The sequence below is a fragment of the Anabrus simplex genome, chromosome 5, assembly GCF_040414725.1.
Source record: "Anabrus simplex isolate iqAnaSimp1 chromosome 5, ASM4041472v1, whole genome shotgun sequence".
NCBI lineage: Eukaryota > Metazoa > Arthropoda > Insecta > Orthoptera > Tettigoniidae > Anabrus > Anabrus simplex.
In genome coordinates this window covers 100892955-101037133 of record NC_090269.1, presented here as the reverse complement: position 1 = coordinate 101037133, position 144179 = coordinate 100892955, and the positions used below count along the sequence as shown (strand labels likewise).

General features: G+C 40.9%; 1 protein-coding gene across 1 annotated transcript; it reads right to left on the bottom strand.

Annotated features, from left to right (window-relative positions):
* Positions 1-77602: 77602 nt before the first annotated feature.
* LOC136874652 (ankyrin-1) lies at positions 77603-138534 on the bottom strand. Its single transcript, XM_067148278.2, has 3 exons — positions 138348-138534; positions 130928-131057; positions 77603-82175 (listed from the first exon to the last, which is right to left on the bottom strand). The coding sequence occupies exons 2-3, from the start codon at positions 131054-131056 to the stop codon at positions 79257-79259; spliced, it is 3048 nt and encodes a 1015-aa protein (XP_067004379.2). The 5' UTR covers position 131057; positions 138348-138534; the 3' UTR covers positions 77603-79256.
* Between the last annotated feature and the right edge of the window lie 5645 nt (positions 138535-144179).

Genomic DNA, 144179 nt, shown 5'->3' with positions numbered 1-144179 from the left:
ACACTCTTGACTTTAACCTTATGTTGTGAGAGTGTGTTTGGTAGCAGAGCGTGGTTGCCATAGCAACTACGTTCTGTTATTCACGTTATTTGTGTTTGGTATCAGATTGCGTGGTTTTCTGTACAGCTACGTTCTGATATCTTGTGAAAGCATATTTTTCTTTCTTGTTTCTTGTGACTGTTGGCTACTTCGTTAGATCATCGATATCACCTTGGCTGAAATAATAAATCAATTAAGTCTAGGAAATTAAACTTGTTAAGGGAAAGACAGGCTTGTGTCGAGTGCTAACCTTGGCGTTTTCTGTTTCATATCAATATGAGTGCGCGTGCTGTGTTGTTGCCAAGAATGCTGAGGAAGGGTGAGCTGTTGTACGAGCTCGATATTCGGGGTTTGGTGTCCACTGGTTCTATGGAAGGCGATGTTACCTTGCTTCTAGCCTCCCTTGATTCCCCTGTAGATCCAGGTAACATGAGCATCGACTTGGGTAAGTCAGTGCATGCAATGTCCAGTTCTATTAACGAATTATTAGTGTTTATAAAACAGTTAAAAGAGTGTAGTCCATCAGATTACCAATTGAGAAGATTAAAAGCTCGTACCAATCACTTTATTAACAGGGTGCAAGATTTGATTTCTCTTGGACCTGAAGGTGAATTGATGTCTCAATGCACTTCGTTGTTGACTTCAGTAATTAATGTTTCGGTTGAACTCGATTTTATGATTAACATGAAGAAGGTTGGTCAGTTATCATTAAGTGATGAGATTGAAACTAATGAAGGTAACAACCTTGGTGCCACTAATGAGTTAATTACTCCTCAGACCGTCAATAATCCATCCTCATCTCATTGCTGCGGACTTAGTCCTGCGGTTGAGAATTTGTTGATTAGGTCATGTTCGGCTCCCAATTCTATTAAGGATCCTTTCAAAAATGTAATGACCTTTTCTGTAGATTCCATTGACGAAACCATCAGATTCCTGCGGTTTCTAGTAGAATTATCTGAGTCGGCTAATGTGTATTGCATGGATGCTCTGGGAATTTTTAGAGTATTATTTCCCAACTGTCAAGGTGTACTTAAAAGAGAAATTTCTAAGGCTATTAGCAGTAATTTAAGTGTAAATGAATTTCACGAGTTAATCTTGGCAAGATTTATTCCGTCCCTTGCGTTACAAAGTCTGGTTCCAAAACATTGTTATAGAACGCAGTTCTTGCATGAAAATCTATTAGCCTATGTCTTGGATTTGAAATTTTATTGCGAGGTTTTTAAAATCGTGGTACAGGAAGAAGAGATGGTAGCTTGTATAAACAAAGGCATTACTCCTCAATATCGGTCCTTTTTATCTTTGACTAAGTGCCCAAGTAATTTTGCAGAACTTGAGGAAGCCTGTACATATGCCGAGGATGTAAAACATGGAGATGAGTCCCGGCACATGAGGTATCCCCCTCCCTGTGTTTGATTGCGGTCTAACAATGTTTCCACTCATATTGTTCTTCCTTCTGCTTCCAAGAAATGGCATGCTTATGGCCTTATTATATTTTACTAACCACTGTTATTTTCATGTCGGTAACTGTACCTTGATTGTTGATATTTGATCATCGGGTGTGCACATCATGGTTTCTTGAAAATTTATTTAATCAGTGATGTGGTTTTATGCTTTGGTGTGTTCTTGTTTTGAAATTAATTAACCTTATCTGACTTATTATTGTTATTTCTTAAATTTGGTTTTTTATACCCACTTCTAATGTGTGGTGAGCTTGATGTGTGCCGTTATATGCACCCACTCTTGTGTGATTAGGTCTGGGTTATGTCACAATCAATTAGTGATATGTTTTCGCCCTCGTGTGGAATTGGATATCGTTACTAACCTGGTTAATGATTTGGTTTACTCCTTATGTCAACTGTTTATTGGGCAGTTACCATCATGGTTGAGCCATGTGGATCAATATCTGATTGGGATGACTTGTTGGTCTCGTACCTAAACCGTAGTGTTTTTACTGGTTTTCCCTGTCTTAATTATTGCTGGCATGTGTTCTGCTATTCTGGTGTGTCGAAGTCCTCTTACCTTGGTTGTGAGATATTCATCAGGTGTCTGGGCCACTTCAAGTTTCTCTAATCGTGATCTCCTTGGTTGAGTATTGATTAATCTACCTGGCCTTTCTTAATTTCTGTTTGTTTTCATCCTGGGGTAAACCTTATTTGGTGATTCATGTTTCTCATGCCTGACTGTCCCTTGCATTGTTGTTATTGTGCACCCTCGTGGTAATTATGTATCTGATTCATGTGATCTGGTTCCTTCCTTCCTCTCTTCAGGCATTGCCTGTTGATCAGACGTCCTCTTGTGTTTAACCTTTTTATGTAAAGCCCATTTTATGTTTACCTGCCACTCAATGGCATTTTCTCTCAGTGGTTCTTATAATGTTTCTTGACATGGTTGTTGTCATCTTGCTGTGTTATTGGATTTGATATTTGGGTATGGGACTAAATAACAAATCCTCTAGCCGGTACTGGAATCCTACTAATGATGGTTTATGGGGGCCATTTGCAGTGTAACTGTCCTTTTCAAAGATTCTTGAGCATTTCCATCGACTCGACTTCTATTCCACTACTTATATTTTATTTACCTTGTCCCCTGGGGAATATTGGGGGTGGTACCTGTTTTGCTGTGGAGCGACAGTGTGATCTTGACATCACGTATTTATAGACCGGGTAACGCCGAGGTTCTGCAAAGGACAACCGTGGTATATGTAGTATGGGTCCTTGCTCGTTATTTCCCTGTTGGTTCTTCCAACTGAAGGATTTAATTTGCCTTTTTTAAAATTGGTTGGATGTTCCATGGTGGGATGAATTGAATGTGTGATTCTGTGAAGTAGGCTGGTTACCTGATTCCAGATTGTGTTCCCTCCTGAGTTTCTCATATCCCTAATTCTATCCTGTTTGATCTCATGTTTCATACCTTGGCATTTATTGTTGATCTGTTGTGATGACAAACTTATTGAGCTCTCTTCATCTAATAGTACTAGTGGTCTCCAACTCATCGTGCCTATTTATGCCTCGCTATGAATGGTTTTCAATTTCTATCTTGGATTTTACTTGTTTGATATCTAGTTCTAGGTTACTTGAAACATAATTATTAATTATGGATTAATTGCTTGTCCTTCTTCTTATTCAACTAGGTGATGTAGTTGTGGAGGAAAGTTGAACCTGTGTTAGTTGAAAAATCATTTTATGTTCTGGTCTGTCAATTATGTTCTAGTGTTTTGAAATTGTGGTATAGTCTACTGATTAGGTGTTTATGCCATCTTGAACTGGGGAACTATAAGGAAAGTGATTTCATCCTGTTGAAGTATTGTATACCCGTGTGGACTTCTCGTTGTAAGGTGATCTGGTACCCTGCCTATTCATCGCTGTTATCATCATTTTCTAAGGTGTTTCGGGGGAAATTTCGACTTGTTTTATTGTATATTGTTTAATTAGAGTTGTAGATTCATGTAATGTACTTAGAGTTTTACTTCTTCCGTCCGTTATGGTGAAGTGATGTTGAGATAGTTAAAGGATTCATGACCAAAGGAGTGTACCTCCTTTTGACCTTATGGTATGGTTTCTGATCCTTGTGTATCGGTGAAGTTTGGAATTATGGGTTTGATTTTGGGAATTATGTTGGGGTGGCATTATGGTTTCGTTGAGAGGTAACTGTGTTCCTCTGAAGTCATAATGGTGGTTATTGCCATTGTTGTAATGATATTGGGTGGGCACTCTGTGATTTGTGGGATGCTGTCGAGGATTTGTATGCCCTTTACCCTTGTGGCTGACACATCGGCACTGGTAATCATTTGAGTGGTGTTGGATTGTTGTTGTGGTAATCTAGTTTGGGGGAGTTTTCGATGGACATCAAGAGTAGGTTGGACATGACCTTTGATGTGATTTCTTGGTGTCGAGTGGGATTTAAATAGAACTAATCTTGGCGTCTACAACTCTTTTGGGAATGATTATTAGCTAATTGGTATCTTGGTGACTGTCATCTTGTTCTTGGTTTAACTTCTTATATTCTCTGCCATAACCCGTTCTTCTGAAGTAATCTTGTTAATCCTACGATCTTAATTTTCATTTCGGTTAACCTGCCTGTCTCGCGCATTTTTTTTAAATGGAGCCTTTCCTGGATTAGTATCGTTGGTATCGTAATTTATCGTTCTGTTATGTAGAAGAATAAGTATGGGATTATTCTCCTTGTACAGTCGGTATTACTGTCATTGATCCTCTACCTGCATATGGGAGCTTGTAGTAGGACTATGTGATTTCAGGCTAGTTTGTCTCCGGTGTTTCTCCTGGTCATTTCCTATCCCGGTGTAAGTGTTGATATTGTGTGTTGATTGCCTGGTAATTGCTGATAGTTCGGTTGTTGATGACCCACCTTACGCGTCCCCTACAGCTGAATTGTACATATGTCTCCAACTGTAATTGACCTTTTACCATTGCTCTAAACATTCATATCTTCTACTCTTGCTTTGCTTACTGTTCTAAACGTGTTATTCGGTATACTTCTATTTATTATTGTTTCTTGTTTTCACCTTCTGCTTGGAACGAGTATATGTGTAGTAAGCCTACGGAAGTTGAAGCTGTGAGAATGGAATATTAATTTAAGCCAAGAAATGATTTGAAATGTTTTAAAAATGGTATTTCATCTATTGATTGGGGGTTTTGATTTCACAGATATGTCTGTTAAAATTTTAGCCTTATTGATATATTGATTGATTTGCTACACTTAAACTTGATGTGATAATTATCGTGAATGATCTGATGTTCAGGTTTCGGCTCTTGCTGTGGTACAGTATTCTGATCGGATTGGAGGAAAATGATGATAAAGTGATTAGTGTGATAAGTTACTTAAAGAATTATCTATGCTTGTTGCACTGACTTGCTTCTTGTGGAGGCTTATGTTTTCCTATTTATTTTGGTCCTTTTCTTCTTCTTCTTCTTCTTCTTCTTGTGTTTTCCTTTTGGGGTATTTATGTGGTAATATGGTTAACACTCATGAAGTCTTGTCATTCCCTATAATTGAAGCCCTGAATTATGTTCGAATGAGAATTATGCTATGTTTTAAACATTATAAGACCTGTTTTCTTGTGTTGATTATGTGTCTGAAAAATTATTGTGATTAAGCAAACTCCGATTACCTTAGTTACCTTAGTATTATCTGAACATTTCAAGGAAAATTGGCGCGCTAATGATATTGCGCGTGAAAATATGGACTTAATTGAACACTAAACAACTGCGAGTGGTCTGTATCACTGTTGTATATCACCCTAGTATACCTCTGTTCACATTGAGACGTGTTTATGTTAAATTATTGAAGATGGAACCTTTCTTACACATATTATTGAGACAACTGATGGTTTTTAACTATGCCTCCTTGATATACGCCACCCCATGTTGATGCTTTCGGGGGGGAGGCTGTAATGTATTTAGTATTATTCCTCGCTATGTACGATCAGTTCAGCATTTTATTCATGCGTCTCTTACTGTCTGCGTCACGGTGAATTCAAATCTCAAGATTCCTTGAACCTTCTCTGATTTGGTAATGGTGAGCCATCTGGCGTTCGAGTTTGAACCAGTCGTAGGAGGTGACCAAGCGGTGCTGCTATCTAGCCGGGAAGTAGTTAACCCTGCTAGGCCAGTGATCGTGGCTTGTCAATAATGAAATCGATTGCAGTTTTTTAAATTCTTGTTGGTGATTTGGAAGAAGACGCCTTGAAAAATTACGCTTCTGGTTCTGGTCTGAGGATAAATTATCCGTGAAGAGAAGGAAAATGATTGTGGGATTTGATCCTGGATAAACATTTCTCCATCAGGGCGTAAGGGCCTGAAGAACTGGTTTGTTATTTTAAAGAGATTTCATTTCTTCTTGCGTCTGACCTTGTAAGTAGCTTCAAGCATATCTATTATGGTTAACCTACCCCATCGAAGGCTGGTAATTATTGTGTTAAGAGACGTGGACACTACTAAACACTACGATATGTGTGATTTTCTACAGCTGATCTTTCGGACTTTCGAGCTTAAAATTTTTAAGAGTTAAAAAAAAACTGGACTTCATCATATCTATGTAATACTTTAATGTAATACTCATACCTTTGGTATTTGAATCCGTGTGTATGAAAGATATTAATGTTTGCTTTAATGCTGTTTTGAAGTTTCCATGTTAGTAAAAGTATATTTACGTTGCGGAGCTCCCAACTAACTACTATATACGAAGTGTTTGCTTAAGCTTATGATGGTTAACTTCTTTTCCTCCTTTAAATCGTAATAATTATGTTATTATTTAAATATATTTAAGCTCTTCGGAGCAAGTAAGAGGATAAGAATTAGTTTTAGGATGAAAGCTTTTCTGATGAATTACTCGGTACTTGAGTTGGGATTTGATCATGGTGGTTGTCACTCTGTTACACCTTCCGTGTAACAGAATGCAAACGAAAGGGGGCGTTGCTCCTTTGTGTCTGACACATGAGTGTCGGGTAATTATTATGTCTTGACTGTCATCTGATTTTTTTGGGGAAGGATTGTTTGCCCGTGTTGCTTACCTTTCTTCAGTCTTGTGTGACTGATTTTATTGAAGTTACTGTTCCTTGTGGGGTATCTAATTATTGTGCTACTTGTGGATTTATTCCATGTCATTGCATTATATCTGACTCATTTTTGAAGTAATGTGTGTTGTGGGTTATAACTGTTTCTCATACCATTTGTGGTAACCGAGATAATCGTTTGGAGAAGTTTTCAGCCTACATATTGAAATATTTGATTCAAGTTTTCTTATTTGAGTTGACCTCCCTTTACTTAAGGGATCTGAATTTTAATTACAGATTGGAAGTTGGTACTTACCTTAAATGATTTGGGTTGACTTAGTATTTTAGGTTGAACTGAACTACATTGATTTATTGTTCTGGAAGATTTTCAGCCCTCATTCTTAAAACTTGATTTTTATATTATAATTCTGAATTGAGTTTCCTTCATTTATTGCTCAAAATTTAAATTATTTTAAGAAGGTCAGATGTTCCTTACGATTTTGGCTTATTAAAGTTTTTCTTTAAATTGATCAAGGAATTATTATTTCAGCCAATTAATTAAGCTTATTTTAAGTTGATTCGCTTGGCCTCTTGTGTCCAGTGCTTCCTCAATCAGCGACGGCCCTTTGTTGGGATAATTTGTAAGTATTTCATTTAATTTTGCTTATTTATCCCTGGTCGTGCTAACACTCTTGACTTTAACCTTATGTTGTGAGATAGTGATTGCATCCTTCCATATAGGTTTGGCGACAGGAAGGGCATCCGGCCGTAAAACAGGGTCAAATCCCCATGCGCGACGCAGTTCACTCCCGCGACCCTACAGGGGTAGAGGTTGACAGTCTACCAACTTAAGTACGGTAATAATAGTTCTTTCAGATTTTGATTCAATGCTACAAATAAAACTTTCACCAATTGCTTCATTAGGGATATATATCCTCGGAGGTACATGTGCACACCATTATACGTTTGGTCTTTCATGGGTGTAGACATCCTTAGGACAAATGTTTGTATATAGTTGACTCCCCGCCACTTTTGCTCTTGGAGGTAGCACCTTGCTGCATGGTGGCCTGTGGCGTCTTCCGTTGGTGGTAAACGGGCGAGGTTTATGCTCGTTGAAGTGACAAACATTTTATAATTCAGGAAATGTTACCCCCATATAGAGCCGCAAAGCACTTGATGCCTGCTTCTATCACGGCTTGTGGGGTGGAGTTTGGCCGAAGGAAGACCTCCACTTGCTCAGCAAGTGGTTCACTCTTGCTCAGGAGTGTGGTGATTTTGGTCTTTCCTTGGCCAAACGGTGCTGAGGTAGCATCGCACCCGGTAATCGCGTGGGTGAATAGTACCGTCCCTGGTGATCGCTGGGAGTCCTGGTGGTTGTAGGAGGTCGTAGAGTAGTGACAGCAACCAGCTTCGACCTTCGTGCTCTTCTGAACGTAGACGTTAGTCTCTTCAGCGCCTAAACCATTGAGAAGAACGAGCAGGTCGACGTCTTCTCCCACTATGACAACCCGATCGACTACTGATCTTTTTGAAAGCGCCGTCATGACCATCTCGCGATCCGCATCTTCTTTGGCAGCAGCCACTTCTACTCCCCCTTTCTGAAAGGCGTCACAAAGATGAGTTATTAGGCGTAGCTTGTTGTTCTCATTAGCCAATACATGCTCTTCAGCTATTTGAATTACTGTGGATTCATTGAACGTAAATTCGTAGCTGGAATGAGCTGCGTAGCGCCGGAGTCGTTCCGCTGTTTTGGTGTTTTTACGGTAGCATCTTCGGGGTTGCCGTCAAAAACGGTGGTGATGTCCTTCCCAAAGTGGTTACGGATGTAGATGGTATAACGCGCCAAAAGTGCTCGAACTGTGCTCTTATGCTGCCACACGACCTTGTGCAAGAGATAGCCACCATCCAAAACGTCGTGAGTGCTGGCATCTATCAGCATCTATCAGCATGTGGCTGAAAAGTGGAGTGAGGGCAGAGTACAGAGTGGATTTTGTGCCCTTGTGCATCCCATGTTCATTGAACAGAGACATCTGGAACGGGGCCAACCCATACTTGAAGTCATTCCTGTAAATCCTATTCAGATTGCTTTCCAACACACACTCACTGGAAAATTGTGAGCGGATCCACAGCTACTCTTCTGCTTTTGTCTGGCAATTTAACGGATGCGATACCACCTCAGCACCGTTTGTCCAAGGAAAAACCAAAATCACCACACTCCTGAGCAAGAGTGAACCACTTGCTGAGCAAGTGGAGGTCTTCCTTCGGCCAGACTCCACCCCACAAGCCGTGAGAGAAGCAGGCATCAAGTGCTTTGTGGCTCTATATGAGGGTGACATCGCGAGGGATACGTTGGATTTCCTGAGGTAATATGTTTGTCACTTTGACGAGCATAAAAATCGCCCGTTTACTACCGACGGAAAATGCCGCAGGCCACCATGCAGCAAGGTGCTACCTCCAAGTGCAGAAGTGGCGGGAGTCAACTTGAATCTCACTGATTGGGGGTGGAAGCTGTCTTCTCAGGGACTCACCGCCATTCCCACCACCACGGATCCTGCACCACCTGCCCTTATGCGAAAAATTTCATGTAAATGCAAGAAAGGCTGCTCTGGGAACTGCTTGTGCAGAAAGACTGGGCTCCACTGCTCAGTCCTCTGCCAGTCATGCGGTGGCAAATTGTGCATTAATGTCCCGGATGTGGAGATGAAATGCTCGGACGATGAAGATGATCCGACTACAGACTGGGCGCCTCTCCCAGCGTCCATCACAGGCATCGAGACACCATCTTCGTGCGAGCCCAAGCCCCGGCCATCTAAGATAAAAAGAAAGGCATGATTTGACAACCAAAACAGAATGCCTACGTGATTTATATTAGTTTTCTTCTTTATGCAAATGTAATTTGTCCTTATAGCAGGTACCATGATGTTTGTACAAACATTTTAGTATGTAGATATATAAAACAATGTTGGATGATGACGTAATTCTCGATAGGTATATTTTCTTTTTCTTTTTTCATCAAACAGTTTTTAACAATAACAAAAATAAATTTTAACTGTTTGATAAATAAAACCATAAAAAGACGCGAGAACAGTTTATTTGCATTTTTCTTGGGAACCAATGGCTGTATAGAGCTCTCCCTAGTCTCAAATTGTAGCAAATTTAGTCTACTTTAAATGCATGTCGAGTGACTATACCGGTCAGACCTTTCCCTCATTGAAATATTGAACAAAATCTGAAAAAGCCCGAAAATTTCATAGTTTTTTTGGTTACACCGCTGCTCGCACAGCACTTTTGAAATTGCAAATCGGGTTTTGTAATATTGGTTTAGGTCCTAACAACATATAAAAAATTCAGAACGACCGGACCTTTTACAAGCACGACCCCCTTTTCATGTTTAATTTGACTGAGATAAATGTATAATTTCGATGATATTGCATCCTATGGCCTATTATGAACTTGGTATACCAAATGGTTGTATCTAAACATCACTGTTATTCCCACTTTTACATATTCATGATATTCAGAACATATTATATACTAATGGATGAAATAATATTATGCATGACCATAAATGGTTGGATATATCTCTTCTACACAGAAAACAACTGAGATATTCTGGTCGGTCTCATTTTATTCAATAAATATATATGCTATCACTTTGATGAAACCATAGAATATTATTAAGTTGAATGCTAAGGAGAAAAATGATAAGAATAAGAATTAATTACTCTGACAATGTTCAAGCCCGTAATTGAAATTATCATTCAAGTTACTCCCGTAAAATAAGGGGTAATGATTATTAATATGCACCTTTAACAACGTAACGCAGTGAAAAATTAATTGCATTGTTTGGCAAGTATCATTGTTCTGTTACACGTACACTAGTTCCCTACCTATTCCCTACCGAGCTACTTTGCATACCCCCTTCAAATTAGGGCATTATTGCAGCCGTCTGTTACAACATTAAGGACGGACCGCACAGAGAATGTGGTGCCGCATCACCGTTATCATAAAAGGCAAGTTAAGAAATTTCTTAATACCTAATTGCCAGAGTTTTGTTTATTAAAGCTTTCCACAATCTTCACGTCTGGTAGTGGAAAGAAATGAGTGATATGACGAGCATCACACCTATACCAGACTTCAGCTCAGCAAAGCAATCCTCTTCTGAAAGTAACTTCCTGTAATATTCCCATTATCTCCCCTGGATGTTTGACCATGAGCTCCCGAATGGAACAGGACAAGATGATATTATTATTGATAATAATAATAAGAAGAAAAATTTCTCGTGTGGCTATTCCTCGCCGAGTGCAATCCTTGTGAGGTAGACCCTCCGATGAGGGTGGGCGGCATCTGCCATGTGTAGGTAACTGCGTGTTATTGTGGTGGAGGATAGTGTAATGTGTGGTATGTGAGTTGCAGGGAAGTTGGGGACAGCAAAACACCTAGCCCCCCCGGCCACTGGAATTAACCAATGAACGTTAAAATCCCCGACCCAGTCGGGAATCGAACCCGGGACCGTCTGAACCGAAGGCCAGTACGCTGACCATTCAGCCAACGAGTTGGAAATAATAATAATAATAATAATAATAATAATAATAATAATAATAATAATAATAATAATAATAATGCCAACGGCCGTAGCCGTGTTGAAACACCGGATCCCGTGAGATCTTCGAAGTTAAGCAACATTGCGCGTGGTCAGGAGTTGGATGGGTTGCCACGCGCTGTTGGTGGGGGTAAGGGAATGGAGGAGCGGAAAGGAACTGGCCACCTTACCGCACGTAAACTCCGGCTCAGGAACACCTCTGCGGAGGTTCGGACCTGCCTTCGGGCAGAACCCTTACCTACCCTAATAATATTGTTCCGAGATTTCCGTGGAACAGCAGAGGTGAAAGAAGGTGCCGGGGTGAATGGGCTAACTACAAAGCCGAGATATGAATTAAAATTTCATTAAAGGTTATATTTTCGAAAATGGCAAAACTTAACAATTTTCACATAGAATTTCAAAATTTAACAAATAACAACAAGTCAACAAATAACCGACAATCAGGTACAAGACCTGGAAAAGCCAAGATACAGAACAATTATGGGCCTTACGCCCTTCGCTTTACAATTCCCTTGAGCTCATAGCTCAAATATACCAAGCACAAGACCTTCAAGGGCAGAGAACCCCTTCATTCAAGGAGCACTTGATCCTAATTACAATATCAAGCCTCCTAGAGGCACTTTTCCAAACTAGAAAAGAGCTGACACGCTCTCAGTTTTTCAAGCCTCTTCAAGGCCATACCATACTTTACAATCACTTGCCATCAAGGAACAAATTACACCACTGAAACGGGGGTATCTTGTACCCAATCTACTGGGCCTTAGCAGAAAAGAAACAGGTTAAATGAATGGCCCGCAATACCAAAGGAATGGAGGCGAGTACTTGCACTCCTAAATACACATTTTAAAACCTAAAAGGCACTAGGCCGAAGAAACAGGGGCTATTCCCAAACTATGGAGGTGACTCGTATTCTGAATAAATTTAACACATTAAGGAAGAGTAGAAAATTGGTTACGAAAACGTAGTCACCTCAAATCAAAATGAAGGGGAGCTCGAGAGGGTAAAGCACCCTCTATCCCCGATTTACAGTTAAAGATATATGAAGTTTTTACATAAACTGGAAGAAATTTACATGTAATTAGAGGTTACATGGTAAAGGTTTCTGACCTTCCCCGCGGGTTAAACTGCTGAGCTAGCAAGAAATAAAGATGTTAAGCGGCCATTACCTTACTGAAGAACTGATGCCTGAAGAAAGAGGCGCTTCCCGACTCCTGCTACACGTCCATACACTAAGTTAGATCTTGATGAAGTGGCCGAGAGGCAAGAAAATCAGCAGTTTTTTATACCCTCAGGGAAGGTTTGAGACCTTTCATGAATAATTAAGACACACCCACAGGCTTTGATTGGCTACAGTACACAGTTACACACAAAATCGAAGAAGAAACCTGTGATTGGTGGGAAATTAATTACAGAAATTCCGGATTGGCTGAGTTCAAAACTGGCGGAAAGAAAGATTAATCTTGCCAACCCACATGTGAAAGAACGAAATTTAGCAAGGACAAAACTTATGAGTACAAAATTTCGTCAAGAAAGTTCCTTCACTTCGCACCAGGGTGCATGATCACAGTTCTTAGGCAGTGACATCTATGAGAGAATGTCCAAACTTCTTGATAAATAGTAAACAAAAAACACGTTGAAATTCACACAGTGACATCTTCAGAGGAAAGGTTTAAGTAGATCCAGTTTTAAGTTCACAGTTTCTCCTGTAGAGGAGTACTTTAAGACGGAAAATTCGAATGTGCGGCGTAGAGGTGTACCAGCCGGGATAATAATAATAATAATAATAATAATAATAATAATAATAATAATAATTGTTCCGAGGTATCTGTGGAACAGCAGAGGTGAAAGAAGGTGCGGGGGTGAACGGGCCTCAAAATACGAAATTAAAGTTAAGATAAAATTTAACAAGGTTATATTTTCTTAGCAAAATCAAGAAATAACAAGAATGGCAGGTACAGAGTAGCAAGGTAACAAATGTACAATTACAGTATTTACAGGATTTGGGCTTCGAGCCCCGGACTCACAATTCTTGAGCAATTAGCCCAACTTTACGATATACACATTTCAACAAAGGGGCAGAAGACCCCTATCATGCCCAGGAGCACTTGCTCCCAATTACACAGTAAAGCCTCCTCGAGGCGCGCAGGAAACAAAATTTTTAGAAAGAGCAATCTGCTCTTAAGTACGAGCCTATCCAAAGCCACACCAAATTCCACTTTCAAGTTGTCCTTCAAGGACATGAAAACAGGGGTAAAATACCCAACCTACTGAGGCCTATTAAGTAAGGAAAGGTTAATTACTTGGCCTCTAAAATACCAACTTGAGAGGAGGCGTTCTTGCACTCCTAACACATTTTATATAAAACCTACTTGGCACTAGGCCGTTACTGCAAGGGCTAATCCCATACTAAAGAGGGACTTTAAAAAGGAAACAGTTTACATTAGGTTAAGGACGAAACGGTAGAGAAAATAAGTTCACCTCAATGCAATATGAGTGGGAGCTCGAGAGGGTTAAGCACTCTCTATCCCAATATGCAGTTAAAACAGAAAGAATTGACACCGAGTGTCTTTACATTTTTAAAGGAAAGTTACATGGAAAAGGCTTCGGACCTGCCCCGAGAGTTAAACTGCTGAGCTAGCAAGAAAAGAAGTTATTAAAAGGCCATTACCTTGTGGATGAACTGCTGCCCGAAGAAAGAGGCGCTTCCCGCCCCCTGCTACGTACTTTACACACTGAAAGATGTTACTGAAGTGGCGCGGAGACCCGAAAATCAGCAGTTTATATACTCTCGCGGAAAGTTCGAGGCGTTTCAGGAATGACAACACCCTCCCACAAGAATCTTATTGGCTAGGGTTAAGCAACATATCCCCGTAGGGGAAGATACACCTGATTGGTCATAAGTTAATTAAAGAAATTCGGGATTGGCTAAATTCAAAACAAGGGGAAAGAAAGGGTTAAACAGCCAACTTAAACAATAACAGAAAGAAATTTAACAAGGAACAAACTTTTGAAATAAAAATTTCTCCAAAAAAACAGTTCTTTCACTTCGCACTAGGGTGCACCATTGTAGTTCTTCAGTAGTGACCTCTAGAAGAGAATGTTCACACTTCTTACTACAGGCAAAACAAACATACATCGAAAACGACCCAGTTCAGAAACTTCAAAATTTCCAAGTAGTGACATCTTCTGAGAAACTTGAAAATTAACACATTAGATAAAGTTCAGACTTCCTCCAGTAGGGGAGTTTCAACAGGCGCAAAGTTTGAATTAGCGACGTGGAGGTGTACCACCCGGTACAGACCTCCCCCACCAAAGGTCCCTCCAAGGGGTAACATAGAAGAACATAAACTTTTATTTCAACATAAGATCCAAGCTATGATGTTGATATGGAAGTTAATTGCAGAAGTATTTACCAACAAATTTTCTTAAAATGATTGGATCCGGTTTCAAAATTCTTGTAGTAACTTTTGAAGTAATGTCTTTATGTTTGTAGAAGTTGCATTCAGAAGGAAACTTTTAGTTTTTAAAGTTGAGGAAAAATTTTCCAAGTCCACCAGATATTGCAGTAAAATCCAAAAAAAGGTAGTAATGTTGAACTGGAATGTCCATATAGCTGGATATGTACTTTAAACGTTGATAAGTTTGACGGCCAGACCAGCCGCCGCTGCTTGAGTTCAGAGGAGGCCGCTCGGACCCCTCAAGTACCCTGAGATACCGCTCGCCCGCACTATGAGAGGAGTAGTGGAGTTGAAGCACGCCGCGCCCGCGGCGAACATGCAGGTCGCGGGCCAGTTACAGGTTGTGCGCCGCACATCAGCCTTGGCCGGGAGGAGGACTCCGGCTCGCCGTACACAGGTTGGCCTCACTGGAGAAGGGCGGGCCCGTACCCTGCCTCAGGAGCGGTACGGCGCCGCGCTGCTGCGGGGGCACTGAAACATTAAAGCTCGGCGGCAGAATATTGTTGGACCAGAATGATTTTTGAGGGCACAGGCTTTGTGGAGAGGTTGAGGGGCCAGCGGCGTGAAGATATTCATGTTATATATAAGCCACTGTGTGTTATGTTAGCAGGAGACGGGAGCGTGGTAATGGCCATGGTAAGGACAGGATGGCAGTTTAACTGATCGGGGGAGGTTTACAAAAAATAATTACACACAAATGAAACAGATTCCAAGGGCAGAAGGCCTTAAAAGTGAAACCCCTCAAAAAAATATAACCTTCCTATTTCTTTCAAAATTATATGAAGCAAGTTAACACAGAAGTTACACCGGTTTCACCTGTGACAGGTGAACCCTAAATATCCTCTCGGTGGCTGGATTACTTAACAATAAGGTAACGGGAGTAAGGAAATCGAGAATGATACACGGCCCATGAAATCTGGGGGCAAGCTTGCCCGCGGGAACAAAATTCTTGACCATCACCTGGTCGCCTACCTTCAAATTGGTGGGTCTCCGTCCACGATCATATCTTTCCCTAACCTTTTCATGAGACACTTTAAGATTGGCTTTAGCCTTCTTCCAAAGATCTTTAATGTTGTCGGGATCTATTGTCTCAGGTAGAATGTCACTCAGAGACCAGAGGTTAGAGAGCGGCGTGTTGGGAACAAACTTGAACATCAGCGAAGCTGGCGTAAATTTATGTGATTCATGAACCGCCGAGTTCAAAGCAAAGGCTAACCAATGCAGGGAGGTGTCCCACCTAGAATGATCTTCATGATGATAGGCAATAAGTGCGGACCTGAGATTACGATTAACCCGTTCAGCCAGAGATGGTTGAGGGTAATAAGCAGAAGTTGTCACATGAGAGATGGACAGGTCAAAGCAGAATTTACGAAATAAATTAGATGTGAAAGCCTTAGCATTGTCAGACACAATATATTGACACGGACCAAAAGAAGCAAAGATTGAATTTAGACAAGTAATGGTGGACTGAGCGGTAGCCAGCTTAGTCGGAAATAACCAGGAAAATCTTGTAAAACCATCTACACATACAAAAATGAACTTGTTGGCATTTCCCTTCGACTGGGGGAAGGGTCCTACATAATCAATATACAGGCGTTCCATAGGGCGCGACGCTTGATGAGAAGACAACAGGCCTACCTTGGTGGACATGGTGGGTTTACTAAGCAAGCAGGATTTACAAGCCTTTACTAGTTCACGGATTTCACCGTCCATACCTTTCCAGATGAACCTTTCACGAATCTTCTCACGAGTTTTAAAGATGCCTAGATGACCCCCTAATGGGGTCTCATGATAGTACTTAAAGATCATAGGTACAAGAACAGCTGGAACGACAACTTTCATCATCTTATCATGCCTCGAACGGCAACATAACACACCATTCCTCAGTACATAAGGGACAACATGTTCCCCAGACGAAAGGGTCTCCATTATCGGAGCCAGCGTCGGATCTTCACGTTGATATTTCTCAATAACATCAGATAGCATGGACTCCGGAGGAGATGACCTATCGACCGGTTCATGGATCTCGACGTCGTTGGAAAACATACGGCTGAGTCCATCAGCAACAACATTTTCGGTACCTCTGATATGCCTGACATCGAATTCGAAGGCAGAAATACGGATGGCCCAACGGGCTATACGACCAGTACGACGCGGCCTACCTAAGACCCAGCTTAAGGCTTGATTATCTGTCTCCAGGTCGAATTTGACATGTTCCAGATAGAGACGGAACTTTTCTAAGGCAAATAAGACTGCCAAACCTTCGAGCTCATAGATGGAATACTTGGCTTCTTGAGCCGACAGAGTCCTAGAGGCATAGGCGATGGTTCGCCTCCCTAGTTCAGTCTCTTGAAGAAGGACTGCAGCTACCGCCGACGACGACGCGTCAGTTTGGACGATGAATTTCTTTGAGAAATCAGGCATAGCAAGGACAGGGGCATTAGAGAGAGCTAATTTAAGATCTTCAAAAGCGGCTTGTTGAGAAGGTCCCCACTCAAATTTGATGCCTTTCCTACGAAGAAGGTTTAAGGGCGCCGCTCTATTAGCGAAGTTAGGAATAAACTTCCTGAAGAAATTCACCATACCAATGAACCTGGCGATACCTTTGATGTCCTTGGGAGGTTTAAAATCACGGATGGCCTGTGTTCTGGAATGATCGACTGCAACACCATCAGGTGACACAATATGCCCTAGGAATGACATGGAGGGCTTAGCAAAGGCAACCTTGGACAACTTCACAGTTAACCCAGCCTTACGAAGGCGATTGAGAACTTCTCGCAGATGATCTAGATGTTCTTCAAAAGTCTCCGAAAATACGACGACATCATCAAGATAGTGATACAAGTACTCGAGTTTGATGTCGGAGAAGACCCTATCTAGCAGTCTAGTAAGTACAGCTGCCCCCGTGGGGAGCCCGAAAGGCACGCGGTTGTATTCATACAAATTCCAATCCGTGACAAACGCTGTAAGGTGTTTAGACTCTTCGGCTAGGGGAATTTGATTATAAGCCTGATTCAAATCCAAGATGGTGAAGAACTTGACCTTACGAAACCATGGAAAACAAGAATGGAGGTCGGGAAGAGGCATAGATTGTAACACCACCTTCCGATTGAGAGCCCTATAATCAATGACAGGCCTGAAGCCCCCTTGGGGTTTCGGGACTAGAAAAATAGGAAAAGAATACGCCGACTTAGAGGGCCTAATAATACCATCCTTCAGCATTTGATCAATAATTTCTTTCAGAGCCTTCATTTTAGGTGGAGACAGCCTATATGGTGGAAAACGGACCGGAATCGAATCCGTGACCTCAATTTTGTATTCAATAAGGTCAGTAACACCAAGAGTATCAGAGAACACCTCTGGAAACGACTGACACAACTTACGAATACTATCAGCCTGCTCCTCAGGTAGATGTCTAAGGTCTAACAACATCTCATCCTGGGTAGGCGAAATAGAGGAACATGATACAGAATTACACTTTAACAAGGGGATTCTACAATTGGAAGCAAATTTGAATGTGCACGACTTACTCTGAAGATCGAGCACAAGACCAGTGTGAGAAATGAAGTCAGCTCCCAATATTATGGGGCAAGACAAGTGCTTGGCCACAAACAATTCAACTTTCCACGTAAATTTAAAAATACGAATTTTGACATTTAAAGAACCTAGAATTTCTAATGGAGATGAATTAGCCGAAACATATTGGACCAAAGACGAACAATAGTCAGAAAGCTTACAAACAGATTTCAATTTAGAATACCATTCAGCCGAAATAATAGAACAAACACTGCCTGAATCTAATAGAGCTGTTATAGGCTCATTATTTAACTCAATTTTGAGAAAAGGCACAGGTGCGGGGGTATCCGCCGCAATCCTAAGACATTCTTTGGGGCATTCAAAAGATGAATTTGAAGACTGAATTTTCCCTGAATTTTCGACCTGTTTACCAGGGGCTGAGCCTTGGGAAGCAGAATTAGTCGACTCAGCCGAAGCCGCTAGTCACTTATTATTAGGGACATTGGTGGAAGTTGCACCAGAAGTTGAGCAGGAGCGGGTGCTATTTGAATTTGGGCAATTCTTGGCGATATGTGAGAAAGCCCCACATTTAAAACAGCCTCGTGATGAGCCAGCTCCATTATTTGCCCTACTAGATTTGATCAATGGGCACTTGTTCCGAAGATGGTCAGGCGACCCGCAAGCATAACATTTACGAGGTGTGACTGGTCGGCGAGGTGGAGGCCGAAGATTACTAAAAGGAGGAGGGGGTTCTTTCGCGACACGCAAGGAATCGGCGTATCTAACTCCTTCCGCTGAGACGGCCAATGCTTTAAGTTCCGAGAAGGTTTGCGGGCACGCCGCGAAACACAAATATGACCTATAGGATGGTGAGATACCTTCCACAATAGCTTGTACAATCTGATCCTCAGGGAAGTGAAGAGCAAACACCCTAGTATAGAACTTAATATCTTGGATGAAATCTGCCAAGTTTTCATCCAACCGTTGTACACGATAATAGTACTTCTGAATAAGGGAGGACCTTGCCCTACCCGGGATGAAGTTAGCTAGCAAGTGGGCGTGGAAGTCTTCAATAGATGATTGCTCGGCAATGGCTCTTACTATTTTGTCTGAGAGAATACCAATTGCATAGGGATAGATGATTTACAAAATCTGACATGGAGAAAGAGAAAAAACAAGGGCATGATCCTGAAATTCAACTAAAAACCTTAAGAAAGAAATAACTTCACTGGTAGTGTTAACAGAAAACTTAGAGATACCTCTGAGCAACATTGATAATGGATGAGGCAAGCTGCTGAACCCAGGTGACATAGTAGGTAAAGGTTTAAGTGACAAAGATATTAATTCAGAACGTACATTATTCAACGAGGTACGGCGTTCAGATTCGTTGTCCAATGGGGCAGAGGTTGTTTGAGCTCCAACGGTTTTCCTATTGACTTCTCCCTTAGGAGGCTCTTCCTCGCTACCTACATTCACCGTAGTGGGTTGATCAGTTTTGGGAGGAACTTCCCCAGTTAACAATTGGGTAACCTTACTGGACAATTCAGAAAGATTTTCAAGAACCATACTAGCTTCCTTCCTCTGAACGTCATTCAACTTCAGAGAAAACAGATCGTTAACTCTATTAGAAAAATGAAATAACCTGGCTTGCACACGCTTAATTTGATTAGGAGAATGATCATTTTCTTCAAAAAAACTAACTACAGATGCTAGCTCAGTAGTATTGTCAGTGATCGTGGAAAGAGAGTCGTCAATTTCTTTCTCTCCCAAAGTGGGGATGGAAATGGGCAAATCAAGGGACTCTCTAAGCTTATTCGTATCTACCGCAACCGTGCCTCCAGATTGCACATTTCTAATAGTTAATTCATAGATCAACTCCTCTTTGCGCAAATAGTTAAGATGGAGAACGTCGCGAGGGCCGGGCATGATGACAGAACAATTTTGAAAAAGGAAAAATCAAAAATTCCAGCAACTGACAAAATAGTTAGAATTGTAATCAAAGCAATGTTTAGCCGCCAAAAGGGGCTAAATTGAGACCCATTCAACCACGCTCTGCTACCACTTGTTCCGACGTATCTGTGGAACAGCAGAGGTGAAAGAAGGTGCGGGGGTGAACGGGCCTCAAAATACGAAATTAAAGTTAAGATAAAATTTAACAAGGTTATGTTTTCTTAGCAAAATCAAGAAATAACAAGAATGGCAGGTACAGAGTAGCAAGGTAACAAATGTACAATTACAGTATTCACAGGATTTGGGCTTCGAGCCCCGGACTCACAATTCTTGAGCAATTAGCCCAACTTTACGATATACACATTTCAACAAAGGGGCAGAAGACCCCTATCATGCCCAGGAGCACTTGCTCCCAATTACACAGTAAAGCCTCCTCGAGGCGCGCAGGAAACAAAATTTTTAGAAAGAGCAATCTGCTCTTAAGTACGAGCCTATCCAAAGCCACACCAAATTCCACTTTCAAGTTGTCCTTCAAGGACATGAAAACAGGGGTAAAATACCCAACCTACTGAGGCCTATTAAGTAAGGAAAGGTTAATTACTTGGCCTCTAAAATACCAACTTGAGAGGAGGCGTTCTTGCACTCCTAACACATTTTATATAAAACCTACTTGGCACTAGGCCGTTACTGCAAGGGCTAATCCCATACTAAAGAGGTGACTTTAAAAAGGAAACAGTTTACATTAGGTTAAGGATGAAACGGTAGAGAAAATAAGTTCACCTCAATGCAATATGAGTGGGAGCTCGAGAGGGTTAAGCACTCTCTATCCCAATATGTAGTTAAAACAGAAGGAATTGACACCGAGTGTCTTTACATTTTTAAAGGAAAGTTACATGGAAAAGGCTTCGGACCTGCCCCGAGAGTTAAACTGCTGAGCTAGCAAGAAAAGAAGTTATTAAAAGGCCATTACCTTGTGGATGAACTGCTGCCCGAAGAAAGAGGCGCTTCCCGCCCCCTGCTACGTACTTTACACACTGAAAGATGTTACTGAAGTGGCGCGGAGACCCGAAAATCAGCAGTTTATATACTCTCGCGGAAAGTTCGAGGCGTTTCAGGAATGACAACACCCTCCCACAAGAATCTTATTGGCTAGGGTTAAGCAACATATCCCCGTAGGGGAAGATACACCTGATTGGTCATAAATTAATTAAAGAAATTCGGGATTGGCTAAATTCAAAACAAGAGGAAAGAAAGGGTTATACAGCCAACTTAAACAATAACAGAAAGAAATTTAACAAGGAACAAACTTTTGAAATAAAAATTTCTCCAAAAAAACAGTTCTTTCACTTCGCACTAGGGTGCACCATTGTAGTTCTTCAGTAGTGTCCTCTAGAAGAGAATGTTCACACTTCTTACTACAGGCAAAACAAACATACATCGAAAACGACCCAGTTCAGAAACTTCAAAATTTCCAAGTAGTGACATCTTCTGAGAAACTTGAAAATTAACACATTAGATAAAGTTCAGACTTCCTCCAGTAGGGGAGTTTCAACAGGCGCAAAGTTTGAATTAGCGACGTGGAGGTGTACCACCCGGTACAATAATAATAATAATAATAATAATAATAATAATAATAATAATAATAATAATAATAATAATAATAATAATAATACCGAGCTCGATACCTGCAGTCGCTTAAGTACGGCCAATATCCAGTATTCGGGAGATAGTTGGTTCGAACCCCACTGACGGCAGCTATGAAGATGGTTTTCCGTGGTTTCCCATTTTCACACCAAGCAAATGCTGGGGCTGTACCTTAATTAAGGCCACGGACGCTTCCTTCCCACTCCTAGCCCTTTCTTGTCCCATCGTCACAATAAGACATATCTGTGTCGGTGCGACGTAAATCAACTTGAAATAATAATAATAATAATAATAATAATAATAATAATAATAATAATAATAATAATAATAATAATAATAATAGTAATAATAATAAACAGGATAAGGCTAAACTGGGTATCACAGGAAACGAGATATTAGACAGAACATTGTTTCGGGAACCATTAAGGAGTTTGGATGTTCAAGGAAAAAGAGAAGCAAGGAAAATCGGTCTGGACGGAGGAAAGAAGAAGCGAACATGGTGAAAGAATGAAGAAATACTGGAAAGACAGGAAGGCAGGGAAAAGACGAAAATCATGAAGTTACTTTTCGTGGTCTCTAGTTGGCCAATATCGAAGAAAGAAAGATAGAAAGGAAGGAAGGAAGGAAGGAAGGAAGGAAGGAAGGAAGGAAGGAAAGACAGAAAATAATAATAATAATAATAATAATAATAATAATAATAATAATAATAATAATAATAATAATAATAATAATAATAATAATAATATCGATCGGAGTTGCTGCGCATGTTAACGTTCTACGGCTATGCAGACAAGCTCTGCATTCAGGAGACAGTGGGTTCAAACCCCACCGTCGGCTGTCCTACAATGTTTTTCTGTGGTTTCCCATTTTCACTTCCAAGTAAATGCCGGAACAGTTCCGATTCATTCCACCCCTTTGCCCATTTTCATTCACCATCATGCATTTCCTCTTCATTAGCTCTTCTACTGAGGTTGTCTTCTGACCCCAACTTGGCAGGTTCGATCTTGGCTCAGTCTGGTGGTATCTGAAGGTGTTCAAATAAGTCAGCCTCGTGTCGATAGATTTACTGGCACGTAAAAAAACTCCCGGGGGACTAAATTCCGGCACACCGGCGTCTCCGAAAACCGTAAAAGTAAGTAGTTAGAGGGACGTAAAGCCAATAACATTTCTGTTATTTTCAAATGAGGTTGGCGACAGAAAGGGCATCTGACCGTAAGAGAAACCATATAATTTCTCCAACTCCGTATCAGAAAGCTAGACTAAGGGGTAAATGCAATTCAAACTGAGTACGTAGACTGTTTTCTCACAGCAGCATGTATGTTATTAGGAACCATCTGCCATCTGTTGAATATATTCAGAATTTGGGGAAGATCAGATGATCAAAGAGTATCTAGCAGAAACTAGTTTTCTTCCATCATCAGATGAAGTGTATACTCTCTGACTTGACATTACTAACAATGAAAATCACATATATCAGAATATTAATGAAAGAGTTAGTCGATTAGCAATCTGCTAAGTACAGAAGGTGTTGCAACAAGAGTTGACCAAGGGAGGTCGGATAGAATAGGTGAAAGTGAGAAGCCTGGCACAAGTAAGTGGAAACAATGCCAGGACTCAGCTGAGGGCCCCGTGGTCGCCAACCCACGCTCCAAACTTCAGAGCCCCTGGGGCCCCTTTTAGTCGCCCCTTACGACAGGCAGGGAATACCGTGGGTGTTATTCTACCGCCCCCACCCACAGGGGAACAACATTTAGATTATTTACTTGCAGACATACTGTATTTCTACTTGTTATTTCATGTACAGTATTATACGTGGATAGTGAATGTCTGCGTCTTCTGTAGTTATGGAACTCAATTGTTATTTAGAAGCTAGCTGTTATCAATGGGCGTCTGATGATAAGTTTTAAATATTATTTTCAGTAACTCAATGAACAGGGCATAGCATTACAACACTATGCAAAATCAGGCATTAAACTTGTTGAAGTAGCCTATGTATGTATATTACGTTTTATTGAATGAATAACAGGAATTTTACTTTTCTTAGTGGAAATGCTGTCATTTCCATCCAAGTAATTGTAGTTTGCACGCTTCAACTCCGTGTACATCTACATTGTAACACGAAACTTGTAACGTTCCAATTTTCTTTGAATGTGTAAATATAGGAAAATAAAACTTTGTATATTCATATCGAGCGCAGTATAAATCAACCCAAGTATTTTTAAAAGGTCGGGTTTTCTTTATACTGTACTCCAGTCAACATTTATTTTTCATTGGTGTGAGGAGAGCTTCGTAGTCACAATCGAACGTCGGTGATGCGCTGTCCCATGCCGAGTGAGTTCGCTCTCTTGCTTGACTGTGACGTACGCTTGGTACGTAGGCTACCCGCATTTCAGACAAGCGAGCCCGGACGCCCAGCTGAGCAACTCTGATACAAATAGACAACTTACGAAGACGATCTATGAATCTATATCACCAAGCAACTATTCTAGCAAATTCGATTACAGTCTGTAATTTCCTCCGAATGTTGAAGCAAAACCCTATAGGTTATTCCATGTTAAGAAAACAGTATTGCTCTCATGACAACAGTGTTGCCATATCGAACGGATCTGTTCCACACCATTACGGGAAAACGACGGCACATAAATGAGTGAAATTCAGTATTTACGTTCAAGGTAAAAAGCGGAAGAAACTAAGCTGCAAATTACTTCTATGAACTAAAGGGGACGGGTGGATTACAGGGACTATTTTTGGTTTGTACAGAATCAGAGGTAAACTAAGGCACATCAAAAAACCTCAGCATCGAAGTGTAAGGCAAATTAAGGAAGAAAATAGACAAATAATAATTTTTATGGGCTCGAGGAGTGAGGGGTGCACTTAATTGCATTTAATAAATTTCACCGGGCAACGCGGGGTACTACTGTGCTGTCGTGTCGTAACGTTCTCAGCCATAACGCAAACAAATCACTGTATTAATGTTTAAGAACAAGCAATCGCACACGTAGGCTAATCACATAATACTCCCTCAACACAAGACAAGTACGCACTGATTTAAAGGCTAGAAAACAGAAGCAACAAATTAATACTGTAGATGATTTCTACAAAAGATCACAATATTAATGTTAAACAAAGAAATCGCATAACTGTCACTCAACACAAGGCAAGTACGCACTGATTTAAAGCCTAAAAACACACACACGCAACAAATAAATACCGCAGATGATTTCACTACAGACGTGAGCTGCCGGCAGTTCACAGAGTGAGGGACTACACGAGGCTTGTACCAGAGCAGCACAGAAGAAGGAAAATGAAGGAAGGCAACGAAGCGATGGCTGTTCCTGCCATTGTGCTTCCTCCCTACGAATGTATTATGAAAAAAGGAAATGTTATGTACTTATTTTAATAACTGACGCGCAAAAATGCCTTTCATAATACATTACAAAATACAGTCCAATATCCCTTAATCACAAGGAATTATGGGTGTCTCAGAGGGTGTGTGTTCATTCCTCGTAGGTCCATAAGACTAATACTGTTTTCTTAACGTGGAATGAGCTATAGTTACAATGCATTGTACTGTAATTTTATTTACTTTTTATTTTATTTTCGTGCTCACTATAACCAGCCGGCCCCGTGGTGTAGGGGTAGCGTGCCTGCCTCTTACCCGGAGGCCCCGGGTTCGATTCCCGGCCAGGCCAGGGATTTTTACCTGGACCTGAGGGCTGGTTCGAGGTCCACTCAGCCTACGTGATTAGAATTAAGGAGCTATCTGACGGTGAGATAGCGGCCCCGATCTAGAAAGCCAAGAATAACGGCTGAGAGGATTCGTCGTGCTGACCACACGACACCGCGTAATCTGCAGGGCTTCGGGCTGAGCAGCGGTCGCTTGGTAGGCCAAGGCCTTTCAAGGGCTGTAGTGCGATGGGGTTTGGTTTGGTTCACTATAACCGAAGATAAATTTTTAGTTTGTATCAATACGTGAATCGGGACCACGTGCTTACGTTCTTTATAGCCATAATGTTCATTACCACCAAGTTTACTACATCCAGAGTTGACTGTATGATAATTTATTTCTATCATTGCACATGACGTTCAATTCTACATTTTTCATTCAAATTTCAGCGGGGCCAGTCTACTGCAGAGGTGCTGACGCTGGGCATTCCGTCCCGCGGGCGCCCAGCACTAGAAGCGAGCGGGCACGCAGGCGATAAGCGTACGCTACTCAACTACTGTGACGTTGTGGCTACGTCACAGGCCGTGGAGGTTGGGTGAAGTTCTCCCGGCCACTCTCAATCGCTGCAGCGATACACGAGTTTGTTTTGCCGAGCTGAGTGGCTCAGACGGTTGAGGCGCTGACCTTCTGACCCCAACGTGGCAAGTTCGATCCTGGCTCAGTCCGGTGGTATTTGAAGGTACTCAAATACGTCAGCCTCGTGTCCGTAGATTTACTAGCACGTAAAAGAACTCGCGCGGGACTAAATTCCGGCACCTCGGCGTCTCCGAAAACCGAAAAAGTAGTTAGTGGGACGTAAAGCAAATAACATTATTAATAATTATTATTATACACGAGTTTGAAATGCAGGCAGAAAATAATTTAAAAAAGAGTGCAGAAATCTACGTTATTTTGAATTTACGTTGTAAGAAAAAAGGTATTTTTGTTTATTGCAGTTTATGTATTCTGACCCGATAAAATAAAAAGTTAGACCTACAACCTCAAATATTTTTTGTAATGTACGTAATGAATTACAGTTTTTACTATTACATTTTAAGAGGCCGCCTCTGTGGTGTAGTGGTTAGTGTGATTAGCTGCCACCCCCGGAGGCCCGGGTTCGATTCCCGGCTCTGCCACGAAATTTGAAAAGTGGTACGAGGGCTGGAACGGGGTCCACTCAGCCTCGGGAGGTCAACTGAGTAGAGGTGGGTTCGATTCCCACCTCAGCCATCCTGGAAGTGGTTTTCCGTGGTTTCCCACTTCCCCTCCAGGCAAATGCCGGGATGGTACCTACCTTAAGGCCACGGCCGATTCCTTCCCACTTCCTTGTCTATCCCTTCCAATCGTCCCATCCCCCCATAAGGCCCCTGTTCAGCATAGCAGGTGAGGCCGCCTGGGCGAGGCACTTGTCATTCTCCCCAGTTGTATCCCCCGACGCAGAGTCTGAAGCTTGAGGACACTGCCCTTGAGGCGGTAGAGGTGGGATCCTCGCTGAGTCCGAGGGAAAAACCTACCCTGGAGGGTAAACAGATTACGATACGATACATTTTAAGAGGTGCTTTCGGAAAAAGTTCTAATATAATACAGAGTTAAGGTGGATGACATACGGCACGCAATGGACCAAAGACTAGTGACAATACTTACTCTCCTCGATTTCAGTAGTGCATTTGACACTATAAACATCCAGACTCTATTAAACAAGATGCAATCTTACTACTTCGATCAACGAACTATTAATTTCTTTTCATCGTACCTCAAAAATCGCGCGCAACGAATTATAACCCTTGATCAAACCTCTCACTGGCGAACCAGGAAGGAAGGCACGCCGCAGGGTAGTGTTTTAGGCCCATTGCTCTTTATTTTGTATATAAACGACATTTCCTCTAATTTAAAGAATTGTAGCTACCATCTTTTTGCGGACGACTTACAAGTTTACTGTCACTGTAAGACCTCTGATTTGCCGCATGCCATAGCAGGCATCAATGCTGACCTTCAGCGACTTAACGCTTACTCCTTGAAAAATTCCCTCCTCCTTAATCCCTCCAAGACGCAAGCAATCATTATTGGCTCTCAAAAATTGTTGGCCACACTAAGATACGAAACTATTCCTTCAGTTATACTGAATGGTAGAGTTATCCCATTCAGCCAAACTGTGAGAAATCTAGGAGTGACAATGAACGAAACTTTAAATTGGTCTGAATATATTAAGAATGTGTGTAAAAAAATATTTTCGATATTTCATTCGGTTAAAAGAAACAGCGATATTTTACCTTGTATTGTGAGAGTCAAACTCATACAAACGCTAGTGCTTCCCGTCCTCGACTACTGTGACGTCATTCTGGTAGATGCAACAAAAGAGCAGACTTCGAAACTTCAGCGAGCGCTTAATTGTTGCCTTAGATTTATATACAGCCTGAGTTATGATACACATGTCTCCCCATACTATCACACTATTTCATGGCTAAAACCTGACAAACGACGGATGTATCACATACTGATACAGATATACAGACTGCTCTCTGAAGACAGACCACTATACATTTCATCCCAGCTTAAGTATTTGTCCTCCTTTCACTGCAGTAATACCCGCTCTGGTTCCTCCCTTTCTATTCCTGTTCACCGCTCCTCCATGTACAACAACTCCTTTGTTGTGGCGGGTTCTAGACTTTGGAATTCCCTGCCTGTCAGTGTCAGAAATTCCACTTCATTACTTAAATTTAAGACTGCTTGCCGAGACTACCTGCTGAATGCAGCTGACTAACTTGTATGACTGGAAGAATGAATGATCGTATGAATGTGAGTTAGAAAAGTGTAAGGTATTTTTGTGTAGGTTATCATTTATTATATAATATGTACTCAAACTCTGCTCTCAATGATGTGTACAGTGGTTAAGTGTAAGAGAGGGCCAAGAGCCCTAACTTCGCCACCTATAAAGGCATGATAAATAAATAAATAAATAAGATAAGCTGTTGCTTATGGTTGTTTGGATTTAAATTATCTGATAAACTCACCAATAATCCAATCATCCTTACCAGGAATAACATTGTTGTTGTACTTTAATCTTGGATAGTAAATATCTATGTCCTCACTCGTGATGAAACTCCCTCTTAGAGGCTAGTTATTATCACCAGACGCCTGTTAAATTTTAAATACTATTTTCAAAAATTCAGTGAAAAGGGAAAGACACAACACTACAACACTGTACAAAATCATTGTTGTATCATATAATTATATTACTTTCTGCTTAATGAACAACAGGAATTTTACATTTAAAAATAATGGAAATACTGTCATTCCCTTCCAAGGAACTGTAAATCGTAGCTTGTACATTTAAACCCTGTACCTATGTAGATTGTAACACAAAAATTGTAACATGTCAGTTTTATATCAATGAAACATGAGCCTCAAGCAAAGAAAATAAAACAGACTGTTTATATCGAGCGCAGTATAAATCAAACCGGAATATCTTGAAAAGGTAAGTGTTTTTAGTTTTCATGTTGCGGTTATAAAGTTATATTTTAAATAATCTACCCAATCAGCATTTCGCTGAGTAGTGAAGGAGAGTTTCGTAATCACAGTCGAACGTCAATACTCTCTTGCTTTCCTGCAAAGTGGGTCCGCTCTCTCGCTTCTTTGTGACGTATGCTTCTTACATAAGCTCCCCGCATTTACGTCACGCCAGCCCGGCCGCACTGGGCTAGCCTCAACGGGCGCCCAGCTGAGCACCTCTGGTCTAGTATATCGTCGTTGCCTCGACATACCGGTGTGACAAAGTTGAGGGAAAAAATACTGAGCTGCAGCACATGTATCACTTACAACGAAAACTGTTGATATAGTTCACGCAGCACTGAACCTTAGATGGCAGAACCTTTCTGGTCAGAGTTCTAAGCTGAGATGTTATCACATAGCAGTTTGTCTAAGAGCAACGATGTACTATATCCATCTAAACAAACCCGTGGCTCAATAGCCCATTAAGGCCCGTGGTCTGCTGAGGTTGAGTGAACTCCGTTCCAGTCTTCAGTTCAGAATTAAAATCCCTGGAGTGGGCGGAAATCCAGCCTGGGGTGTCTGGAGATACTTCTAAAATACGAAATCTAGCTTCAGGATAGAGCGTAAAATCGTATATACACTGACTGACAGAGCGAATGCAACACCAAGAAGGAGTGGTTCGAAAGGGATGAAAGTTGGGGAAAAAACAGAGACGGCACGGACGAATAATTGATGTTTATTTCAAACCGATATGCAGGTTACACAATGCGCACGGCATCGACTCAGTAGGATGTAGGACCACCGTGAGCGGCGATGCACGCAGAAACACGTCGAGGTACAGAGTCAATAAGAGTGCGGATGGTGTCCTGATGGATGGTTCTCCATTCTCTGTCAACCATTTGCCACAGTTGGTCGTCCGTACGAGGCTGGGGCAGAGTTTGCAAACGGCGTCCAATGAGATCCCACACGTGTTCGATTGGTGAGAGATCCGGAGAGTACGCTGGCCACGGAAGCATCTGTACACCTCGTAGAGCCTGTTGGGAGATGCGAGCAGTGTGTGGGCGGGCATTATCCTGCTGAAACAGAGCATTGGGCAGCCCCTGAAGGTACGGGAGTGCCACCGGCCGCAGCACATGCTGCACGTAGCGGTGGGCATTTAACGTGCCTTGAATACGCACTAGAGGTGACGTGAAATCATACGCAATAGCGCCCCAAACCATGATGCCGCGTTGTGTAGCGGTAGGGCGCTCCACAGTTACTGCCGGATTTGACCTTTCTCCACGCCGACGCCACACTCGTCTGCGGTGACTATCACTGACAGAACAGAAGCGTGACTCATCGGAGAACACGACGTTCCGCCATTCCCTCATCCAAGTCGCTCTAGCCCGGCACCATGCCAGGCGTGCACGTCTATGCTGTGGAGTCAATGGTAGTCTTCTGAGCGGACGCCGGGAGTGCAGGCCTCCTTCAACCAATCGATGGGAAATTGTTCTGGTCGATATTGGAACAGCCAGGGTGTCTTGCACATGCTGAAGAATGGCGGTTGACGTGGCGTGCGGGGCTGCCACCGCTTGGCGGCGGATGCGCCGATCCTCGCGTGCTGACGTCATTCGGGCTGCGCCTGGACCCCTCGCACGTGCCACATGTCCCTGCGCCAACCATCTTCGCCACAGGCGCTGCACCGTGGACACATCCCTATGGGTATCGGCTGCGATTTGACGAAGCGACCAACCTGCCCTTCTCAGCCCGATCACCATACCCCTCGTAAAGTCGTCTGTCTGCTGGAAATGCCTCCGTTGACGGCGGCCTGGCATTCTTAGCTATACACGTGTCCTGTGGCACACGACAACACGTTCTACAATGACTGTCGGCTGAGAAATCACGGTACGAAGTGGGCCATTCGCCAACGCCGTGTCCCATTTATCGTTCGCTACGTGCGCAGCACAGCGGCGCATTTCACATCATGAGCATACCTCAGTGACGTCAGTCTATCCTGCAATTGGCATAAAGTTCTGACCACTCCTTCTTGGTGTTGCATTTGCTCTGTCAGTCAGTGTATAAGTTCCCGGTCACAACCTCCATGTGACCTTAGAGCAGACGTTTAAAGTACATGGTCTCCAGACGTTGCCGCTGGCTATGTTTCTTGGAGAAGAGGCCTGCTGTATTGACAAAGCCTTGGTTACAAGCAAGCTGTGACCGAGAAGGCTAGCAGATAGTTCTCTGAAGAAAAGAAAGCTACACAGTTCACTGACTTATACTTCCAAATGCGGTATTGTTGAACATAATACTACTGCTACTGTGGTAAGAGAAACGTGCTTCTCTAAATTCTTCTTCTCTTTTCCTACCGTGCGACGCACGTGTGGATTTGGCCCTGTTTTACGGCCTGATGCCCTTCCTGCCGCAACCCTATATGGAAGGATGTAAGCACTATCGCGTGTTTCTGTTGTGGTTGGTAGTGTAGTGTGTTGTGTAAATATGAAGAGGAGAGTGTTGGGACGGACACAAACGCCCAGTCCCCGAGCCAAAAGAATTAATCAGAAGCGATTAAAATCCCCGACCCGGCAGGGAATCGAACCCGACACCCTCTGAACTGAAGGCCAGTACGCTGACCATTCAGCCAACGAGTCGGACAAAGGTGTTTCTCTAAATTAATTAGAATAAAGACATTCCTGAGGACAACAGAGAGATACAAATGCGCAGGCTCTGAACGAGAAATTTGCTACAGCTAAAGAAAGAAGTTTGGATCTGACATAAGAATTAATAATATGGTAAACCTAGGTGTGTTTTGGCATATTGTATTTTATTGTTTATACTTGCATGTGTAAATACAGTACCGGTCTAAAGTTTAGGACCACATTGAAAAATCATGAAGTTCCATCTAGAACCTACAATTTTGCTACTAGACCTCTGTATCTTTTCTCCCGAGCTCTTGCATCTAATATGATATACATCGCCTGATTTCAGTGATTTACGCCAAGTATTGTATGTTATACAATTTTAAATGTTATAAGGTCACATCAGAAAGTCAACATTTTTGGAAATATTATGTACTGTATCCTCTAATTGTTTTCAAGTATCACCACCAAGATTCTTGTGGAGACTTAGCAATAGTTAGGGGTCATTTTAGTATAAATATAAAAATTCCGAAAAAATGCGGCACCCATTTTTGTGGGTTTACTTTTTTTTCAAACCAGTGCTAAAATAGTCAATTTTTCCTTGTTCTTGTCACAGGTCTCAGTGTGAACCATCGACATCAGAAACGTATTCTTGGATGCCATCCTCAGAGTGGAAATGAAACTATCAGGGCAGATAAGTTTGACGCCGATAGCTCACACTGAGACCTTGGGCCATACATGTAAAAGGCAAAGAAAAATCAACAATTTTGGCCCTGGTTCAAAAAACAAAACACGAAGAAAACGGTGCCGCATATTTTCGGAATTTTTATATTTATACTAAAATGGCCCCGACCTATTCCTAAGTCTACAGAAAAATCTTGTTGGTGATACTTGCAACCAATTAGAGTATTCATTACATTATATTACCAATTTTTTTTTTATTTTTTGTTGTGACCTTCCAAGAGTTAAAAATTCATAACTTCTACAGTATTTGGACTAACTCAATGAAATCAGGTGACATATATCCTATTAGATGTGAGATATCAGAAAGAAAATTACAGAGGTCTAGTGGCACAATTTTAGGTTCTAGATGGCATTTCATGATTTCTTTATGTGGTCCTAAACATTTGACCGGTACTGTATGTGTATCTTAGACTTATATTATCCATGTACGACGTATTTAAACCATAACGTGACCCTCTCATACGAAACTTCCCGAGTGGCCACTGATTTAAATTATGTATGCATGTGTACCATAGGAGTGTAACGCATGTCGTGAAGATGAGGACAGCAGCGGCAATTAACGGACACTTGTATCAGCATTCGGACAAGATCGCCCTTTATGATTCATCCCTCTACTGGAAACTCGATCAACGAGTGGAATATCTTGCACCCCTATTTGTATCCCGGTAAGTATTCCAAACCTCATTGTCACTTCTAGTTAACGATACTTCTGGTAAGCATTTCTTAAAAACCTAGTTATGATTACCTTTTACCTGGCACCTGTAGTCCAGACAGATGATAGTAAACTTGGACATAGTTGTTCCTTATTTTAAGTACACACAATCACAAGAGAACTCATAGTGCTAAAGTTTTCTCTATTTCCGTGCGGGAGTTTACGTAACCTGGGAATTATTTTGATGTGATTGTGCCGGAGCCGTCAAGATTGCACAATAATGTTCTTGTTCTGGTGTTCATGTGACACTTTGTACCCCTACAGGGTGATTTACATAAACCGAGTAGTTTTCAAAACGACCCCATTTCCGTCTGATAGCAGACAGGAAGATGTGATTGCTTCCAAAATATGAAGAAACTCTGGGAAATACACTTACTAACATTTGCCAACAATGCGCAATGCATTCCTTGTTAGGCGTCAATTGTTTTCTCATAGTACCCACATAAAACCCAATACCACCCTCTACTCTCAAGTCTCCATACCAACTTCATCACAAATCTAGCCGAAACTTCAATCACCATCCATTCAGTCGCCAATTTCCCACAGATTACAATCTCCTATAAGCAATAGACTATTACCAGCACTACTAGCTAAACTTGCACCCACACCTGACGAAACCAAGTACCTATCCTACCTGGGCCCAAAACTCCTCCATCTCCAACAAATCAGCCTAAACCAACTTTCCCAGAAACCAGGGTCACTCAGTTGATTGAGGAGTTGATCCCCTGGCAGTCAAGAACATCTCCGCCCTCCCCGCGAAAGCCCAAGTACTGCATGACCCCTAACCTACACTAACACCCTCTCCCCTAGACACCGCTCTCACCCTTCTAGCCTAGATATAGCCCTTCCGTACCTCGTCAACAACGGCCTCAATCACTTGAAAACTCAATTTGAAAAGAATCACCTTCTACAGAACACCCTTAAACAATAAGTTAACTCATCTTAAACCTACCACACCAAACGTACCAAACAATATCCACAGTCTACGCTCAAAGATCCCCCACGTTAAAATGAAATGCGAGACCAAATAGGTCTGAAATTTCAATATTTTTAAACTTTTCTCCCAGAGCGAGACTCAGGCTCATTGTTTTCTCAACTTTGCTCGTTGCTGGCTTGCTTGCTGTTTTACCGTACACTTGTTCAAGATGCAGTACACGTTGCCTCAGCGCCTGTTTTTTGTGAAAAATTATTGGATTACGAAGTCCATCGTAGGGCGTTCTGCAGAGTATGATGTGTGCGATGCTCCTAAGAGAGATATGATCCTGGCTGTAGTGTGAAAGTTGGGAACAACTGGATCTTTGTTGAGTGAGTCTGCAAGCTTCGCACACCTGGTTTGGCAGACGTGGCAGATGTTGTTCAGATTCGTTTGCTTCATTCTTCTAGAAAATCGTTACGGTACGTCGCTTGCCTCAGAAGACGGGGTATTCGTACTCCATATGTAAAAGAGCGACCAAGGTAAAGACACTACGGCCATACAAGATGACTGCCATTCACGAGCTGCAGTAGTCGGATAAGGATAACAAAACGTGTCTGTTACTGCATATGGTTCTTGGATTTTGCTGAACGGCAACCGGGAATTCTGAACATAACGTGGTTCACAGATGAGGCCTGTTTCCATCTACTGGTTGCATGAATTCTCAAAATACCCGCATTTCGGCCACACACAACCCACACGGTATTCATGAAAGACCCCTACACCCACATAACATTGGAGTTTGGTGTGAAGTATCGGGAATACCGAACAGTAAGTCCATTCTTCTTCTCGGATACAGTGAACACAGACCGGTACAAGGATATTTTTCTGCAATTTGTCGGGCAACTAGACAACATCGAGGTAATTCAGGAAGCAAGATGGCGTGACTTGCCACACGTCAACTGAGTCTCTCGCTCTGATCAGCATCGTCTTTGGAGGACGGAGTAATCTTTAAGAATTTGTGGCCGTCAAGACCACCGAACTTAACAACACCAGATTATTGTGGGATCATCTCAAGGATAAAGTGTATCGAAATGGACCATGAACAATTGGAGATCTGAAGACCAACATCATGACTGAAATCGATCGAATAGACGAGGCAATGTTGCAGGGGACCGTCAGAAGCATGGAGCGACAGGCACGGCTGTGCCTACAAGTGAATCTCCTACAGTATCTTCATTTTTGGAAGATGAATCTTCCTATCTGCTACAAGGCAGAAATAGGGTCGTTTTGAATACCACCCAGACTGGTCGTCCGAGCGTTGTTGATCACCGGTTGCCACACGTCCTTGTTGAAACATTCCTACCCACAATGCTATTGTACGATATAGCAGGGCATTATTCCCAAGGGCTTCCACCAATTCACTATGACATTCTTTCACATTTCTTCCCCCCCCCCTCTGGAGAACGGCTATTTTGAGGTATGCGCGTTGCTCAACATCGGTTACTTCCATCTCCCGCAATGCTCGGCACACAAATTATTGCAGAGCGCTCTCTGTGCTACTACCAGCAATCACAGAGCTATCTGTTGTTGTAAACACACACCGTGCCTGCATAGCTTCCATGCTACAAATAGCTGTTTATGATCCGCTCACATACCCGCAAGAAAAAAATTAGTTGCAATGACTTTTGCTCCAACGCTCGTAAATTCCCCCTGTACTGATCTCCATCTACCTGTCTCCTATAGTGCAGGCTGAACAATAATAACCTTGTTGTGGTGTTAATTAATATAACATCCTGCAATGAGAGTAATATCCATCTCAGACTGCACAGTAATATTCTTGTTCAGGTTTCAGGTATTCCTGCGACACCCCGGATTGGGAGTAACCTCCAGCTGGTCTACATACGTGGACCCCTTCAGTCCCGGTTTGTGGCTCACTATTGGAATTTTCATTGTGTTTGTGGGTTTCATCGAGTGGGGGTTTGCTCTCTGCTTGCGACGCTACGAAGAGTGTCATGTGACGGAAGTGGACCTACCTGGCTGTCTCTTCATGGTGTACAGAGCGTTTTGCAATCAGGGTAGCTATATCCTCTCTTCTCATTACTAATATTACTTAATATCGTTGATTTGTAAGGACATTCAGACTGCGCCAGACTGTTTTTCTTTCCTGCGTAGGTCTGGTTCCTCCTGTAATCATTTGAGTGATGTGAACTACTGTCGACGAAGTAACAGCATTTCTCGATTCATGGCTATTACTAGCCTGTAAGGCACACTCACGCAGGTGGGTGCCATCTGCTGTGTAGGGGAAACAAGGAGGATAGTGTTATGCATGGTGTGTGAGATGCAGGGATGTTGGGGACCGCACGAACACCCATAACCCGAGATAAGAAAATTAATTATTCGTTTAAGATTAATATTCCACGAACCGGTTAGAAATTGAGCCCAGGCTAAGACGCTGACAAGTCAGCCATGGGCGCTGAGGACAATTAAACTACTATACTACAGAAGTTTCTAAATGAGAAGCTATTGCGCTCGCAGCCGGTGGTATGTAAATAACAAGTGAAACTGCCAGCTGGCTTCACTCAAGTAACTGATGTATTGACTAAATCCCACAAGGGAATATACAGTACTATAAGAAACATTCAATTGAAAGGTGATGGGAATTATTGTTTTAAGAGGAAGTACAAGAAGATAACCATTCCTTATTAGCTCTAACCCACGGGTGTCAAACTGTGCCCGCCTAAGCGCAGTGCCCTTACCGTGCACGCGGGCGCAAGTATCTTTCCCTCTGTCAGCGTGTACCTGCCCACGTTGCTGACTCAGGGCTGTGTACGTCTTTGATGACAGGCCCCAAAAGTCCAGTTACCTGTTTTGGTCAACAAGGAATGGTTGATACATACAACTATATAGGCTGTGGCATAAGAATTGACACAGTCATTTGTTACTGTGTGTTTGTATTTGTGTACTTTTGTATCAATACGGTTGCTTGAAGAGATGCAACTTTTATCATAGCCTTTTTATTTTGTATCTTCTTCTTCTTCTTCTCCTTCTCCTTCTTAATCTGTTTACCCACCAAGGTCGGTTTTTCCCTCGGACTCAGCGAGGGATCCCACCTCTACCGCCTCAAGGGCAGTGTCCTGGAGCTTCAGACTGTGGGTCGCGAGATACAACTGGGGAGGATGACCAGTACCTCGCCCAGGCGGCCTCACCTGCTATGCTGAACAGGGGCCTTGTGGGGGGATGGGAAGATTTGAAAGGATGGACAAGGAAGAGGGAAGGAAGCAGCCGTGGACTTAAGTTAGGTACCATCCCGGCATTTGCCTAGAGGAGAAGTGGGGAAACCTCGGAAAACCACTTCCAGGGTGACTGAGGTGCGAATCGAACCCACCTCTACTCAGTTGACCTCCCGAGGCTGAGTGGACCCCGTTCCAGCCCTCGTACCACTTTTCAAATTTCGTGGCAGAGCCGGGAATCGAACCCGGGCCTCCGGGGGTGGCAGCTAATCACACTAATAATTACACCACAGAGGCAGACCATTTTGTATGTTAAATTTCAAAAAAGTATGACGTTTTGCTAAAGAATCAACCTAGTAGCGGCATAGTACTGTATTCGGCATACTTTGCTTCACAGGTCAAGGTGAGTTGAGCATGTTAAGCCTCTCAAACAAAAAATGAAATGAAATGTCGTATGGCTTTTAGTGCCGGGATATCCCAGGACGGGTTCGGCTCGCCAGGTGCAGGTCTTTCTATTCGACACCCGTAGGTGACCTGCGCGTCGTGATGAGGATGAAATGATGATGAAGACAACACATACACCCAGCCCCCGTGCCATTGGAATTAACCAATTAAGGTTAAAATCCCCGACCCGGCCGGGAATCGAACCCGGGACTCTCTGAACCGAAGGCCAGTACGCTGACCGTTCAGCCAACGAGTCGGACAGCCTCTCAAACAATAAATGCCTTTTATTTTGTACTTCATTGTTTATGGTGATTATCGTTTAAGAGTGTTACCGAGTTTTTGTGGTAGTTATGCGTGAAAGAAGGTGCGGGGTGGTGAACAGGTCTCAAGCTACTAAAGTAAAATTAATTTAAAATTTAACAAGGTTATATTTTCTTTTTTAAAACAAAGAAATAACAAGCATGGCAGGTACAAAGTAGCAAGTCCAAAGGGTAGTTACAATATTTACAAGGTTTGGGCTTCGCGCCCTGACTCCACAATGCTAGGGCAATCAGCCCAGTTTTACCCCAAACACAAGTTTCAACAGAGGGGCAGAAAACCCCATTCATGCCTAGGAGCCCTTGCTCCAAATTACACAGAAAAGCCTCCACGAGGCGTACAACACTCAATTTTCAAAAGAGCCACTCGCTCTCAAATTTAAGCCTCTCCCAGGCCACACCAAACTCCACCTTCAAGTTGTCCTCAACGGACCTAAACACAGGGGTAGAATACCCAATCTACTGAGGTCTATAAAATGAAAAGAAGGTTAATTAAATGACCTCTAAGGTAACAATTTGAGAGGAAGCGAACTTGCACTCCTAATACACTTTGATTAAGACCCACTTGGCACTAGGCCGTTAATACAAGGGCTAATCCCATACTAAAGAGGTGACTTAAGAAGAGAACAATTTGTTTTACGTTAACGAAGAATAGGTTGAGAAAAATAAGTTCACCTCAAAACAATATGAGTGGGAGCTCGAGAGGGTTAGCACTCTCTATCCCAGTATGTAGCTTTAAAAGAGAATATATGAAAGAGTAGTTACATTTAGGAAAAGGTTACATGGTGGAACGCTTAGAACCCGCCCCGAGAGTTACACTGCTGAGCTAGCCAAGAAAAAAAGTTATTAATTGGCCATTACCTTGTTGTTAACCGCTGCCGAGGAAAGAGGCGCTTCCCGCCTCCTGCTATGTACTTAATACACTGAAAGATGGAACAGAAGTGGCCCGGAGACCCTAAAATCAGCAGTTTAAATATTCTCGCGGAAGGTTCTAGGCGTTAGGGGAATGAGAACACCCTCCCACGAGGATTTTATTGGTTCATCCATAAACCCCCTAAACAATACTAAGAAGAAACACATAATTGGTGGAAAATTAATTTAAGAAATTCGGGATAGGCTAGATTTAAAACAAGGGGAAAGAAGGGGTTAATATTGCCAACTTAACCAATGACTGAAAGAAATTTAGCAAAGAACAAACATTTGAAATAAAAATTTCTCCAACAAAATAGTTCTTTGACTCCGCACTACGTTGCACTATTGTTGATCTTCAGTAGTGTCCTCTAGAAGAGAAAGTTCACACTTCTTACTTCAAGCGAAACAAAACACATCAAAAATGACACAGTTCAAAAACTCAAAGTTTTCCACGTGGTGACATCTTCAGAGAAAGTAGAGAATTAATAGCGTAGATAAAGTTCAGACTTCCTCCAGCAGAGGAGTTTCAACAGGCGCAATTTTTAAATTAGCGGCGTGGAGGTGTACCGCCCGGTACAGACCTCCCCCCCAAAAGTACCTCCAGGGGTGACACATGAAATCTGTTTGAAACAAGGTCCAAGTTATGCTGTGGATATGAAGATTGATTGCAGAAGCATTTATAAGATTTTCTTAATTTGGTTTGATTCAGTTTCAAAATTTTGTTGTTGCAGGTGAAGTAAAGTCTTTATATTTGTAGAAGTTGAATTTCTGAAGATAAACTTTTAATACTTAGAGGTGAAGAAAAATTTTGCAATTGCCGCCAAATATTGCTGTTGAATTCCCAAGTGTAGTCATTGCTTATCGTAACTGTCCATGTAGTTGATGTTGATTAAGTTGAATGGCCAGACCGGCCGTTGCAGCTTGCGTCCAGAAGGAGGCCGCTCGGACCCCTCAAGTACCCTGAGATACCGCTCGCCCGCACTATGAGGGGAGCAGAGGTGTTGAAACACGCCGCGCCCGCGGTGAACATATACAGGCTGCGGGCAAGTAGCAGGTCGTGCGCCGCGCATCAGCCTTGGCCGGGAGGAGAGCTCCGGCTCGCCGTGCACCTGACGTCCTCGCTGGAGAAGAGGGGGCCCGTCCTCTGCCCCAGTTGCTGCACGGCGCCGCGCGGCTGCGGGGGCACTGAAACATTAAAGCTAGGCGGCAGAATTGTGTTGGACCATCATCTTTTTGAGGGCACAAGCTTGGCGAAGAGGTTGAGGGGTCAGCGGCGTGCAGATGTCCATGGCATTTAATATAATCCAGCCACAGTGTGTATTGGAGCAGGAGACGGGAGCGTGGTAATGGCCGAGGCAAGGACAGGATGGCAGTTTAACAAATCGGGGGAGGTTTCACACAAATGCTTACATATAAAACAAAATATTATAGAAGGGGCAGAATGCCTAGAAATTGAAAACTCAAAAAAAATATAACCTTCATATCCCCTTTCACAATAATATGAAGCAAGTTAGCACAGAAATTACACCGGTTTCACCTGTGACAGGTGAACCCTAAATATCCTCTCGGTGGCTGGATTGCTTACTAACAACGTAACTGGCGTAAGGAAATCCAGAATAATGCATGGCCCATGGAATCTGGGGGCAAGCTTGCCCGCGGGAACAAAGTTCTTGACCATCACCTGGTCACCTACATTCAAAGTGGTGGGTCTCCGTCCACGATCATACCTTTCCCTAACCTTTTCATGAGATACCTTAAGATTGGCTTTAGCCTTCTTCCAAAGATCTTTAATATTATCCGGATCTATTGTCTCGGGTAGAATGTCACTCAGAGACCAGAGGTTAGAGAGCGGCGTGTTGGGAACAAATTTGAACATCAAAGAAGCTGGAGTAAATTTATGTGATTCATGAACCGCCGAATTCAAAGCAAAAGCTAACCAATGCAGGGACGTGTCCCACCTGGAATGATCTTCATGATGATAGGCAATAAGTGCGGACCTGAGATTACGATTAACCCGTTCAGCCAGAGATGGTTGAGGGTAATAAGCAGAAGTAGTTACATGAGAGATGGATAAGTCAAAACAGAATTTACGAAAAAGATTTGATGTAAACGCCTTAGCATTATCGGACACAATATATTGGCACGGACTAAAAGAAGCAAAAATAGAGTTTAGGCAAGTAATGGTGGACTGAGCGGTAGCCAGCTTAGTCGGAAATAACCAAGAAAATCTGGTAAAACCATCTACGCATACGAAGATGAACTTGTTAGCATTACCCTTTGACTGGGGGAAGGGTCCTACATAATCAATGTACAGGCGTTCCATGGGGCGCGACGCTTGATGGGAAGACAAAAGGCCTACCTTGGTGGACATTGTTGGTTTACTAATCAAACAGGATTTACAAGCCTTTACTAGTTCACGGATTTCACCATCCATACCTTTCCAGATGAACATTTCACGAATCTTTTCACGGGTTTTAAAGATTCCAAGATGCCCTCCTAATGGGGTCTCATGATAATATTTGACGATCATAGGCACGAGAACAGCTGGAACGACAACCTTCATCATCTTGTCATGCCTCGATGGGCAACATAAAACACCATTCCTCAGAACATAAGGGACAACATGTTCCCCAGAAGAAAGGGTTTCCATTATCGGAGCCAGCGTCGGATCTTCACGTTGGTATTTCTCGATATCCCTAAAGAGCATGGGGGCATCAGTTAAGATGGCATTAACATCAAATAGTGTGGACTCGGGAGGTGATGAACGGTCGACCGGTTCATGGTTCTCAACGTCGTTTGAAAACATACGGCTGAGTCCATCAGCGACAATATTTTCGGTACCTCTGATATGTCTAACATCAAACTGGAAGGCAGAAATACGAATGGCCCAGCGGGCTATACGACCAGTACGACGCGGCCTACCTAAGACCCAGCTTAAGGCTTGATTATCTGTCTCCAGGTCGAATTTAACATGTTCCAGATAGAGACGGAACTTCTCTAAGGCGAATAAGACTGCCAAACCTTCGAGCTCATAGATGGAATACTTGGCTTCTTGAGCCGACAAAGTCCTAGATGCATAGGCGATGGGTCGCCTCCCTAGTTCAGTCTCTTGAAGAAGGACTGCCGCTACTGCTGACGACGACGCGTCGGTTTGGACGATGAATTTCTTCGAGAAATCAGGCATAGCAAGTACAGGGGCATTACAAAGAGCTAATTTAAGGTCTTCAAAAGCGGCTTGTTGAGAAGGTCCCCACTCGAATTTGATGCCTTTCCTACGAAGAAGGTTTAAGGGCGCCGCTCTATTAGCGAAGTTAGGAATAAACTTCCTGAAGAAATTCACCATACCAATGAACCTGGCGATACCTTTAATGTCCTTGGGAGGTTTAAAATCACGGATGGCCTGTGTTCTAGAATGATCGACGGCTACACCATCAGATGACACAATATGCCCTAGGAAAGACATAGAGGGCTTAGCAAAGGCGACCTTGGACAACTTAACAGTTAACCCAGCCTTGCGAAGGCGATCGAGAACTTCTCGCAGATGATCTAGATGCTCTTCAAAAGTCTCTGAAAATACGACTACATCATCCAAGTAGTGATATAAGTACTCAAATTTGATATCGGAGAAGACCCTATCTAGCAGCCTAGTGAGTACAGCGGCTCCCGTGGGGAGCCCGAAAGGCACGCGGTTGTATTCATATAAATTCCAGTCCGTGGCAAACGCTGTAAGGTGTTTAGACTCTTCGGCAAGGGGAATTTGATTGTAGGCCTGATTCAAGTCCAAGATAGTAAAGAACTTGGCCTTACGAAACCATGAAAAACAAGAATGAAGGTCAGGAAGGGGCACAGATTGCAACACCACCTTCCGATTGAGAGCCCTATAATCAATGACAGGCCTGAAACCTCCTTGGGGTTTCGGAACTAAAAAAAATAGGCGAAGAATACGCCGACTTAGAGGGCCTAATAATACCATCCTTTAACATCTGATCGATAATTTCTTTCAGAGCCTTCATTTTAGGTGGAGATAGCCTATACGGTGGAAAACGGACAGGAATCGAATCCGTGACCTCAATTTTGTATTCGATCAGGTCAGTAACACCAAGAGTATCAGAAAACACCTCTGGAAACGACTGACACAGCTTACGAATACTATCAGCCTGCTCCTCAGGTAGATGTCTAAGATCTAACAACATCTCATCCTGGGTAGGCGAAATAGAAGAACATGATGCAGAATTACACTTTAATAAAGGGATGTTACAATTAGAGGCAAATTTGAAAGTGCAAGACCTACTCTGAAGGTCGAGCACAAGACCAGTGTGAAAAATAAAGTCCGCTCCCAATATAATGGGGCAAGACAAGAGCTTGGCCACAAACAATTTAACTTTCCATGTGAATTTAAAAATACGAATTTTGACCAATAAGGAACCTAGAATTTCTAATGGGGATGAATTAGCCGAAACATATTGAACAGGAGATGAGACATAGTCAGGGAGTTTACAAACAGACTTCAATTTAGAATACCATTCAGCCGAAATAATCGAACAAACACTGCCTGAATCTAAGAGAGCTGTTATAGGCTCGTTATTTAACTCAATCTTAAGAAAAGGAACCGGTGCGGGGGAATCCGCCGCAATCCTAAGACACTCTTTGGGACCTTCAAAAGATAAATTTGAAAATTGCTCGTTCCCTGAATTTACAACCTGTTTACTAGGGGCTGAGTCTCGGGAAGATGGATTAGTCGACTCAGCCGAAGCCACTAGTTACTTTTTATTATTGGCATAGGTAGAATTTGCAACAGAAGTTGAGCAGGAGGGGGTGCTAATCGAGTTTGGGCAATTCTTGGCGATATGTGAGAAAGCCCCACATTTAAAACAGCCTTGTGCTGAACCAGCTCCATTATTTGCCCTACTAGTTTTGACCAATGGACATTTATTGCGAAGATGGTCAGGCGACCCGCAAGCATAACATTTACGGGGTGTGACTGGTCGGCGAGGTGGAGGCCGAGTATTACTAAACGAAGGAGGGGGTTCTTTTGCCACACGCAAAGAGTCAGCGTACCTCACTCCTTCCGCTGAGACGGCCAACGCTTCAAGTTCAGAGAAAGTTTGCGGGCACGCCGCGAAACACAAATATGACCTATAAGATGGTGAAATGCCTTCTACAATAGCCTGTACAATCTGATCTTCAGGAAAATGAAGGGCAAACACCCTAGTATAAAACTTAATGTCTTGTATGAAATCAGCCAAGTTCTCATCCAAGCGCTGTACACGATAATAGTACTTCTGAATCAGAGATGACCTCGCGCGGGCGGGAATAAAATTTGCAAGCAAGTGTGCATGAAAATCTTCAATAGATGACTGTTCGGCTATGGCTCTTACTATTTTGTCAGAAAGAATACCAATTGCATAAGGATAGATGATTTGCAAAATTTGACATGGAGAAAGAGAAAACACAAGGGCATGATCCTGAAATTCAACCAGAAATCTTAAAAATGAAATTACTTCACTGGTGGTATTAACGGAAAACTTAGAGATACCTCTGAGCAACATTGCCAATGGATGAGGCAAGCTGCTAAACCCGGGTGACATAGTAGGTAGAGATTTCAATGGTAAGGTAGTTAATTCAGAACGGATGTTACTCAACGATGCACGGCGTTCAGACTCGTCCAATGGGGCAGAAGTTGTTTGAGCAGCAACGGTTATCCTATTGACTTCTCCCTTGTGAGGCTCTTCCTCGCTACCTACATTCACCGTGACGGGTTGATCAGTTTTGGGAGGAACCTCCCCAGTTAACAATTGAGTGACCTTGCTAGATAATTCAGACATATTTTCAAGCAGCGTACTAGCTTCCTTCTTCTGAACGTCATTCAACTTCAGAGACAACAGATCATTAACTCTATTTGAAAAGTGATATAGCCTAGCTTGCACACGCTTAATTTGATTAGGAGAAGGATCATTTTCATCAAAAAAACTAACTACAGAAGCTAGCCCAGTAATATTCTCCGTGATCGTGGAAAGAGAGTCGTCAATTTCTTTCTCTCCCAAATTGGGGATGGAAATGGGCAAATCTAGGGACTCTCTAAGCTTGTTTGTGTCTACTGCAACCGTGCCTCCAGATTGTACATTTCTAATAGTCAATTCATAGATCAACTCCTCCTTGCGCAAATAGTTAAGATGGAGAACATCGCGAGGGCCGGGTATGGTGACAGAACAATTTTGAAAAACTCAAAAATTCCAGCAACTGGGAAAATAGTTAGAGTTCGGAACAAAACAATGTTTAGCCGTCAAAAGGGGCTAAATTGAGACCCATTCAACCACGCTCTGCTACCACTTGTTACCGAGTTTTTGTGGTAGTTATGCGTGAAAGAAGGTGCGGGGTGGTGAACAGGTCTCAAGCTACTAAAGTAAAATTAATTTAAAATTTAACAAGGTTATATTTTCTTTTTTAAAACAAAGAAATAACAAGCATGGCAGGTACAAAGTAGCAAGTCCAAAGGGTAGTTACAATATTTACAAGGTTTGGGCTTCGCGCCCTGACTCCACAATGCTAGGGCAATCAGCCCAGTTTTACCCCAAACACAAGTTTCAACAGAGGGGCAGAAAACCCCATTCATGCCTAGGAGCCCTTGCTCCAAATTACACAGAAAAGCCTCCACGAGGCGTACAACACTCAATTTTCAAAAGAGCCACTCGCTCTCAAATTTAAGCCTCTCCCAGGCCACACCAAACTCCACCTTCAAGTTGTCCTCAACGGACCTAAACACAGGGGTAGAATACCCAATCTACTGAGGTCTATAAAATGAAAAGAAGGTTAATTAAATGACCTCTAAGGTAACAATTTGAGAGGAGGCGAACTTGCACTCCTAATACACTTTGATTAAGACCCACTTGGCACTAGGCCGTTAATACAAGGGCTAATCCCATACTAAAGAGGTGACTTAAGAAGAGAACAATTTGTTTTACGTTAACGAAGAATAGGTTGAGAAAAATAAGTTCACCTCAAAACAATATGAGTGGGAGCTCGAGAGGGTTAGCACTCTCTATCCCAGTATGTAGCTTTAAAAGAGAATATATGAAAGAGTAGTTACATTTAGGAAAAGGTTACATGGTGGAACGCTTAGAACCCGCCCCGAGAGTTACACTGCTGAGCTAGCCAAGAAAAAAAGTTATTAATTGGCCATTACCTTGTTGTTGACCGTTGCCGAGGAAAGAGGCGCTTCCCGCCTCCTGCTATGTACTTAATACACTGAAAGATGGAACAGAAGTGGCCCGGAGACCCTAAAATCAGCAGTTTAAATACTCTCGCGGAAGGTTCTAGGCGTTAGGGGAATGAGAACACCCTCCCACGAGGATTTTATTGGTTCATCCATAAACCCCCTACACAATACTAAGAAGAAACACATAATTGGTGGAAAATTAATTTAAGAAATTCGGGATAGGCTAGATTTAAAACAAGGGGAAAGAAGGGGTTAATATTGCCAACTTAACCAATGACTGAAAGAAATTTAGCAAAGAACAAACATTTGAAATAAAAATTTCTCCAACAAAATAGTTCTTTGACTCCGCACTAGGTTGCACTATTGCTGATCTTCAGTAGTGTCCTCTAGAAGAGAAAGTTCACACTTCTTACTTCAAGCGAAACAAAACACATCATAAATGACACAGTTCAAAAACTCAAAGTTTTCCACGTGGTGACATCTTCAGAGAAAGTAGAGAATTAATAGCGTAGATAAAGTTCAGACTTCCTCCAGCAGAGGAGTTTCAACAGACGCAATTTTTAAATTAGCGGCGTGGAGGTGTACCGCCCGGTACAAAGAGAAAGTACAACTGGGTAACGATTCTCTATTACCATTAATCAGAGAGAAAAATGGAAGGGGACCGACACTTCGAAAAATTAAGGTATCGGCCAAAGAGAGAGAAGGGCTACGAAGGGCGTAAATTAAATGAAATTGCGTATGGCTTTTAGTGCCGAGAGTGTCCAAGGACAAGTTCAGCTCGCCAGATGCAGGTCTTTTGATTTGACGCCCGTTGACGACCTGCGCGTCGTGATGAAGATGAAATGATGATGAAGACGACACATACACCCAGCCCCCGTGCCAGCGAAATTAACCAATTATGGTTAAAATTCTTTACCCTGCTGGGAATCGAACCCGGGACCCCTGTGAACAAAGGCCAGCACGCTAACCACTTAGCCATGGAGCCGGACTACGAAGGGCGTGAACATGAAAGACTCCCTACGCCTAGTGACCTACTAATTCGAGGTCAGAAAAAACATGAGCTGACAGAAAGAGGCCGGACAGGACAGATGCAAGTGAAGAGTCTGGCTCAAGCAAGTGGAAGCGATGCCAGGACTCAGCTAAGGGCCCCATGGTCGCTAATCCAAGCTTCCAAGTTAAGAGTCCCTGGGCTCCCTTTAGTTGCCTCTTACGACAGGCAGGGGATACTGTCGGTGTTATTCTACTGCCCCCACGCACAGGGGGGTTGCTTGTGGCAACCTTTGAAGTAATCTTCCTGGTACACGGTGATTACAAAGTATATTATTTCATGCATTTTATACAAATGCTGTGTTGAATACATTTAATCATGTATGACCTTATTTATACACGTAGAAGGGGTAAGGCTCATATCTAAAGATAATAGGCAACTTGATGTCTTTGGAGTGTACAGACCAGGAAAGGGTAGTGCAGATGCTGATTCAGAATTATTTGATAAGATAATCAGCTATGTGGGAAACGATAAGGAAAGGAACGTGATCGTAGCGGGTGATCTCAATTTACCAAATGTCAATTGGGAAGGAAATGCGAACGACAGGAAGCATGACCAACAAATGGCAAATAAGTTAATATGGACAAGGCACCTGATTCAGAAAGTGATGGAACCAACTAGAGGGAAGAATATTCTGGATGTGGTGCTGGTAAAACCAGATGAGCTCTATAGAGAAACCGAAGTAATAGATGGTATTAGTGATCACGAAGCAGTTTTTGTGGTAATTTTAAAAATGTGAAAGAAAGGAAGAGATTAAAATCTGGACTGTTAGGCAGTACCATATGGCTGATAAAACAGGCATGAGGGAGTTTTTAACAACGTAAAACGGTAAATAAAAATGTAAACAGACTCTGAGATGGGTTTAAAGCAAATCTTGAGGAATGTGAAAATAGGTTTGTACCTTTAAAGGTGGTAAGGAATGGTAAAAATCCACTATATTATAACAGAGAAGTAAAGAGACTAAGAAGAAGGTGCAGGTTGGAAAGAAATAGAGTTAGAAATGGCAGTGGAATTAAGGAGAAATTGAAGGAACTTACTAGGAAATTGAATCTACCAAAGAAGTCAGCTAAGGATAACATGATGGCAAGCATAATTGGTAGCCACACTAATTTTAGTGAATGGGCCGATGACCTTCGATGTTAGGCCCCTTAAAACAACAAGCATCATCATCATCATCATCATCAATTTTAGTGAAAAATGGAAGAGTATGTATAGGTACTTTAAGGCAGAAACAGGTTCCAAGAAGGACATTCCAGGAATCATTAATGAACAATGGGAGTGTGTATGCGAGGATCTTCAAAAGGCAGAAGTATTCAGTCGGCAGTATGTAAAGATTGTTGTTGCTTTTCGCAGATGATGTTATTCTGTACAGAGTAATAAATAAGTTACAAGATTGTGAGCAACTGCAAAATGACCTTGATAATGTTGTGAGATGGACAGTAGGGAATGGTATGATGATAAACGGGGATAAAAGTCAGGTTGTGAGTATTACAAATAGGAAAAGTCCTCTCATTACTGCGTTAATGGGGTGAAAGTTCCCTTTGGGGATCATTGTAAATACCTAGATATTAATATAAGGAAAGATCTTCATTGGGGTATTCACATAAATGGGATTGTAAATAAAGGGAACAGATCTCTGCACATAGTTATGAGGGTGTTTAGGGGTTGTAGTAAGGATGTAAAGGAGAGAGAATATTTGTCTCTGGTGAGACCCCACCTAGATTATGGTTCCAGTGTATGGGACCCTTACCAGGATTACTTGATTCAAGAACTGGAAAAAATCCAAAGAAAAGCAGCTCGATTTGTTCTGGGCGATTTCCGACAAAAGAGTAGCGTTACAAAAATGTTGCAAAGTTTGGGCTGGGAAGACTTGGGAGAAAGGAGACGAGCTGCTCGACTAAGTGGTATGTTCCGAGCTGTCAGTGGAGAGATGGCGTGGGAGGACATCAGTAGACGAATAAGGTTCTTTTTTTTTTTTTTTTGCTAGTTGCTTTACGTCGCACCGACACAGATAGGTCTTATGGCAATGATGGGACAGGAGAGGGCAGGAAACGGCCGTGGCCTTAATTAAGGTACAGCCCCAGCATTTGCCTGGTGTGAAAATGGAAAACCACGGAAAACCATCTTCAGGGCTGCCGATAGTGGGGTTCGAACCTACTATCTCCCGAATACTGGATACTGGCCGCACTTAAGCGACTGCAGCTATCGAGCTCGGTACGAATAAGTTTGGGTGGTGTCTTTAAAAGTAGGAAAGATCACAAAATGAAGATAAAGTTGGAATTCAAGAGGAAAAATTGGGGCAAATATTCGTTTTTAGGAAGGGGGGTTAGGGAGTGGAATAACTTACCAAGGGAGATGTTCAATAAATTTCCAATTTCTTTGCAAACATTTAAGAAAAGGCTAGGAAAACAACAGATAGGGAATCTGCCACCTGGGCGACTGCCCTAAATGCAGATCAGGATTGATTGATTGATTGATTGATTGATTGATTGATTGATTGATTGATTGATTGATTGATTGATTGATTGATTGATTGATTGATTGATTGTGTACGGTGTACCATAGTTATGAAAGTGTAACGTACACCCCTCCAGGCTTGCGGTATCTAATAACATCCTGGACTAACGCTCATAAGAGTTGTTTCTCATTCGCTTGTGACCTTGACATGCCTGCTCTAACCAGATGAAGAAAAATGAAATATTTCTGGACTTACAAACAATGAAAACATCAGCAAAAGCAAGGCAATGGCCATGAAGAATTTTAAAATGCAAGACTCTCTAGATATCGTAAACGCAATACCGTTGTAGGCGGAGGATAACAGATGATCAAAGAAGGTCCAATAGGAATGATGAAAATGGTGGTGATTATTGTTTTAATAGGGAGTACAACAGCTGAGCAACCATCCTCTATTAACAATGAAAAATGAAATGGCGTATGGCTTTTTTAGTGCCGGGAGTGTCCGAGGACAAGTTTGTCTTGCCAGATGCAGGTCCTTCGATTTGACTCCCGTAGGCGACCTACGCGTCGTGATGAGGATGAAATGATGGTGAAGACGACACATACACCCAGCCCCCGTGCCAGCGAAGTTAACCAATTAACGTTAAAATTCCCGACCCTGCCGGGAATCGAACCCGGGACCCCTGTGACCAAAGGTCAGCAAGCTAACCATTTAGCCATGGAGCCGGACAATTAACAATAATATGTATGTACATACATACATTAAAATTAAAGACTGTCCGACTCGTTGGCTGAATGGTCAAGGTACTGGCCTGCGGTTCAGAGGGTCCCGGGTTCGATTTCCGGCCTGGTCGGAGACTTTGACCTTCATTGGTTAATTCCAGTGGCCTGGGTGTTTGTGCTATCCCCAACATCCCTGCAACTCACTCACCGCACATAACACTATCCTCCACCACAATAACATGCAGTTACCAACACCTGCCAGATGCCGCCCAACCTCATCGGAGGGTCTGCCTTACAAGGGCTGCACTCGGCTAGAAATATCCACACAAAATTAAAAATTAATTAAAGACTGTTATGCCTTTCAGCGTTCAGTCTGCAAGCCTCTGTGAATTTACTAAACGTCGCCACAATCCTCTATCTGCAACTAGTGCTGTGGCCTCATTTAGTTCTATGCCTCTTTTCTGAAAATCATTAGAAACTGAGTCTAACCATCGTCATCTTGGTCCCCTCTACTTCTCTTACCCTCCATAACAGAGTCCATTATTCTCCTAGGTAACCTATCCTCCTCCATTCGCCTCACATGACCCCACCACCAAAGCCGGTTTATGCGTACAGCTTCATCCATCAAGTTCATTCCTAAATTAGCCTTTATCTCCTCATTCTGAGTACCCTCCTGCCTTTGTTCCCACCTGTTTGTACCAGCAATCATTCTTGCTACTTTCATGTCTGTTACTTCTAACTTACGAATAAGATATCCTGAGTCCACCCAGCTTTTGCTCCCGTAAAGCAAAGTTGGTCTCAAAACAGACCGATGTAAAGATAGTTTCGTCTGGGAGCTAACATCACTGCATTAGCTTTACTACACCTTGATTCAATCTCACTCACTATATTACCATCCTGGAAGAACGCACAAACTAAATACTTGAAATTATCGACCTGTTCTAGGTTTGTATCACTAATCTGTCATTCAGTTCTGTTGAATTTCTTACCTACTGACATCACTTTAGTCTTCAAAAGGCTAATTTTCGTACCATACTCATTGCACCTATTTTCAAGTTCCAAGACATTAGACTGCAGGCTTTCGGCACAATCTGCCATTAAGACCAAGTCGTCAGTATAGGCCAGACTGCTTACTTCATTTCCACCTAACTGAATCCCTCCCTGCCATTTTATACCTTTCAGCAGATGATCCATGTAAACTACGAACAGCAAAGGTGAAAGATACAGCCTTGTCTAACCCCTGTAAGTACCCTGAATCAAGAACTCATTCTACCATCAATTCTCACTGAAGCCCAATTGTCAGCATAAATGCCTTGGATTGATTTTAATAATCTATGTTTAATTCCATAGTCCCCCAGTATGGCAAACATCTTTTCCCTCGGAACCCTGTCATATGCTTTCTCTAGATCTACAAAACATAAACACAACTGCCTATTCCTCTCGTAGCATTTTTCAATTACCTGGCGCATACTGAAAATCTGATCCTGATAGCCTCTCTGTGGTCTGAAACCACACTGGTTTTCATCCAACTTCCTCTCAATGATTGATCGCACCGTCCCATCCAAGATGCCAGTGAATACTTTGCCTTGTATACTAATCAATGAGATACCTTGATAGTTTTTGCAATCCTTCCTGTTCCTTTGCATAGATAGGTGCAATTACTGCTTTTGTCCAATCTGAAAGTACCTTACCAACACTCCATGCTAATCTTACTACTCTATGAAGCCATTTCATCCCTGCCTTCCCATTATACTTCACCATTTCAGGTCTAATTTCATCTGTTCCTGCTGCTTTATGACAATGGAGTTTATATACCATCCTTTCCACTTCCTCAAGAATAATTTCACCAACATCATTTTCCTCCTCCCCATGTTCGCAACACCACCAGGAAGATTTCCTTTTATCATCAGAAGGTGTTCAAATTATTCCCTCCACCTCTCCAGCGATTCCCTGGGCTCTATTATGAGTTCACCTGAATTACTCAAAACACTGTTCATTCCCTTTTTCCCTCCCTTCCTAAGATTCTTTATTACTGTCCAGAAAGGTTTCCCTGCTGCTTGACCTAGCCTTTCCAGGTTATTACCAAAATCTTCCCACGACTTCTTTTTGGATTCAACAACTATTTGTTTCACTCTGTTCCTTTCATCTATGTACAAATCCCTGTCTGTCTTGCCCCTTGTTTGGAGCCATTTCTGATAAGCCTTCCTTTTACGTTTACAAGCTGCTCTCACTTCATCATTTTCACCAAGATGTTCGCCTTTTCTCATCTTTACACACAGTTGTTCCTAGGCATTCCCTTGCTGTTTCTACTACAGCATCCCTGTATGCCACCCATTCTCTTTCTATATTCTGAACCTGCTACTGTCTACTGTTCGAAACTTCTCACTAATCATATCCATGTACTTCTTTCTAATGTCCTTGTCCTGAAGATTTTCTACCCTTATTCGTTTGCAGACAGATTTCACTTTCTCTGTCCTAGGCCTAGAGATACTTAGTTCACTACAGATCATGTAGTGGTCTATATCATCAAAAAATTCCCAAAAATCTCGTACATCCCTAACAGATTTCCTGAATTCGAGGCTCCAATGTTGCCAAACTTTGGGTGTGATCTATATCGATGACTAGAATCTATAATGTAACGATTTCAATCTTATTTCTAGAAGTTAATTACGAGTAAGAATTCCATTTTGTGAAAAGTAATGATTACAACTAAAACTTACTAAAAATATACCTACTTTTACTCAATTACTTCTCAACTCTGATAACAACTAACAGAAATTCTTCTATGTTACTCTGTCTAATGCAGGTCAGGATAACTCTCCAGCCACGCTATGCCAGAGAATTGTTTGCGTTTCGACCTACTGCTGTACCATGGTCGTATTAGCTGCCTACTCTGCCAACCTAATCGCTTCTCTCACTCATCAAAGGACGATGCTGCCCTTCGACGATTTGGAAGGACTACTTCAGGATAGCCACTTCTCACTCGATGTTGTAGAAGATTCCGATGCTGATTTCGTGCTGAAGGTATCTGACAATGTTCTAAGATTTCTGCACTATCGTAGGAAATACCATATTATACTTCTAAATAATAGTTGTAAAGTGGCCACTGCCTTTATGGCCATGGCTACTTGTATACCCATTCTATCATGTATGGTTTGTGAAGCAGAGATACTAATTTTTCAGGTGTCAGCACCCGTTTTAGTGCCTTGATTCTGTTTTTAAAATTAGTTTACTATAATTTGATTATAGTTCTTTAGCTTATCACACAGTTGCCTAATTTTGTTCGTGTAAGTATGATCCCCTTACAGGGTTCTGGGACATAACGAGCTTTGCTGCATAACATGCTGGACATAATGACTTCTGCAGCAGTTCCGTTATTTGTCGCCTTTAAACGTATGGATTAAACGGCCTTTGCTCACATGTTACATTACTGTATTGTGCATTTGGATGAGCTGCATACAATGGCGGTGATACCGTAACTCATTTTGTGAAAAAATGGACATAACGGGTTTTGCAGCTGAATGACTCATATGCATCTTTGTAAAAAAAAAAAAAAAAAAAAAAAAAGATCATAATATATCAATGCCAGCTTGGTAAACAACCACTTTTTACTGATCCATTTTCAGAATCGGATCTGTACTCGCTTTAAGGTATTAATTAAGTGTTGCTATGAAGAGATTCACACTTCAGAGCAGTACTCTAGACTAGAGTGTATAAGAAATACAGGTTTTCCACCAAAACTTTTGCAATTTCCTTTCAGGAAGCCTAACTTTTTAAATGCCTTATTGACGATATTTAACATATGCTCACCGGAAGATAAAGCATTTTGGAACAGCAGACGTCTTCCACTTCAAAATCAGATCCTGATATTTTTTAATAACCTTGTGCAGGGTGGCGCCGGGCCGACTGGCACATTTCAAATGACCATTGACTATGGAATGGAAACAGAAAAAGTAAAGTGAAACAGTGTGTAAATACAGTGAAACCTGCCATTTATTCCCCCAAAGTTTATAAGTTTATTTCTTGAAAATTGTGTCAGAAAAATAGCCTCCATTTAAATTAATGTACTGTTGTAAATGCTCCCAGAACGCGCCTCCATATATTGCCGTCACTAGTTGCAACTTATGGCTTGTCTGAATTCTTCAATGTTCTCAATATTCCTGTTCAACACATGGCAACAAACAGCCATACTCTCTTGCGCAGTGAGGGCTGTTGCAACATTCTGCTGAAATAACGGCCCTTCGGAAGAAAGGTTGAACAAAAGTTTTGACATAAATATGCCTTATGGTTGGGGCAATCCGAAAATTTTGGTTACGGAAGTTAGTCTGACGGAAGTGTAACCCTAGCGACCATGCAGACTGTGATGTAAAGTATGGATGGATGGCCAGACAGTGTTACCTAGCAACCGTGCAGGCTGTGTCTTATGGCTGGTGGCCATCTGAAATTAGGAGCCGTTGATGGATGGCCCCTCTCTAAAGAACCAGAGAAACAAGGAAATGTCATTTCGTCCTTGTTTCAATGACGGTGAAATCCTGACATTCATCTCCCCGCAGTAGAGAGGGGGCAACGACTGCATATAAGAATAATATTTTATATGCAGGCGGCTAACGAATGAAGGGACCGATTATCTCTCGGTATAAGGAGATCCCCTAAACGAAGTGCCAACAGTCTCTTTGAGAGTGGATGAGTGGGTATGGGTAAGGACACTCTATTGTCCTGGGGACAAGAAATTGTTCCCAAAGGCAGAGGAACTAGATTGGTCAACGGCATAATGATGCAGAAGGCAACGGGAAACCACTGCACTAAAAATCCTGAGAGATATTCCAATAAATCCACATGGCATGGCTGCAACGTCAAGATCGGAGCTGGCCGTGTGGATCGTCTACCTCCGTTTGGAGATGACATCTTAAGAAGAAGAAGAAGATGGATGGATGGCCATGACCGGGAGACATATTTATGATAATTTGATTTTCGCAAAGGGAGAAAGTGGTTTCTTTCTTTTTATCATAGTAATATAAGATTCTGAATTAACAGTCAGTGTTTCTTCGCTGTCATTTTGAAAAACAACATGGGCCTAAAATCCTCCCGAAGAAACACAGATTCCGCACCAAAACCATCACTACAGGACAGTTGCAACGGCATTTCATGAAACTCTCTAGGGTTCACTGGAGACCACTACCTCATTTTCTGCTTGTTGACGTAGCCAAAAAGATGCAAATGGGCTTCGTCAGACATGTACAAATTATTCAAGATTTCAGGGTTTCACTTAGCAAATCGATCATCGCAGTGCAGAAAGTAACCCATGTTTCCTTGTCTCTGGCAATAAGTTTCCGAACAACATTCGTTACTCCAGCTGCGAAAATGTTTTTTTTTTTTTTAATATAAGCAATCGTAGCCCACTACATTCGCTAGTGTCAACATTACCATATTATAAGGTTGCATTTTTCGTGTAAAAGTCTACCTGAGAAAGATCACTGAAGAATATTTCCAATCTTGAATGATTTTTTTTTTGCTAGTGGCTTTACGTCGCACCGACACGGATAGGTCTTATGGCGACGATGGGATAGGAAAGGACTAGAAGTTGGAAGGAAGCAGCCGTGGCCTTAATTAAGGTACAGCCCCAGCATTTGCCTGGTGTGAAAATGGGAAACCACGGAAAACCATCTTCAGGGCTGCCGACAGTGGGATTCGAACCCACTATCTCCCGGATGCAAGCTCACAGCCACGCACTCCTAACCGCACGTCCAACTCGCCCGGTACTCGCACATATTTCCAAATTGATTTTCACGGCAGTGATGGCACCATCATAACTTAATCTATAGCAGATTTTAAACAATGTACTTACAGTTTCACCCGATGATGCTTCGTGATTTGTTTTTTAACTTAAAAAGCCTAACATAAACTGAATGAGCAAAATTTAACTGGCATTTTACCGTCACCGATGTTCTATAGCTTCATTCGCTTACCGAGTATACGTGCATCAATGAGAAACGAGGGAAAATATTCGTCACGACGTATAACACGTTATATTCATGAAGAATGGCACAGAACTCACGAAAACTTCACCCATAATCCAAGAAGAACACTACAAAACTTCACGATATACCACTATACAAAATTATTTTACCTCGCGCTTGGCTCTGTGTTCATGCTGGGCAACCTAAATCTTTTTCTGTGGCTATCGGAAAATATACTCTACACATGCCATCAATGAACTGCTCAAAAAAATTTATACATGCAGAAATCCAAAAATAAAATATATTCTTTTATATTACAATTGATTTCATAAACTGCCTCTAGTTTTTATTAGGAAGGCGATGTGCAAGTGGTTATACTGTTAACATGTTGATATTTTTCTTGTAGTCTCTAGTGTGTGGCGCTGAACACTTCAAGTGTCAAGTTTTAAAACTAATATCCCTTACCCAAGCTAGCTGGCCTGTCGCCGTAAATTGCTGTCGGGGGAGGGCCCACAGCCATGCCCCGCTCCCAGGACAAGGAATCTTCCAGTGCATGCGTCAACTAAACAAACTAAATTTTGCTGGGGTAGCTCTCTTTCGCGCCGGCAAGGAAACCCAGTTCGTTGGAGGAGCTGAAGTGCGGTATTGCGAGCGTATTGTCGAGACAGCTGTACATGGCTTGGCCTAGCTTAGATTTTTAGGTTTTTAAACTTTGTAAAAAGCGTTCTTAGGAATAATAATAAAATATAAATACAAAAGTATTGTGCTAGGGTAGATAGGGTTCAGTGCACGCCACTGCTTTTTCGACCTACGCCTAAAATGCGAGACTGCTGGCGCATCGATCGTCGGGGAATGTGTTCAAAAGAATCCCTCAATATCTACATGTTCTCGGGCATGCGCACTGTGGAGCTCCATGTTTCATGTCAAACGCTCTACCATTGTCTTCATACTTCTTCACACAAGCCAATATGGTATTCCGAGACAGTGCTTGATCATGTCAATCAACAGTAAAGTGTCGTCTAAAAAAAGTTGCACTTCTGTCACAGACTTAATTAGCTACCAACTGAGGTAACACGATGTTGTATACTCCAGCGCTCCAGTGAGCCTAACCATAATGAAATTGCATTCTTTCCTCTACCCATCCTCTCTCCGCAGCCAATACAAGTGCAAAATTCAAGTTCGAAATATGCCTGTAGGCGCCACCTCGCATATAGTAAAGACGATAGATAATTAATTAATCCTTGTTTTTCTAACTGCAGAGGTCTTCTGATCCTGTCATGAAGGAACTCTATCAGAAATTGGGCGGCCGGCTGACGAACAGATCGGAGAGTTCTAGCAGTATGTTGGCAGTACTTGAAGAAGTATGTACTCAGAAGAAGGCGGTCATGATCGTTCGAGAATATGCCCTGGCTCTGTCGGCCAATCTCTCATGCCACATCATCGCTTTGCCAGGTTTCTCCTTGCCTGTTAGTATCAGCCTGGCGACTTCTCCTGGCAATGTGTACGCTCCGTTCATCAGCCACAAGTGAGTATCCTCTTATTTATACCCAATAATTCATGAACAGAGTAAGTAATAATATAATGATAGAAAGGCTTCGTCATTACGAGCTAGATCTCAAATACCTTTCTGTTTGTAATCATAATAATTGTACCAGGGGTACATCTTCCCCAGCTATTTAAACTGCACACCTTCTCTACGGCCATCTATGCCAACAGACTTGAACTTTTAATCTCCCTAAAACTTACTTCTTCAATGGTGAGATGGCTCTGACATCTATTTGATAATGCTCCCTGGTGGACTAAAAACAAACTACTGGATAGAATAATATTTATTTTGGGAGTTGGTAAACCTTTTTTTTTTCTTTTTTTTTCAGGATTGTTTTTTTAATGTACTGAAGTTGTCAACACTTCAGCTGGTTCCTCCTCTATTGTAATCTACCTATCAGATGCTTGTAAATATGTTCTCCAGCCAATCAAACCCGGGGGTGTGTATGGGAATTCAGCCTATCAGCAAAGGGTGGTTTCAATTTAATCTGGAAGCTTCTTCTACAGAACTATGAAAGCAGGGCACTTTAGGGCCATCCTTCACCGTGCAGCCACGCCAGAGAGCATCTCGGAGGGACCTGGCCCCGGAACCTTGAGCCGGAAATCCAGGCATCCGGCCCGCCGCCCGCCAAGAGCACAGCGTCGCCAATAGTACCCGTCAGCACATATAGTCAACTGAGACTACTGCAGCTATGAGCCACCGAGGTGGTACCTGACCATTTGTCAAGTCAGCTTGGTGTCTTGAGATCGTGACTTGCCCGTGGCGTAATCCACATACATAACTAGCCTGACACGACTCTGGCAACAAGTTGAGCACACTTAGCCCGGTCCGCATAAGCATTTGACCTGCCAGTATTTCATCCTTACTCCTTCCAATCCCACCTATCTTTCCCGCCAAGTTAAACCCCACCATGTCTTACAAGCCCAGAAATCCAAACAAGCCCGGTGGATCGAGTAGCCGGGCCGCTATTCAACCCTCAGCCTTTGATTTTGCAGACATTGATGAAATTTCCAGACAAGTAAACCAGTTCCTCTCCTTCCCAAGTCAAACTTCCTCATATTCTAACAGCTCACCGTCACCAGCATTATCTCACAAAGCAACCTCCACATCCTACTCCTATACAGATATAGAAGTTCACAATTTTGAGCACCTATTCAAATATGTCATGAATAACTCAATTTTTCCTGTATCACCAAATTGCAGTATAACTATGATTCCACTAGGTATTCAAGGACCTGTGCCCTTGAAAAGATGCACAATACTTGAAGCTGTCACAGACCTAATACCAACTCACATCGCACTGATAGAGGAATCACATAATAATATATTGATGATTACTCCTATCCTAGAATCTCACTTAAGAAACATACTGTACCGATTGCAATCACTCACAGATATCCCCCAACATATTATTATTCAACCTAAACACTCCCTCCAAGTATCCGAACCAGAAGAGGAAGAAGATAATGAAGATTCTGAAGCATAAGAAGGAGACGAACTATCGTCGATTACTCCGGAACTATGTGACTATGGAACCCAAACTAAATTGCTTCAGACTCTTGAAGACACGAGTACTCAAACCTCACCTCCACCTTCCAGCCCAGCCTTCACTCAAACCAAGCAAATTAAAGAAAATCTTATCAAAACCAAACATAAGGAAATTCAAACAAGCAACAAAATTACCCAACCTACTGCTTCTCAAACTAAACAAACTGACACCCCATCGTCAGAAACCCCACAACAAAAGTTGCCTACAACCAAATTGCAATCCACGCAAACAAGAGCAACCAAAGAAAAACCTAACAAAACCGCTCAAACTGAATTTCAAACAAAAGTCCAAATAGACCAACCAACGATATTACAAACCACCCAAACTGATATTCCGTTACCAGAAACTCATAAAAACTAACCTGCAGCTAAATCACAAACTGCTCCCTCTTCTGGCACCAAAATAGTACCCACTGAGAACCAAACCCGCACCATCCCAACCAAAACTCGCCTACAACCTTCTTTGGTCTTTATGTGTTATAACTGTCTACAGCTCAATCATTCAGCCGCAATTGCCCCAATGAGACCCGCTGAAACAGATGCCGGTATCATCACCACCACTCTGTTTGCCCAGTCCCATGTGACCAACCAAAATGTGCTAATTGCTCAGGAAAACATGCAGCTTCCTATCTTGGCTGCCCTTTCTTCAAAAAGGCAGTCAAGGCTCATTACATTGATAACATGCACCTACAACCTCAACCATCAAAGTAAAAAAAATATCTCTCCTAAACTTAAACCTAAATCAAAATACCAGTTACCCAACATACTCGCAACCTCTTCCCACAACAAAGTTTATCAAATGTCTCTTTTCTCTTCTAACAAGTCAAATCTAAGTCAAGTATCCCCTAATCCAAGCCCCTAACCCAGAAACACTGTATGCCTCAACTGCAACAGTGCATCCCCAAATCTCCTCTAGTCCTCAAACCAGCTAGACAGATGGCAAGTACCTCCTAAAATGTCAGTATTCCTACAACCCCTTATTCACCAATTATGATCTACAACTCCTTGTTCACCAATTATAGTCTAACAAATCGCCACCACCATATTTCAGCACCTCTACAATTGCAATATTTCATGTCTATCCTGAAATACTAGAATTATTGCAGCAAGAAACATGTAGAAAACAACAACGTTGAAACCAAGAAGGCTCAACCAATTGATATGGGACTGTCAGGGAGTCGCAAACTAGTATGGCTATGTAGGGCCGTTTTGTCTGAATTGCTCCAGTGTTTGAGAGTGCAACTTGACGGAGGTTACTGAGGGCTAGGGAGGCAGGGGCGCGGCCTGCTTGAAGAATATGCAGCGATACAAGGTAATGGCAATATTTACCTAAACATGTGATAGCGCCCTGCGGGTAGTTTTAGGGGAAGGTTTCAGCAGTTTTCTTTTAATGTAATTTTGTAAACTGGTGGTTAAAAATGTAGGATTTTCTGCGAAGTCTGAGGACTCTGGTTCTATTCCCTATTGGGAAATACGTAATTTAAGGGAATGAAGCGTGGTGACTCTCTGCCGTCTCCCATTCAACCTTGCAATTGGGTGACTGAAGTTCCCAACCTCTAAATGTTGTAAATCTTGTCTCGGTTTGCAATGTTCCTCCTTTAATCACCTCCTTGTAGTATAGGATTAGCCTATGTATCTTTGGGCCTTAAGCCCACTTAGGTGTCTAGAAATTCCTGTGAGGAGTGCTGGTGTTTCGCCTCCTTGCCTTTTGTTGATGGCCAGTTATGTGCAACCTTTTCATTTGTTACTCTTAAGGCCATGTAGTATGGGTAATTATACACCTGTTTATTCTGCACTATTCATTCCATTGTATTAATGTCGGATTAATGTTCCTGTTGGTGCATTGTTCAATCTTTGGGTGGATTTATGAGTATTGTCTGTAAGTGAATAATAGAAAAAAGGAATTTAGAATGATGAATGTAGAGCCCACATAATAATTATAAAGTGTTACCGGTATACCCCATAAAAGTGGACGAACTTACTTGTCCAGTCAGATGTTAGCTGGATCCACTTATTCTGATTGTGTCTGAATGACTAACCTTGTTACTTCTAGTGAAGTATTGATGCACCAATGGGAACATTAATCCGACTAGAATGGCACAAAATTCTAGGAAGCATTTTATCAGATGAGCACCTGACTAATGAAGGATATTAACAATATGTTCCAACATACATGTTTTAACCATAAAATATTACCATCCAACCATGCTTCTTTCTAAAGGAATATTCAAACCCAACAAGATAGACATTATACCACGGTTCCAGTTTTGTAACAGTATACTTACGACATAGGTGACCATCACCACCTTTGAACGAACACAACTGTATAAACCTTCAACCTAATGTTTCATCCATACAGTTGGAGAAGCTCCAATTTACGCTGTGGCCAATTCTAGTCAATGTGAACACATTTGCATAAACTTTCATCCATACAGTAGGAGAAGTTCCAATTTATGCTTTGGACAATTTCTAGTCATTGTAAGATCATTTTAATTGCTTCCTTGTCTCAAATTCTGGCTTTTAATTAATGTACACATTGTAAACTATGTAAATATCACCTAAACCACAACTTTTTGTAAACATTTTTAGCTTAAGACCATTGTATTTAGTTTTAAGTTCCAATGTTTAATAGATTTAAAGACTTGACCTTAAGATTATTATTAGGCTGAAGATGCCCAAAACTAGGGTAAAACATATTCCTAATTAATGTTTGTAATGCATGTAGGATTTAATCACTAAAGAATATAATTGTATTGAATAGGTGGACACAGTAAATTTTATTCCTGAAAGAATTTTACTTACCTCACTGAGGTCGGCTATACTCGTGAGTTGGTCAAGGTCGATACTCTGACCTGAAGAATAACTCGCTTGATTTTAATTAAAACAACGATCACCACCAAATCACTGGTTCCCTTGATTTTCATCAAATATTTGTTTTATGTATTTATAATCCAGACTCAAGAAGCTAGGGATGTGCGTAATGCTTCATTATCTACTGGATAATGTCTTCGGACTCATGATACCCATATGTAATACCATATTTTCTTTCTATTCCAGCATCAACAAGCTACGGACATCTGGAATGCTTCAGCGACTGCTGGACGATGCCCGAATTAGACAACTGTCTACACCAGATGTGGAGGATCCTAACGTATCATTCGCCAATATCAAATGCATTGTTGTTGTGTTCTTCTCCGGGAGTCTCTCTGCTCTACTTCTCCTCTTTCTGGAGATAATATATACCAAAAAGATTCATAAAAAGGGAATAGGACATAGAATGAATAGGAAGTTCAGGAAGAAAAACATGCCCCCCAAAAAATAGATGCCGTGCTTTTAGATGCATTATATCAATTAGTGGACTTATTTGTAATTTGGAAGTTTTCAAAACAATTTTTCTTATGCATAGTTTCCAGAGATTGTCCGAAATTTGGCCTTTATTGTGTGAGATAATAATATAAGTAGAAATAAAAGTGTTAGAGTTGAAACTCCAAACACTCAAATACGGCCTGGGTATAGAGAATGGCTGCCCAGTTGTACTTCCTCTAAAGCAATAATCACCACCACTACAGCATCACGGCCTGGGTCCAGTGAATCAGTGATGTATAATAAAGACGGAAACTTTAGATAATAATTCCACCAAAATTGCGATATAAACCTGCAGCATGTGAATCCAAGATGTAAAATACAGGAGAATATTAAAATGAAACAAACAAGAGCGATATACAACCTGTATCATTTGATCAAGAATATGAAACTGTTAGCAGCAAGACTTCGCCTTAGCATAATTGGACAACACTCCATTGTGGAGAATAGAGAATTTATTATATTTCGGCACCAATTTTACCAACTTTCATACCATAAAACTGTTCGGCTACATCTTTACGAAGGAAGCTGGTGTCTGATTCCCATTCAAATCCAGACCTCTTTAGATTAGATTAAACATTTCCACAATGAATATATTTATTGATTTTAAAACATGCCATACATAATGACTATCAAATACTTTTCGATGAAACATCGAGTCATTATTGAGGTTATATAATAAATTGCCACTGCCTTCGTGACGTAGGCCTACATGCAGGCCTGTACTGTAGGAAGCACGATATGTCCGTCAGCTGATCGATTAGGGCGGTCTACGCAAATGTTATGAATTGCACTTGCGAACGTTTTAACATAGTGATTGAGAGCATTCATTGGATAATTATGGCTGTTGAAAGACAGACCATTTTGAAATATACTTCATGCCTGTTCTCTAAATGTATCACATCAGGATTTAAATAAACAGTTATTTAGATAATGAGAGGTGGAATAAATTCATTGAATTGTTACCTACTGTATAGCACATTTTTTGTGGGAATATAATGAGTTGCAAATTTACATAAATTGACACCATGCCAAAACATTGAGCACATCACGAAGAATATCTAACTATAGAAGTAACTACACAACAATATTCTAATTTCCTTTGAATGAGAGCAGGAAACATTTATTGAAGACGAAGAACCTAACCGAAAATGTAACTATTACGAAGAATACAGCAGCTGACTGTGATTTTATGCTTTTGAATTTCTTCTTGTTATGCAGATTTATACCAGTGCGTTTTATTGTTGATGTGAAATAATCCTAAAAGTAACATAGACGATCAGTAACCAAGTGAATCTACATTTGTGTTATTTCTTGGGTTAGGTAATATTAAGAACCTGCAATAAAAACAAAACCAAGTCTAAAATGTAGAACTAAATGTAGTTTATAAAACCCAGACTTCTATTAAATGATTTTGGCATTATTGTTATAACTTAAAGTCCAATAAATATATTTTGTTGGTCCACCTACCGGTACCTTTATTGCATTTTAAGTTATTACTATGCATTCTCCGTTTGACATTGATTTTAATGTATCTAACAGTATTGGTACTAGCTTAGGTTACCTGTTAAATGTATATAAGAAATATGCTAAGCATGAATCTCAGCTGGATGAAAAAGGTACCGGTAACGTGACTGTTAGTGACACAAATAACCAGATTGGTATTCAGTGGCGGCTCGTGAAAAAATCGTCCTACGTGCTACAAAAAACAAGCTAAATACGCTGTTTTAAACCTTCATATTGCCATGATGAACAACGCATAACTCAAACTTGGTACTACTACTACTACTACTACTACTACTACTACTACTACTACTACTACTACTACTAATAATAATAATAATAATAATAATAATAATACAACTTTTCTCACAATTTATAATTCAGAACAAACAAAAACAACATTAATTTGGAAGCAGATGAATTCTTCGACAATTGTCTACGAGATAAATAATTCATTCGAGAAATATTGTTTTTACTAACCTAATGGCGCAACTTACATCAGTGCAAATAGAATCGTGGGAATATAGATCCCCACTAAGAACACTAATTTAATTTCACTTTATATACACTGCAGTTAATAAATAATTTGATAAATCTTCGTATAAACTTTAGCACTAACACATTGACAGAAAAAACACGCACCAGTAATATAACTGCGAGATTAAAAACCGCACAAAGCAACTGAAAGAGCTGCCAACTGATTCATTGAGACCTCCCCTATTACCAGAGTAAATGTCCGGCTCCATGGCTAAATGGTTAGCGCGCTGGCCTTTGGTCACAGGTGTCCCGGGTTCGATTCCCGGCAGGGTCTGGAATTTTAACCATCATTGGGTGTACGTGTTGTCGTCATCATCATTTCATCCTCATCACGACTCGCAGGTCGCCTAGGGGCGTCAAATCAAAAGATCTGCATCTGGCGAGTCGAACATGTCCTCGGATACTTCCGGCACTAAAAGCCATACGCTATTTCATTTCACCAGAGTAAATTACATTGTAATGCGGGATAACAGGGTCAGTCAAAGATTCTTTGACTCACCTACGAATTCCTTATTTTTGACACAAAAGGAAGATGGATATTTTAATAAGCATGTGTGAGATAGATTGCCTCCACTTACGCTTTACTTTCGAACCCAGACGATGCTACTCTCTAGTGGCAGATTCGCTTACCACGTTCAACATAAGCACGGCCGACTGGATCCCTCGCTGCGCTCCGGGTAGCAGGAGACATCGAGTAATTCTACCCCCTTGCGGGAGAGGAAGTAACTATAAACGGGATCAGTGAAAGTTGATCCCGGTTTACGGTATACTCCGCCGGCTAGGGGGAGTGTTGCAAGCTTGGCTGCGCCTGCGTATTGCTTCCTTCAGGCTACAGGCAAGGGCTCACTTCACATGAGCACGAGCCTTGTTCCCCGGGAGAACGGCGCTAGGTGTTCGACAGATCTCGTCCTGATTTGCACAAAACACAAATTCATATCGTACTCAAAACAACGAAAAGGCACCAGGATAATTGTACTGTACATAAATAATATTCCTTACAGTTCCAAGCTACGTGCTGGAGCCCGGTAGCACGTACTGACCGGCCGCCACTGTTGGTATTAAAATAAAAGGAGACAAAACAACTGTAATCAAATTACCTGAAGGTAGTTAAACTTTTTCTGAAATAGAAGCTCTAGTTCAAGAGGCAATAATTATCAACTTCCCTATTCTCGAAGAGGTGAATTAACCTCTAGAGGGAGATACTAAACTTATTTCTATCTCACTTATCAAAAGATCTATCTTTGCTGAAGAATGTCTTCAAACCTAGACATGAACTTTGATGTTTCCGACTCGATTGCAGATTTGTTAGGATTTTCATGTCAAAAATATGAAGCTGTATTTTGCACATTTCAGGGAAGATTATGAAAATTAATACCGTAAACTCGATTCGCGTGTCGTAATCTCGTGTTAGGTTCAGGTTCCTATCTCAACGGTAAAAGAACACATTCGACATACAAGTTTGAACCGCTTGTTCCAGGAGGCTATCCTATTCTAGTTAAACTGCCAACTATAAGCTTCTTACCGGTAAACACTAGTGTTATTCAACATATATCTATCGTCCTCGAAGATCAGTTCGAAAACCCAATCGACTTACAAAATGAGGATGTAAACAAGACCGACTCCAATCCTCGGACCTTAATGCTACTCTCGATCGTTCAAAGATGGCAAATCGAGTAGCCGGAATTGTTGGAAATGTGGGTTTGTTTTGCTTTTTTGTTATCACGTGTAGTCGGTGTAATTTTATGAAAGTTGACGATAAATATTAGTTTCTTTGTAGAATATAAGTGTGCGAGTGTATTTATATGAGTCAGTGGATACATAGGATCTGTAATTACCGGGCGAGTTGGCCGTGCGCGTAGAGGCGCGCGGCTGTGAGCTTGCATCCGGGAGATAGTAGGTTTGAATCCCACTATCGGCAGCCCTGAAGATGGTTTTCCGTGGTTTCACATTTTCACACCAGGCAAATGCTTGGGCTGTACCTTAAATAAGGCCACGGCCGCTTCCAACTCCTAGGCCTTTCCTATCCCATCGTCGCCGTAACACCTATCTGTGTCGGTGTGACGTAAAGCCCCTAGCAAAAAAAAGGATCTGTAATTATACGCAGTAATGTGAGAATGTGGTTGTTTTGATCATGCTTTAACCGATTAAAAACATGAGTGAACTAGGTGGACCAGGTTTTAGTCTAACTATGGCAATGCGTCTCATACAATTATTCTTAAGTTTCCTACGGAATAGAACATTAATATAGAAATGGATTAGGAACATACATCGTGATTACTTTGAAGTCCATGAAAAAACTGTAGCGTGTATACATCATTTTGAGAATAAGTCTGAGGTTAGAAAAGCCATTTCTCTACTTCCAAACTATTCATGTTCGTCGAAAAACATTAATTTAGATAGAATATAATTGATATTGTGCTATCCGTCAGTGTCTATGTGCTTCAAAGTGTCGAGTGATTTAGATGCAAGTGTATTTTACAATAATCTGAGATTTGCCTGCAGAAATGTTTGGATGGAGAGTAGAATATAACAAAACTTATAAGTGTGACAGATGGAGCAATCTGTATACTGTTACACAGAAGAAATAGTGACTTAGAGGGATTAGTTGGGTTTGTAACGTAGGGTTTTACCCTACCAACACCTTCCTATTCATGCTGTGGTTATCTGTTATCAGGCAGACTGCGTCGAACTGAAGCTCGTCCGTGTGGTTAAATACCAATATTTAGTCAATATAGCTTTTGCACTCATGTTCTTTAATGGGTAAAAACCTGTTATATCTTTAGTATATGAACATTTCATTACTAAGTTTACTATCATTGTGTGAAGTACTGTTAAGCCAAATGTCAATATTATGTTAACATTACCAGGACCGTTCATTAGGTTAACATAATCATTTCGGGTTACTTGGGCTGAGTGACTCAGACGGTTAAGTCGCTCGCCTTCTGACCCCTAGTTGGCAGATTCGATCCTGGCTCAGTCCGGTGGTATTTCAAGGTGCTCAAATACGTCAGCCTCGTGTCGGTAGATCTACTGGCACGTAAAAGAACTACTGAAGGACTAAATTCCGGCACTTCGACGTCTCCGAAAACTGTAAAAAATGTAGTTAGTGGGACGTAAAGCCAATTTCGGGTCTACTTCCCATTCATTGAGGGGTGAATTTAAGAAATTGTCTACTACTTCAAAACTAAGGCAACAAATTATGTTTCATAGTTCAAATGGGAGCGAATACATCGAGGAATTTCGCTCCTTAATTTATTTTGAAATATTCCAAAATTATGTTAGAAATATCATTTTAACAGTTTTATCATGTATGTTCATCTATCCAGCGAAGTGAAGTCTAAGAGAAAACGTTATTTGACAAATTGAAATTTCTAAATAATCAGCTTGTTGGTCTCTTTTCTAGTAGAATACGTGTGATTCTAGTTGATTATATGTGATGTGTACTTGTTGGCGAAGCGTTTTCATACGTGTAAAAGTGATTTTCCCTATGATGTTACATTTATCATGTTAATTTACCGCCGTTGATATAATGTGTACGAGATATTTTCGTGTTAGCCAATATAGACGCGAGCTCAAGAGAAGACTAGCAGGACGTGAGGTGGGACACAGGGGAGCAGCTTTCTCTCTCTCCCTCTCTCTATTGTCTCGGTTATGGCCCTTCCTAAAAATATCGCCAGCCAGCAGCCAGTCTTCCTTTGGTGATACAAGTGGCCAGTCGGACAGTTCGGTAGCGTTGATCATGTCTGTGTGTTGTAAGTGTTGAACAGCGATATATATACTGAGGTTTACATAACTGTGTTATAAAACATTTATGTTATTATAGTGCTACTTTGTATTACTATTATGGAACCCTGCCGGAAGAAAGGAAAGACTATCCACAGCAAAGCTAGGGAGGTTATCAGACATGTTATCCAAGACTGTGATGAAGAGGCACGAGAAGGGCAACTGAAACACTTACTGAGGCAAACCAATTTGCGTGTATCTAATTACACAGACATTTCAGTCAGCACAGTGAGTAGAATTCGCAAGGAAAGTACTGTGTAGAGATGAGAAGAATGCAAGATTGAGGAATGTGGCCTGCAAGCACGAACTTCCTGTTCTGCCCAGACAAATCGGCTCTTATCTGCTACACGAAAACATTGACTCACACTTTGCAGTTTACTGGATTACAACTGACAAGAGCGAAGAGCTGCCAGTAGAAGATAATATAAAGTCGCCTTGATAGTAGCGGAGTTGCTATGGTAACCATTGCGTCACTGGCTCTGCTGGTGAAAACACCTTCGCCCCGTGCCTCACCTGGCATGTGTATTCTTCTGATCTCCCAACAGTACAGCAGCTGGCGCTACGTCACTATCAACACCAGGGAAACATCGCCCACAGTCCGAAGAAAGAAAAGTGCAGTGTGATGGGTTTAATAGAGGGGTAATAAGAGAAGTAATTCAAGACTTTTATGTAGATCAGAAGAAAGTGCCTACATGCCCCAAGCTTTTGAGTGCCATCAAGGAGGAAATCGAATTTCCGTGGGGCGTTCATATCTTGAGGCGAATTTTAAGAGATATGGGATTTAAGTTGAAGAAGTGTCAGAATTTCAGAAAAATTTTGGTGGAGCGCCCAAACATTGTCAGTTGGCGCTGTAGGTATTTAAGAGCTAGGCGGCGTTACAGAAGAGATAATCGTTCCATTGTTTATATAGATGAAACATGGGTAGATAATAATTTAACATTTATAAGTGTTGGCAAAGTGACAATCAACCTGGTGTTATGACCAACAGAAGCTCATCGAACCGATTAATAATTGTACAGCCGGGCTGAGTGGCTCAGACGGTTAAGGCGCTGGCCTTCTGACCCCAACTTGGCAGGTTCGATCCTGGCTCAGTCCGGTGGTATTTGAAGGTGCTCAAATACATCAGCCTCGTGTCGGTAGATTTACTGGCACGTAAAAGAACTCCTGAGGGACTAAATTCCGGCACTTCGGCGTCTCCGAAAACTGTAAAAGAGTAGTTGGTGGGACGTAAAACAAATAATAATTAATAATTGTACACGCGGGATGTGAAGATGGGTTCCTGGAAGGAGTGTTGCTTATTTTAAGGCCGGGAAAACGTCAGGAGATTATCATGGCCAGATGAACGCAGAGAATTTGAGAAGTGGATTCGTGAGCCGCTGCTGCCTAACCTCCCTAAGAACAGCGTTATAGTGTTAGATAATGCTTCGTATCATTGTGTGCAACAGAACAAACCTCCCCACGAAATATGCTGTTAAGAAGGAAATATAAAGATGGCTAGAAAGGAACAATATGCCATACGATGAGGACATGAAAAAATCGGAACTATTTCAATTGACTGAAATTAATAAAGGTCCCGAGAAAATCTTCCGGATTGATGAGCTTTTAAGGTCTCGTAGGCATGACGTGATTCGTTTGCCGCGTTTGCGAGTTTAATGCCATTGAACTGGCTTGGGTGAAGGCAAATATGACTGTACAGGGAAGCAATGTTACCGGGGACATTTCCAAGACAAAGCTCGAAGCCGTAACGAGAACTGCAATTTCTTCTATTAGCACAGAAGACTGGGAAGAATATTGTTCCCACATTCGTAACAGTGCTGGCAGAACGATGGACTGATGGAAGACGCGCTCGAAGAATTCATCATATCTCTGGATAGTGACTCTAATGAATCAAGTGATGACCAGTTTTCCTCGTCCGAATCCGAACTTGCTTATCCCCTAATAGACAGTGAGTGACCCATCGAAGAAGCTCTTCAAACACTTCTTCGTAGAGTTTCTGGTAATTCGTTCATGTAGAAACGTAACTTTAAGTCCGTTTTCACCTTAGGAAATATTGTTTTAAATGTTGTTTTACTCCATTATTTTGTGTATCAAGAAACGTGACATAGGGACACAAGGATTGATGAAGCTAATTGGGCCTACTGTATAGGAACTACTGTTTTAAATGTTATTTTATTTCATAGATTTCTGTATCAAGAAAAGTGACATAGGGACACAAGGATAGATGAAGCTAATTTAGGTCTAGTCAATTATTTTAAATGTTATTTTACTTCATGGTTGTATCATCAAGAAAAGTGACATAGGAACACAAGAATTGATGAAGCTAATTTAGGCCTACAGTCTGTTGTTTTAAGTATTATTTTATTTCATAGTTTTGTGTATCAAGAAAAGTGATATAGGGACACAAGAATTGATGAAGCTAATTTAGGCCTACAGTCTATTATTTTATTTCATACTTTTGTGTATCATTTTTGTTTTGCTATTAGCTTTACGTCGCACCGGTACAGATAGGTCTTATGGCGACGATGTATCATCAATAAAAATAAATAGACACAAGGATTGATGGAGCTAATTAGGCCTACAGTCTATTGTTTTAAATGTTATTTTATTTCATAGTTTTGTGTATCAAGAAAAGTGACACAGGGACACAAGGATTGATGGAGCTAATTAGGCCTAGAGTCTATTGTTTTAAATGTTATTTTATTTCATAGTTTTGTGTATCAAGAAAAGTGACATAGGGACACAAGGATTGATGGAGCTAATTAGGCCTACAGTCTATTGTTTTAAATGTTATTTTATTTCATAGTTTTGTGTATCAAGGAAAGTGACATAGGAACATAAGGATTGATGAAGCTAATTTAGGCCTATAGTCTATTGTTTTAAATGTTATTTTATTTCATAGTTTTGTGTATCAAGAAAAGTGACATAGGGACACAAGGATTGATGAAGCTAATTTAGGCCTACAATCTATTTTAAATATTATTTTATTTCATAGCTTTTATCATCAAGAAATGTGACATAGGGACACAAGAATTGATGAAGCTAATTTAGGCCTACAGTCTATTGTCTACAGCTTTATCGACACGTAAAAGAACCCTTGCGGGGCAGAATTCGTGGTGCACAAGCCAGAACATTGTTATACATAGTAGTAGAACAGAATACTCACATCCCCGAGTTCCAGATCGCCTGGAACTGGGGACAGAGTAATAATTTACTGCTATTTTTGATGTAAATGCTTTTCTTGTGTCTATTACTACATCAAACATTATAATTACTCCTAATCACTATTTACACCCATTCTCTAATTTGCAGTTTTTTAATTTTATTTCTTTTTGTCCTAGACATTAACAGTGTTATATTATCTAGGACAACATGTATCTTACCGGTACTCTTATTATTAATTAGTGTAAGTTTGTTTAAGAGTCCGAACAGATTTCTCCTTAGCTTACAATAGACATTATAAATTAACTGAATGACTGCACGTCTGGATGAGTTGCATGATTGGATCGTAATCATAAAATTGTTATACGTGCACATATTCAATCTGGTTTTTTATTATTATTATTTTCTTCACACATCGAACACGCCGGGAGATGCGTGTGAGAGAATGAATTCTTAACTCGGCACACTGACGGAACAAAATTGACCTGCCTGAGCTCACTTCGTGTAACTTACTGCGTTTCAAATATAGGAAATGCTGTAACCGTCATCGGACGTTGGCGATGATTTTGTAAAAATATGTAAACAATATTATTATAATAATAAATACAGTTTTTTTTTTTTAGTTCCCTTTGGGCCTGCTAAGGACCACATGGTTCTTATCTCTAGCAGCTTTCTTCTTTGACCAGTACTCCTTCATTCTTGCACTGTGAATGTCTTTTCGCTCCTGAGTCCATTTCACACCTCCTCCCGGACGTACTGTTTTTTCTGTTAGTGACTGGAGAGAGTTTGATGTTCTGATCAACGTTCTGTACCTATTCCTGTCATAAATTTCACTGGGAGCAATGTCCAATTCTTGAAGGTCTTTTCTGACGAGTCTTGCCCACTTGGCATTAGTCGCTTTCCCTCTAGAGATGGTGTGGAAGATTCTGGAGGTGAGCCTCTGATTGTCCATTCTCATGACATGACCGTAGAAGTTCAGTCTCCTCTTCCTCATAGATGTTGTAATGCTCTCCAATTGTTGGTACAGTTCGTTGTTGTGCCTGATTCTGTACTTGCCTTATTCTTTAATGGGGCCCATGATTTTTCTCAGGATCTTCCTTTCCTTCAGCTCCAGTTTTCTAAGTTGCCCTTTTCTTACCATGTTTAGGCATTCTGAGGCGTATAGTACTGACGGTCTCACTACAGTAGTGTAATGCCTGATTTTGAGGTTAAGGGAGAGTGATTTGGATTTGTACATACTCTTACATAGGTGGTAGGCATTTTCCAATTTGATGCATCTGCTGTTCATGGCCTGATCTTCATTCATGTTTGGGGTTATCCATTCTCCTAGGTATTTGAAGGAGTTAGTCCTTTGTACTGTTTTGTCCCCCAGTGGGATTGATTTGGGTGCATCTTTGATGTTGGTGATAAACTGTGTTTTGTTGATGGCGATCTTCAGCCCTACTTTAGCTGCTATGTGGTCGAGAGAGGATAGTTGATGGATAGCTTCCTCCACACTGGATGCCAGGAGTGTAAGGTCGTCTGCGAAGGCTAAACAGTCGACTGTTAACTTGTCTTTCTTGTAGCCAATTCTCAATCCAGAGTCATCCTGTAGCATTTTCGTCCACTCACGAATGACTTTTTCAAGTAGGCAATTAAAGAGGATTGGAGATAGGCCATCCCCTTGTCTAACACCTGTTTTGATCTCAAATCTCTGGGACAGTTCCCCTCTGAATTTGATTCTGGCAGTAGTGTTGGTAAGAGTTGCTTTCACTAGATTTAAGGTTTTCTTATCTAGTCCCAGTTCAGCGAGTGCCTGGAAGAGTGACTCTCTATCTACTGAATCGTAGGCCTTCTGAAAGTCAACAAATGTTGCCACGTAGGGTGAGGCGCTTAGGTTTTTGTAAGTGATGATGGTTTTGAGGTTCAGGATTTGTTCGGCGCATGACCTTGACTTGCGAAACCCAGCCTGGTACTCTCCGATGCAGGAGTCTAGTTAAGCCTCTACTCTTGTGAGTAATACTTTGGAGAGTATCTTATACGTCACTGATAAATACAATATATATATTAAAATAAAAAATAATAACAGAAGTTCTTTCGTCTTGCACCTTGAGGATGGACTCTGCCTGTGATCAAATCTAACGCTGAAGATGGCATAAATTCCCAGTGTCAGTGGAAAATAACCTAGATTCTTAATATTTCGCTGGTCAGATGTAGTCATTTAATAGATGACTAATGCTACCCACCTGCGATATACAAAAATACATTAAGTGCCTTGCAGGACGAGACCCCCTCAAGACACTGCGCCTGCAAGGCCAACGTTTTCAAAAACGCAAGTACATACACAAGCTTGGTGACGAGAAGCCAGGGACGAGGGGAGAAGCGAGGGCTAAAGCATTCCCGACCACATTCCTAGCGAAACTCATCTCTTGAGTTCCCATCTATACCAGCAATCCGGCTACTTCGGCCGCCATGTTTTTTTAATATCAAGGTCTGAGGATTGGAGTCGGTCTTGATGTAAGAGTACAGTTAATTATCGTCCCGTGCAATACAAGAATCGTATGTATCGATACAAAAAAATCCTGCTATACCTGTACCATTTCGATCGTAGAGTTATTATAAGTTGCCCTCTATTTCAAATTCAAAAGAAAATTAATTGGATGGTTATGACGTCACTAATAGTAAAACAGAGATTTTTCTTGCTTTGTTTCCAAACCAACAGGAAGAAAATTAATGCTGCTTCTGAGTTCGATCAGTGCAATATTCAATCCATTGCCGTATTCTTAAATTCAAACTTTTATCCATATGAAAAAGCTGTAACTAATTTTTAAAATGGCGATTGCAGTGAATTGTATGTTACAGGGGGGTGTATTTCTGCTTCCCGCGCATTTGGTGGCAAACGAGTCAAGTCTAACGTAACGTCACTGGGAAGATACAGTGAACTTTGAACTCGCCACTCGCTTTGAAGTCTTGGTTGTGTTGAGCTTGGGGGTGATAGTGAGGTCTATGTTTTAAAATCTAACTTACCGGTGTAAACACTTCGTTACTCATTTAACAGGCAATTGGTTTCTTTAGTGCTCTAAGTATTTAAGTGAAATGGGTAGAAATAGAACTAACTGTGCCGTTTCTCTGTGTAATAATATTGGTTACAAAACTCAGGATATATAGTTTACCATTGATTCCCAAAAAATGAGGTACTCCAAAATACATGGGCAACTCGGTGTAAGCGAATGGACAAGAAAAAATATTAATAATGCAAGAATATGTTCAGAACAATTTCTCCCAGATGATTATGAACGAAACTTGAAAAATGAACTACTGGGTGTCCCAGTACGGAAGATATTGAAATCGGACACTGTTCCTTCCCAGAAAATACTGAAATGGCATGAAAATAAAACTGAGGCTAGTGCAGTAAGTCACATTAACTTTCCTTAATCTTGGCTTTAAATTTAAAATTACATTTTAGACTTGAAATGCTTGTTATTAACAGTAACATGCTCAGAAACCAACAATTCCGGTACCTTTCTTTTCTGTTTAGGTTTTATAACGGAGCAAGAACACCGCAGTGACACGAGATCAGATAGGAAAAGGTTTTCTTCCTGTTGGTTTGGAAACAAAGCAAGAAAAATCTCTGTTTTACTATTTGTGACGTCATAACCGTCCAATTAATTTTCATTGAATTTGGAATAGAGGGCAACTTGTAATAACTCTACGATCGAAATGGTACAGGTATAGCAAGATTTTTTGTATCGATACATACGATTCTTGTATTGCACTGGACGATAATTAACTCTACTCTTACATCAAGACCGACTCCAATCCTCAGACCGTAATATTAAAAAAACATGGCGGACTTATATGTAAGGACAAGGACTTTCATTCGTATCAGACATTTGAACGAAAAGGCCAAATGGGAAGCAACGAAGAAGAATGCAGTAAAGAAGAACCTACTCTGGATTGTATCTCCTTAACAGCCATAGATTACATTTTCTGCCTAAACATAAAAAATTTAGCTTTAGCCGATGACAATGTCGCTAACTTCACCTTTTGAAGGATATTTAAAAAAATACCGTGGCAAAAACAGCCCACTGAGCGCCGTAGCCTGCAGATAGTGAAAGGATAGCCTTGCGAAATCCACATCCGTCTTGTCTGATGAAGAAAAATGTTAAAACAATTTTAAGAAGTACTAATTCATTGTAATATGATTATTAACAAAAAACATGCCTAAGCAAGGCTTACGAGGCTGGCACATACATTATGCACTATAATTTGCCCTACGATAAATATTTTCTATTTTTATCTTATTAATTAAACATTATAATGATTTAAATATATGTTCCAAGTCATGAAAGGAAAACATTCCAATTTGAAAGCGCAAAAGAAACGATAAATATTACTTTGCATTCAGCATTTAATGCAAAAGAATATTACAGACCGCACAGATGTGTTCTTCCCGATGACGCCACAAGCCGCTGACCAATGGCAGCACACATGCCCGGAATGGCCTACCTGTTGAGTATTCTAAGTTCCTTGTGTATGATATGTTCATCCAGCTTTGTAATGTGTATTATCAGATTGAAGATGATTGTGCTGAACCAATTATATCATGAAATGAATTTCTATCGTATTGTCCTATTGTCATAATTAATTACATGGAACAGCTAGAATTGATAAAATCTTCTTCTGTAGATGTTCCGAATTAAAATTGAAACAAAGGAGCCTATTCCAACTAACACTATTCTGCAATGCATCATTTTTCATGATCGCATAATAAATTATAAACCTCTGAAGTATTTTTCTTCCAATAATCATCCATGCGTTTTTCTTTCTTTTTCTTTTCCAAACTGCATATATAAACGAGAGAGAGGATTCTCTGCTTCAGTTCTTCGATATCATACACAGCACGAGTGCAAAACCAAGAGGGATTGTTGTCATTAAAAAATTACCCACTGGAGGTTACGAAATAGCTTGCTGTAATGTAGATACGTCTACTAATGTTTATTTACAGCATTATTAGGTACGAGTATACCTAATTTAGATTTCACGCTTATGTCACTCTTCAGGCTTCTCGTGATCCACAATATCTGATTGTGTGCAACTGTGTTTATGAATTACGTCTAATGGCACTGCGGGAGTATCCTCGTTCATGCACAATTGAATTTAACACTATAGAAGGTGTACCCGATTTAAAGACAATGCGTAACGGGTGTTATCCCGTTGACTGCCAGCGTCATTTATCGCGTTGCAAGATATTCAGGCAGCTGTGCAATGTACAACGTTCACACAGTTTATAGATAGTTAAAATCATCAGATGGTGTAATGAGAATAGTTTGTTCAGTAATTAACAAATTCAAGAAAGAAGGTGTGAGCAGATTCAATAAATCTGAGTGGGTTTTCTTCCCTGAAAACATTCTGACTATGAACATCAGTTAAATGTGCTCTGGAAGAATCTGCTAGATCATCTTAAAGCAAACTTACACCATCCCTATCAGGATTCAGGAGCCAACAACAACAACAACAAATGTCTGAGTTTGATGTCAACTACTAATTCAACAACTCTTTAAGGTGAAGAAAATAGATAGTGGTTTCCTTTTTCTTACTTTCTTTTCCTATTTCATTCTGCTATCAAGTGATTCTTTTTCCCCTCTGCAGGTGTGCAGTGCAGGAAGACCGACAAAAGAGGAATACCTAAAAATGGATTTTAAAAAGTTATATAAAATACTAAAACATTATAAATTATGAACTATTATAGTTAAAATAAATAAGTGTAAAATAAAAAGAAACTATTTTTCAATTCTCCTAGAGAAAAAGGAAAAACAGGAATAGGAAGGTAGAGATAATAAGAGAGAGAGAGAAAGAGAGCTGCTGCAGGAACTAGTAGGCAAGATGGTCACTATACGTAGGCTCTTATGGGACTAATAGGTATAGGGTAGGATAATTGATGAAAAAAAAAAATCTGTCAGCTTATTGATCATCCAGTTTTTATTTATTTTCTAAAAAGAAAAGATTGATGAAATTAAGGTTTACAATTCTCTTCAATACAGAAAGTAGAAAAACATATATTAATAGTGCAATAATATGAATAAAGAAAAACAGCAGCAGCAGTGTGAACCCGGGCATTGTCCTGCTGAAACATCCCATTAGCAATGTTCGCCATCATAGGGACAACCACTGGATTGAGTACCCTATCAACGTACTGTCAAGCAGTCATAGTGCCCTCAACAAGCACTAATTGTGATTTCACATTAAAGCCAATAGCTCCCAAGATCATAATGCTTGGTGTTGGCCCTGTGTGCCTCTCGACAATAAGATCTGGGCGGCCCCTCTCCCCGGCACGTCGCCGCACATGATTCCGGCGATCACTGCGGGCAAGACACAAGCGCGATTCATCACTAAAGACGACCCTATGCCATTCGTCGACCCACATCGATTCTTCTTGACACAAGGCCAGCCTTACACGTCGCTGTTGCGGGGTCAATGGAACACCTTCTGCAGGGACACGGGCTCGTAAGCCAGCTGTACGCAGGCGATTACCAACTGTTTGTTGTGTAACGTGGGGTGCCACAGCTGCTCGAATTTGCGCTGCTGTTGCATGGGGTTCCATCTGGGCCATCCAAATGATGTGGCGATCCTCTCTCACAGTTGTCTGTCGCGCTGGGCCTGGGCCAGGTCTACGAGTGTGGGTACCTTCATTTGACCACTGCTGCCATACACGTTGTACCGTAGATGCCTGTCGGCCAACACGTGCAGCGACAGTCCTTAGCGATAATCCAGCCTCACACAGCTCAATTATCCGAGCCCTCTCAAACGGCGACAGTTGTTGATAGCGTGCTCTTCTGTCGTCGAGGCATAATTGACGGGGAACACTTCACTGCACAGACTGCAAGACAACTATGCTACAACAGAGTCCGTATACTGGAGTTGATTCCTCCACGACCAATCACGTGGGGAGACCTGTAGCAACAATCCAATGGGTTTGAAACTTTGATCGTTTACATACCTACATGGCATCATCCATATCTTGAAAATCAACACAAACGACCAATGCCTTTATGGTGTTGCAACTTCCATTTTCTTAAGTGTATAATTCTGAACTAAATTCTTAAGTTTCTCTGCATCATCATTTGAAACTATCACAAAACAAAAATTTCCCATCTGTATCTAAAAAAGGAAACTAAATTATCGAAGGAACACAATCGATTTTAAGCAAGGAACATACAATGACTTAAATTTATTTGTAGAAAGTTACATAACAGCGCTATCTGCAATAGAAATATGATGTCGAAAATGCTGGACAGGCACTGCCTGTCATTCGACTCCAATCAATTAATTACCATTAAAAAAAAAAGATTGCATTATCTTTTAAGTAAATACATGGCATTCTAAAAAAATCATGCGGTTAATTGACAAAAATTGCTTTTTCAAAGAAAATTTCCTGTTTTTGATGCAAAATTAAAGTTTTCTCTTCATGGTTTTTCAAATTCCTGATTTTTAAGTTTTACGGGTTCTCTGACCATCCTATCTACCCCACATCTGATGGGTAGGAAGTGGTCGCACTGCAGATTACTAGCCAGAGATAGAGGGAGCCACACTACACTAGAAATCTGTTGCAGTGTAGACTTTTGTATGCTCTAAGAAACTTCCTTGTTTGGTGAGCATTGCTCTAGGAACTGTACCACCTGGAGGCGACGGAACTGTTTAGCAAGGTCCAGTGGAGTGGAACCATTACCAGTCTTAACACCGAGACTAGTGTGGTTTGCAATCGTAAGGTACCTCACTACCTCGAGGTGACCATACCGTGCCGCCAGGTGTAGCGGAGTGTAATCACGCTTATTCTTAACAATGAGAATAGTGTCGTCTAGAGTGGTGAGGTACCTCACTACCTCCAAGTGACCACTTTCTGCTGCCAAATGGAGTGGAGTGTATCCACGACTAGTCTTAACATTCAGAGAAGTGTCGTCTAGAGTGGCGAGGTACTTCACTACCTCCAGGTGACCATGCTCTGCTGCCAGATGGAGTGAGGTATACCCACGACCAGCTGTGACACGGAGACTAGTGTGGTCTAGTGTGGTGAGGTACCTCACTACCTCCTTGTGACCATGCCGTGAAGCAAGGTGGAGAGGAGTGTAACCATATTTTGTCTTAGAATTTAGACAAGTGTGGTCTCGAGTGGTGAGGTAACTCACAACCTCTAGATTGCCGTAACGTGCAGCCCAGTGGAGTGGAGTATAACCATCACTAGTCTTAACATCGAGACTAGTGTGGTCTAGAGAGGCGAGATACCTCACCTCCTCAAGGTAACCCTCCCTTACTGCCAGTTGGAGTGGAGAGTAACCAGCACTAGTCTTAGCACTGAGACTAGTGTGGTCTAGAGTGGTTAGATACTGCACTACCTCGAGGTGATCATCCATTATTGCCAGGTGGAGTGGAGTGTAACCATCACTAGTCTTAACATTGTAACTAGTGGGGTCTAGCGTGGTGAGGTGCGTCACAACTTCGAGAAGACCCTCCCTTACAGCCAAGTGCAGTGGAGTGTAACCATCATCAGTTACAACATTAAGGCTAATGTCGTCTAAAGTGGTGAAGTACTCCACTACCTCAAGGTGACCCTCTCTTACAGCCAGGTGGAGTGGTGTGTAGCCATCACTAGTCTTAACACTGAGACTTGCATGGTCTACAGAGGTGAGGTACCTCACTATCTTGAGGTGACCGCACAGTGCAGCAAGGTGGAGTGGCATGTAACCATCAATATCCTTAACACTAAGACTAGTGTGCTCTAAAGCGGCGAGATACATCACTACCTCAAGATGACCACGCAGTGCTGCCAGGTGGAGTGGAGTATGACCATATCTAGTCTTAAAATTGAGACTAGAGTGGTCCAGAGAAGCAAGGTACCTCACTACCTCGAGGTGACCCTCCCTTACAGCCAGGTGGAGTGGAGTATGTTCATATTTGGTCTTAACATAAAGAATAGTGTGGTCTAGAGAGGCAAGGTACCTCACTACCTCGCAGTGACCCTCTCTTACAGCCAAGTGGAGTGGTGTGTGACCATACCTAGTCATAACATTGAGGCTATTGCGGTCAAGAGTTGCGAGGTACTTTACTACCTCGAGGTGACCCTTTCTTACAGCCAAGTGGAGTGGAGTGTGACCGTATGCAGTCTTATCATTGAGACTAGTGTGTTCTAGAGAGGTGAGGTACCTCACTGATTCGAGGTGACCCCCCCTTACAGCCAGGTGGAGTGGAGTGTAACCACCACTAGCTTTAACACTGAGACTAGTGCAGTCTAGACTGGTAAGGTACCTCACTACCTCGAGGTGACCACGCATTGCTGCCAGGTGGAGTGGAGTGTGACCGTATGCAGTCTTATCATTGAGACTAGTGTGTTCTAGAGTGGCGAGGTGCCTCACTGTCTCGAGGTAACCACTCTCTGCCGCCAGGTGGAGTGGAGTGTAACCATTACAAGTTTTAACATTAAGAGTAGTGGGATCTAGAGTGGTGAGGTACCCAGCTATTTCAAGATGAAGCCACTGACCACCTGTTACAAAAGCACTGTCCAATACCTTACCTTTTCTACTTCTCTCCTCTGCTAGGTATTTCACTACTTCGAGGTGCCCCCACTGAGCAGCTCTGAGAAGACCATTGGCCAACAACTCACTACTCCTACCTCCCACCTCTACCAGGTACCTCACTACCTCGAGGTGCCCCCACTGAGCAGCTGTTACAAGACCATTGCCCAACAACTCACAACTCCTACCTCCTGCCTCCACCAGGTACCTCACTACCTCGAGGTGCCCCCACTGAGCAGCTGTTACAAGACCATTGCCCAACAACTCACAACTCCTACCTCCTGCCTCCACCAGGTACCTCACTACCTCAAGGTGACCCCACTGAGCAGCTATAACAAGAACACTGCCCAGCCCCTCTCCACTCCCACCTCCCTTCTCCACCAGGTACTTCACCACTTCCAAGTGGCTCTCTTTGGCTGCCAAAAGCAGTGCAGGCAGTCCACGGTTGTGGACACCGATGTTAACATCGATCTCGCACATTCCAAACAAGACACAGTCATTTCGACCCTGATTTTTCTCCTCTTCTACCAGAGCTTTCACGATGTGCAGCTGCCCCCTCTCTGCGGCATGGTTTAATGCAGTGCGCCTCCAGTCCACACATGGATTTCTCTTGAGAAGAAAATTCACCACACTGATATATCCTTCTTCAGCTGACCAGTTTAGGGTTTGCTGAAGGATCACATGACTTGGATCGTACTGAGACAACAATTCCTGCCACCGTGGTCCTTCCTCTGCAACTCGCCAGTCTGTAGGTTTCTGTTCCAAAAGGTGCTCTCTCTTCTCAAACGCCTCCTCCCGCTGTTCTATCATCATCTCTCTCTTTTTCAATACTTCTTCCCACACCTCCAGGTTGTTCTCCCTCTCCTTAAGACTTCTCTCCATTTCTTCCACCAGTCTTCTGTCTTCTCTCACCTGCAACTCCCTCATCTCCACATGTTCCGCCAGTGATCCACTGAGTGCAGCACACAGTTCACGCAAAGTCTGCAACAAACAACACCACAAATGAACAAACAATCCTTCTAAGAGCCGGTTTACACAGGGTCAATTTTAGTGACCAGGGCAGACCCCAGTGGCTGACCACATATAGAAATACCTGAAGGGAAATGGATGCATTCACAGGGTGCCACTGAAGTGGCCTGAGGAGGCATTAGTGGCTAGCCAGTGGTGTGCACTTACTGCCAATTGTGAAATCAAGCATCTGAAGTGAGAGACCACTGTTTAGTATTGGTGCATCTAGATGGCACCACAGGTCATCACTACAATTTTGTATTTGTTCCAGCAAGTCTCGGTCTGTTCAGTTGTACTGCAGCTACATTGCAAACAAATGCTGCAATACCACAATGGAGTGAAATGTTTGGTTGCTGATTAAACACTGATGATGACGTAGTGTAGAGACTCAATCTGCCACTTAGAACTCAAGTAACCCTGAAGTTTTGCATTTAATGTAACTGCTTAACTATTGATGAAATGATACCCTGGATAACAACAGAGGGCTCACTATGTGCTACTATACAGAATCTGAAGGAGTATTCAAATTCAAAGTGCCACAGGAAGCTAGTGCTTCCTCAGTAGTAAATTATGAAAATAGACTTGATTTCCAGTATTCCTTTTTCCCTATGCATGTACATTGCACTAATTCGGATATATCTTTGATGATTACCAGAAAGGAAAGGACCACAACTGTGAGGATAGAAGCATTGGCCTGAACTAAGCTTTGGCACTGGCATTTGGCTGGTGGAGAGGGAAAGCACAGAAAATCACCTGCAACAGCCAACAGCATAATCTTAAGACATTATCTATGAATGATACTGCACATATTATCATGTTTTCTTTCACTTATTTTTAGAAGATTGCTCCTCGCACAGCCCAGGATACCTTTGATTGCTAGTGTGCCATTACACTATTCCAGAAGTGAAGAGAATTTGATAAGCACATATTAACTATGATAACATGTTGATATAACGCAAAATATAGTATTATATAATTATAAAACGTGTTATTTCCACCCTAAATGCTTAACAAGACTTGGAAACCAGCCAGCCTAAAGACGCCACCAAGAAAATTGTATCAATCAAAGAAGTAATAAGCCGAAATAACGCATCATCGCTAGAAATTTTATAAAACAAACCCATACAACATATAATTTGAGATTATTGCTGACATTTTGGAGGTCTGATAAGAAATAGAGATCAGGCAAAGAAGTTTTTATTAAAAAAGAAAATAATTGTTAAATTAGAAAGCTTTGCTATTATCCACATGCATCAGCTGATCTCATATACAATGACTGAGCAAATGTCATGGGATAGCGGAGCACTGATGCGCAGGTGTGTTGTCTGCGCACCACACGCCCCCTGTGCCAGCGGTAGTTGTATAGGAGACCTTGTGAGCAGTGGCTGTGCATGTGACAGGTGTAACATGGAACGTCGTCATGAGCTGACACCATTCGAAGGGGGTATGGTGGTCGGTACCCGACGGATGGGAAGTGGTGCGGGAATTCGGCTTCACACGATCAAACATGTCAGGGTATATCGTGAATGGTTGAATGCGGGTGTCACCGTCCACAACAGTCGAACAACCGGCCGTCCAGACACCCTCGATGACCATGACTGGCGACATCTGAGACGGATTGTCAATAGTGACAGACGGGCAACCGTGCAACAAATCACAGCTCAATTCAACACAGGCCATGCTAGACACGTCTCCCAGTGGACAATCCGTAGCAACATGGGTTCTATGGGGTATGGGAGCCGGCGCAGCACACTGGTGCCACTGTTAACCCAACGTCACCGGGCACAACGAAGCGCATTTGTCGCCAGTCACCAGGGATGGACACTGGAACAATGGCGTAACGTGATATGGTCGGACGAATCACGATTTCAACTACACCATGCCGATGGTAGGCACCGTGTATGGCGCAGACCACATGAAGCGATGGATCCCGCCTGCCTCGAAGGTGTGGTCCAGGGCGCTAGTGTCTCTGTTATGGTCTAGGGTGCATTTTCCTGGTATGTTCTGGAAGAGACTTTGAATGGTACGCGGTATGTCGAGTTGCTCGGAGACTGTAACTGAGCAAGACAGGATGATGGCTCTCTAAGAAGATGGGTGACAAACTACCTGGAATAACCTGAGCTGAAACATGAGGGACCAACGCCCCAGATGACGTCCGCATAGCCAGCCATGCAGAATGACGATCGCCCCCAGCAACAAAGAATGAACCAAGACATAAATCATTCCGTAAGTGAAGGAAGAGATAAGTTTCTTAAATAAAGAAATGTAGTTTGGTAGATGTTATTTTGAGTAGATCTGTAGTCAAAGTGTTGAGATTGTGTCGTTATAATCTTCAAAATAACCTATATTATGTTAGATTCTCGCGAGTGATTTCTGCATATATATATCGATATAAAAGGGAATAGGTAGTCATCTACAAAATATAACCAAATCCCAGTTAGAGTAATGCATTATCCAAATATGGCATATGCCACAGCAAATATGAAGTTCTTATAAGAAGAATATTTTGTGATGTTGTATAGATTCCAAGTGATAGGTCGATATGAATATAGGTGATATATTTAGATAATACAAGTAGGTGATTCATTGCTATTACAAGGTAAAATGTCAAGAGATATGCAATAATGTCAGCAGAGAGAAGGAATATTATTATAATTTAAGAAGATGTTGATCCGATAATGAGAATACATGAGAATAAGAATACTTGTGCATCAAAAGAGGTTATTACGTGAAGAGTTCAGAATAATAAGAAGAGATATGAGTTGAAATGAATAATGAAGGAGATGTAGTGTTGTTATATGTAAGAAATTAAAAAAAATTAATTGAATGGAAGTATGTGCTACAATGAATTGAAAGAAGAAATCGAGTATTAGAAGTGAGAAATGAGATGAATCACACAAACTAGGATCTGATGTGCTGATGATTGAATAACATTGTATTTTGTCAAAAATCCATATGTTACGATAATTGATGTATTTTAACCTTCGTTGAATATTACGCTAGGAATTGGTCATCAAAAGATATCCCTATAAGAACGAGCATTCATTACACGTGGACTTGTAGAACATCTTCTGAAAAGTTGCACTCTTTTAACTTGATGATGGCATACTTGGATTAACCCCTCAGCGTCGCAGCCATTTAAATAGCTTCCTATCCCGCGGCCGGATGAGATTTCAACTACGCGCGACGGAAATACATCGATTCACTTAAAGCGTTACTACAAGTATAAGAGTAGCCCGATTTTCACGAAATTTGGAAATCCTTATGACAGAACTATGTACATGCAGATAATTACATAATAGTTTCACATTTCCTTAGTAATTTAGTTCCGTGTGATAGAGTTCGAAGCACTCTTGGAGACAGGGACTCAAGTCACACTCCTGGCAGCAGGACACTGACGTCTTTTCGCCGTGTTTTGAACACAGGATACAATGTCTCTGAGGTTTGGATTTCCAACTCTTGGTTGCTAATTTCCTGATAAAATGACTTTCCTGCAACCTTGGAACTGTATTATCTGATGCGCGCCGGCCTTGAATATTATGTTCCCCTCCCTCCCGAGCGTATTTTGTAAACAAACCTTTCACCAACTGAACCCGATAAGGTAATTGCTCAATATATCTCTCTGTGACCTGTGTGAGTATTATTAGAGAATTTAGCAATCAGAATTCACCGTTGAAAACTTCTCTTTGACTTGTATAATTATCAATAGTCTCTTACACGAAATTTCCAAGTACTGTTTCCTCGTCGTCGTCACTCTCATCATTTACCACTGCTACATCATCTATTTCATTATCACTGCTGCTTATACTGTCACTACTACTTCCGACTAAACTTTCATCTGAATTATACAATATTTCAAGCACGTTACTATCAGTCATACCACGGCTGAGCGCGGCGCGTCACACAGACTGGTGAAGCTGCAGCGAGACCGGAAGCAACAGGACGAAACTGAATGAGGGGAATAACATTTATGACGAAACAAACCAGCTCGATACATATTTCAGATAAAATGTCGAGACAACGTCTTTCAAACGAGATATATACCATGAACAACTGGTTCTCGTATCGTATGACAGAAAGCAGCACTAACTGATGCCTACACAGAGCGCTCGTGGAGACTTACGAAAATATTACAAGCTGAGAAATAAAGACAAATATAATAAATAAACCGCACTCTCAATGTACAAATAGAGCAAAGAACATCACACGAAAAGACAAACTTCTCACATCATCATTTCTTTATTTTATTCTGTGGGAAAGAACGAAGCAAACAGACTTTTTAAAAAGCAAGGGATTAGTGCTCAGACTTATTTAACAAATGATTATCCTTTTAAAAACAACTACATTATAACGATTTTTCAATTCTTATTTACAACACTAATAAACCCGGAAATGTCTTCTTGGAAACAAAACAATTTGCATATCAGTTACTCCAAAACTCTTCGCGCTATAGCCGTAAATGTGAAACCATGTATGGGTCTATACCACGTATAGAGGTCGGCGGCTACGGAAGAAAAGAGGGTCTATACCACGTATAGAGGTCGGCGCTGAGGGGTTAACATGAAGGATCACTGCTACTGTATATAAGAATGCAGATGAACTGATATCGTACAATGTCTTCAAAAGTACAGTAATGGTTCCCAAATACTTTAATTGACTAACATGAGATCACATAGTTATATTTAGACATTTAAGGTAGTGAATACCATGTTAAACTTAATGATTACCGAGCTCGATAGCTGCAGTCGCTTAAGTACAGCCAGTATCCAGTATTTTTTTAAAATAATAATATAAGAAATTAATTTTAACTCAACCTATTCAATACTGTACAAGATGTTAACATATTAGTTAAACATTGTTAAAAATAGTTGAGACATGTTTCGCCCCTTCTGTGGGGCATCATCAGTCATATCAAATACCTCAAAATTCTACCAGACGTCTGGTTGGAAATTATAAAAATATGTTGCATGAGTGAATACATTAAAAAACATATACAAGATCTTATCATTAACAAAATGTCAAATTGATTAAAACATGTTACACTAGTGAACACGTTGGTGAATTTTCACTCAAAACAAGGCCGTCATATGTACAGTATTGATAATAATGGTAGTTAAAGTCTTATTTGATGCTAAGTTCGAAGACAGTTTAAAATTTATATACAAATGTTGAGAATGAATGCAGAATACATATAATTACAATTTACTGCATGCGTCTTTTACATTGTAAAATAATGTGGAAAACCATTCCAAATTTGTATTAATTTCCATGAAAAGAAAAATTTTTTTGGACCTCAATATTACGGTCCTGGTGCAGTCTAATCAGAAATGGCTTCAAGATGTGAAATTTTGTATGTGATTTGTGACCAGCTCATTTAAAAATGTTGCATTATGTCGTAATTCAACTTGGATGTCTATGTTGACTAATTATACTTTTGACTCAAACAAAATAGTTTGTCGAAGTATCCATGGGCTAATCACCTCCGTTGGACACTCTCTATGAAGGCGAAGTGCCTAGTGCATGTGAACAACAGTTGATATTTGATTCAAAACAAACTTTACAAAGTGCTTTACAAACCTCTTAGCAATAAGGTAACAGCCCAACAACACTTAAGATTTTCACATACGTAAGACAGCTCAACATTAATTACATCGCACAACGTTTCGACTGTCGCCCATTCAACCAATAAAACTGAAATCCATATTTCAACAACATAAACACACAGAAAGACTTAAAAACACTACTCATTTGGGAAGATTTAACGACATTTCAACCGCCCTAATTGAAGCCATTATTTTAAATTCAACATAGTTCATTTTGAATCAAATATCAACTGTTGTTCACTTGCACTAGGCACTCCGCCTTCATAGAGAGTGTCCAATGGAGGTGATTAGCCCATGGATACTTCGACAAACTATTTTGTTTGAGTCAAATATATAATTAATCAACATAGACATCCAAGTTGAATTACGACGCAATACAACATTTTAAAATGAGCTGGTCACAAATCACATACAAAATTTCACATCTTGAAGCCATTTCTGATTAGACTGCACCAGGACCGTAGTATTGAGGTCCAAAAATTTTTTCTTTTCTTCTCATGGAAATTAATACAAATTTGGAATGGTTTTCCACATTATTTCACAATGTAAAATACGCATACAGTAAATTGTAATTATATGTATTCTGCATTCATTCTCAACATTTGTATATAGATTTTAAACTGTCTTCGAACTTAGCATCAAATAAGACATTAACTACCATTATTATCAATACTGTACATATGACGGCCTTGTTTTGAGTGAAAATTCACCAAAGTGTTCACTAGTGTAACATGTTTTAATCAATTTGACATTTTGTTAATGATAAGATATCTTGTATAAGTTTTTTAATGTATTCACTCATGCAACATATTTTTATAATTTCCAACCAGACGTCTGGTAGAATTTTGAGGTATTTGATATGACTGATGATGCCCCACAGAAGGGGCGAAACACGTCTCAACTATTTTTAACGATGTTTAACTAATATGTTAACATCTTGTACAGTATTGAATAGGTTGAGTTAAAATAAATTTCTTATATTATTATAATTAAGATTCTTTCAATACGGAGAAAATGATTTTCATTACTTGTAACAGTATCCAGTATTCGGGAGAGAGTGGGTTCGAACCCCACTGTCGGCAGCCCTGAAGATGGTTTTCCAAGGTTTCCCATTTTCACACCAAGCACACCTTAATTAAGTCCATGACCGCTTCCTTTCCACTCCTAGCCCTTTCCTGTCCCATCGTCGCCATAAGACCTATCTGTCTCAGTGCGTAAAGCAACTTGAAAAAAAAACTTAATGATTACTTTAGCGTATATAGGAAAGTTATTTAAGACATGATATGATAATTTTAATTGATTTAAAGCAAAGTCTTGTTGAAACTAACAGGAAACTTATCACTTTTCCGGAGGCTTAAGTTGAGATGTATTAAAAATATCATGAGATAATCCAACCTAAAGAACCTCCGTGGCTCAGACGGCAGCGCATCGGCCTCTCACTGCTGGATACCGTGGTTCAAATCCCGGTCATACCATGTGAGATTTGTGTTCGACAAAGCAGAGGCGGGACAGGTTTTTCTCTGGGTACTCCGATTTTCCCTGTCATCTTTCATTCCAGCAACAGTCTCCATTCTCATTTCATAGCATCTATCAGTTATTAATAAATCACTTTGGGAGTGGCGACCCCATCGTACTAATAGCCTATATCCGCTTCATTCATTACATCCCTGACCCGGTCAATGACTGGAAAACAGGTTGTAGGTATTCAATCCAATCTAAAAGTTAGCAAATATTATTTTAGCAAAGTGTCTTATGAACAAGTGAGAATATTGTGATGGACAATGAATGTTAGCTACAAAGAATGTAATACCGTAATGTAACCATATTTTCCCAAGATGAATTCACATATATTAACCAATTTTTAACACATTTCAATGATGATAAAAAGTTGAAGAATGTGATAATTAACAAGTACACTGACTGACAGAGCAAATGCAACACCAAGAAGGAGTGGTCAGAACTTTATGCCAATTGCAGGGTAGACTGACGTCACTGAGGTATGCTCATGATGTGAAATGCGCCGCTGTGCTGCGCACGTAGCGAACGATAAATGGGACACGGCGTTGGCGAATGGCCCACTTCGTACCGTGATTTCTCAGCCAACAGTCATTGTAGAACGTGTTGTTGTGTGCCATAGGACACGTGTATAGCTAAGAATGCCAGGCCGCCGTCAACGGAGGCATTTCCAGCAGACAGACGACTTTACGAGGGGTATGGTGATCGGGCTGAGAAGGGCAGGTTGGTCGCTTCGTCAAATCGCAGCCGATACCCATAGGGATGTGTCCACGCTGCAGCGCCTGTGGCGAAGATGGTTGCCGCAGGGACATGTGGCACGTGCGAGGGGTCCAGGCGCAGCCCGAGTGACGTCAGCACGCGAGGATCGGCGCATCCGCCGCCAAGCAGTGGCAGCCCCACACGCCACGTCAACCGCCATTCTTCAGCATGTGCAAGACACCCTGGCTGTTCCAATATCAACCAGAACAATTTCCCGTCCCGTCGATTTGTTCAAGGAGGCCTGCACTCCCGGCGTCCGCTCAGAAGACTACCATTGACTCCACAGCATAGACGTGCACGCCTGGCATGGTGCCGGGCTAGAGCGACTTGGATGAGGGAATGGCGACTTGGATGAGGGAATGGCGGAACGTCGTGTTCTCCGATGAGTCACGCTTCTGTTCTGTCAGTCATAGTCACCGCAGACGAGTGTGGCGTCGGCGTGGAGAAAGGTCAAATCCGGCAGCAACTGTGGAGCGCCCTACCGCTAGACAACGCGGCATCATGGTTTGGGGCGCTATTGCGTATGATTCCACGTCACCCCTAGTGCGTATTCAAGGTACGTTAAATGCCCACCGCTACGTGCAGCATGTGCTGCGGCCGGTGGCACTCCCGTACCTTCAGGGGCTGCCCAATGCTCTGTTTCAGCAGGATAATGCCCGCCCACACACTGCTTGCATCTCCCAACAGGCTCTACGAGGTGGACAGATGCTTCCATGGCCAGCGTACTCTCCGGATCTCTCACTAATCGAACACGTGTGGGATCTCATTGGACGCCATTTGCAAACTCTGCCCCAGCCTCGTACGGACGACCAACTGTGGCAAATGGTTGACAGAGAATGGAGAACCATCCCTCAGGACACCATCCGCACTCTTATTGACTCTGTACCTCGACGTGTTTCTGCGTGCATCGCCGCTCGCGGTGGTCCTACATCCTACTGAGTCGATGCCGTGCGCATTGTGTAACCTGCATATCGGTTTGAAATAAACATCAATTATTCGTCCGTGCCGTCTCTGTTTTTTCCCCAACTTTCATCCCTTTCGAACCACTCCTTCTTGGTGTTGCATTTGCTCTGTCAGTCAGTGTATTTTCAACCCACTAGATGTTAATTCATTGATTTTGAATGTTATTACCATTATTTCATTTTTCTCCTCCAAGATTCTTATTTTTCTTAATAAATAATAATAGTTTAAATTTACTTGAGATCTTATTCATAGCTTTATACAGTAGTGTAAGGTACATTAGAGTTAAGGCGATGATTTTTTGGGTAATTGTATGATCCATGGAAACGTCGGATGGAGACGTCCATCAAGTCTACTGGGAGATAAAATATTACTCGACGTATCGGTTCTCTTCCTGATCCCACATAAAACAACTATACATTCAAGAATCCTGAGAGACTGGTCGGTATTTATTTTGCGTGACCCGACCCATCCTGGATGTGGGAAGGGAGTACTAGTGACCTACAAAAGGTGGGGTTTTTTTTGTGAAAAGCAGGGTTTTTCCATAAGAATGGTGTTATTTTTTAAAGAAAGGGGTGTTATTTTCAATTTACTGGAATTTTCCAGTCATAGGTCAGAAATGTTCAAAAAATTAATAAATTAATACCATTAGTATAAGACAAATGGGCACAGCATGAATACTATTCAAGAAGTATATTAGTGCTTTCCAGGGACCAAAATTTTTAAACTCTAAATGGGGATTTAGCTTAAATCAAAGTTTCAGTAGAAAGCAAATCTTTTCCAGAAATCTTAGCCTGTATTGACATAAATTGCATGAACACATACTTTTCAAAATAACAACACTTAAACAAGGCGATACCTACCTTACATATTACACTGTAATTAAAACTTATCTCTAGCACTAATACAGTAGTCAAAGATCGTAGTTTCCCAGCACACTACAAAATTTTGATTGGTATTTTGGTAGCTGCTTTACATCGCACAGACACACATGTCTTATGGCGATAATGGGACAGGAAAGGGCTAGGAATGGGAAGGAAGTGGCCGTGGCCTTAATTAAGGTACAGCCCCAGCATTTGCCTGGTGTGAAAATGGGAAACCACGGAAAACCATCTTCAGGGCTGCCGATAGTGGGGTTCGAACCTACTATCTCCCGAATACTGGATACTGGCCGCACTTAAGCAACTGCAGCTATCGAGCTCGGTCACTACAAAATTGATGATGATGCTTGTTGTTTAATGGGGCCTAACATCGAGGTCATCGGCCCCTAATGGTATGAAATGAAATAACAAAAAATTCAAATGCATCCACTGACCAAAATAAAGTAAAAAATGTGATGAAGAATGAATGGATGGACATGAACCCTACAAAAAAAAAACAAAAAAACAAAAAAAACAAACAAAAACAGTGGATCAGACTCAAAAAGAAGGTAGTTAATTAGAGTATTACTGACCAAGGGACCATTTATAAAGCACAATGTTGCTTGATGTCTGAAGGGGTGCTAAATTCACGTCTAAGGCCCCACAGAATGGTACATGTCGCGAGTAAAGTAGAACTATGGTATTTGTCATTTTGGGGTACTGATAAAAAGTAGCGAAGACTCACGGTGGTCCACACAAGATGGTACTACTCACAAGTATTGCAATTCGTACAGGGAACGCAGACCTATGGTGTTTCTCACACAATGGCGCCACTCATAGCCAACGCAAACCGGTAAGGTTCCTTACCTAGGTGTACTAGTCACAGGCGCCGGTATTCCCGTGGTGTTCCTCACATAGTGGGTACCAATCACAGGCAACGTTGAACCACGGTGCCGCTCATATAGCGGTACAACTCACAGGCTACGCCCAGACCCGCGGTGTTGCCCACATGGGTACAATGCACGGGTACTGGAATCCACCATGCCAGGCTTTTTACTGAAACTAATCACAAACATACTTCGTACCAATTTAGTGATACTACTCGCAAGTACATGCAACCCATGGTGTTCCCCGCATGATGGTACGAATCAAGAGTAGTTTCATGGTTCTAATTCAATCATCCCTTGGTCGCCCCTTGTAGTCGCCTCTTACGACAGGCAGGGGATACCGCGGGTGTATTCTACATGTGTGTCCCCCACTCGCAGGTGGTAGTTGTCTTTGGTCCGTGAGAGGTATTTTATTTCCCTCAAGTCCGCCAGCAAGCCGGTTAGGACCCCCCTATCTGCCACCTGGGACGCGCCACGTGGGAGTATCACCTCTCCCCCTGCTACGCCTGCGTAGCAGGTTCATGGCACTACAAAATTAAAACATCCACAAAATATTTACATGACAGCAATATACTGAGTTACTTCGCCTATATACAATCTCATTTTTTAATGAATCAAAGGTTGTGGTCTGCTTTTTAGCACTGTTGAATTTTAAGTTCAAAATGTGCATCTGTAAGTGGTTTACTTAGTCTATAACATAGTTGTTCACTTTAAGTGCTGTAACAAATCTCCTAACAATGTCTATGCTGGCAACAGCTTCAATGAATGATGGTGGTTGTATTTCTTCATCTCTATCTTCATCATAATGCTTTACTTCATCTTTGCAGATTTCTTCAACATCCCAGATGTAGTGATGACAACTTCCATCACAAGCCACAAATTCATTGAAAGTGATGAGTACATTGCTAGATACCAGCACCCAATCACTCATATTCACTCCTGCTTCTTCACAGCCTTTGTCGTCAGTACTTATTTCATCAAATCCAGCCTTACAAAAGTGATTTGAGACGGCTTCCTTAGTTACCATTTTCCAAACTCCTATGAGGATATGCACTGCTTGCAGGATGTTCAATTTAAGCACTTCATTCCTTATCAATAAAGGCAAGTACTTTAAGGACAAGAGCTTTCCGATACTTGCTTTTCAGGCTTTGAATAATCCTTAGGTCCATGGGCTGGAGTCTGCTAGTGCAATTTGCAGGACAGAAATGTACTTTCACATTCTGCAAAAATCCAAAGTCTGTTGCATGAACAGGACACTTGTGCATAAAGAGATCCAGTGCAATTTGCAGGACAGAAATGTACTTTCACACCTTCCTGTTTCTAGCATTCATTCGTGCTTCAGAAGCTTGTAAGAACTTTCTGAACAAGTCCTCAGTCATCCAAGCAATTTTGTTGCTATAATACTTACACAGCAATGTAGCATTATTCTTAAAGGAATGTGGTTTCTGGAATGTTCCAATTACAATGGGATCCAGTTTGTTGCTGCCACCTGCACTGCTGCATAAGAGAACAGTAATTCTCTGCTTGCTAATTCTTCCTCCATGGCATGAATCTCCTTTCACTTAAGGTTTTAGAGGGCACAAGTTGGTAAAACAGGCCAGTTTCATCCATAATGTACACATCCCGAGATTCGAAGCCTTGCAAGAGGGGACGCAGCACATCTTCTTTCCACTGTACAGCACTTTCTTGCGTTTCTCTCCACTTCCCAAATCAAGTTCACAATCTCCGTGACAGATAAGAGTTTTTCTTTTTGCTGCCATAGTCAATATCACTAAAACAAATGTGTGAGCAAACTGACAAAGAGCTGGATAATCCACGAAATACACAACACACGAACTGATGCAAACTTACGTAAACTGACACTGCATTGATATGCTGCTACAGACATACAGACTCGGACAGAGCTCAGCCATGTATTGGAAGCAAAGCGGTGTTGAGTGCTTGAACGCTGTAACATCGTTAGTCTTTGGCTGCGATCGGCTAAGTTCAAGCTCGCTTGTGCACGTAGCGAGGAATAGATACAGAAGATGATCAATCGCATGCAATATAAACCCTTTAAATTTTTAGAATTTGCTTTATGTCGCACCGACACTGAGAGGTCTTATAGTGATGATAGGATAGGAAAGGGCTACGAGTGGGAAAGAAGCAGCCATGGCCCTAATTAAGGTACAGCCCCAGCATTTGCCTGGTGAGAAAATGGGAAACCACGTAAAAAACATATTCAGAGCCGCCAATAGTGGGGTTCGAACCCACTATCTAATACAAACCCTGGAGTTAAGTGTATGAATATTGATAACTGAAAAACGTACCCAAATTTGCCCATAATAACAGATAAATTAGTGAAAGGTTCTCATAGTAACTGAAGGATATTGTGCAGATTAATATAGGAATTTTCGAAGGGCATAATAATACTGTCATTACTTCTACTGTACTACAGCAGGTGCGGTCAAATGTGCATCTGAGTCTAACATTCCTCTTCTGCCTTGAACCACCCTTAGCAAGCTTATGATGTCTTTTTCATAGCTTCTTAATGTCCTAACACCATAATGAATAGAAATACATACTTGAGAATGTCAATATTTCCTAATGATAAATGCAGGTTTTGCTATAATGTGAATTACATTAAGGGCCGGTTCGACCATCTGCTGGTAAAGTGGCTGGCAGCTGCCCGGGAGCTAAACTACCTGGGGGGTGTAAATCAGCTGGTACTTTGGCTTGCGTGCAACCACCTCCGCGCAAGTGCTGGACACCGATATACGGGGTTGGCTAGACTGATTTTCCGCAACTTCTTGCTTTTGAGTGAATTGCTATCTATACTTAGATGTATGAAGCTCATTTCGATTGTCTTATTTTCCTGTGCTTGCATCTGCTGATTATCACCATAGAGCCTAATAAGGGGAGTATTAAGAGCTATGGACAACGATTTATGTCAAACTTTTGTTATTTTAATCTATAAGCTTCAAAATCGATACCTAATTGGGATTAAAATCTCAAGATTACATTTTCTTATGTCAGTTATAACCTGCCATGTAAGGCAGCGTTTTTGGAAAGTATTCTCGTAGTAGACTGGTCAAGTCACTCGCTCCATAACAGAAGGTACACGGGTTCTCTTTGTCTTTCTAATTTACATTTAAAAAATTTTCTTTCCCTGTCATTGTTCTTAACTCTCTTTTACATGCTTCCATATACGAATATACCCACGCATCTTCCTTATGGACTTATTGCCTTTGAGCATTCTATCTGCAGGCTTATGTGAATTGAAGTATCTCCACGATCCTCTATTTGCAACTAGCTGTGTGACCTCATTTAGTTTCACATGCTAACATTTATTGATAATGCACTTCATTCTAATGTTTAACTTTATGAAGATAAAGTTGGAAGATACTGTAAATGTAAAGAACTTATCAGGCTAAATATCCATTCACAGGAAGAGGAATTCGGGAATGGAATAGTTTCCAATTTCTTTGAAATCATTTACGAGAAGACTATGTAAACAACAGGGAACATGCATGATCCGGGGTTTTAATTAAAAATATGCTAATCTGATTCAAAATTTCATGCAGAATTCAAAAATGTGATCAGAATGTACAAATAATAACTCCAAACATGATAAAAATCTAAATCAATGTACGAAACTGTCACGTGACGCAAGTACGCGATCTCATTGGTCTGACGTCATTGTACAGGTTGACTGAATTAGCAGACGAAATAACACAGTGTGCTGTGAGAAGCAGGATACACTTCGCGTATTTCTACTTTATGTTAGTGTCTGGTATAGTTAAATTCGAGGTCTATACATTGGGTAATAATCTGAGTGGTATATTTTAGACTTAAAATGAATCCTGCGCAGACAATGAGGCAAAAAACTTATAAATGGTGTAGAGTTCCGATGTGCAATAGCACATCGCATACCATCCCAAACAAATTGTTTATAAATGTTCCAAAGACTCTAAAACTAGGGAGAAATGGATTTTGGCGAGCCGGAGAAATGCTGGTGATATACTGGAAAAGTCTACAGTTTATTTTTTTGAAAATTTTAACGTAAGATGAATTTGTTTGAATTTTCAATCACTTTTCCATGTCAGCTGTTCTAGTGGTAAACCTTAAATTTTAATGTATGATGCTTTATTTAAATGCTTCAATTACATCTTGGAATATGAAAGTAATAAACAGTGCATTAATTAATGCTGATTATTAAAGTATTCTCCAAACCTAACCTATGTTTTGGGTGATCCATGTCAAGATAATAAATCAAAGGGGTTATGAACCATTTTGACAGCTCTAATTCTACCAATTTATCTTGGCATGCGACAGTTATTTATGTCTTTATTGAAGAGCTTAATTTGTAAAGAAATTTAGGCTATATCTAAATACTCTATAATATAACATAAAATAGGCGTGTACAACATGAAAGGAACCAACGTGAATTTAACAAATGTATAACTCTACACAAAACCAATGCTTGTCTGTTGGGGTCTTATAAGTTAACAATGCTCAATTATAATAATTATCATAATATTAATGAAATAAATAACATAACTGCATACAGGTGAAAATAGTGATGTTGGTGTTTAAAATATTATCCAACTTAGCCTAAGTTTTAGGTTATACAAGCCAAGTCAATAAACCGAAGGGTAAAAATACCGGGCGAGTTGGCCGTGCAGTTAGGAGCGCGCAGCTGTGAGCTCGCATCTGGGAGGTAGTGGGTTTTGAACCCCACTGCCGGCAGCCCTGAAGATGGTTTTCCGTGGTTTACCATTTTCACACCAGGAAAATGCTGAGGCTGTACCTAAGGCCACGGCCACTTTGTTCCCATTCCTAGGCCTTTCCTGTCCCATCGTCGCCATAAGACCTATATGTGACGGTGTGACGTAAAGCAAATAGAAAAAAAAAAAAAAGTAAAAGTCACAGCACCCAAAGACATTCCTGTATTGAACGACTAAAATATCATCAGGACAATTTTCTCACCTGATATGCTTAGCTTGTTAAAAGCCAAATGTAATTAATGTTATTGGCTTTACGCCCCGCTAACTACTTCTACGGTTTTCGGAGACGCCGATGTGCAGGAATTTAGTCCTGGAGGAGTTCTTTTACGTGCCAGTAAATCTGCTGACACGAGGCTGACGTGTTTGAGCACCTTCAACTACTACCGGACTGAACCAGGATCGAACCTGCCAAGCTGGGGCCAGAAAGCCAGCACCTCAACCGTCTGAACCACTCAGCCTGACTTGTGAAAACTAGATGAAGTCATATTTATCTTTATCATGTTTAACTTTTTCCCTCCACAAAGATATTTAATGTTTCTCTTTCATGGACCCCAGAAGTGGGTAGGTCAGCTATCCCAAACATAAATATATATTTTCTGGGGAATGATAGATTATAGTCCTATAGTACTATGATCTTTCTTTCTTTCTTTCTTAATCAGTTTATCCTTCAGGGTTGGTTTTCTCTCGGACTCAGCGAGGGATTTCACCTCTACCGCTTCAAGGGCAGTGTCCTGGAACGTGAGACATTGGGTATGGTGATTAAACTCGTAAGGAGGGCCATTACCTCGCCCAGGCGGCCTCACCTGCTATGCTCAAGACGGGCCTTGTTGGAGGATGGGAGGATCGGAAGGGATAGACAAGGAAGAGGGAAGGAAACGGCCGTGGCCTTAGGTGCCTGGAGGAAAAGTGGGTAAATACGAAAAACCACTTCGAGGATGGCTGAGGTGGGATTCGAAACCCCTCTACTCAGTTGACCTCCCGAGGCTGAGTAGACCCCGTTCCAGCCCTCGTACTATTTGTTTTCAACTTTCATGGCAGAGCCGGGAATCGAAACCGGGCCTCCGGGAGTGGCAGCTAATCACATTAACCACTACACGACAGAGGCAGACTAGACTATAATGCTACCTATATGTTTATGTTAGTGCTGAAATCCGATTTCTTACTTTACTAATGCTAAAATCCCGAAAATGTAATGTTATTCTTTAATATGGGAATCAGTCTAGAAGGAAATGTTGAAAGTGATGTGATATCTATCCAGGTTCGTTGTTATCCTAATACTATGGGTTACAGTACATTGCACCTATATAAAAGACGCCAGTTACAAACTTGCTTTTTATCCGCGAATTTTTGTGGCCACAAAAGTCACTATTTTTCAAGAATGATGACATCTGCACATGGTAGATTGTCTGACTGTGCTGTTTTGAACCTTTCTTCTGTCATTTCGAAGTCATTCGCGATCATGAATAATAAACTATCAGCTTTTAGCAACGGCTGGTAGAGCTACATGCGGTACTGGATCGTGACGTCACAGCGCGCCGCTTACGTCGGAGGCCGTTTCACTCGCCTTGCGGAAAGGCACTATTAAATATTTTTTAAAGGTAGAAAACAAGTCAACTTACCACAATGTAATACATTTACATACTATTTCATTGGTGTTCCCTATTGTTAGGGAATCTGCTACCTGGGCGACAGTCCTACATGCTTTACTACTATAATGATTGGAATTAATCATAACATCACTTTCTATAAGTAGCACACATATAAAGCATTTTCCTAGCAGACATAATATTGTTATAAAACTTTTCAATGAAATATATTATTAACAAAAGAACGTATGAAAAGAAGCATACCGATGAGTACAACACTAATAATGAAAATTTTTAAAATATTCAGCATAATAAGGACTCGAACCTGCATACCTCGTATTACAAAACAAATGCGTTAGCCATTAGGCTACGAGAACGCATGTGGCAATTGAGATGCATACACTAAATTATTACCTGGTGTCTGAAAACTGAAAAATTTAAATTAGAAAATTAAAGCCCATTTGAGATGATTTCCAAGTAGGTTTTGATTTTATACCTTTGTAGAGTTTCTTCGTGAAAGCTTGACATATAAAATGTGTCTGCGACGTTGTCGATGTGAGAGGCTGGTGTGACGGTTGCGACTCAAGGGAAGCATTAATGTTCAAAATCCTGCAATACTATATCGATCACTGTTATGATGTTGTCCCCGTCAAATTTGGTGATATCTAGTATATTTCCAACAAGTGGATATTAAAAGTTTTATTGTCTGCCTGGAGCTGTAATTCGTCATTTGGGAAGTAGTGTGGCGAGCTTAGAACCAGTTTTTTTCGTCATTCAGAGGGGCGATGTATTGATTGAGCTTCGACAAGGCCAAGGCGAATCACGTGACGAGTCCATGCACTACCCTGCCACGCGTGAACGACAGACAGCCTGATTCCAGAATAGTCTGAGCCAATTAAAGGAGACCTAACGACCAATTATCGTTCTCGTTGGAGTATACGCCTCCCAAGCCGAGAATATAAAAAGCCTCGTTCCGAGTAAATCACTCTCCACTCTACTCTCTGAATACTCTGCACTCTGTACTTGCTATTCTGCTGTGCGACGCTACGACCACGTGGAGAAATAACTTTTCAGTGCAAGCAGACGCCTGTTCTGCCACAATTTAGTGAAATAATTAGCTAGCTCCTACGGAGTAAAAATCATCTCAGAATCCAAGTTAAGTGTGAGTATCTAGAAGAATAATCAAAATTCTGCGTGTGTTTGTGCCAATATTTACTCTTGCCATCTCAGTTACAGCTTACGTCCGGAACTCAACAGAAGTCGTCTTGAAAGCCGCAGCACATTAACATGGATAATTCTGCAATCATCTGCAACTCAACTTCATCGAGGGACCTCGACTACCAAGTCTCCATGGATTTCTAAAATGTGAGGCGTCTCTGGTCATTGGAAGGAAACTGACCGGTGAAATGCTAGAATGATTGACTGCTACCTGGGATCGAATCTCATCTAAAACTTGAGTACCAATTTGTTTCATCTTTTGTAAAACTAGAAGTCTTTCTTCTTTAAATCGTAGATCTATTAGTTTTGTTGTAGTTAGAAACATTTTATTCTTCCATTTCTTAAGGTGTCGTGGTAGACTAGTCACGTGTGTGAATGAAATTTTGAACCTGTTAGAGTAGACATGTAGTCTGTCTTTGATTTCCCGTGCTTATGAGCTAAATATATAAAAATCACTGACCACACGGTAAATCTACTTTTTTGTGTAATGTTGAAATTTATCGGACTTGAATTTACGTGTACATTTTGTGAGATAGAGTCGAACCTAGTGTCTTTTCAAGATCACTTGTATTCCTTAGGATCGAGTCATCTAATTTTATGATATTTCACGAGGATTGGTAGATGTAATAATCACTTGAGTAATAATAAAAATGACTAAAGATCGGGTAAAAGAGAATTAAACGCTCGTGAGCTATAACTTTACAGTAGATTCCTTATATGTGAGATTGAATGTGCTCTGTTCATGAAGTGTCTGGAATACGACCAATCCTGCGGGATATTTATTATGTAATTGAGCGATTGGATGATTTATTTATGATGATTGACTTGTTCTTGCGTTATTGGGAGTGCAAGATAAATTATAATTAATGGAGCACGTGTTGCGTGTGTATTTCACGGATAGGGAATAATAATAATGCGATTGAGGCTCACGGACGCGATAGTTTCAACTTGTAGCCCATCTGATGATAGTGATTACGGATTTTATTGGAATCTTCAATTATAATTTCAAAAGTTAGATGAATTTCTATCGTTGTGAGAAGCATATTCCTACCCAAGTGATATCCCTAACTTCTATCACTAGTCACCATTAATGATAAAAATAATTTCTGTACACAAATTATTTCCTACTGGATATGACATGACCCGACCATTCTTAAAAATCAAGAGTAAAGTTGCAGGAACAGGATTCGATGTAAATAATGTATATAAAATACGTGTTTCCCAGTATGAATGAGTGTGTGTGTAAATATGTGTATTTTTCTTGTATCATAATTGTTCTATTTAACTTGATCTGGTCGTGTACTTGTGGCGACGCAGATTACATTCATCGTTGTGTGCTACCTTAAGAAGTAATTTTCCTGCCCTTAAGGGAAAATTTGATAAGTTTAAGTCAAGGTAGACTAGGAAAGGATTTATTTTGTTGATGAACGTGATTTAAAAGGAAAGATCATCTCGTTATTTTCACAAAGGCAATCGATTTGTAAAGTAAACTATTATTTAACTAGCCCACACGTGGATAACAAAGTTTTTCTAACACATTTATATTTGAATTTTGAAATTTTTTAAAATTAATTTGAAACGTAAATGCCATGCAAAGATCAGAAGTAGATGTTCACTAGCTGCATAATTACTTTGAATTCTGGTGATAAGGAGTCACAATAATTAATTAGAGAATAATTATTTTGGAATGTAAATGACAATTGCTATGTGAATGATGCAGTGAGAAATTAATTAGAAACACGATCGTGTGATGGTGAAGAACATATTAATTAAATAAGGAGAGATTGACAATAATAATAATAATAATAATAATAATAATAATAATAATAATAATAATAATAATAATAATAAATTAATTTTGAAGTTTTTGAAATTAATTTCGATTTTCTATTAAAGCTTATACTGGTGTTATTGACCAATGTTAAATACTTTAAGTGATAAAACTTAGTAGAATTCAGCTTAAACCACGTGTTGAGGCTACTTTAAAGTCATGAAGCCTTTAACTACTTTATTGTAAAAACATTAGCAAGACAGTTATCTAGTTATTTTGTGAACCTCTTTGTTAAGTTTTTGAATTCTTTCAGCCGAATATTTTGATTTTAAAAGGCGGTAGGCCTAATTTTTCTTTGATTTTCATTACAGAACAGTAAGGCTGGAGGTTAAGAAATATGTGTCTCTCAAAGACTGAGGAAGAAATGGATATTATGAAAGTTCAATGTAAAAGAAAGTAATATCAGTAAGAACATTTTTATTTGTGATCTGCTTGTGTTAATAAATGTCAGAGTGTTGTTTTAAATTTTTTTTTCTTTTTTACCCTGGCTTGGTCATCAACCCTTCTTTTCCCTTAAATGCCTCTAGAAAACAGTAGCCAATGAACGAACGGTCCACCTTGGGATCTCTCGCTCACTGGCTTAGCTAGGCAATAATGGGGGCAATACCATGCTTTTATCAGTATACTAAGCTAATTTAAGTATGATTTTTTGAAAACACTCTTACTGATGTGTTGTCAGCTGAAAGATTTTCACCATAAATGCCAAAGACATGAATCCATGATGTTTCCTCTAGAGTGTACACCGCCTATCACTACCAGAAAATGTCTCCTCATTTTGAAGTTTTGAGTGCAGGATAATTACTGTTTACTTTTAAAACTGGACCACTTATTGGAGTGCCTCTTCATCGGTCTTGCATGAACCAAACCCAGAACACTTCGTCTACCAATTCATTTTTGGAGTTTAAGGTGTGGTGTACTGAAAGTACTTTTTCTTTTTCCACTTAAGTACAGAAACTCTCAATAGACTTTCAATTACAGTGCCAATCACTAGCCATGCTTTTCCAAACATTGAGAAGATTACAAATACTTTGTATTGATTCACCTTTATCAATACACTCTAGTGTGTGCTGAGTTACATATGCCCCAATCCTTCCCTGCACAACAGAAGACCTGGTTAAAGCAAAGCCAAATGCACTTGATGTCACAAGGTTTTGGGCTCACATAGTTTAATATGGCTCTTTGTCACTGAAGAATTTATATTATGATTTACGTTTTATGTTCTTTCCTCACATTTAAAACTTATGTATGCTTCTGACACGATATAAATAAATAAGATGTGAACAGCAGTTGGTGCTTGATTAAGGGTAGTGGGGCCTGTTTCCTAGTAACCATAAAAAGCTAAAAACGGTACCAATTTTACAGAGGGAAGATGCGTCTCCCAAAAGGTACCCCTCTTAGCAGATTCCTGGAAGTTACAAGTTTCCGGCACAAGAAAGTTAACTGCCCTACTGACACATTCACTTCCAAGTTCTTTGCCACACACTCCACCAGGACAAACATGATTAATCATCCCAAGAGTAGTTAAAAAATTGTGAATATCACTTCATCACTTGTTACTAGGTAAACGTCTAGAATTGAGTAATCGCACCCAGCACGTGCCATGATAATTTGAAACTGTACGGTTTTCTTCTTTTCATTGAAGGTGGCAGCATTGTAGACGCACATAAAGCAAACACACTATCAGAAGCAATAGAAAACCAGCCTTCGTAACAGTTGGCACAAGCCGGTCAATGGCAGGACAGAAAATGATCGTAATGTATATTGACCACAGGAAGGGGGGGGGGGGGGGGATGGTTCCTGGCAAGCATAAAGGAAGGATCTATGCTCTACATTACTTCAGGTATCGTTTCACGTCTTACTTAGATGATTTTTCAACTGCAAAGGGTCTGCAGAATTACAACTGTACTCAACCATATGAAACAGACTTTCAAACCACAAATTCCATAGGCATGGGGGAGAGAAAAAAACGGATATCTTCCACCTCAACGATGACAATCTCAAACTCACTTGTTTAATGTACAGGCCACTACTCAGTCTCGATGTGAAAGTTCCTTCCCTCTCTCATAAGCAATTGCAGAGATGGCAGAGAACTGTACCATCACCAATAGCAGACAATCCACTTGTCTCGAATTGTTTAGCACTTTCTTTGCACTAAGATGTGGTTTTAACATTTGTACGTACAGACAATATCCAGAATCCATCAAAACTACAAAGGGCACTAGGAAAGTTTTGCAATGTGAGTTAGACTTTTTTTAAATAATTTCCACCACACTCAATACACTTCTCCATACGTTGAAACCAGTCACTAAACCAACTCTGCCACTTTTCTTCGGTTACATTTTCACACTCTTGATCGCATGCTGCCAGAAGCTCCTCGTCAGATGAAAAACGCCACCCTCTCAGCTTCATCTTCACTTCTGGGAAGAGTGCGAAGTCACATGGGGCAAGATCAGGACTGTATGGAGGGTGATCAAGCACAGTCAACACTGATCTGGCAAGAAAATCCACTGTTACATTAGCATGATGTGGTGGAGCATTGTCATGATGCAAAAGTCCAGTGTTGAGCTGTGAACTTGAACGGAGCTGCTTGAGAGCCTGGATGACCTGAGGAAGACAAGTCTCACTGTACCATTTCGCAGTAACTCTCCTTCGTGTTTCTAGCACAACCCGAGTTAGGATGCCCCGTTTAGTGAAGAATACTGAAATCATCTTTTTCCTCATTGACCATGACTTTCGCACAGTCACAGGAGTACCCTCATCTTCAAACAGCCACACCTTGTTCTGGGATTTTGTTGGGACATCTTAATAATAAAGCCAAGTTTCGTCACCTGTAACAATGCTATTGACGATATGCGAAGTCCCATTTTCAAACTGTTTTAATATTTCTCGGCACCATTTCACTCGATGTGCCCTTTGTTCCTCTGAAAGTGAATGGGCTACCCAAAGGGAACAAACCTTTCTCACATGGAGATGGTCGTGTAGAATTCAATGAATAGCTGGTGTAGGGATGTGGAGGGTCTCTTCTACCTGCCGATATATCAACCGCCTCTCTTGCTGCAACATTTCCCTCAAAGCTTCAATGTTTTCCTCAGTCACTGATTCAGACGGTCGCCCAGAACGAGGATCGTCTTCAACCCCAAAATTTCCCCTCTGGAACTCTTTGTACTAGCTGAAAATTGTTGTCCGATGTAGACAGTCTTTCACCAGCACAGGAGTCATTTCCTCTAGGCACTGGTCAACAGTTAATTGACGAGCAAAATTGTAGTGGATAATTATGCAATGTTAACCTTTAGACTACACTGACATCTTAACATGCTTTCAATCCCACTGCTTGGTAACAACTGGTGTGAAGGTCGCGCCTTGCTGTCTTCTACACCGGTTTTCACCCCTCTTTCCATCCCTCACCATAACAGGGGTGTCCAGCCAACCATTTTTGCGTATTGCAAAACTTTCCTAGCGCCCTCTGTATCTGGTGACATCATTCTCATTTAAAATGGCACTTTCATTTTAAGAATTCATTAAATATGTCACAATTATTTCAAAAGCTCACAAAATACACTCACCAGCAAAAAAAAAAAAAGAAAGAAAGAAACACTACTGTATGTATTTCAGACAGAATTTAATGTTAGTCCATTTGAAACCTGGTAAAAATCAAATATTATGACATTACAACAATTTGGCGATTGGATTAAATTCCAAACCTCTCCGCAGTGCTCATATGGAGTGAGGGCATATGACGCTGTTGATGGTGATTCGTCCGTCGGATGGGGACGTTAAGCCTTGAGCAGACCCCTTGGTGCTATTCGACAGGAGTAGGCTATGTGCCGGCACCGGGTTTCACCCTCTCCCTACTATCATATATATCACGTCATTCATTTCATCTCTCATTAACTCCTCTGATGAGGTTGACGTCAGGAAGGGCATCCGGTCATAAAAAACCGCCACGACAAATTCATCTCACCTCATACCCGACCCCGTAGGGAAACGGGGCAAGGGTTGGACAAACAACAACAACAATTTGGCGATGTAGGTCCCTACCAGAAATTAACTAGCCCATATGAGAAGTTTCAGCGCAATTAATGGGTAAAGATTATTAATTGTGACAATCACAACACCAATACCCTTGTACTGCCGATTCCCACCTTTGGACAAGAATAACAACAAACAGCTATCCTAAGAATTGCTGTGAATTCTCGTACTGCTTCTAAGTCAGGTCATAATGGCTCTTTCACCTGAAAACACAGCAAGGGCCGTGGCATTAGTGTAGCAGACATTATAGGCACGTCTTGTTCTAACGTGTACAGAACTGTTGAAAGGTACAGAGTGGACAATATCTACACCAGGAGCCAGATTCTGGTCATAGGAGAAGCCCTCCTGTTATAAGCTATAAATTTCATTTTTGTTCCACATTGAAGTGCAATTATAAGAAATTGACAAGAGGGTCCACCTTTTCAATACAATATATCAAGTGAATAATATTACAGTCTTGGGACTAGTTTCAGCCACTTAGTGGCCATCTTGAGCCAAATAAAATTAAACAGATTATGTGATAACTAAAACATATGTATACCAGACAAAGACAATGTTGCAGGAATAATTATAACAATAAAATACATATGATAACAAAAATTATGGTTATGATCTTCTTGTCATAATGTGATGTCTTTAGTTGACTTAGGACCTCAGACAAAGAAGTAAATCTGGAAACGATAGCCAGAATTAGGAATCAATAAACATACAGAAAAGAATTTAGAAAGGAGAAAAAAAAAAATTTGAGACTCACCTCTATAATGTCTGATGTAGAACAAGTACTGACTTGCTGGAGGAAGCAGGCAGGCAATATAAACAAAGGAGTGGATGGGGAACAAGCACTGACTTCTTGTAGGAAGCAGGCATTGTAAACAAAGGAGTAGATAGGGAGAAGAAGGGACGGGGTAAAGAAAGGAAGGGGGAGGGGGAGGCGGAAGAAGGAGTGTTTAAGGTGGGGCTGAAGGACGTTGAAAGAAAGACTGCTGCTGACAGGGGAATTTAAAGAGATCATAAAAGAAAGAATTATTTTTTTATCTGAGACATGATTACTAAAGATAGGAATTAAAAGGTCAAACAAAACATTAGATTTCTATTAAATGTTATTTAGATTGAAGATATGATTGAAAATATGCTGCCAACCAGGCAAAGGAGAAAGCCTTTTTATTTTTAGGCATAAAAGTTAAAATAGCCAAATTAAGAACGGAGAACGTCTTACAGACCTTTGTGACAAATATGGTCTTGTCCTAAAATCAACTGCCTTCAAACACCTGCCTAGGAAGACGAAGACGTGGAAGAGCCCAAATCCACTACTAGGTGACTTCCAGATAGACCATGTGGCCATGGACAAAAAAGCATAACAATGAGATTCAGAATGTCAAGATGCTAAGGGGTGCTAACTTAGACTCGGAACATTACCTATCTCTGGTAAAAACCATCCTACAACCACTGAGAAGGCCACCGAATGTCGGCAGAAAGGCTAAAATACCGAAGTTCAACATCCTCCGACTGAGTGATGAAGACTGTGATTTCAAAGTCACTCTCAAAGAAAACACACAGAAGCAAGGGTGGCCCAACCTACAAAAAGCTCTACTGGACGCTGCTCAGAAGACCATGCCTGCCTCATCCAACAAAGGAAAATATCCATGGTGGACCACTATATGTGATCATCCTATAGAAGATAGACGAAGAGCCTGGGTCACGCGGAACCAATCCAAAAATGAGGCTAACTACCAGGCCTTCCTTACTCAAAGGAAAATAACTGACAGTATAGTACGACAGGCTAAGAGGAACCATAACAAGGCTCCAATACAACAGGCGGAAGAGGACTTTAAGAAGCACAACTCAAGAGATTTCTACAGGGAACTCAGAAAACAGACAACGAAGTACACAGCTCCCACCCTTCATCTTCGTGGACCTGATGGGAAACTTCAGTTCAACAACAAGGATTGTACCGATACACTTGCAGGGTATTTCAAACAGCTCCTCAATGCAGAGGAACCTAAAGAGACACTCGCATTCTCTGAGCCTCTTTCCAGAAACCGAGACTCCACACCGCCAACCATTGAAGAAAGAGCCTAAAGAACAACAAGGCCTCAGGTGAAGACGGTATAGTAGCGGAGATGTGGAAACATGCTGACGAACAATCCATACAAAGCATCCATCAGATCATAGAGGATATTTGGGCAACGGAGACCTTACCTGAGGAATGGACCTCCGCGGTGATCCATCCTCTACACAAGAAAGGTAGTAAGATAGACCTCGACAACTACAGAGGCATCTCTCTAATATCGGTTACATACAAGATCTTTTCTAAAGCCCTGCAAACCAGAGTGGTCAGTCAACTGGATTCCCAATTAGGTGAATATCAGGCCGGTTTTCAGCAAACAGATTTTGCATAGAGCAGATACAGAACCTCAAGACAATCCTGAGGTACAAGAATCGTGGCGGACACCAATGGGTAGTCATACTAGGCCTAGTGGACTTCCAGAAGGCATATGATTCAATAGATAGGCAGACCTTCTTCTCCACCTTATGGGAATTAGGTCTGGATGAGAAGACCACCAGACTAATCCAAGCTACGTTGAAGAACACCACCTCCAAAGTAAAGTTTAGAGGTGAGCTCTCAGAGAGTTTCTCTATCCAAACGGGAGTTAGACAAGGTGATGGAATTTCTTGCATTCTCTTTAACTGCGTTCCAGAGAAGATTATCAGGGAATGGACTGCCACATTACCTACAAGAAAGATAATCTCATTGTACCTTGCCTGGCCTTTGCCAACGACCTGACATTATTAGCCAACAACATAGAAGAAGCTACTTACCAGTTACAGAGCCTCTATACCATAGCAGCTAAAACCGGCTTGAGGGTCAATGTAAAGAAAACTGAGTTCATGACTAAAAGGGAGTCCCACATACTATGCCATCGGAAAACACCACCATTCGTAAGGTTCCTGCAGTGAAGTGCCTAGGGGAGTGGATTTTAGCAACCGAGAATGAGACATTAGCAATAGACACCAGATGCACCAAGTTGGAAAGGATCTACCATACCTGTAAGAGCATCTATACATCCAAGTGCCTCTCTAAGAACCTTAAACTCCAACATTACAATTCAGTAGTAAGACCGTCCGTACTGTACGCCTCTGAGTGTCTTCTGATGAACAGAAAAGGTCCACTGAGGAAGCTAGAGCTCAAGGAACGAAAAATACTAAGGAGGATTTTAGGACCAATAAGAGAAGGGGATGGTACTTACAGGATAAGGCACAACAATGAGATCTATGACCATCAAGAAGACATAGTACATCCATAGAAAGAGATGATTGACTTTCTATGGGCATTTGACTCGTATGAGTACTTACAGACTTACCAGCGAGATCTTTACCACTACAGGCAGAGGGAAAGCGCCCAAAAATAAATTGATCACCACAGTGAAGTCCGACTTAGAACAGCTGGGGATTTCAGAACAAACCATACAGGATCGTGTATTATTCCGGCAGTTGACCTTTCAAGGTGTCTTTCCAGAGTATCTCGTCAGCAGACAGAGTACAGGCACCACCCGACCGAAGTGGACCGAGGAAAGGAAACAAGCACACAGCCAGAAGATGAAAGCTTTCTGGGCGAAGAAAAAAAGAATTTCCATATAAGGAGTCGAAACAAGCCCCGTGGTCCTCAGTAGGCCCAAACGACAAGAAGAAGAAGACAAATTAAGCAAAGATACTGATTTCCTAAAACAATGTACAACCTATGATTTGACACCTTATTTTCTCAAATACGAAGAAACACAGATACTCTTTCCAAACTATGAAAACTCAAACCAGAACTAATAAAATCTGGTTACAAGATTAAAATTAGATTCTTATATAAGAAGAAGACTTTCCTTAAAAACAGATTGAGACTCATCTCGAGATAACTAACCTTCTTTCTTATGTTCATTGGAATATTTTTCAATCTTATGTTAATTATAGACTACAATCCACGTAATTTAAAAAAAACCACACAGAGTCTAGGGAAAAAGTTAAAATTCTTAAAAGACTCTAAATCCACTATCATTCCAACCAAAAGAACACACACACACACACTCCCTCTGACAGACTTGCTCAGTTTCACTCCCCTGTTATTAATCTCTCTAAAGTGACATTAAATGATATTGAGACATCCATATTGAGCAATGGTCCGAAACACAACCGGCCACCTTCCAACCTTCTCAATGACATCACCACCACCACCACTACGGTGGAAGCCGAGTTAGCCATTAGTAAAATGCCGGTAGATAAACAAGAAGAAATGAGATTTGAAGCTAAAAAGAAACTGAATAACATCTTCAACTCTATATCTAACAGAAACCCTTCCATCACAATAAACAATGCTAGTAGTAATAATATATGCCAAACTAAACTCCCAACACAAAACCAAATATTAGATTTTAAGAAGAAAATCACTGACAATGACATTATCATAACAAAAGCTGATAAAGGCAACTCCACTGTTATTATGAACAAGTCTGATTACATAGAAAAACTAAACAATTCTTCACAGACAGCTCATTTTCTATAATCAAAGGAGACCCTACTCTAAAAATTCAGCATCAGCTTAAAAAAGGGCTATGTCTATTAACATACAAAAAAAAATAGGTTAATTAATATGAATCCAGGCCTGTCAACTGCCAAAGCACTTTCCAAAATACATAAAAGTGATGTTCCTATCTGACCCATCATTAATTACAGACCCAGTCCTTAATATAAAACTTCACATTTCAGCCAACTAAAAAAAAATTACCATTTTTTATCTGGGAATTCCATCAAGAACACCAATGAATTGGTTGAAAAACTAAATCATGTTCTATTCAACCCAACTATTCTCTCCTTTCCTTCAATATTGTTAACATGTACCTAAGCATCCCGATTTCAACAAATTTGTCCCATTATTCACAACAATTTAAATAAACACAGTGGCCTGAGCCCATCAGAAATTCAAGATTTCATCTGTATTGTAAAAATGGTTTTGAATAACAATTATTTCACAGACATGACATAGGCTTTTGGGCTTATGCCATGTCAAGAAAATAAGGTGAAATTCTTTACGTTTCACAGAGCATATCAAGTCTATAAGTACGGGCCGTGAAAGCGTCAATGGCAAAATTATATCACATTCAACAATACCATTTATCAGCAAAATGGGTTAGCTATGGGATCAGCAGCATCAGGCATCCTAGCTGAGAACCATCTGGATAATTTAGAACACACCGAAATTAATAATAACATCTTTTTTTCTTTCTTCTATTTGCTTTACGTCGCAGCGACACAGACAGGTCTTATGGCGACGATGGGACAGGAAAGGCCTAGGAATGGGAAGGAAGTGGCCGTGGCCTTAATTAAGGTACAGCCCCAGCATTTGCCTAGTGTGAAAATGGGAAACCACGGAAAACCATCTTCAGGGCTGCCGACAGTGGGGTTCGAACCCACTATCTCCCGGATGCGAGCTCACAGCTGCGCACTCCTAACCGCACGGCCAACTCGCCCGGTAACGACATCTTTAGGGCCTATACTTCTTTTCACAAGAGATTAATCCTGATGTAAACGAATAAGCAGAGCATGTTGTCTTTGCACGTGGACATAGACATAGCTCATTGGAGAAGCAACTGTCGCACTCACTCGACTGTATGCAAGCTCAAAGAAAAGTAGTACATCGCATTAATTTTATTTTATTACATTTAGAGACCTCCTCTGCGAACCATGTGACCTTGCCGCGATGGGGAGGCTTGCGTGTCCCAATGATGCAGATAGCCGAGCCGCAGGTGCAACCATATCGGATGGGTATCTGTTGAGAGACCAGACTAACGAATGGTTCATCGAAAGGGGGGTAGCAGCCTTTCGGTAATTGCAAGGGCGGCAGTCTAGATGATTGACTGATACGGCCTTGTAATAATACTCAACATGGCTTAGCTGTGTTGATACTGCTACACGGCTGAAAGCAACGGGAAACTACAGCCGTAACTACCTCCCAAGGACATGCAGCTCGCTCTGTATGAATGATGTACTGATGATGGCTTCCTCCCGGGTAAAATATTTCGGAGGTAAACTAGTCCCCCATTCGGATCTCCAGGTGGGGACTACATGAGAGGGGGCGATCATCAGGAAGAAGGATACTGACATTCTGCGAGTCGGAGCGTGGAATGTTAGAAGTTTGAATCATTGTAGTAGGTTAGAGAATCTGAAAAGGGAGATGGATAGGCTAAAGTTAGATGTAGTTGGTATAAGTGAAGTACGTTGGCAGGAAGAACAGGATTTTTGGTCAGGCGACTACCGAATTATCAACACGAAATCAAACAGGGGAAATGCAGGAGTTGGTTTAATAATGAATAAGAAAATAGGGCAGCGGATAAGCTACTACGACCAGCATAGTGAAAGAATTATTGTTGTCAAGATAGACACCAAACCAATGCCCACCACAATAGTGCAGGTCTATATGCCTACTAGTTCAGCGGATGATGAAGAAATCGAAAGAATATATGAGGAGATAGAAGATTTAATTCAATATGTAAAAGGTGATGAGAATCTAATTGTGATGGGAGACTGGAATGCAGTGGTAGGCCAAGGAAGAGAAGGTAGTACAGTAGGAGAATTTGGATTGGGACAAAGGAATGAAAGAGGAAGTCGGCTGGTTGAATTCTGCACTGATCATAATTTAGTCCATGCCAATACTTGGTTCAAACACCACAAACGACGGCTTTATACGTGGACGAGACCTGGAGACACTGGAAGGTATCAAATAGACTTCATTATGATTAGGCAGAGATTCAGAAACCAGGTGTTAGATTGCAAAACTTTCCCAGGAGCAGACGTGGACTCTGACCACAACTTGTTGGTCATGAAATGCCATCTGAAGTTGAAGAAATTGAAGAAAGGAAAGAATGCAAAAAGATGGGATCTAGACAAGTTGAAAGAAAAGAGTGTGAGAGATTGTTTCAAGGAACATGTTGCACAAGGACTAAATGAAAAGGCTGAAGGAAACACAATAGAGGAAGAGTGGAGAGTCATGAAAAATGAAGTCAGTAGGGCGGCTGAAGAAATGTTAGGAAGGAAGAAAAGATCAACTAAGAATCAGTGGATAACTCAGGAGATAGAGACCTGATTGATGAACGACGAAAATACAAGAATGCTAGAAATGAAGAGGGCAGAAAAGAATACAGGCGATTAAAGAATCAAGTGGATAGAAAGTGCAAGGTAGCTAAGGAAGAATGGCTGAAGGAGAAGTGCAAGGATGCCGAAGACTGTATGGTCTTGGGAAAGGTAGATGCTGCATACAGGAAAATCAAGGAAACCTTTGGAGAAAGGAAATCTAGGTGCATGAATATTAAGAGCTCAGATGGAAAGCCACTTCTAAGGAAAGAAGACAAAGCAGAAAGATGGCAGGAGCATATCCAACAGTTGTATCAAGGTAACGATGTAGATAATTTGGTTCTGGAACATGAAGAGGCTGTTGATGCTGATGAAATGGGAGACCCAATTTTGAGGTCAGAGTTTGACAGAGCTGTGAGTGACCTCAATAGGAACAAGGCACCTGGAATTGATGACATTCCCTCTGAATTACTGACTGCCTTAGGAGAAACCAGCATGGCAAGGTTATTTCATTTAGTGTGCAAGATGTATGAGACAGGAGAAGTCCCATCCGACTGTCGGAAGAATGTTGTTATACCTATTCCCAAGAAAGCCGGTGCTGACAGGTGTGAAAACTACCGCACCATTAGTTTAGTATCTCATGCCTGCAAAATTTTAACACGTATTATTTACAGAAGAATGGAAAAACAAGTTGAAACTGAGTTGGGAGAAGATCAATTTGGCTTCAGGAGAAATGTAGGAACACGTGAAGCAATCCTGACTTTACGTCTGATCTTAGAGGATCGAATCAAGAAGGACAAGCCCACGTACATGGCATTCGTAGATCTAGAAAAGGCATTCGATAATGTTGATTGGAACAAGCTATTTATGATTCTGAGGATGATAGGGATCAGATACCGAGAACGAAGAATTATCTACAACCTGTATAAAAATCAGTCTGCAGTGATAATAATCGAGGGCTTTGAAAAAGAAGCAGCAATCCAGAAAGGAGTGAGGCAAGGCTGCAGTTTGTTTCCTCTCCTTTTCAATGTTTACATAGAACAGGCAGTAAAGGAAATTAAAGAGAAATTTGGAAAGGGAATCACAGTCCAAGGAGAGGAAATCAAAACCTTGAGATTTGCCGATGATATTGTTATTTTATCTGAGACTGCAGAAGATCTCGAGAAGTTGCTGAATGGTATGGATGAAGTCTTGGGTAAGGAGTACAAGATGAAAATAAATAAGTCCAAAACAATAGTAATGGAGTGCAGTCGAACGAAGGCAGGTGATGTAGGAAATATTAGATTAGGAAACGAAGTCTTAAAGGAAGTAGATGAATATTGTTACTTGGGTAGTAAAGTAACTAACGATGGCAGAAGTAAGGAGGACATAAAATGCAGACTAGCACAAGCAAGGAAGAGCTTTCTTAAGAAAAGAAAATTGCTCACTTCAAACATTGATATCGGAATTAGAAAGATGTTTTTGAAGACTTTCGTGTGGAGCGTGGCATTGTATGGAAGTGAAAAATGGACGATAACTAGCTCAGAAAGAAACGACTAGAAGCTTTTGAAATGTGGTGTTACAGAAGAATGCTGAAGGTGAGATGGATAGATCGAATCATGAATGAAGAGATACTGAATCGAATTGGCGAGAGGAGATCGATTTGGCTAAATTTGACGAGAAGAAGAGATAGAATGATAGGACATATCTTAAGACACCCAGAACTTGTTCAGTTGGTTTTTGAAGGAAGTGTAGGTGGTAAGAACAGTAGGGGTAGACCAAGGTATGAATATGACAAACAGATTAGAGCAGACGTAGAATGCAATAGTTACGTAGAAATGAAAAGGTTAGCACAGGATAGGGTGGCATGGAGAGCTGCATCAAACCAGTCTATGGACTGATGACTCAAACACACAACACAACAACACACATTTAGAGAGTATGGAAGAGTGCATAATCAAATTAAAATATGGTTATTATACATACCGGTGTATATATTTATATATGCTTGTTTATAAAATATTGATTAAATAACGAGAAATTAAGGCACAAGGAGTGGTGAAATACAGGAAGTCTTCTCGTAGTGGGGGGAAAGTCCCAAGCTGTACAGCGTGGAGATAAAGTGTTGCATTTTACAGAAGTCAGTGAGTCAGTATTCACAGTGAGAGAAATGGAGCAAGAGGTAGGACCATCATGTGTAGTGAAGCACAAAAGAGGAACACTGCTCAGAAGTGACCATAGCCTGTGCATTGTGAATGTGTTCAATAAACAAGTGAACAGAATCCAGGTTTAGTAATTTATTCAGAAGTTCAGATCTTCGCACTGTTGTCGTACGATGCGTAGCACTGTACGACCGAACACGAGATGTTGACAGGATGGAGGTCAGTACTATTCGCTCAGCACATCACAACTCTTTCTTTGGCGGAGGAGTAGACATGCCATGTTTACATCAGGATTAAACTCTCATGAAAATAATTATAATATTTTTTGGACAAGATATGTGGATGACACTCTTGTGATCATGAACAAAAGTGCAACTGATGCCATCACCAGTCTATCCAATCTTAATCACACTGACCCACACGTCAAGTTTACACTAGAATCAGAGAACGATAAAAAACTCAATTATTTAGATCTAACGATCATCAGACAACCTGGTTCATTGAGCCAGGCCAAAAAGATTTTTAGAAAACCAACGCAAACCGCTAGCACAATCCATCAAGATTCCATACACCCACATGCCCATAATGTGCAGCATACCACAGTATGGTACACCGTGCTTTTAGCATCCCGCTGTCTAAAAAAGAACTTAAAAATGAATTAAACACCATTCGCAGTATAGCTAAACTTCTTTACAGAGAAAAATCATTAATAAACACCAACCTTTAACCACCTTAACAAAAGAAAAACTCACAATTTTTTATCTACTTTTACGTTTAATAAGAAACAAGTCTACCAAATCACAAACATATAAAAAAGCACGACATCAAAATAACCTTAAAAACTTGCAACAGAGACACAGGTATTTTACACAATACCAATTCTATTAATCATAGCAATAAGTTCACCACGTCAGGTGTTGACAGACTCAATTGTAATAATTGTAACGCACCTTATGTTGGTCATACAGGTAGGAGCTTTCATACAAGATACTTAGAACATGTTAACACCCTGAAATATAATACACGTTCGGCCATGGGACAGCACATGGGTAAGTAACCGTAAGTTCACTAACATCAACCAAGACATGAAAATTCTCAAAGTTATACAAAAAGGCCCTCTGCTCAATGATATGGAAAATTGTTTTATCCATCTGGAACAGTTTTTTCAATCCTAACTTCAATCTAAATGAAATTTCAGAGAAATCAAACATTTTATCTGTTCTAATTCCTATTTTTAGTAATCATGTCTCAGATAAAAATAATTCTTTCATTATCTTTAAATTCCCCTCTCAGCACCAGTCTTTCTTTCCACATCCTTCAGCCCCACCTTGGACACCCCTTCTCTCCTTTCCATTTTCTTCCCCTCCCTTCTTTACCCCCCCCCCTCCTCTTCCCTATCTACTCCTTTGTTTACATTGCCTGCTTCCTACAACAAGTCTGTGCTTGTTCCCTATCCACCCCTTTGTTTACATTGCCTGCCTGCTTTCTCCAGCAAGTCAGTGCTCGTTCTACATCAGATATTAGAGGCAAGTCTCAAATATTTTTTTCTACTTTTTAATTTCTTTTATGTATGTTTATTCATTTTCAATTCTGGCTATAATTTCCAGATTTACTTCTTTACCTGAGGTCCTAAGTCAACTTTAAGACATCATAGCATAACAAGATCATAACCATAATTTTTGTTATATATATTTTAATGTTATAATTATTCCAGCAACAATGTCTTTGTCTGGTATACATATGTTTTAGTTATCACATAATCTGTTTAATTTTTATTTAGCTGAAGATGGCCATTAAGTGGCTGAAACTAGTCCCAAGACTGTAATATTATTTACTTGATATACTGTATTGAAAAGGTGGACCCTCTTGTCAATTTATTTCTTATAAAAGCCCTACCAAGCACAATGATCACTTTCTCATAGTGTAAAGCACCAGTCTTTCTTTCCACATCAACACACAACAGCTGTGGAGGCCAGAAATCATTTGCAGCAGGTACAGGGCAAGAACATCAGTGAAATGACACTAAGAAGGTGGTTGTACAAAGCAGATTTAAAGTCCTAAAAGCCCGCCTCAGGACCTCTGCTTAAACATGAGCACCATGCCTCTCTGATGCAATTCGCCAACGCCCATCAAAACTGGACTGTGGAATTGTAGAGCTAAGTGCTGTTTATGGATGAATCCAGATTCTCTTTGAATACATCTGATGGAAGGAAGAGAGTATGGAGAAAGTCTGGGGAACGTTACTCACCCAGTACTTTCTCCGCAAGGACATCGTTCAATGGAGGCTCCGTTATGGTCTCTACTGGGATTACCTCTGATGCGCACACGGAGCTTGTGTTCATCGAGAATTAAAGTCTGACAGCCCACCGATAAACTGGAAAGATTTCAGTGGATCACGTGGTGCCTTCTGCACCTGTCATCAGAGAGAATTTTATCCTAATGCATGATGACGCTCGCCCACACATTGCCATTTGTGTACACTAGTGCCTGGATTAAGTAGCAATTGAACACATGGTGAGGCCTGCTCGTAGTCCCAACCTACACCCAACAGAGCATGTCTGGGATATGCTTCGGAGACGTGCTAGGAGTCGTTCCCCCAACACACTGGCTCAACTTCGAGCTGCGCTCATACCACAAGAGAACATTCGAGACTGTATCCTGAGTGTGCCTGATCGAATCACAACTGTAACTGTGGCTAGAGATGGTAATACTATATGATCTTTCACGAGAGTTTAATCCTGATGTAAACAAGGCATGTCCACGCCTCAGCCAAAGGAAGAGTTGTGATTCGCTAAGCGTGTAGTATCGACCTCCGCCCCGTCAATGTCTCGTGTTCGGACATACAGTGCTGCACATGACCTAAAATAGACGAGGAACAGTTTTTGAGCTGTGTGAAACTAAACGGAGGGGTTTGAAGGGACATCTACTGCTGAAGATTAGGGCCTACGTTATTTATTTATTCATTTCTGAATATTAAAGAAAGCTAACATAGGCTAGAACACAAAATTACACGCGTAGGAAGGTTTATCTCAGGACAGCTGTTTGAAATGTCCGCCCGGTAGACTGTAACCTAATAGAATATCAACTTTCGAATTGAAATGTATATCACTTATCTTGTAGAGTTCCTATCATGATAGAGCATATATCATGATTGGACATGTCAGACGGAACTGTTGATAATTCTGTAACAACATCTATCGAAAAGAAACAACTCAAAAAGACAATACAATATCCTCCCTATCCATTAACACAGGTTTACGTTCTCTTTTAACAAACTGGAACCCTATGTCCTTTAAAAGGACACACTGTCTAATACTTTGTGTAAAGTAGGTGGTTCATTCCAAAAAAAAATTCATGAATTTTCCTTCTAATACCACTTTTGACGATATCGTCGTACTTCTCGATTCTTTGAGGTCGTTTACGTTCCTTTCCCGGTGTTGTTAATTTCCCTGTCTTTCTAAACTCTGTCCACATGTTATGAACCGAACTAGCCAACACACCACAACTCTGCACTTAGTTTCTCTACCTCTTTTACGGCTAAACCTGGATTCTGTTCACTTATTTTATTAAAAAAAAACACAATGCACTGCCTATGGTCACTTCTGAGTGGTTTTCCTCTTTTGTGCTTCACTACACGGGATGGTCCTACCTCTTGCTCCATTTCTCTCGCTATGAATACTGACAATGATAGCTGCTGCAAGATGCAACACCTTACCTACACACTGTACAGCTTGGAACTTTCCTTCACTATGAGAAGACCTCCTGCATTACACCTTGCCTTCTGCCTTCATATCTCGTTATTTAAACACTGTTTTACTTAAAAAAACATATAGATATATACCGGTATATATGACAACTGTATTTTAATTTGATTACGTACTCTTTCAGACCATCTAAATGTAATAAACTAAGATTAAATTAATGCGACGTACTAATTTTCTTCGAGCTCGCATACAGTCGAGTTAGTGCGATGGTTGCTTCTCCAATCAACTACGTCTATGTCCACGTGCAAAGCCAAGGTGCTCCGCCTATTTGTTTACATCAGGATTAAACTCTCGTGAAAAATCATATAGTTACTGAGGCAATGGAAATACTGTATGTTAAAAACATGTTGACAAACGGACTGCAAACAAAGCGGTGCAGAGCTCCAGGTTTCGACATATCCAAATTCATGTTGGTGGACTGTTGTGACTGTCACGGTCAATAATGTTTCTCAATTATTGTGCTGAAACTTTTCAATTGGGCTATTTAATTTAAAATACATTATCATATTATAGTAATGTCATAAATATTTGATTTTTACCAGGTTTCAAATGGACTAACATTAAATTTTGTCTGAAATACATAGTGTTTCACACTTTTTGCTGGTGAGTGCATATAAAAATTTGAATTATCTGCATAAAAAGTGCAAAATCCAAATTATTGCAAAAGTAAAAATGCAAAAAACAGGTAGGTATTAAGAGATGGGCGAAGTTGTTCTTTTTCCGGAACAGTTCCGGTTGTTCTGGTTCTGAAAAAATACTATGTTCCGAATAACAGTTCCAAAATAACAGTAAAAGATTTAGGCAGTGGGGAATTAGAAAATATTAACAAACCTCACAAATGCTCATTCTAAAATTGTTTCCTCACTGTTAGTTTCATGCTTTAATCTTAATGTCTGTAGAGAACTCTGAAATATGGTTTTTATCACAAAAAGTGGGGTAATAATGAAACCTGAGAAAGAAACACCGTAATTAAATTTAATTTAATTTTCAGGTGTGATCTGTTGTTAAAGGTTTCATTTTTCAGGTATCTTAGAGCCTAATAAATAAATTAGTTTCGACAGACAGAATAACAGTTATAGATTAACTAAGAAGACAAGTACCAGTAAAATATGAAATATTTAGGCCTTGTTCAATAAAATTTGGTATATATGAAGAAATTGCAGTGGATAGCACAACACAAACAGCCGTAAATCGCGCTAAAAGAATACTTTGACGATGCACGTGGTTTCATGCAGCAAGAATTCATACGAATAATGATTAAAAATCAGTGCTGTGACACTTTCGTTGTCTGTCAAAATGCTGACTAAGATGCGCGCCTCTACATCTTACAGTTTCATATTTTGTGGGTTCCTTCCCCTTCCATTGATGCTCCAGTGCAGTCAAGTTTCAAAGAACTTCGAAGCCAGTGCAGAGAAATAGCACTCACGTTTGCCCAGAGTCGGAACACTCAGCCAACCAGGGAAGCGGAACCTGCGTGGTTCTCAAACACCTAGACCAATCAGGACCGTTGGATTCATTCTTAGACCAAACCCGCCGAGTGCAGGCGATACGGAACACTGTTCTTTCGGAACAGGGTGTTGCTAGACCAGTCCCGCCGAGTGCAGGCAATACGGAACACTGTTCTTTCAGAACAGGGTGTTGCAAGACCAGTCCCGCCGAGTGCAGGCGATACGGAACACTGTTCTTTTGGAATAGGGTGTTGCTAGACCAGTCCCGCTGAGTGCAGGTGATACGGAACACTGTTCTTTCAGAACAGGGTGTTGCTAGACCAATCGTGCCGAGTGTACAGTAGAGTCCCCTTTCATAAAACATTTTTCACTAATATTATTAGTAAGAAACCAATCATATTAACTAATATTATGAGTATTACGTTTCATAGAGTTATTTGGTAATAATATTAGTTAGGCCTATTAGTTTATGAGTAAAAATTATTAGTATATATTCCTAGTAATACTTGTAAACAGTTTCAAGGATAATTTGACAAATAAAAGTTACTCATATTATTGGGATTATTTCCATGAGTGTATTTCGACTCATAATCTATATTATTAGTGAAACCAAAGTGAGTGGACCGAGCTCGATAGCTGCAGTCACTTAAGTAAGGCCAGTATCCAGTATTCGGGAGATAGTGGGTTCGAACCCCGCTGTCGGCAGCCCTGAAGATGGTTTACCGTGGTTTCCCATTTTCACACCAGACAAATGCTGGGGCTGTACCTTAATTAAGGCCACGGCCGCTTCCTTTCCACTCCTAGCCCTTTCCTGTCTCATCGTCGCCATGAGACCTATCTGTGTCGGCGAGAATTAAATAGCAAAAAAAAAAAAAAAAAAAAAGGCAAAGCGAGTGGTATTTTAATATTTTGGCATAACATTGTGAAGATCAGAGAACTGGTTGACTCTGATTCAAGTAGTGATGAGGAGCGAATGTATATTCACTGTCCAATAAATTTTTTTTTCTTTGCTATTGGCTTTACGTCGCATTGACACAGATAGGTCTTATGGCGACGATGGGACAGGAAATGGCTAGGAGTGGGAAGGAAGCAGCCATGGCCTTAATTAAGGTACAGCCCCAGCATTTGCCTGGTGTGAAAATGGGAAACCATGGAAAACCACCTTCAAGGCTGCCGACAGTGGAGTTCGAACCCAATAAATTTTAGTCCAGAATAGCCTGTACTGGTGGGGAACAAACACATGAATACAATGAGAGATTTACGTTGGATTACAGAATCTGAATATGTGCTTGATAGGAGAATGCAAGGAATGAAGCACTAACCTCAAAACAGCAGCTTCAGATTGCACTCAACTGGTTAGGTAGAGGTACACAGTAGCATTCTGTTTCTGATATACATGGTATTTCAAAAACGACAGTCTGCAGAGTTATGTCAGAGCCAGACGACACCCTTCCTCATGATGTCGCATGTTGGTTGGCTGACTATGGCGAAGTGCTGCATTTGTCATATTCACTGAACTTGGCGGTATTCCTTTAGTTTGTGGAGTTCTTGGTGGAACGCCAAAAATGGATACACCAAGTGCATATGAACCAGCAAATTTAGAATTATACCACTGATAGCGTGGTTTGGCGACCACGGGGCTTATAGCTGAGTCCTGGCATTGCTCTCACTTACTTGTGCCACTTCCATCTATCCTATCTGACCTCCCTTGGTCAACTCTTGTTCTTTTCTGACCCCGATGGTATTAGGTTGCGAGGCCTAGGGAGTCTTTCATTTTCACGCCCTTCGTGGCCCTTGTCTTCCGTGGGACGATACCTTCATTTTTCTAAGTATCGGATCCCTTCCATTTTTTAATCTCCGATTAGTATCATATAGAGGATGGTTGCCTAGTTGTACTTCCTCTTAAAACAATAATCACCACCACCACCACCAGCACCTAGAATTCTATTATGTTGTGAGAATTGGCCTGGTAGTATCAACGATGCCAGGGCTCTAAGGCTAAGTGACTTGAACAATAAGATGACTGATGGTTGGAAACCTTTTCCTGGTGCAGTTTTGCTCGGAGACTCAGTCTATCCTTTTATGCTCCACTTATACCACCGGTAAACCAAGATGTTGCTAGTCCATCTCAACAGAGATTTTTAAGAGCACGTAAAAAAGAAAAAGCAAGGAGGGTTATAGAGTGTGCAATAGGCTGCAACCCAAAAACTTTCCTCAAAGAACATTTCTTCTCTCACATTACTTTAAATCTTTTTACCGGTACCCATTCTCCTATGTACTGAAAGTCAGAGCAACGAAAATATCAAGTGAGCCTATTGAACATATGGATTAATATCCAGTTGTAGTCAAGCAATAGCCTACTGCTGGGAACAAACACAAACCAAGAACATACCAGTATGCAACAAACCGATTCTAACCTCCAATTGGATCAGTTGACTAATTAACTAATATTATGAGTGAAGACATTTTATTAGTCATGTATACATCTTTATGAAACAGAATTTGGTTAACCAATAAATATTTTTATGAGTTCTAATATTATCAGTTAATTTTATGAAACAGGGTGATACAGAACACTGTTCCTTCCGAACAGGGTGTTGGTAGACCAGTCCCGCCGAGTGCAGGCGATACGGAGCACTGTTCTTTCGGAACAGGATGCTGCTAGACCAATCTCGCTGGAGGGCAGGCGACACGGAACACTGTTCTTTCGGAACAGGATGTTCCGGCGTACTGTTCACTTCGAGACCAGTTCTGAGTTCGGAACAGTTCCAAAATAACTGTCGTGTTATTTTTTGCCCATCTCTAGTAGGTATCTAATCATTACTAATTGAAACAGAACTATGAGAGAAAATAGCACAGGATGTCTGTAAGAGATGGGGGATCAAGAACTGAATCTCGATCCTCCCAATGAAAAACCAAAGTACAGAAGTCATTATGAGAGGATGCAAGGGATAAAAGAGCATACATATGTCCCAGTACATGTTTCTAATAGGACTGGTGGGTAGGCTAATGAGAAAGTGTTCCATAAGCTCTTTGTCTAACATTTTAAGATTTCAACAGCAAGCTAGTTCTATAAGTCAATAGACAAATTCTAAAGCTCACTGAAGCTCAAAATTGCATGCTACACATACATTAAATCATGCAGAGAAATGAGAGAAACAATGAACAATCTATACCTATATATAAAATAAGAGTTTTGTCTGTACATTGCTCCTAATTTGAAAAAAAATGCTATTTATGTATCAGTCATGTCCACAGTAACAAGGAAATGCACTTTTCACTTTTCCATAATGTCTGTCTGTATGTATTGAACCCATGACCTTTGTGCCCTAAGAATATTATGCATTAAATTATCAATGGGATAAGAAGTTCGATTCTTGATAGCATGGAATTGACACGTGGCAAGGGGGTGATTACCTTCGGTCCCACGCTCTGGGATACGTGACGTCAGTCGCACGTGTCAACGCCGGAAGAACCTTAAGTCATTTTTGTGAACTATTTCAAAGCGCGTGTATATGGCGTGCCCAAGCCAAGTCGAAAATATAGAGCCTATGAAAGGAGGTCATTTATCCCACAAATCGGACACGTATAAATTTTAAATGTCCATGAACACTACCGCCAGAAATGAAGCGAGTATGTAGTCACCTTCAAAACTCTTGTAATTACAGTTAAGTTAAGTCAGAAAATTTATAGAAATTTTCCTGACAGCAAAGGGAGATGCCCGAAGAGAGGGGGTAACTGCTATAAATATGAAGGGACACCATGACGAAGGCTCCTTCTCCTGCATTTTGTGTTACGAAGCGGACGATAACTGCAGATTTTAGCCATTGTGGCTGGGGTCTTGACTCCATGTGGAGATAGTTTTCTTGAGTGGAAATAGTTGTACCAGATAGGACGGTCAAAGTACCGAATAAAATTTTATGTGATAAAGAAAGTAATGCGTGTGCAGAAAGAAATTACAGTCCATAGTGTGCGCTCAACAAAAACAAGTGAAGGGCATTTTCTTTTTTTTTTTAATGCTTTATTTCCAGGAAACCTGAAGAAATATAATTATCTGTAAAGCCAGAAATGTAAAAATGGCTAAATAAAAATGCCAGGGTCGCTGGTGAGTCCAATGATGACCGATGGCGTAACATAAGGTATGTGACTTACCATCTTACTACCTATTATATCTTGTTTCATGATCTCTAAAATGTGTATTTGAATGGGGTATATACGACGCAGTGGTCACCCCTATGTGGTTTTTTGTAAATATTAGAATACGACAAAAAAAAAAAAAAAAAAAAAAAAGATTTTCCACTTGGATAAATTTTTGAAGTCTTGCGAGTGCCGTATGATGTTGTAAAAGTTATTAAATAGGTTTTCGAAGTGATATCACGTCCAATGTAGATCATCATTTCCGTGTGTTTACTGCCTACATTTTGTGATGTCAAATTAACATGTTCATTCGACGTAAAATTTTTCTGCCTGAAATTTTGACGTAAATAATATAAGAAATCCATAGTTACCCATTTTCAATCAAGTGGAAGAGTGCTGTCGGGTGAGAGTATAGTGTGATGAATCTGGTCACGGAGTGAAACGTTTTTGTAGTCCCATTTTAAACTGCGTCTGACTGACAATAAAAAGATCTAGTAGAATTTTTCAGTCATTTTCGTGGAAATCCAGTTATTAAATTATTCCATTAGTTATTCATAAGTTATTCATTATTAAAGCACTGTGCGTATTAGACATCGTGGATTCTAGTAAGGATTTTATTCCAGTTCTTTTGTCGGTGATAGTCCTGAGTTGGGAAACAGAGGTTAGTTTTGTCGTGTGAGTCGAGATGAGATTTGTGAATCAGGTTAGAGACCTGTCAATGAAGCCGGGACTTGTGGAAGCCCGAGGAAGATTTTATAATGTTGGGAATGGAAAGCAATATACAAGGAATCCGCGCTGGTATTAATTTGCGACGTGTATAACTATTGTGGGCATTTTGAAGTATAATCTATGTGCATTTATTGGTTAGAATATCGTATTCGTTTAATTATGTCGGCAGAGTTTAAAAGGGAGCATTTTGAGAAGCCAGTCAGGTAGAACGGACCAGGTGTCCTAGGTTACTGCCAAGCGAACTTGGGGGTGAAAGGCCTCAGCTGATAGGGAGCACAGCGGGGATATAACGGGACACACGTGGAATTGAGATTGTATTTCTCGGCCGGGGAGAACGTTAAATGTTGGATTTAGCTGAAATTTTCATCCGGTAATAACCTGAGTATTATTAGATACTGTAAAATTTGTTTAATTGGGGACGTAACGTGCACTTAATACGACGGACTTAGAGTATAATGACCAAGTTTAGCCAAATTCAGGGTTGTCCAAAATATAGAGCGATGGTAGTGATGATTGTCTGCCTGTGAGGGGTGCGCAAACTTTATAAAATGTTATGACGAGATATGACATCGTAATTATATTGCGAGTTGCTTTTGGTTTGTACGTAGATTATTAGGATATCCAAGTGTTAATAATGGCTAGGGTTAGATTAGATTTAAAGTGTGAGGACATGAAACAAGATATATAAACTGGACATGAATGATGTAATATTCTTTTCCAGCCAATAGGAATAAACAGATAAACATCACAGGATGTTAAAATTGTGAGAACACAACTGCGTAGGAATTTGTGAAGAAACCAGAGTCCGCGGAGATAGAATTTGTTGTCCTTTAAGATTTCATTAAATCTTTTAAATTTATTTAATTATTAAATTCAGTGAAACCGCATTTTGAAATAACTTTAAATCAAGCAAATATCTTGGAGATGCATTCTGGAAATCTTAGTTTGTTTTCTGGGGGATGTGTAAATATTAACGTAACGATTAAGGGGACATATCCGAAGGTAATGGATTTTACTGCCACAAAGTTTGTGAGCATTGCTATTGTTGTATTATTTAACTTTGATTGATTGAGCAGTGAACGTGTTGGGGATAGTAAAGTGGAAACTTTGGTCATCAACCGATGTAACTTAATTGTGTTTAGCCTTCAGCTTAGAAACTTGGATGGTCAGGGGGTCATCAACCTCAGTGACTTAAGATTAGGGCCATATGCCACTGTAGCATCATTTTCCTTGCGGTCATCATCCACAATGACTTTAAAGTAACTTAGAAGTTTGGATGTCGGTCCATGACATAGACGCAGGTTACATCGATTCAATTAAGGGTCCATGTCGTATAACCACTGTGTGGCACACACCGATTGGACGGCCTTAATTATACCCAGAGCCCAGAGTTCGTGTTACGAGGGCTGGACCATAACGAATCACTATGATGGTACATGTGGTCTCACATGGAAGCCGAATTTAAGGATTTCCAGACCTTCCTTTCTTTAATAAAAAAAAAAATGAGACAATGGTTTCTAGTAAGAATGCCCATCAGGCAGTTACGTCAAAGGCTCACACCAGTGTTCTGACCTTCTATGTAATAAAAATGATTGTGGTGTCCAGTGGACACGATTAATTTCAATGATACCGTTGACAAATCAGAATGCTTCAGAATTTCATGAATAAATAGGAATCTTTTAAACAGACCTTTCATTCAAGTAGATAGATTAGAATTACTGAACCCTACCTTTACCTCAGCAAGTGACGAAGAACCCGATACGACCCAAGAGACAGATCTCATGAACTTTGCTGATAGGTAAGAAAGGTAGGTATCCCTCAATATGGACCAAAAGGGTTCAGTATGTACACGCATCACTAAAAAAAGACTAAAGAGAATTTAATGAAAATCGGTATGCAAAGTCTAAGTCCCTACAATCTAAGCCATAAATAATTTTATTCACGCTGATAGAAACGGTAGTTTAGGGGAAGGACTAAAATTTAATTTTCAAATATTTATGTTATTAGTGGTCCTATCGATAAATTCTACAAAAGTAAAGTTATATAGAATTAAATTTCCGATCATTTATGCGATACATTGTTACTGTACCGGCTTTGATAAAACATATTCATGAAATTGTATTTTTGTTGCCAAGTCCATATCAACGCCGAGCCAAAAGAAAATGGGTTAACAGAATTGAATGAAAGTCGGTATATAGAGTCGGGGAATAAGAAACTACAATCTAAGTTATAAACAATTTTATTCACCCGGTATTAAATTGTAGTTTAGGGGAAGGCACCTAAAATTTAATTTTTAAGTACTTATGTTATTGGTTCTATCGAAAAGTACTACATAACGAAAGTAATAGAGAATACAATTCCGACCCTATATGTTTTATTCAATTTTACCATACCGAATATGATAAAGAGTGGTATTTCAGAGTCGGAAGAAAACTAAATGTGAACGCCTACAATACTGAAAGCGCATAACATTGATCAACAATAACATTACATTGACCATTGTTTGTGATGTTCTTTGTCTCTTATGCTGCCGCTCAACTCCGATAGATGGGATTACTGATGCATACCGAGTATAACAACCTGACTGAATATTGGCAGGAGATAGCTGAGGAGTTAGAAAACTTTCTTCTTTAGCATGTCATTCCTCTGGTTCATACATTTTCTGATACCATACTGTTGGTACGTAACTCAGTGGTTCATCATAGTATTCCAGCTATTCGATCTCTACTCTGACGTGCTGTTTTGAATAAGCAGTGTGCACTCTTAAGGCAGAGGCTCACTTAGTAGTAGTAGTAGTAGTAGTAGTAGTAGTAGTAGTAGTAGTAGTAGTAGTAGTAGTAGTAGTATGACCTGGTATAGAATTACAATTTAGGCACATTCCAAATTATAACCCCACAATTCACTAAATAACTTAAAATTCAACCCTGAAAAGAGCCATTTCTTTAAAAGAGCTTCTTCCTCTTCACTTTTATTGAATTTGTACCGGGAGGTACACCCTTACGCCGAACATTTAAATTTTGTGCCTTAAAGAACTCCTCTACAGGGGAAACACTGAACTTAAAACTAGACCTCCTTAAACTTTTGCTCAGAAGATGTCACTACCTTAATTTTGTGATTATGAAGTTGCCAGTACTGTGTGAATTTCAACTTGTTTTGTTTTCCGTTCTTCAAGAAGTGTGGACTCTCTCATAGGTGTCTCTGCTGAAAAGCTATGATCATGAACCCTGGTGCGAAGTGAAGGAACTTTTTCTGAAGAAATTTTGTATTCATAAGTTTTTTCTTACTAAATTTTGTTCATTCATTTTTGGGTTGGCAATATTGATCTTTTCTTTCCACCAGTTTTGAATTCAGCCAATCCCTAATTTCTGTAATTAATTTCCGACCAATCATGAATATCTTCTTCGATTTTGAGTGTAACTTTTGAAGTTAACCAATAAACACCGTGGGTGTGTCTTGATCATTCTTGAAAGGTCTCGAACTTTCCCTGAGGGTTTATAAACTGCTGATTTTTATGTCTCTTGGCCATTTGATAACATCTAACTAAGTGTGTGGAGGTGAAGCAGAAGGCGGGTGGTGCCTCTTTTATCAGGCAGCAGGTCTTCAGCAAGGTAAAGGCCGTTTAACATCTTATTTCTTGCTAGCTCAGCAGTTTAACCCACGGGAAAGGTCCGAAACTTGAATATGTAACCAACTTCTCTAAAATGTAAGTTTTGCTGGCTTATGTAAAAACCTTATAAAATCCGTAACTGTAATTCGGGGATAGAGAGTGATTTACCCTCTCGAGCTCCCCTTCAGTTTGGTTTGAGGTGACTACGTTTTGGTAACTGATTTTCTTCTCTTCCTTAATGTTTTAAATTTCTTTCTTATACGGGTCACCTCCAGAGTTTGGGAATAGCCCGTTTCATTGGCCTAGTGCCTGTTAGGTTTTAAGAAGCTAATTAGCGGAGTGCAAGTATTCGCCTCCTTTCATTTTGTATTCAGGCCATTTATTTAACTGTCATTTCTTTTACACGAAGGCCCCTGTAGGTTGGGTACTAGATACCCCTGTTTCAGTTTTGGTAAGTTGTGCCTTGTTGGCAAATAATTGTAAGTTCTGGTATTGCCTGGGACAGGCTTAAAAAAAAAAAAACTGAGAGCATGTCAGCTCTTTCCATGTGTTAGAAAAGTGCCTCTAGGAGACTTGATATTGTAAATTAGGGAGCAAGTGCTCCAGGTATTAGGGGTTTTCTGCCCTTTGAACAAATTGGTACCTTGTTAAAATTGAGCTAGGAGCTAATTATTGTAAAATTAGGGTTTGTAGCCCCGAGAGTGTTTAAATTTTGAAATCTTGGATCCTTCTGAGTCTTGGTTCTCAATTGCTATATAAGTTTAATTGTTATCTCACCTAGTGAAAAGTTTTTAAAGTTTGTAATTAGTGATTCAGAAAATATAACCTTTGTTAAAATTTTAAATTAACTTTGACTCTGTAGTTAGAACCATTCATCCCGGCACCTTCTTTCATCTCTGCTGATCCATCAAACCACGGTAACAGAATTAACATTCATTTTATTCAAAATTAGCAGCGAAGAGGGGGCTCTGGCTTGGAGGAAAAAATTGCCTTCAAGTCAGATAGACTTTTCCACCACCAGTGTAGTGAATTGAGATTTTCCGACTCATCGGGTACTCCTAGGAAACAGATTAGTAAAAGGGCATAGTTTCTACCCTGGGACTCTCCACTATACAACACCACCCACCCCACCCCCCCCCCCGAAAAACTAAAAGTATTCGCGGATCATGGCTGTCTGCGGCCTGGTCATTCCAGCTCTGGAACTTTGGACTGTTAGATTGGCAGCGCAGTACTGTTCGTTAAGAGTGAGAAAATGTGTGGTTTTTCATTTGATCAAGTATTTCACGTGAAATGATTGCTTTTACTCGCGCCATTCCTACTGATGTCATTGTAATGACCTATGTTCATTTCAGTTGGGAAAACGACTAAGCCAGTCTTTCTGAGGATGTGAACAGGCAGGTGGAGAGTGAGTGTCTGCTATTATAATGAAATTCCCCCACATGATTGTGACTGATGGTAGGCAAGCGGGCCTATAATTACAATGAAAATTCCCTAATGCAGTCTTCATATGAGAAAAGATGTGTGGTGATTTCTCCGTCGCGTTTCTAGGGTAACGTTAAGAGCTATGCCATTTAATACAGTCTTGCTCACAACGTGTACTCTACCTAACCTACAATTCTGTATACAATGTAGAATTCCGTAGTGAAGCATGGGTACATCAGCTAGTATTCTATTATTTCAAAAAGTTAAAGATCACAAAAAAAAATTGCTGGTGTATGAGATGCAGACTTCTACCAAGAGACTGTTACACAAGATGTAACGAATTCATTTACCTCGACAGGCCCAGGGTTAGGTTCGATGCCTCCTATGAGGAGTAACGTAGATATTATGTCATATATCCCTCTAGAAGACTCTTTGGCAGGGTATACCATTGGAGTGTAGAGACTGGGAAAGTAACTCATTCTGTAAAACAAAGAGGTAAACATACAGAATTAAAATGGTTTTAGTTTCAACCAAACTCCACAGTACATTAGTAGTAAGTTGATATCAGAAACAATAGACCTTAAAGGGAGTAACAATGTCAAATTCCTCCAAAACAGCTTCAAACTGGAAATCTGTGCAGCTCGTTAATAAGTACCTGTATGTTCTTGTCACTGTTCATGCCATTAACTGATTACTAACACAAGGGTCCTGCTTCACAGGTAAAATGACCCCAAGACAATATCCTTGGAGGGTATTTCAAGTTCTGTTACTAAAGTGTTCCAACTACCGCTCATTACTCATTTGGAATGATACTGAGCTCTACAGGAACCTTGACCAGAGCAAGTAACATCATCACAATTTACTACTGTCCATTTATGAAGAGATCATGGGTTTCTTTCCAGCTCTTAAAAGTTCGCAACAAAATTTAAATATAAGCAGTTCCATCCATCCGACAGCTAAACACATAAAAGAGTGAGAGCTGGAAAGAATAAAGTTTCCTTTCACCCACTGGAGATACTGGGTTTTTTGTTTTGTTTTTTTAATGCACCAATATGAGGAGTTATTGCAGTTTCTGTCCCAAGATATCTGTACTATACGCGAACCTTTTCTTGAGCCCTGAGCTCCCTAGTGCTGAATTGGCAGACCTCAGTTATCTTCGACATCCATATTAGCAACCTTTGAAACACAAACTATGAATCGCTTATTCATTGCTGTGCGACATCTGGCGTACACTTTACGAACTAGTACTGTTGTTTACACAGCAAAGCCAAACTATATAGTTCACGCTAGTAACAAGATTTGCATCGAGAAATGTTATATAATATTAAATAATGTATGTGTGACACATTTGTTGACGTAAGATAATAAAGGTTTAGAAAATTCATACTGATCGATCATATTATCGATTCAATTCAGATTTCATTTTCATCCAGTTGCCAGTATAACCAGAACCGGCAGCGTTCCCTCCTTACTCCTCACCCCGTAAAAATCGGGGTCAAGAAAAGGTTCGCGTATAGTACTCTTTCAGTTAATATTCCAAGGGAGAATTACAGGCACATGTGGACTTAGAACACCCCACATATCCTGACTAAAAAATACCAATGTAATATGATACTTCTGTAGTAAACACGCACATTACTGTCACTTGGTAACGGCTTGACTCAACAACAAGAAATCTGATGCAGAACATTTTAGCCATGATGCAGGAACATTCATGTTGTTTCTAGTCATCCTAATGTTCTAATTGTTGTCCTTACCTATTTTTTCATGGGAACCACATTGCCTGCTGCTTGCAGTGAATAATGCTTACAATGTTTCTGCCTTGAAATGGCAGACTGCTGTTGAATATTATGAGCAGAACCTCTCGTGTACTCCTTTCCACACTGTTCTACACTAAGTAAATATAAGCTTTTATAACTTTATTTACTCTTTTAGTTACCAACATACATAGTACTGAGTAAGTGTCCTCACTGGACAATACTTACAGGCATGATCACATCCATTTTCATGCAAAGAGCCATCACATTTTGACATTCTATTGGTGCAGAAAACAAAGAAGTTAGAGCAGCACTTTAACCTCAATGAATTGCTCGCTATTTGGAACAAAGCAGTGACAGTAATATCCCGTGTCTGATAATGCCCAACATACAACCACCAAGACAAAATGCTCCTGTAACCCACCATATGATGAATGAAAAAAATATTTATTTTAGAGGTAATTTCTGGGTCAACTACTAGTAGCATCAGAAAGCTGTGGCAGAGTTTAAAACACTGGTATGTCTCCTCAACAGTAATGCACCCAACCACTGCACCTGCATTGCTCAGAGTCCATAGTGAGGGCTAATTAAACTCAAGATTATCGGATCACCAGTGCTCTTGCAGTGAATTTGTGGTTTAAAAACTGCTGTCAACTACAATTACTGAGGAGGGTTGGTAATGCTCAATTGGAAACTAGTTTCAAACCATCCCAGCAAGAACACTACCCAACTCCCTAGAACACATGGCTGCACGGTGCAAATGTGAGAAAAAGGTTCAATAAACAAGGATGAGCACTGAAGGAACAATTTGGTTTACATTACAAATGTATTAAACTAATTCTTGTTGTTATCCATTTTTATTGACTTCTACAAAACATATGGTTTCATGGAAATAACAAATAGGAATCACATGTGGGAAATTTTAGCCAAAAATGTGAAAAGCAAATATATATAATTTCACTCCCATCCTCATTTGGATTCCCTCCTTATATTTCTTGATACTGGAAGTTGTCCTTTTTGACCAAATTGTAATGTACACATTCTCTAATGACATGAAAATCAGGTACTGGTACGCTACTCAATTTAATGTGATGCAGTAGCCTGAACTTTTGTTTTAATAAGCCAATGCAACAATTGATAGTACTGTACACCTATTTTGACAGAGTTTCACATTAAAATTCTTCTGGTGTCCTGTTAGTTGCCCCATCTTTAAAAGGGGTCAATAAATATTGAAAAATATAAAAATTGTATTTCCTGCATGAATACAAATCAGGAACAGTAAATGGCTTGTCAGTCATTATGTGTGTGCCACTGATGACACCAGGGAATCCACTCTCCCAAATTCTCCCCTCTCTTTCTACTTTTTCGTCTAGTTTTGGCCAAGTTATAATTGAGGCGAGAAGCTGCTAATAAAGTGAGCGACTCCCCTTATTATCTTAATGTACTCAATGTAATGTTGAGCCTGAAGCAGTTTGATGGCCTACATACCATAGATAAATAAGCATTTGTTGTGAAGGCCTTAATTTTCTACTACCTCCGACTGATATGTAAAAGTTGTGAAATGGCACACTGCACCCTTAAATTTTCTGCAACGTTTTGAAAGATAAGAAAATGGTCAATAAATTCTTCATTATTGTACCTAGGGACTACAATTTTAAAATATGCTCATTTTGCTCTTTCTTTGGTCTCTTTCCTTCCTTCAACTAATTCCAGCAGGAATAATTTGTCACTGGAATCTGGAATTTAATCACTACTGGCACTACTCTCTGAACTACTTGTATTGAATATCCTGAAAAGCGCATACAAATAATTGTCACTCTCAGCTCATTCGAAAGTAGATCTTTTATCAAGAACGTTAATTAATGCATTCAATACACTTGATTATATTCAACCATAAATATACTGTATTTATTGTATGATATAATAATATACTGTGGATCAGTGGTAGAGTGTCAGCTTCTGGATCCCAGGATAGCGGGTTCAAATACGGCAGAGGTAGTCATATTTTTGAAGGGGGAAAAAAAAGTCCATTCGACACTCCATGTCGTATGATGTTGGCATGTAAAAGATCTCTGGCGGTACATTTGTTGTTCAACCGACAAAATTAATTAAAATTCAGTCAGTCACAGTCACCCAAGAGCAATTCTGTTTACTCTGCCATCTCATAGGCCTAGAGTAAAACAGACAGCCAGATGGTGTCAAATTAAACTGTCTGCACACAGTAACTGATACCATATTATTATTACTATTGTTATTATTATTTCACATATCACTAGATTTTACTTGCACTCAAATATCCAAGGTACCACCCAAATATCCAAGACACCACGGTACATGAGGAAGTTTAGTGAAATGAGAATTAAACAAGAAAAGGTAGTGGCCAAATGCTTATGTGCATCATGTGAATCTTTCTCAAAGTCAACCAATAAGAGGTTTTGTAAAATGGAAGTATTTTTTACTCCCCCCTCCAAACTAGAAAATCTAGGACAAATATTTTTTAAAGTTTCTGTGACTTGTGATTTCAGCCGTTAATAAATTAAAGCAAATTTCAGGGAACAACAGTGATGGTTATTTTTTATCTGTGACATTTATTACAACACTAATACAAACACAGGTTTATGGTTTCGCTAGGAATAAGGATACAGCCACAGCCGTAATTATGGAACAAACCTAGCATTTTCCCTGGTCTGAAATTAGGATAATTATGGAAATAAAATCTTTAGGACCACCAACAGTGGGATCTGAAACCCATTATCACCCAAGTGTATGCTTACAGCAGTAAATCTCATCCAAATGGTTAAACTATGTGATTCTTTGTCCTAGTGTCAAGTTAGCACAAATCAAGAGCGCAAAGCGAATGAGGGTCACTATTCTGCTGGAAAGTAATTGGAATTCTGGTTTATAAGTTATGTTCGCCCCATTTCACAAAGTGAAACCGAGTCCACAAAGCTGCCACCCATATTGTGCGCGTATATCCTCTATGGTACGACAATAATTTTTTTTTGCAAGTCGCTTTACGTCGCACCGACACAGATAGGTCTCATTGCGACGATGGGACAGGAAAGGACTAGGAGTGGGAAGGAAGCGACCATGGCCTTAATTAAGATACAGCCCCAGCATTTGCCTGGTGTGAAAATGGGAAACCACATAAAACCATCTTCAGGGCTGCCAACAGTGGGGTTTGAACCCACTATCTCCCGAATACTGGATACTGGCCGCACTTAACCGACTGCAGCTATCGAGCTCGGTGACAATAATAATGGACTGTTGGAAGGATTACAACTGCCTCCAGGATGAATGTTTTCGGCATATGAAGGTGAATCATTCACTTCAATATGCCGACACTCCTAGAAGTGCACACATTCACGAACAGAACCAAGATTATACGGGATTATACAGGAAGCTGTGGAAATACATAGAAATCCTAAAGCTGCATTTACACTAAGCGCAATTTCCTCGCAAAATTATTTCACAAGGGAATTGAGCGTAGTGTAAACGCTCCCCCACCCCTGAGTAATTGCGGAGTGAGGGCCCTCGCTGCAAGCCGGAGCTCAGTCGGTTTTTGTCCGTGCATCAAACGGTTTCGCTCATCGAATTTTGCTCAGTGTAAATGTGGTCCCCATAGTTGCGCAAGCGATGAATCAAGAACAGAGCTTGAAGCTCATCGAGCTCTACAAAAATCAAGATTTTATGTGGAATCCGAAAAACAAAAACAATTTAAATCGCAATAAAAGAGAACATGCATGGAAGAAAATTAGTTCTCAACTAAACTTTCCTATTTCTACACTGAAAAGGAAGATGAAATCGCTACTGGGATCATATCGAAGCGAAAGATCGAAAGAAAATAAGAGCAGTCACTGGATCAGGTAAGCAATTACTATTGGTTTATAATGCAAAATTGTGTCATTTCACTGCTTTTTTTAACCTACCGGTGCCTATTTTGAAGCATTCTTGGGTCATTGTGAAGAACTTACACTGACCGGCACGAAAAATGCCAGCCAACACTTCAATTCCTTACAATGAAATTTATTTTAATGTTGAAACTAATCTACTATATGATGATGAAATAATGTAGCGGCTGGAAGGACAAAACAAGTTTCCATGTTGGCTGCAAAACCAGAACTGAACCTTTCAGGCTTGTCGAAGGCAGCTCGCCCCACTCGCACTATTTTTCGCTCTGAACTGTGCTCTGTTTTGGGTAGGGCAAAATTTCACTCGAAGCGAGAAAGTTTCGCCCGAGCGACTTTCGCGAGGGAGTTTTGCTAGTGTACACGCAGCTTAACAATTTCAACAGGGACACTATCAATTAAGTAATACCTGATTGCCAGCCATTAAGGATTTACATAGATAGTCCCCTTCCCTGACGTTTCACTACTGTTATTTCGTCTCGGTATTTTCCAAATTCGTACGTTCCTCATTGCCAGATGTTTCATTCCAGGCTTGTGTCAATGTCATACACCTGTCAATGTCATATGTTACGTACACGTTACGTGATCCTGTTAGACTGGTTCTGATGGTTCCATCAGCTTCCGCTTCGAATTCTAGCGCTGTACCACATCCGGAGAGCCATCTGGTGACGAATGCACGTACCATTTCCACTTCTATTATAACGTCTAAATTCTGAGCTCATTGTTTAAGAAGCCTTTCTCGTGGACAGTCGAGATTTTCTTCTGATGACGCCAAGCACAGTTCTCTGTGAAACGTAAAGAATTTCACCTTATTTTCTTGACACGGCATAAGCCCAAAAGCCTATGTCATGTCTAGAACCAAGAAAGTCTCACGGGAGAGGTTCCCGCTGTTCGCACCAACATAATTGAGGGAAAGTGGAGGAATGTGAGAGAATCTCTCCTTGTGTCTGGGCGTAAGAAGGAACACTTCATAAGATACTTGGCTGAAACCTATTTAAATACTGCCACTTCCGTGAAGTACGTGTCCAAGACTTTCTACAGACAGCTAGCGCGCTGTATCCCCCCCACGACAATGAAGGTAAGTCAGTGTTGAGTATTTCCATTTTTTCACCACTGTCGAGCACAGAATGCGCTACTGTCACTGTAATCCCTGCCCAATGGTCGTCACTAGCCGGAACGGACCTAACCTATCTAGACAAATTACTGTCACTAGCAGGACCTCCCTGCCTGCTGTCATTTCTTGATGGATACAGTACTTTTGCATCCATCTCTTGGCACAGGCCAGAGTAAAGTGTAGCTTCCACCGCAGTCCTAGTCAACATCCATGGCTGTGACAATATGGAAGTTGCTGGGGTATGGGTAGTGCTGAGTAATGACGTTCAGAGCATGACTGGTGCATCTGAGTGTTATGAAAGGTGCTGCTCATAGGGTCAGTCGTGCTGCAATAGTACTTTCTGACCCAGTGAGGAAAGCAATGGCAAACTACCTCACTCCTCATCTTGCCTAGTATGCCTCATTTTGGTGCTGCCATTGGTTTTTGGAGTTTTCCTTATAACTGCATAACCTTTGGTGATGCTATTTGAGGATCCAACCAGCCTCTGGGCTGATGACCTAACAGACAGACAGACAGCAGGACCTCAAGCACAGAGGAAGGATCTCTCCTCTCTCGTGCTTCAAGTATTGTAAAACGTTACTTTTGGATCTTTACTAATGCTTACCAATGCCGGCCCGCTTACGGAAGCGTCACCTAAAATGACACACAGGCAGCCTAAGTGGCATGAAATCGAAATGCTTGCTCTCTCGATAGCAGAGGCCATATTAATATTACTGATTAGGGTGGAATGAACGAGGCTACTCGAGGACGAAGCTGGAAACCAAACTACACCCTACTAAGAATTACAGCACGGTACATCAGAACACAGTAATATACATGATTTCATCATCAGAATGTCATTTTACAATGTAGGAAGGCCTACTTACACATATCTGAAACATAAACGATACATTAATGAATGTATATATGACATCTGGGTTAAAAATGAATGCAATTACAAGTTTGAGGTTCACCGGTTAGAAGATAAATGAAATTTCCAATTCACCCTCACCTTCAATTCTTCTTCCTCTAAAGTAACTGGACTCCGCCAAGTACACCGTTTTCCGTCCAGTCACTGGGATTTTTTAATAATACCTTTACTACTTTTTAAGAGGAATTAATCATTTTAATTAGTGATGCGCGCGAACTGGCGCGAAAGACGCCTGGAATCGCGAGAATCGGTTCCTTCCTACAACTCCGCTGTCGCATTCAATGTCGCATGCGAGGAATCGGTTCTCGATGACGTCACCAGATTGTGCTGGGCGCACGCACTAGAGTGAGCCTTCCGAAGTGGGGCAAATTCGAACGTGCAATATTTACTATTTCTTTTGTATACAGTGAAATGTCTTATTGGTTGTAACGAATGAATTATTCCACATAATAATGAAATAACAATCTATCCTGGTAGTCTGGAAATCATATTACGCATTTCGACACTGTGTGTAGCAATCGACATTGTTATTTATGCTTATACTGTATTTTTGTAATGTGGTTTTCAATATCACTAGTATAAACGTATTAGGCCTAATCTGTGGGATTAAGTCACATTGTTAATAAGTACACAACTTGTTTCGTAGCATACCTGTATTCCTTTACATTTAATTGACTGGAGGCCTTCTGTTCAGAGGATCCCGAGTTCGATTCCCGGCCGGGTGGGGGATTTTAATTGCCTCTGATTATTTCTTTTGGCCCGAGGACTGGGTGTTTGTGTTTGTCCCAACATTTTCCTCTTCATATTCAGACAACACACTACACTACCAACCAACCCAGTAACACGCAACAGTGATTACATCCCTCCATACAGGGTTGGCGTCAGGAAGGACATTCGGTTGTAAAACTGGGCCAAATCAACATGTGCTATACAGTTCGCACCCTCGATCCCACATATGTGGGAAAAGTGGTAGAAAACGAAGGAGAAGAAGAAGAACTTTCATACTACTGTTAAATATTATTACGAAAAACTGTCAAAATTACTATTTTTGTTTTCATCACAGCTTAACATTATCTATCTAACTAAGCATTCAGTCCTCTCCTGAGGGGGGACGCGGGCCACCTAGTAGAGAACACCTACTCTCTGGCCAAGAGTTGTGGGGGGTTAAAGGTGAAGTGCTTTATGTAGGAGAGGGTAAGTAGAGGTGATGGGAATGGGAGATATGATTGGGGGCGTCTTGGTTTTCCCCTTTCAGTGTTCCCTTTGTTTGCTTTTTTCTTTTTATTATTTTTTATTTATTTATTAATACTTTTTATTCATTTTTTAAATTTTTATCATAATATTATTTTGGTGTTTTATCCATGTTGAAGAATTTGTTGGTTACATAAATGCACAAACTATAGCAATACATAAATACAGGCTTATTTCGTCTTTTTTTTAACTGCTTAAACAAAGACACTTTACAAGTTTCTTCAATATGGAGAATGAAAGGTTTTAAATAAATAGCACTAGTAAGCATACAGCCACATACAAATATGACGTTACAATGAGTGGTTACTAAAGGAATGAAATCCGGAAAAAATCTAGACCAGTTATATATCATACAATTAAGAGAAGGTAGTGCTATTTCGTGGTCAATGGTGAGGTGGTCGACGTGGCATCTTAGGGACCGTAATATCAAAGAGTAAGAGGGGATGCGATGGACTGTGCAACTATGGTGTGGAGAGAGTGCGTAAGGTACCCAAACACAGTCTTCTCTATTGGGGTGACCGGTCTGTGGGTTGGATGAGGATGTGGTAAAAGTGGAGCGGGGATAAGGTATGACGAGGAGTCTTAAACGGTAGTGACCAGAGGAGGGACGTGACGGGGTTGTTGGGGATCAGAGCTTTATCGAGGAATCTTTGGAAAAGGAGGGAGATGTGGGTGCCTAGTCTGGGGAAGGGGAATATGTTATAGAGTTCTTTGGTATGATACAGAGGTGGGAGACGGAGAGCAATGCGTACCAGACGGCGTTCCATGGATAGAAGAGGTTGGTAGAGGGTTAGACGGGAATGGGCGACGCTTGCTCAGGCCGAGTGAACATAGGTTACTTTTTTTTTGCTATTTGTTTTTCGTCGCACCGACACAGATAGGTCTCATTGCGACGATGGGACAGGAAAGGGCTAGGAGTGGGAAGGAAGCGGCCTTGGCCTTAATTAAGGTATAGCCCTAGCATTTGCCTGGTGTTAAAATGGGAAACCACGGAAAAACATCTTCAGGGCTGCCGGCAGTGGGGTTCGAACCCACTATCTCCCGGATGCAAGCTCACAACTGCGCGCCCCTAACCGCACGGCCAGCCCGCCCGGTACCATAGGTTATGGGGGGTCTGATAAATATTTTGTAGGTAAGGAGGAGGAGTTTCGTGTTGAGACAGCAGCTGGTGCCGGTCAGTTGGCGAAGCAGCTGGGACCTGCGGGCGGTTTTGGATTTCATAGTAAGGAAGTGAGGACGAAAGGACCGGTGTTGGTCGATGGTGATGTCTAGGTATTTTAAAGTTGGTTGCGGACGAAGGTGGTCTTTTTGATTTTGAGGCGGAGATGTGCGGGATTTCGGGTGGCGGATAGGCGGCCACGACGGGGTCGGAGTAAGATGGATTGGGTTTTAGATGGGTTAATGCGCAGATGCCAACGGTTACACCAGGAGTTAAAGGATTTCAGGTAAGGTTGAAGGATTCGGTTCATGGCTTGGACTGATGGGAGGGGGGCAAGGATTGCTGTATCGTTAGTGATTTGGAGGAGCTGGACGGGGTGAGGGTGATTGGGGGATATATGCTACAAAGAGAAGGAAAAGCAACGGATAGATTGGAGACCTTCAGGAACTCCCAGAGACTTCGGGAAGGGTTGAGACAGTTGGCCTTGGATGGATATGCAGGTGGTTCTGTTGTGTAGGTAAGAGGCAAAGAATCGGATGAGGGAGTGAGGAAGGGTGAAGAGATGAAGCTTATAAATTAGGGCGGGATGCCAAGCAGATCTAATTTCATTTTTGTATTCTCTGTCCATTTATATTTATAGTAACCTATTTTTATCTACCTCATTACCCTCCTCCATCCTTTCCTCTATCCACACCCATGCCGGTGCGTGATGCGACACCACCCAGTCACCTACCTCTATCCTTTTAATTTTCTCTAACATGTCTTCTTGGACTTCGCTCACCTATTCTGGCATTCCAATCTCCCAGTAATAATATTCCATCTTCTTCATGCCTTTCCCTAATAATACTGGTTTCTAATAACTGCTCAAAAACTTGGGGTGACAGTAGGCAAAAGCCAAGCACACCTGTTTTTCTCCCTTTCTCTCTTCCCCTGTTAAATCTTAACCAAATGAGCTTCTTCCAAATCACTCTCAATACCCTCTACTCATTCATTGGTCTCATCTTTAATTAACACCACTATTCCCCCGGGGCGAACGGCCCTTATTATGCAATTTTTTCTTGACTTATGCCTAACTGTAACTCCCCACCCCCACCCCTAGGTATCTCCTTTCCTACCTCTAGCCAAGTTTCCAATAATGATACAATGTCAAAGCTTTCTAGTATATTTTTCACCTCTATGTTACCTATTTTACTCAACAAACCTTCAATATTAACAAAGCCTATCTTACGTTCTGGTTTTTTAACTTTTTTCTCTTCCTTCTTCGTTTTCCTCTTTATTTTTGCTTCTCGTTACTATCTCCCTCTCTCCTTCTACCTCCATTCCTTCGTGCTTTGACCTTTTAGTACGCTCTTTATTTTCATTTTCCTCCACACCTTTATTTTTTTACCCCACAGGTCCTTGAGATTCCTGCTTCTCCCTTTCATCACAGTATCTCTTCCTTTCTTTTCATCCCTCGAAACATCATACTCACTATCTGATTTTTCTTGAGGAACACTCACCAAAACCACTTCCTGTTCCTGTGTCCTCGTATTCGATCCCTCACTGCACTGACTACTTCACCCTTTACTCATTACAGTTCTTACCTCGTCACTTTTCTCCTCTTGATCAGAAACCCGCCTTCCAACTTGTCGTGTTGCCAGGTCCTCTTCTTGTTTAAGCTTCTCTTCCATGACTTTCAATTTTTCCACAGTCCAGAAACGCCACCATTTACCGTTAGATACAACCAACTGTTGATCCCTTATATACGCCCTAAGACCCTGGTATCTGGCTCTTCCGAGGTGTTTCTTCAGGATTCTCAAATTCACACTCCCTTCTCTTCCCATATCTCTCTTGACCCAAATTCTTTCCCCTTGCAAGTTACTCGTATTTCTTAGCCCTATTTCAGCCATTAGGGTAGATAATAACTTAAATTTGATTGGTATACACCCTTTCACTTTACCTACCCTCTCAGCATCGTCTATGTCCACTTCGCTGAAGTTGATTTTCATTTTATTTTGGATCACGCCCACGACTTTATATATAATGTCTACTTTCTTCTCACTCCTTTCTCCTGCAGCCCGTATATGAATATACATTTCTTCATTCTTTCCTGATTGGTGTTTTCCGTCTCTTTCTTCAATATATACACTCATTTTACAGGTTTTTAACTTTCTCCCTTTACGTCTCAATTTCTTTCTCGTTACTTCCTACCTTTTCCACTGTGTCCCCTTTTTATTTTGAACCCATTCCTTCATTCTTTCGTATTCCTTAGATTGGTCTTGTATCCTTTCCTTTAACTTCTCAAAATAGTCGTTTTCTTTCATTACTTCTCTCATCACCTCCCTAATCTTCTCCACATCTTCCCAGTTCATGTTGTCACTGGCAATTGGGCCGGGATTCAACTTCACGCCCCCTATAACTAGTAGCATGGTTATCACCGCCGCCATCAATATCACCTCGCCCAACTTCCCTTGCACTCCCTTGCCTCTCGCCCGCATCGAAGTCCTCTTAAACCTTCGCTGCCAGCTCCCTATCACCGCCCGGTACTGCTCCACTCCCACCATGTCTCTCCGCACTCACCACTCTATACGTCCACACCTGTTGATTGCTTAAGCTGAAGAGCAGTAATCCTATTATAGGGTCCTTTGCTTTCTTTAATAGAGAGGTAGTAATGTAATCTATTCTGCAGCTATTCATACTGATGATATGATGGACTTTACTTCTGCGACATCCGTTGGGTACAGGTAAAGGAATTCAAGACAAGTAAATTCACAAAAAGAAAACAGTATTATGTTCAAGAATACTTAGAGCTAGGTTTTGGCAATATTTATTTTTTAAAAAGGAGTTGAATGCGTCACACAGAACCTATTTATCAGTTATTATTTTGCCTTCAATTTCAAGCGTGGTACAAGAGACGTTTATTACTTTTTTTATTATGAATGATTTCGTTCATTAATTTCCATGTCTGTTTTGGATTGTTATTATGAGATTTGAATAGGTTTGAGTAGTGATGCCCTTAAGGTACGATTTGGAACCTCGCCGCCGTGGCCACGCGCTGCCGCTGCCTGTGCTGCACGCTGTCATGGCTGCGGAAGTTCACTACCGCTCCACATTATCCCTCCAGGTTACATTTGGAACTCCGCCGCCGCTGCCAAACCAGCGCCACGTTTGGAGCGAGGCTGCCCAGCCGCGCCAGTAGCAGTCTGACAGTTTGGTCGCGCCACCGAACAAGCATTCATAATGCCTTTTTCACCGTCCGATGACGAAAAACTCGCGGAGCTTGTATCAAGATATCCAGTTCTGTACGATGCAAAGGTGGCAGGTTATAAAGACGCAGCACTGCGAGACAATATTTGGAAAGATATTGGAGGCAAATCAAACAAACCCGGTAAGTTGAACATTTATTCCTTTATACATATTGTACCAGGAAAAGTTGTGGGCAAAGGGCATGAGTAGGACCTCAGGGAGTGGAACTGGGTTTTGGAGCCGATACAGAGAAGGATAGTCTCGCAGAGCGAATAATA

Coding starts and splice junctions, on each gene's coding strand:
- LOC136874652 (XM_067148278.2), bottom strand. CDS start 131,056: ATGAGTTACTTTCCCAGTCTCTACACTCCAATGGTATACCCTGCCAAA. Junction 82,176..130,927: donor CTAACCCTGGGCCTGTCGAG/GTAAATGAATTC, acceptor TGTTTGTTGCAG/ACTTTGCGTGAACTGTGTGC.